The 144,179-nt window shown below is 46.3% G+C and overlaps 1 protein-coding gene across 2 annotated transcripts; it reads left to right on the top strand.

Annotated features, from left to right (window-relative positions):
• Nucleotides 1-75,611: 75,611 nt before the first annotated feature.
• Nucleotides 75,612-142,262, top strand: fut8b (fucosyltransferase 8b (alpha (1,6) fucosyltransferase)). 2 transcript variants are annotated; one of them, XM_062559493.1, is made up of 11 exons: nucleotides 75,612-75,798; nucleotides 112,434-113,107; nucleotides 119,751-119,872; nucleotides 120,950-121,112; nucleotides 124,713-124,827; nucleotides 129,451-129,688; nucleotides 130,386-130,472; nucleotides 133,822-134,068; nucleotides 138,473-138,649; nucleotides 138,779-138,929; nucleotides 140,459-142,262. In XM_062559493.1, exons 2-11 carry the CDS (start codon nucleotides 112,905-112,907, stop codon nucleotides 140,795-140,797), a joined length of 1,842 nt encoding a protein of 613 aa, XP_062415477.1. In that variant the 5' UTR covers nucleotides 75,612-75,798; nucleotides 112,434-112,904; the 3' UTR covers nucleotides 140,798-142,262. The 2 variants fall into 2 exon arrangements, with proteins under 2 accessions (XP_062415477.1, XP_037304998.1); XM_037449101.2 differs by lacking the exon at nucleotides 130,386-130,472 and having other exon boundaries at nucleotides 75,613-75,798.
• The last annotated feature ends 1,917 nt before the right edge of the window (nucleotides 142,263-144,179 follow it).

The raw sequence follows: 144,179 nt of genomic DNA, 5'->3' as shown, positions 1-144,179 counted from the left end.
CAGTACCGCCGTGCTCGGAGTTATCAGACGTTCAGCGTAATCAAAATCCTAATGAACATCATTGAAATCAAGGCTTTAAAAGGCGAGACTTGCATCTCTTTGAGTTTACACAGTCAGCATGTGTGCCTGTGTGTGTGTGTGTGTGTGTGTGTGAGTGCGTGTTAAGGACTATCAGAGCCTGTTAATGCGCCGCAGGCAAAAAGCACGGGGGTCACTTCTTATTTAAAGCAGGCCTGACTCTGGCATTTTTTTGCCTCCGCGTCCTGAGAATAAATTTCTACCTACAAAAAGAGCAGCAGCAGATAGTGATGCATGGAGCGAGAATGAAAAAGGAAGCTGTGTGGCCACAATCAATCGCCTGTCCGATAACCAAAAAGGTCACATGGCTAATCCCAGCAACAGCTCATGTGCAGCTTGGATTAAAATGGTTAAAATGGAGCATTATTGATGACTATGCCTTTGCATGAATTGGAGCTAAACAATTTGTATTAGTAATAAGGATTTAAAACAAGTATTAATTTTGAAAAACAGGTGCCTTTATTTTTTGAAGGGGCTAATGATTAATTGACTAATCATCTCTCTTTATGACTGTGATTTTCGAGATTGTAACCAGATATCTTTTCAAACACATATTTGTAAGACCCATGCTTCCAATGCTTGGATAAACCTACAAAAATCATCTTTGCAATCACTTGGTAAAACACATGGCAGGTGACACAAAAAGTAAAGAAGATCCATACAGCAGCAGCCATGTTTCATGTTATAATGCTATTGAGTAAAACATGAAGACATAGCCCCCTCCCTCTTAGCCCTGTCCCTCAGGAAGTCAACCTGGGTTTATACAAAAAATCCCGTTTAACAATATAAATGCATAGGAGAAAGGGGAGGAGCGACTTTTTATGAGGGATCTATATTTTCTAAGTGACTCCAGTGACTGCGCTGATGAGGGTGTGATCCGATGTGTGTGAGTGTGTGTGTGCGTGTGTGTGTGTGCGTGTGCGCGTGTGCGCGCGTGTGGATGGAGGGGAGGAGATGGGGGGCGGGGGGTCTGAAGGCACGTGCTGACTCCTCAGAAATAAACAGCTGCTTTAAATAAAACGCACAAGAGTGAACGGCAGCTGGCTTCATGGACTACAGCGGAAGATGACGATAATGACATGAATCATTATGTCCCCCCGTGGCCACATCAAACTGCGTGGATTGGTCGGAGAGAGTAATTGAGAGTCCCAAACTAGACCGTTACAAAGTGGCAGCCTATGTTTCCTTTAAAACCTACAGGCTGAGAAATTATCCTGGATGGGTTTATTTTCTAAACACTCGCTTTTTAGACTTATTATTTTAAAAGGTCTGCCTTGCAGATCCATGCTGTCTCGCCTCTCTAAGCAGCACGAGACAAGTCGCAGCACGCTCAACACATTGTGGGAGAGAGGGATTTTCCTCCTTATAGCTTGCTGTTTCCGCAACACCCCCCCCCCTCCAAAAAAAGAAAAACTGCTGTTAAACTCCGCTTTCTTACCTCCAGTGGACGCGCAGTCTCTGTCCGGGGTGCTGAAATGCTTAGTCTCTGTCCAGGGTGCGGGAGGATTTGTAAATCCGCTGCGAAGAGGCGTCGAACATTCCGGTCCAAAAAAAAAACTGCTGCTTCCGCGGTTAAGTTACATTAAAGAAGAAGAAAAAAAGATCCCATCGCGAGCCGCGCGTCCCACCCAACGCAGACGGTGCGAAACACAGCGAACGTGGCTCACAATGAGGAATTTAAATGTTAACGGGGGGGTAAAAAGCGCAGCTTCCTGGCTGAGCCGAGTGTTTCTTCAGCTAGTTGCGCCTTCGACAGGATGGCCTCTCTCTCTCTCTCTCTCTCTCTCTCTCTCTCTCATCCCCCTCCCCTCGCGCTATCAATCACTATTCAATTCAGAAATACTAGAGAGACAAGAGTGAAACAAATAGCCCCCGTATCCTGTAAGCTTCGATAGACATGATCAAATGACTGCAAATAGCTAAACAGAAGTCTTTTGGAATTAATTTTATTGGCAAACACAATTAATTCAATTCCACTGTGCCAAACAAGCTGCAAGCTGCATTTATTCTATGAGATAAATATCCCCCCTTCAATCTCTCTCTCTCTCTCTCTCACACACACACACACACACACACACACACACACACACACACACACACACACACACACACACACACACACACACACACACACACACACACTTGTGAATTTAATTCATGAACAATTTTGTGGAAGGAGCAGCCATCTGTTCTGGGCACCTCCTGCCCGTCACTTTGTCTTTTGTTTTGAACACATACATACTATTTATATTTATATATATATATATATATATATATATATATATATATATTACTCGCAATTACTGGAAATGTGTCACTGCCAGTTAGTCGTGGCAGCAATATTGGAGGATCAAGTTACCATAACGTCAAGTCACCATGAACTCGCACAGTAAATGGGAGCCGCAGACCTGGAATAGTTCTGTTAGAGGTAAAAGTAAATTCAGAGTCAAAGCACAAGACACTAAGAATATTATGTGTAGTACATGATACCATAAGATATTCAAATGGGGTATCATGGGCAAATTAAATATTAATATTATATATGCGCATTATTTAAGTGGCTGTCCTATAGCACCATTCCAGGAATAGGAGATGCAAGTGGAAACATTACAAAGACTCTCCAGCCACACAGGCAGCTCTGTGAGGCTTCACTCACTGGACAAAATGACCGCTCACAACAAAAATCCTGAGATTGGACACAATGATTTTGGCATTTGATGAAAACTCAGGGAAACATCAACGTTATCAGGCTTTATCCTCTGGGGATCATGCAGGTTCATTATTTCAGTCTGGACCAAAGTATAACATTACGTGTCATTTAGCTGACGCTTTTATCCAAAGCGACTTACAATAACTGCATTTCAACCATAAGGATACAAACTCAAGGAACAAGAAACAAGAACGTGCAATTTCATCAATTAAGCCGATTAGCAACTTGTTATAGATGATAAGAACCATTATTAGTACAACCAGTGAAGAGGGCGGAGGAGTGGAGTAGTGTGGGAGAATTTAGGAAGGTTGAAGACCAGACGAGCTGCTGCATTCTGGATGAGCTGCAGTGGTCGAATGGTGGCAGCAGGGAGACCTGCCAGGAGAGAGTTACATTAGTCGAGACGGGAGATGACATAGCTGTGGAAGGAGAAACCATCCACAGAATGACAGAGCCGAAACAGTTGGTTTAGAGAGAGAAGAGGAGGGGACCCAGGATGGAGCCCTGAGGAACTCCGGTAGTAAGAGGACAAGGTTCCGACACAGATCCTCTCTGAGTTAACCGGCAGGTGCGACCATCAAGATAGGACGAGAGAAGGGAGAGCGCGGAACCTGGGACACCAAGTTCCTGAAGGGAGGAGATAAGGATCTGGTGGTTTACTATGTCAAATGCAGCAGAAAAGGTCCAGAAGGATGAGGACGGAGGAGAGAGAGGCGGCTCAAGCAGTGTGGAGTTGCTCTGAGACGGCAAGGAGTGCAGTCTCTGTGGAATGGCCCACCTTGAAGCCTGACTGGTGGGGGTCAAGAAGGTTGTTACGGTGTAGATAGGAGGGAAGTTGTTTAAAGATAGCACGTTCAATAGTTTTGGCCAGAAAGGGAAGAGGAGAGACCGGTCTGTAGTTGTTTTCTTCAGATGGGTTGAGGGTGGGTTTCTTCAGCAGTGGGTTAACTATTGCCACCTTCAGAGAGTTGGGAAAAAAGCCAGATAACAGAGCATTGTCAATGAGACAGGTGAGAAAAGAAAGGAGGTCAGGAGCGATAGATTGTAGAATATGGGATGGAATGGGGTCAAGAGGGCAGATCGTTGGACGGGCAGAGGTTTACGAAGGTAAGAACTTGGTTAAGAGACAGGGGGGTGAAAGAGGGAAGCAAGGGAGGTGAGAGGTGAAGTCGGTGGGACACAGGTAGTTGGATGGGTTTGAGAAAGAGGAGCGCATGTCACCTATTTTTTAAAACGAAAGAAAGATTTGGGGGTTTGAGGAGGTTTCTTCTCTATATTACATTCTACCATAAAACATTAACATCCCACGACTTAAGATGGGGACATGAGTTCACGGTTGAGTGCAAGGACGCATTGTAAGTGGCTATCTTATTGCAATATTATGGGTATTAAGGAAAAGGGCAATTGATATGGACATGGTATGTATTAGAGCCTGATCCAATAGAAGGAGAAAAACCCCACTCGAGCACACTGCAGCGTCACGGATGAAGTACCACATGTAGTCTATGGGACAACTGTATCTCTGTAGGCTTATAATAAGTATATTTTCGCACCAGAGATTTTGGCAGCACCCATTCCTATAGAGCAGAGGAGTCTACTCTGTCTCATTAGCTTTCAAAACCACATCTATAAAGAGTGACTGTGCACAGCTACTTCAAATTATGAAGGCACAGAAAGAACCTTCTGCACTTGCTCGTCAGTTTAAAGTAATTCAGAACCCACATATACCGGTATCCCATTAAATGCAATTTTATATGATTAGAATTTTCATAAGCCAATCAGTGCCGATTAGACTCGGAGACAGAGGGAGATGTGAGGTGACTGTCGGAGTGAGCTTTGATGGGGGAGATCAGAAGGTTAGTCTGAGTCAAAGTGAATGGAGGATGAGAGGTGTTTAATATTGAGGACCCCGTTCGCCTCTCCTCCTCCTCTGTTAGATCTCTAGCTCCAGCTTCAACGTTATGTAATGACTTTTATTATCTCATTTTTGAGGCGTGTGTGATAAAAGATTGTCCTTGAGCAACCAAGGAGGAAAGATGGCTACATGATTCATGCTTTCATCCTGCAGGGGTGAGGCACTGCATTCCACTGTGTGAAAGATGATTTTAAAAGAGAACTAAGTTCACCTGTTACAAAGAAATAGAAGGCAACACGTCACCTCTATGAATCGTCTCTCCTCCTCTCGTGGGATCAACCAATCTTTCACTCCCAGCCTACCAAATACACCTGGTCGGTGCCCCTCAGCGTTTATTACCTATTAGTTGAGGAAGGGGGGGAGGGGGAGCGAGGGGGGTTGTGGACGGGTCAAGCAAACCCAACACTTTCATCCGGGAGACCGGTAAAAATTCAGCCCTGTTATTTAATATAGTTAAATAGTTTTGCAATATTTTGTTAGGCACCACTGCCTGATGGTTATTATAGTACAGTAAATTAGAATGCATTGATTTTTTGAATTATTACACACTATCTGAAATTGTTTTACACAAAATATGCAAGTAGTCAAAAAAGCGAGTGAGATTAGCTGCAGATTTTATAACACTGCATCAGATTTGCAATCACTTGGTGAAGATCACTGTAAAACCAGCTTAAAGCCAAATATATAGCCAAAAAAATTCATACAAGTGGAAAAGGATATGCAAAAACAAAGCTGTTGGTAATTTTTGCACATACTGCCTTCTGATTTTGACACAGCGGCTAATCTTGGATTCACTCTGTAAACTTGACTCTGACTATTAAGCACTTTTACCAAATTGAAACACTTGACTGAAGGAAAAGTGCTTCATGATTGTACTCAAGAACATAAATGGCTAATTGGACTTTTATGTTGCACTGTGTGTCCTCTTCCACCAAAACAACCAAGCAGCTTTGTAGACAGAAACTAGTCACATTCCAAAGTTTTTACAAAAATGTCTTTAATTTATATTGTCAAAAAAAGATTTCTATTTTAGATTAAATAAAAATAATAATTCACACATAATTGGTTTCAGTTTGCCGTGAAAGGATTTCCATGGTCCCACTAAGTTGAATTCATTGATAAGTGCAGAAGGCTGTTCTTTGAAAACAGCAGCAAACAAAGTCTGTGTCTCATGGTCAAGTATTCCTGGTTTTCTTATAGTTTTTGATGCATGCTCGAAGTCCAGTTCAAGACATTAAGTAATTAGACAAGTATTATGAAGTCATGAGCTACAGAATGAGGATATATTATATATATATTAATTAAAATTCAGTGTGATTTCAATAATTCAAACACAGGTAATCTATAGCTCTTTGTTTAGAAGGCGGTTTGCTCCACGAGATCAATTTTCTTTTTAATCACGCTTCCAAATGAAGAGACTAAAAATTGAGCCCATTAATGCAGAACCTCTTTTTAAAAAGTCTATTGATTTCAGTTATCCATTTATGTTGCCGCTATATTGGTTCTTCAATAATTTAACTAGCACGGAAAATTATTTAACATTAACAGAATCAAACGTAACTAAAATTAATTGGGCGGTTTGACTGAAATATGTGCTTCATTGGCAGCAAATGTGTATTTTTCATTCAACCAGAGATATTGACAACTGTTTACAAAACTTTTCCTTTTTCCTAAAATTGTTGTGACTCTGGTTGCACTTTTTATGTAGAAAGAAGAGATTACAGTATTTTACTGCTTGGGTTTGTTGCCAGATACTGTGATGACATCTCCAGGATAACACAAGTCTCCTCCTGGCATAACGCCTCCCTTCAGGACTGTAAAGAAGCTGAAGGCTCTTCCCTCCTGCACTCGCATTCTTTTACTATTCTTGAGGGCTGCGGCATTTCTGCATTTTTAATTCCTGACGCGCACATCTGCAAGCGACCCCCCCCCTGGTGACAGGAGCCGTAGAAGCCGTGGTCTCCCCTGGCCTGGCCTCAATTTACTTGGGTTTAAAACATGGGTCGAGCCATCAGAAACTGGTTTAAACTAGGTTAGTGTTTCGGTCAGTGTTGTTTGAGTGGACAGCAGCTAGTTCCCCGGTTCCAGCCTCCGCAAACATCTGCCACTGACCATCGTTTTGCGACGAAAAAAAAACGATTGTGGTTTGTGGCCACCAGATTAGTTTGTGGTGACATAATGATTTTGTCCCACATAAGGGTGATTTGACATGCTCCGCTTCCCTGCTCCGCAATCCGGCACTTTGCCCGGACCCATTACTGTCAAACCCATCGGGAGATGGTTCCTCCAGTTGGTGCACATTGATGCGTGTGCATGTGTGCGTGCGCCCACACTCACAAACATTATTTGGACTCATGTGTTTCTGTTTTCATGCAGCTCGTGGTGTGAGTCTCCTGTTTGTTCTCATCTGCATGATTTCTGCTCGCTCTTTAATTATTCATGTTTTCTTCACACAACTTCCTTTTTCTGCGGTTTAGGGATTTTTCTAATGTTTGTCTTTCATTTTCCCGGCGCTTTACTTCTGTGTTTGGTCCGAGGGGGCTTTGATGTCATGGTGCTGCCCCCCCATTGTCCAGACGGGGGGGGGGGGGGGGGGGTTTCACCAAACCTTCTAAGATTCAGGTATCCATTAATTAAATTTTTTTTAAAAAGTCCAAGAAACTCAACCGTAAAATTCCCCGTCAAAGTGTCCTCATTAAAATCAATATGGACAACTAAGACTACTGTGGCTTGATGTTACTACAGTACTCTTGTTATATAAGATACCTAATAAGGTACAGTTAAAAACCTCAATGAGCCCCATGGGAGTTTTGGGCAGTGTAGTGTAAGGAAAGGGAAAGAAGCTTTGTAGCTTCTCCCTTCTCCCAACACAATGCACAAAATACAAACTTTGATGCATGATGATAATGGGGGTAAAGCATGTTCAGAATGGAGATTTGTGCTGAGCATAGCCATTCGCCCATTTTGTGGGACTGATTTTCACCTCCACCTTTTGATGTTGGAATAGAGATACGAGGAAGGTGGAAAACGGAGTAAATCGTCCCAGGTAAAAGTGTCTGTAGTGAAGGGGAGGCCGGCGGAAGACGTCAGATTCCCTCTCATCTTCCCTTCCTCTTCCCTATACGCCTCCTCCTGCCGCCTCAACTCCCCCCTCGGCCTCGTGCATCTCCCCCCCATCTGCCCTGCACTCCTAAACAGAGCTTCTCACCATTTCAAAGCGCTTATGCGTCCCCTCTCTCTCTCCCACCATCTGCAGTGGCGTTCGGCCAGGCAGCGCTGACACTGTGGGACCGCAGTGTACAGGTGGGCTTTTGCCAGGGGGTAAAGTGTGCCAGAGGGGATAAAGAGCGAAAGTGAACAGTAAAAAAAAAAAGAAGGAATTATACGTAGACTATAAAGGATTATTCTCCTCACGGTACGGCAGGTAAGCAGTGAGGTGGATTTGAGCCTGACTCGTGTATCATTGGTTTGTTTATAGTCAGCGAATGTGTAAATGTGGGAGGATTTCAGTGAAATATGCAGAGAGGTAGCAGCATGCCATTATGTCGCTTTTAATGCATTTGTGTTTGCATTTATTAGGCAGGCTTTTGGCATTTGGAAGCCGGCTTGGGGGCTTTGAAGCATATTGTGTGTGTGTGTTGTGTGCACAATCATATGTGTGTGCATGTAGGTTGTGTATTGTATTAAAAACCACTCTCTGCAGAGAGCCAAGGGGCCTGTTTTAAGATAAAACTACACTTAGATCAGCATGTTGAGTTTTTTGGCAGAATTACTTTCCTGAAATATCAAGTTCCGTATTGATTTCATCTAATAAAGCTCAATGTGGAAAGTAGAATTGATTATTACTATCAAGTGAATGGTATCTAGCTTTTGTTGCATATGGCTTCATGAATATGAATCCTTTGTTGCGAGACTTACTTTAGGCTTACCAAAATTAATCCTTTTTCATATTTACTTCCTGTTGTTTTATATTTTCTCCAATTCATTTCCAACATACATGCCTTGACAAGATAAGTATTTCTTATACTGTGCTAATAAAGAAAATGAAATTGGGATTGAGGAGAAAAGGAAGGAAGGAAGGGAGGGAGTGAGATTGGAGCAAGTGAATGTAGGGGGAAAGGGATTAGTGGAGGGCAAAGTAAAAGTATTGCACTCTCAGGTGAGCCGAAGCTGGGATTATAACGCACTGGTCGCAGGTCATTCAAGTGGGACACGTTGTTCAAAACCGCGGGGCTTTTTGCCTCCCACACCCCAATCACCATGGTGACCCATGGTCCGCTTTTGCCTAATTACGTGCACTTGGATTAGCGTTCTCTGAAACAAGCTGCTGAGGAGGGAGGTGGGCACCTGATTGCAGGGGTGTTGATGGGTGTTGATGGAGTGGTGTGGTTGAGACGAGGCTACATGAAGAGAGCAGGGATAGGCTTTAATCTTTCGTAGTTTTAAATTCTAGCACAACAGAGAGAGACAAGGCTCGAGAAGCTGTGACTCTCAAAGCCACTTATTTGTTGTGTATCGGCATGGGGCAAGTCTCGACGGTTGTGTAATCAATTACATTCAAGCTATTCTATTATGGTGGTGGACAAAAAAAGGGACTTAAAGGATAAGGCTGGCCCTATTGTGTATGTTCCCATTGTTAGCAAATCCAATGAAAGACCAAAACCAACAATGAGGAAGAACGTCCCTTAACACCAATGCCCCCCCCCCCCCCCCCCGTCCCCGTCCCTTCTGTGACATCAGCCTGAAGGCCATTCGTTCTTGCTGCACGTGAAAAGCGATACATTTCTTGGGATATTTAGTACTAACTAGTATGGTTCTCCCCCCAAAACCTGTGACGTCCTGGTTAAAAATGACTGTTCACCCCAAAAGAAACCAGATGCTTTTTTTTTCCCTCAAAAGAAAATTGCGGGTTTGACTTGACTCTCCCGGTCAAGAGTTGTGTCTCCCTGGGGTTAATAATTCAGGTGATTACATCATAACAGAGTTAGGCAGTAAAGACCTATGCACAGATGTTGCAGGAATCGAATCACTATTGCAATCAGAGCTTCAAATGTTTCTTGTGTTATGCTGCAAGTCAATTAGATATGTCAAATCAAAGAAAATGTTTATTTGCCTTTTTATCCCTGGGGGGGAGGAGGGAGGAGGGAGGGGGTTTGATCGTTTGACCGCTGTTTGTACTGTAAGTGCAGTTTATCTTTCTTTGGCATTCGTTGTCACGGTAACTGAGATTATTCCATTGATAATATTGTAGCTCTGTTTTATAGTGGCATGCAGTTTAACGGCTTTGAAAAGGGAATGGCTAATCTCCAGTCCTTTTCTGATGGACAGCTGCGATCAACCATGATTCAAGATCACATAGGCCCTTATAAATTAGGATTTATGCACAATTTTGCGTGTGTTCGACAATGAAGAAAAAACTGATAAACAGAAAGTCAGTTTTCAGAGTGAAGTGCCCACACCATGTTCCCTTCACGGCGGGGCCTTGACCAAAGGTTTCCCTTCATTCCAAATGTGGCTTTAAATACAGCGTGATGAGAACATTTTGACCACACAATAGAGATGGCTTTGCAGTCAACATGAGTGTTATTTATGGTTCTATTTGTTTGATTTATGTTAAAGCAAACATAATACTGACAGTTTTCTTGAGGATTTGGTCTCTCCTTCTTTACTTCGCCTTCTCTGGAGCTTCACACAGTCCCAGGAATCTTGTTCTGATTAGTCTCCAGTGGCGTGACGGTGCTGCTGGCTAAAAACCTGACCGGAGCAGGCTGCATGCTGATATAATCGTGCCTTTCTGAACAGACTACCCGCGCAGTGATGGAATCTTGTGTAAGACCGCTCAAACACTCTTTTCCCAAAAGGCTTTCATCTCAGTTTGATGGATGTTTCTTTAGATTGACACTCTCAGATTGCGAGTTTGCCCTGAAGAAGAATGCCCTGATTAATCATTTAGCTGTGCATGTAATCAGTGTGATCTCCTCCATGACTGCTGAGGGGCTCTTGTCACAATACTGAACTCAGTTAAGTTATGTACAGTACAAGAGATGACTCTAGTCTCAACAACGTTATGATGGCAATGTGTACGTAACTGGGAATGATGCGTTGAGAGACATAATTACATGTATTTAGTAACGCGAATTTATTTAGCCTTTAATTAGTTGTTCATTGGAGTTCAAGTGGTGTTCGTAACAAGCCTCGAGGCTCTTTTTCCGCTTGGTCCGAAGTGTACTTTTAAAAACAAATCTCTACGGAGCAAGGAAACCCTCCACCTTTGCAATCTCCACACCGCCTTTCCCCCCTGTGTGAATTTGACTTGGAAAAGTCCCGTCGGTCGAAGGCAGAGTCGCTTTCAAATGCCTCAAATGATCCATGGGCGCCCTGACCACGCCTCCTTTTAAGGCCATCAGGCCCATCGCATTTTGCGAATATAAATCCTCTTTTCAACAGTGATTGAAAAGAATTTTACCACGAGCTGAATCAAATAGCCGTTAAATATCCCCGAGCTGCTTGAACAGCAAAATCTGAGCCTTTTTGAAGGAATCAGTGTTTCACCCACCATCACTACAGAGTACAATAAATGATAGAATCAAGTGTGTCGACTGGGGACCGCACCATCCACAGCGCATCACTCTCTCTCTCTCGCAATACACTCAAATTACACTCCGGGGGCATCAACATTGACAGCAGACAGAGGATATTTTGGGGCTGAACTATCCCATGTTAAAGATTCATATTGTAAAGTGACTGATCAGCACTCATTTGTGTCACAGTCGCGCTGCCCACGCTCCACTGACGTCAAGTGAAGTCAGTATTTATTATTCACCATTTTTCTTGTTCTAAACCTAAAATGTATTACTAAGACTATCTTTAATAATAAATACCATCAGTGGTGATTTACATTGCAAATGGCATCCCGCTATGATGCTTCAGAGCATTAAAAGTTAATGTTTTGATCTTGCACACCCATAAATTAGGAGGGGAAACCAACAGAGGCAAATTGCGTATTCTACAGAAAGAACACCCTAATAATATATATTTCATTGGATTCTTCACTTCATTTGTGAATTTCATAAACTCAGGGCCTTTGACGGTCTGACTTCAGACGCAAAGTCAATTTATGTCCACAAGTCATGAGAAAATTAATATTATTGACTTTGCAGCCCCCGTTTGCTTGGCTCGTCATAAATCATACAGCTTGATGGTAGCAAAGAACCTAAATATATCTCTTACTATTTTTGCCTACAACTTTAAAGTAACGACAACACCTGGTGTAATAAAAGCTTGTTTTTGCAGCATCTTAATGAAAAGGGATATTTAAAATAATGAAATGTCTAGAAATTGTGGTTCTAAGACCAATTATACAATGAAACCTGCCCGCTTTTACGGATTTCCGTGCCCCAATTTAGATGGAGTGAAATTAATTCCATTCCATGTACAGGCCGCAACAACTAATCAGAGCAATATGTTTTTGTATCTCAACATCTTTTACTCAATTCCAACAACTGAAAAGAAGCTGAGACAAGTGGCTGCATAATTCTTTTTTACCTGTAAGATTATTAATGCACGTAAAAACAGGGTTGCAAGAGGACAGGATCAGCAGGTGAAATAATTAGAAGACAATAAGAATAGGAGCGTCGATGTGTGGCTAGAAAATGGACAGAAGAAGATAAGATGTGAATTGAAGATAATGAACATTTATGTGGAAGGAAAAGAGTGAAAACGTCTTTGTAATACTCACTTCATCCTGTGGTTTGTACTAAGATGTGACCTTTATTTCTGGTCTCTCCTCTCTTTTACATTTCTCACACTGAGTCATTCTGGGTTACTTGTTAATTATACATCCACCACTTGTTCAAGTTGTGATGCAGAAAATGTCTTAATCCCTTAGTCCCATCTTTGCTGCAGTGGTGTTTGTCTACTGCTTCTCTCGTCTTTTCTTTTTTTTCCTTCAATGACGTCCGGCGTTCTGTAAGCGGTGCTGTTTTCTTGGTCTGTTTTATTCAAGATGGCTATAACTCAGTGGGGGTGCATTTTTCTACCTGGGGCTTCTCTGCCGTCTCACTCCAGCTGAATAAGCTAATAACCGCAATATGACGCCACGGTTACAGGTTATTGTTTGACTTGTTTTGAAATAAAATGTAACGGGATGCTCACATGACGGGATGATGGATGATGTAATCATCGGACAATGCATTATGTCAAATCAATGTCATTAACTCAATGACAAGAGCAAACGCACAAGAACTAGTCATGTTTCTAACCATAACAACTTAACTTGATACGAGCACTTCAAATGATTAAATGGCACCACATAGCTTTGCTCCACTAATGGACCTCCGCTTAAATGTCCGACAGATAAATACTCTGGGCTGATGTATCAGGCATTAACTCATTGCAGATCCGAATTGTTGTTATCATTGTACATGTCAACCCGAGAAGTAACGAGACAAAGCACTTAAGGGATGCCAAAATGTGTCTAGGGTAATTAAGTGTTACCAGTACGGCGTGTCCACATGAGACTCGACAAGTTGATGACTCAGCTGAAAAATGTTCCACACAGTCTGTACACTAATGCAGAGTAAGTGTGTGTGTGTCTTCAGTGATTATGAAGAAACTCGACTAGTATGTCAATATTTTTTCAACTTTATAATTGCAACTGCATGATATGCAATCCAATCAATAACATTGACTGGGTTTAGTAGCTCTTACTATTTGCTCACACTGCAGTGTACCCTCTGCTATGCTGCGCCGAGGCGTCGCATCCAGCCACACGCATTCGTGCCTTCCTGCAATTTTCAAATACAGTCTCATCCGACCCTCAAGCTCTGGTTATACTTGAGCTTGGCTCCGCGGTGCGATGCTCCGCAGATGGCAGGGCGGCTCCGAGCATCAGCGGAGGCGTTCGCGCTCAATGCGCCGTTGTGCTGCGAAGCTCCAAAGGGCGTGCGGACTAAACGAACTGTATGAGCATACAACCGCGAGGCGGCGATTGGAACCCGCCGAAGAAGGGACGGACCAACCTCCTCAAGGCCGAGGAGGGCTGGCAAACCATCTGTTATCTCAGGTTTCCTCATATTCCTGGTCATATTGGCTTTGTGCAAGCGCGCTAAAAGAAACTAGACACAACGGTTGGATCTCCAGCAATCTAATGTTCTTCTGGCAAAATGTATCTCAAATAAAGATTTTTAAGAAATCTCATATTTTAAGACAAACTGCCCGTCTCCAGAGGCGCACGGCGAAGCAGCTGCGATCGATCGCAGGCCCTTTGTGCACACGCGTCGCGACGAGAATGAACTTTTAAGTTCAGGCGGGCTGACGCTAATCTGGACGGGGGAGACGCAAGTTCCACTCAATGGGAAAGTTTCCGCACGCTGTGTGTGTACGCTAACATTAAAAAAAGAGACAGTTGACCTGGTTAGGCCAGAGTAGGAGACAAGGGCCAGGAGCGGCGGGTAGGCAGCCAGCTCAGTGTTTGGGCCTCCCGGCGCTGTAGTGATAGATTTGCACGGAGCTCAATCTCTGACCTTTCAGTCTTGCTGCAGCAGCAGAGGACGCCCACATTTCCCTCGGTCTCCTTCCATCTCCTGGCTTTCTCTCCTCAGCCTTTTTGAGTCTGCTTTCAGAACCCCGTGAGCGACTTGTAGACTCTCCTCTTTTCCCCAAAGGCCCCTTTGCACCTTTTTGTTTGCATTAAAGGGGAGTTTGATCTAATTTGACAGTTGAGCTCCACGCGTAAGAGACGGATCAGACGCTTTTTCTGAGCATATTATGCTTGCCGCTAAGAGGCTGTGCAGGCGGGAAATTTGCGGCCTGTAATCACAGCAGTTTTTAGAGGAGGTACCAAAAACAAAATAGCGGCTTATTTCTTGCCAACTGGGTTTCTGCTTCCTGGTTTTTATTGCTCCGATTTTTCTGCTTCTATATATTTCTGCTCTCTGCCCCCGCTTCTCTCTTCCACACGCACCGTCTTCTCATTATTTATCATCCTGCCTCTGTCACCTACCGCTTAGCCTCACTCTCTCTTCTCCTTTCCCCTTACCTCCTGTGCCGCTCTCTCACTCAACAGCAGAGCTCGGTGGAAACTCTCATCCTGGTACCAGTGACCCAATTACTCTAAGTTGTCCCTCCCTGGTACGATGTAGCTGTGTGTCCCCCCCCCCCCGAGAGACTCCGCCTGCAGCACACAGACGATCCATCAGTCCCCCTCTGCCATCTCCCTCTCGCCACATTTGTCACACACACGGTCTCACAGCCCCATATGCACAGATAAAGCACATTGATAAAGTAGTCATGTGTTTTGAATTTGATTGAAATGCATTTGTACCATGCACACTTAGTTGCATAATTGCTGGTGGGCGTCTGACACACGTTGAACATTTTTTTCTATTTTTGCTTTGACACCCCGTCACACCTCCGCCCTTTGTATAATCCTGCGTGGGCTTTTCACAGTTCTGTCATGGGAATTTGATGAAGGGGGCAGTCGTCATGTCGGCAGTGAGCAAGCCTTAATTAGTGGAAATCAGCCACTGCTGAGAGAAAAAATATGGAATGGGCAGGGAAAGGGTTCAATTTGTCTGTTCACTAGAAGGCTGGTAATCTATTACAGTTGCTGTAAAAATAGATTTTAGCCGTCTTCTTGTAGTAATGATATTTAAATATAACAACTCTACTTTCAAGCGTATTTAAAGGAGCATACTTGTTGAATTAAAGCACAATAAATTAAATTAAAGTGAATTCAATTAAATTAACTCAAATTAACTGACAGTTCATAAACATAATCATCAGGCCTACTGTTGAAACAAGTAATGCTTTCAATTTAAGATCCAGTGATTTCATTTGTCTCATCACTCCAAAGGTTCGCACTGGGTTTGTTCATAACTCCTTTCATTTTGCCGCTGCAAATGATTGGAACTCAGTACAAAACACCCTCAAACTAACAGCCCTCACCTCTCTCAACATGTTCAAACACAAGCCCTCACTTCTCTCTCTCTTTTCCATTTTTACAATAACTTCCAGTAATCTGCCTTTTTAGTACGTAGTATTTATTATCTATGTTGTTTTTAGCCATTTCTCTCATGTGTTTGTGATACTGCATGGTATTTGTGCTGTTGTTGTGCACTGTGCGGCCTCTTGGCCAGGTCATCATTGCAAATGAGAATTGGCTCTCAATTGATTTCACCTGGTTAAATAAATAAATGAATAAAAATCTGCAGTGAGCATTCAACATCAAAGACAAAAAACTGCCTCTCCAGGACAAACATTCAAACGGGTTGAATATGTTTTGCTAAGCAGCTTAGAAGAGCTTTAGTGCACACTCGCATCAACAGTATGAGGTCTGCGATGCACAGAGGACACACAGCGCCGGACACGCGGTAGGACAGTTTGCGGATGTTCGCCGTTCTCAGCTACTAGCAACTCTGTCAAAGCAGAGCAAACAGGGTGTGTTCGGTGAACATGATCCCCAAGCAAGAAACTAGGCCAGTCAATAAGCAGTAACAGATTAATGGGGACAACCGGGGACCGAGTCCCATCGCTAACTCTGGACATTTTGTTTGATGGTCAGAAATGCGGCAACAGGCGTCGCTTGGGTTCAGGCAATGCATCGCCTGCAGGACTTTTAATGGGTCCAATGTACATTTCAACTCTGTGTGTTTGTGTGTGTGTGTGTGCCTGTCTCTAACTCTGTCAGTGTGCGTTACTCTTTTCCTTCTGGCTTTGTAGCTCCTTGTGCTCCTCGTGGCACCGGGGCTCCATTGTGATTGACGGATGATGATAAGGGAGGCAGAAGGGTTATCAGCCCATCCGACAATCAAGGCCTCCTTGGACACAGCCTGGTGCAGGAAACAGGCCCAGGAGCCGGGAGGAGAGGAATTATAGAATTAATGGCCGCTTCTAACCCCCTTTTCACCAAAGAAGGCTGACAAAAACACACCTATCCTTCCTGCACACACCGTGAGTAGCGACAGGGTGTGGATAAATTCAGGGTTGGATATGTAATGGCCAAGTGGCTTACACATGAATGAGGACAACCCGTTGAGGTCTCGGTGTGGGAGCTGGACTGATGTGGAGGCCCCCCCCAGGAGAGACACACTGCTACAGGTTCCCCCAGCATGGCATCGGTCCAAGCAGGTGGGTTGACTGCAGCTTGTAAACGTGTCCTGCTAACAACAAACGGGGCCACGCGGGGGGTTTTGTGACCGAGAAATATGTTCATCCACCTGAAAGTCACATACGTTCCTTGAAAAAGATGTCTCACATATATTATCAAGGTCTGCATGGTCTGTGGTTCCACTTGCCTCAATCCTATTGTCTCTAGTATACAGCTGTATTACATGACAGCTCAGGAGAGACGTGCCCTGAGGTGGGTTGTTGGATGCCTGCTGTATGAATGAGCTGATGTAGTGATGTGCTGTTGTCTCTTTTATAATGTGTTGGCTTTGGAGCTAACTTAATGAGCGATCGGCTCATTTATTCCTCCCCTGTTTGGACAATAAATGGTAACACCGAAAAAGATGAAGCCCTTCAGGTAATAAAATGTAGCTATAAACCCATCCTATGCCCATTTTACCACAAGTTGATATGCTTCCTAGGGGTCTTAATGAAATGTCACATACTTTGGTCAAAATACCACAAGGATCATTTAAAACAGCACCCTTTTCACCCTGTTTAAAACAGCCCTCGCAGGAGTTGTTTTTTTCCAGAGTTTTTGGGTCGGTAGACCAGATTCCCAAATTACATTGCAATTTGTGTAGAAGCACTAAAAAAGAGGACGTTTTTGGGGAATAATATGTCCCCTTTAAGCGGTAACTTCACATTCAAGTTGCACAAACAAAAGCATTCTGGCCAAAACGGCCACTAAACCAAAGGTCCAAAATGTACTTAATGACACGAACACTCAAGAATTATTGTGGTCCAAAAAAAAAGAAGAGAAGAACACAAATAAAAACTCCTATTATTCATCTTTTGTTAAACTTTTTCTGTTACAGTATCTGCTGCGACTGTAGATTGAAGGTAGTAATCATCACTGCTGGCACTGAAACAGTCCTGCTGTAACGACAAAATATTCAGACATCTCCAACAGGACAAAGAAGTCCTTCTTGAATTCTATTCATAAATCATAGTTTCAATTCAATGCGCCAGGCTGTTTGCCCTTCCATCACCTGATCTGACATGCAGGTGTTTTTAGCCCAATATATATTTAAAAAGAAACATTCATTTTATTTTATTTTGTATTGCCCCAAATCACAAATTACAAATTTGCCTCAGAGGGCTTTACAGTCTGTACACATGCGACATCCTCGGTCCCGAAACCCTCACAACTCCCCAAAACATAAAAAACCCTCCTATGGAAGAAAACGGGAAGAAACCTTAGGGAGAACGTCAGAGGAGGGAACAATGGATGTGTACAGAATGAACAACGTAAAAGATGTACAATACATTAAATTCATATAACTATATTCAAATATTCAAGTAATTACGAGTAGTAAGCCAGGTGTACCACAGGGACAACCCCCATCCACAGAAGCCTGTGGGGAGGGAAAGCACAACGACTTTAGGAAAGGGTAATCTTGGTTTATGATACCAGTAATAGTAATATGACTCATGTTTAAAATAATAATGATGATTATAGCAGCAGGTGTCAGCAGGTCCATGTGTCAGAACCAGGGTCCAGACGGAACTACTGGAAAGAAGCCGAATCAGTGATGCGCATTTGAACGTGGATTATTGTAGAATGAGAGAGTGAGAGAGGAGCTCCTTTTTAAAACGCTGTACCAAATGTTATGTATCAGATTTGGGAGTCTTACTCTCATTGGGACCAATAATGTTAAGAAATACAGAGAAAAGTCTCCCACCCTGGGGGTCATAATCTGACGGTGAATGCGACGTTAATCCTCTGGGTAGCTTTGCAAACGCCTGCCTCATTTCCAAACACTCCTCTCGCGGGTCCGCGGGGCGCACATGACGTTCTCTAAGCACAGAGGACCGTTTCGGAGCACACTGTGCCGCTGTCTGTACCGAACAACACGGGAGTGGTGCTGACTGCAGGCTGCCTGCGCAACGAATCTGCTCCGAAACACTCTCTGTGACCTTTTCCCTTTGCTTCTCCGTTCTCCCACATTGTCCTCTGTAAGCCACAGCGTCTTTTATTAAGGACGAGAGACCCTGTGGGGGGGGGGGGGGGGGATGCACGAAAGGTACAAAAAATAGAAAAGATTACGTGGGCTGGGTTAATTTGATGTCTGACGCAGCTGTGCAAAATGTGTTTGTGCATTGTGCAGAGTATTTCCATGGATGTGCTCACTCAATTAATACGTGTGGCATTACTTATTTTGCAAGGACTGATTGCAAGCGTGGAAATGAAAGCATGTTCCTCTGTGTGCGTCAATCTAAACGTCAGCGTGCCTGTGTGTGTGTGTGTGTGTCACTGCGTTCCTGTATGGGAGCGCAGCAAGACAAAGAACCCATTGAGTCATTGCGTGAGACTCCCATCACAAGCAATAGCTGCTATTTTCAGAGCTCCCTTGCCTTCATTACGGGCTCCCACTGCAGACAGAATGTGGCTGACGTTAAGCCATTATGCTCTGCCGCCTTCGTGGCCTGTCCCAGCTCTTCTGCACTAATCAGCTGTGTTAACGAGTGGGTTAAAGACCGCGCTCGACGTCATTAATGACAGGCCTGTGCATCCGCTGAAGGGTAGGAAGCCGTTGCATGAATGCAGCGGTTTTACGGTCGGCCCCGGAATCGGGGAGAGGCTTTGTAAGCTATACGCGGATACAGAGCACCGCTGGCCGTGGCCTCGGGAGACTTTAAAGGGGCGCTGCACCGTCTGAGAGTCACTAAGTCCGTGGCAAAGCAATTAACTCAGAGGGACTTGATGACCTCAGCACGCAGGGGAGCGGAAAGCAATGTGACACTTGTGTCTGAGACACACAACTGCCCGGCTCTGCTACTGAACATGATCATTTCTCTTGTCAGGATGTGATTAAATGCTCAGAGCTCCGCTCTGGTACACCCCCCCCCCTCCATTATGGTGCGGTGAGCGAGAAAGACATGAAGACACGATGCCAAAGCAAGCAACGTTTTTCTTCAAATCCTGTTCTTTCAAGATGTTGTGTTGCTACACGACAATGACAAGCGTCAGGATGCTCTTTAAAGGTCCAACAATGTCCTACTTCTCCCTGCACGCCCCCCCCCCCCCCCTTCCCCCCTCCCCTCTCCACCCTCCCCAAGGCCGCCAGAGTAATTTAAAACCCGTACAGTGGTATGCGACAAAATAACTAGGAGCGGGGGGAAAAAAAAGTGAGTGAAAAAGATGAGAGAGGCACAGAGAGGGAGGGAGGGAGGGAGGGAGGAGATGGCTGAGCTGACTGTGCCCAGTTGCCATGACAACCCCTTTGACACGCAGCTGCCATACCTGGTGACAATATAGGAGCTTTATTCAACAGTTGCTTGTGTTTGTACAACATACACACACCATCCATTAAAACAACAATCTCATTTCTTTTTTAGACATGCAAACACGTGTATTCATGTGTGTGACTCTTTCATCGGCCTCAGGGTATTTATGCTGACAGACCTTGAGTGCATGCAGTAATTACGTCTGAGCGTTTAGCGAAATAAAAAGCTGCTCTAAAGGGAGTTTTCCACATACTCCCTGCTAATGAATTACCATAGTTTAATTGTCTAGGCATATGTGTGCTTAGTGTGGCGAACCGGTGAAACGGTTCAGGCTTCAGGGCAGAAATATCAACTAAATACAACTCTCACGTCACCTTCATTTCCTCATGTCTGCTGGGGCTCCAGTTGCTATTTGATATTAATGAAGTTCTCGGTGACCAGTGGATCGCGCCTGAGGTTCTGTGACACCTTTTAAAGCCTCAACTGAGCAGTGCACACACTGCGTAAAAACACACACACACACACACACACACACAATATATTCTAGTTAACTTTACTGTGATATTCATGCATTATGAACATACCATGTGCACACCAACTTGACGACAACCTGAAGTCGCACACGTGCCCGCCGACACGCGTGCTGACAGACGGAGGCGTTCTCGCGGGGGGGGGGGGGGGGCCCTCAACAAGTTGAAAAACACCTGCGGCGATGTAATTTTCCTGTGGGCTGTGCAGAGCTGCTGTGTTTATGCTTTAGTAGAAGTGTTGTTTGGCCTCAAGAAGTACCTGCAAGCCAGCGCACGCACACACACGCACACACACACACACACACACACACACACACACACACACACACACACTGAATTGATAATGGTGAGGTCAAAAGCAACTCTGCACTCACACTTTGGACGGAACTATCTTTTTATGACACCTCCTCGCGAAGCTCCGAGAGACGTTGCACTTCTTTTTACAAACCTCGACGGTACTTCAAGTGAAATGTCAGCTCTTCCTCTCGGAGTCATCCTTCAGACAACAGTCCAAGTGGGTTGTTTTGCTCCGGACTGAATCATCGAGTCCCGGGAAGCAACAGACAGCACTAAATGAATTTGAGTTAGATTTGAGAGGTTTGTTTGGTCCATTTGTTCGTAATGTAGAGCATTATAACGCTGGATTTTCCTTAGAAGCTAACCGGTAGTGAACGGCACTGCGGAGTGGAAATGATTAACTAACATCAGGGATTTGAGGTGAAAACTTGTGTGGGAACACGAAACTAGGACAGCGCATGAAGATGCTAATATTTAATCAATACGGTCTCAATATGCCTAATGTCTGCTCTCCCTTCTGTTATTCTGGGGAAATGGCAACCAACCAAACTAAATCCTGTTGTGTAGAGGATGACACCAGAGGAGGTAAAGTATAAACACAGGGAAGAATTTTTGAGATTTGTCGAGATTTAAGTTTCTTTATTAGTAGAATTGCAAAAGAATCACAGTTACCATTAGTGTCATCATCACACAATATCGAGGTAAGACCAACTTTTTTCCCCTTAAGTCACTACGTATACAAATGCTACCTTGGCGTGTTCCTTTGAGCAGTAGGGGTGTTTGTGAATGCGTTATGTGGTTTTTACCAGCATGTTGCCCCTGTCAAGGAGTTAAAAAGCATAAGAAGAACTGTTCTTCCTCTAATGTTTTGGCTTTAGCCTGGAGATAAGTGAGTTTGACAGCAGAGAAAATGTGGGAGCCAACTTCAGAGCGGAAATATATTCTTTTTTTCTTTTTTTCTTTTTGTTCAGTACAGAAATAAGATCGCTACAAGAGAAACTACGGTCTGCCTGCGTCTTTGGCAACAACATAATTATTCACAATTAAACAGAAACACGCTTTTAAACATGGCATCCATAACTTGCAATGCGCTGATATATTTCCCCCTTCTCTTCTTTATATCAATGACAAAAACAAATGATGGTTTCCGAAATACAATTTCACTATTAGATCAGACATGGTGCTTGATACGATTTTCTTTGCTCTCCCATATAACCTTCAGAGAGACTGGATGAAAAGGATGTTTTCCGAGAGTGAGTCTGAATTAATTTAGTAGGAATCTTCCATCCACACGTACAGCACTGAACTAAGACTACAGGGAAAGGCTTTCAAATGCGGCAGTTGTTGTTTTCACAGGATGTTAAAGCTTCAAGTGCTACTTCAAACCACCTTGATGCATCCGCTATGTCCTCAGTTTCGTTTCAACATTGAAAGAGAACCAAAACTGAAAATACTCGGAAATCTTTATACCTAAAGAAGACCAACGCTCTTTATGCTTCTGCACAGAGAACCAAATATTCCACCTCCAAAGGATTAAAAAGCTTAAGTAACATTCATCCATTTCAGCTCTGTATCCCGAAACCACCCAAAGCCCCGAGAATAAATGTAAGCATTTGCACATACACACCCAGACAGGTATTGAATGTTCGCTTTGTCCCTAAGGAGAAAAGACAAATCTGACGATGCTCACATCAATGTAATATTATGCCTGTCTTTCTCGGGGGATTCGCCGCCGCCGGATGGCAGAGTGAGCGTCTGCTAATGTTAATCATTTTTATGTCTTGTTGTGTCTCGGTCTTTGGGCAGTTCAGTGACGCTCGTTAGCCTCATCGTTATTTGTGTTGCTCAAACATGAGTGTTTTAGATCAGGCGAGATAACTTCGTTATGGACGGGATGAAGCAACGCAGAGACAAAGACAGACACAAACAATGAGAAATATTTCTGCCCGTCATAACTCTGACAGACTGGATTCTTTCACATCTCTGCCGACTTTGAAAAGTCACGAGCGGAATACTGAATATTCGCATTGACTTTTGGATTGTGTGCTCGTGTTTGCGTTCTAACCCCACAGACTTGACACTTTCAGCACCCTATATTTTTTGCTGTCGAGGCGTTAGGGCAACAGAGATAGAGGGTTTTGTTGCAGCTCATTGCATAATGTCAATAGACAATTAGGCATTTAGTGGTTTCTACCCGCGAGCCAATTAGAGCTATGTAATTAGCGGTGGTAGAGTCTTAAGTGTTCCCAAATGGAGCACCAGATAGCAACTTACGCAGTGCTTTGCTTTGGCCTCGCTCTCCAATCACGGCTCTCGAGACACTCCGACAAGGACAAGAGGTGCTTGACAAGGCTCAACGCAGCGTTGAGTCGGGATAAGTGGTGTTCCGTAGAGAAAAGGCCGTGATGCTGCTTTAATTTTTCTTATTTTCAAAGATAGATGTTGCTATTTTTTGTCTTGCCCAGGGTTCATGTATGGTCTTAAAGAAGTGAATCTGTACAGCGTAACTGCAGATATTTACCTGAGCTAATGTCTTCCCTGGAATGTCGTGGAGATGCCAAACACAACTTTTCAAAGTTACGCGCTGCAGTGCCGCTCGTCCCCTTGACCTCTCCTCCTCTACCATGTCGTGCTGCGCCTTTGAATGCCCCCACTGGGTTCATTTTAAAAATGCCTCATCTCTTTTGCTCTGATGGAATTCCAGCTGGGATGCAAGATTTTCCCGGACTGTCATGTGTCTTTGGATCTCTCCGTCTATCCAAACGCATCCTTGTGATGTGCTCAAATCAACAATTCAGTCACATCCATCCTTTGCTCGCGGGCTTCCGTCCATCTGTTTACTCAGGAAACTTTTTTTCCTTTGCACCAAGGGTAAATTCAGGTCAGATGAACAGTACATATATCTTTAATCGCACCTGTGAGTGGAAGGTGTGTGTGAAATTAAGATTATTTGATAGATCTGCAGGTAATGGTTGTTAGACATAAATGCATTATCAATTACCCAACTGTAGATATTGGCTCAAAGTGAAAGGGAAGCGGTAATCACCAGCCTTGCCAAACTTCCATCTTTTACGTTCAAAATATTAGCCAAATTGTTCCCAGCATGAACCATGAAGGCACACCTTCAAATGTGGAAAACTGACATATGAAAAAAGCATTGAAGCCTGTTTGATTTTGTCACATGTAGACTCATTTCAACATATGGCCCCCACCCATCTGAGTGTCTCCGCCCACGTTAAAAACTACCACATTACCATATCATCTTGGCAACTCAATCGGAGCAGACATCGCTTTTTTCGGGCTGATGTGACCATGTCTGCCGTTTTGCTAAACATGAACGTCAGTTTGTGGTGGAAATTTGTGGATTGAAGCCTTGTCAGAAATCAAAAGTATCTTGAACTTGCTTTGTGATTGAGTATTTATTACTAACTAGAATATAGAAAAATGATAAAGAGTACAGAAATCATCAACACAAGCCGTAAGTACAGACAGAAGTCAAATGACTACAATTCAGCTGAAAAGGGAAAGATTGTTCCTTCTCCCTCAGAGGAGCAGGAAGATCTGACCAAGAGGAGAAGGGGAGAACAGGAGTTTTATACACTATAAAGAGGGACCTGTGTTGTCTCAGCAGAAACCCCCCGGACCAAGGAATGTAAGGAAAAAACCCCAGATGTCGTAAAGCGACGGCCCTAACCCTCCCATAATCAATAAACTTTTGACAGACAGCTAACGGGACAGGGTAAGGATCAAAGCGTCTGTGTATTCCATCTGCTAAGAACTCTCAGGAACTAGGCTCGCTCACAAGTAGTTCAAGAACGCTCACACACCGAGTTCCCGAGAGACTCACAATATGCAATTCAAAAAATTATCCTCCAACACTGCTGAGATCAAATTAGATCCATTTGCCATGATCTGCTGTGATATGGTTGACTTGAGACGCTTTTCTAAAATGTAAAATCTAAAACTATTAAACTCCATTAGTACTTTGTCTCTGCTGAAAAAGTTAATCCGAACAATGATGGTTTCTTTAGCAGAAATGGAACAACTTTCTCTTTGATGTGCAAGCATCACGGCTATAATCAGCGTGGCTTCGAATCAAGGACTGTTGTCGACATGATTGCCACAAAGGGGGCCCATTAATGGACGAAATCACCTCCCCGCGTTTCATTCCATACAAAGTAATTATACTCTGTTTGTAACAACGTGACATGGGCCTCCACAAGTTTTCCTTCGGGTCTCCTTAATCTCTTTCAATCCGCTATTCTCCATCCTCTTTGTCCCCTTCTGACGGATTGTCCTTTGTCTCTCCCTTTCTGTTTAATGCCATCCACCCTCAGGCCAGTGATCTACATCGCCACTCGCTTGCATTCAATGTTCTTTCCGAGCAGGAATGTGTTTGCACTTGGACTCCAGGCTTCAAGCGCGAATCTGTCTGCTCCTGATAGAAGCCTCAGCCTCACTTGTTATCACCAGACACTTCATAAGTGTTCCCAATTGGACGCTTTCCTCAACCCGGGACCCGGGAATCAGATTGTGAATGACTGTGACAGAGCAGTCTCCCTCCAGCACTGTGTTTTAAACGGCTTCTTCTCCTGCTGAACAACAGCAAACTGCCAATACACCCGTTTAGTTTTTTGGAAGAGGGGACGTTTTTCTTTTTATTATTCCCCTTTTTAAAAGAGGATACGAGTCATGTTGGAAATATATCATGGTTTGGAGTGAATCGTGCCTCTCAATTTGGCATTCATGATGCATGGCAAGCAAGCCAACATGTTATGTGGCATTTAACATAACTCAACTTCACCTGATTCAACATTTGGGAAGACTGATAGAGTTGTTCATTTTGTATTTTTATAAAAAAAAAGGCAAACTTACCTCCCCTCAGTAAGTGGAAGTAGTAGAAGTTCAAATAATGAACTTAATAGGTTTGAAACGATCTGGTATACGGACTCTTATATCTCCCCTTCACAAGAAAACGTTCCTCTCAGTGACGTTTATTGGACCAAGTGCACCACGCCACAAAATGACGTATTGATTAATCACTTTTGTTATAATGCACCCATGGGCTTTAGACTGAATTTAACATTTTACTAAATTGCACAAAAGCACAACCTTTTATTTACAACACGTTGCCATTTTTGTAGTTTTTGAATTATTGGATATATGTCAGTGGAAGAGAATAGAATTTAAATGTAACTTTGCTTGTATTTGTATTGCTTGTATTTAGTAAATGTATTTTAATGAATGAAATGAAATGTATGCTCTTGGGGCGGCTGTGGGTGAGTGGGGAGCGCGGTCATCTTCCAATCAGAGGGTTGGCGGTCTGATCCCGGGCCCGGCTAACCTGCATGTCAATGTGTCCTTGGGCAAGACACTTAACCCCAGCATTGCTCCTCTAGCTGTGACTACAGTGTGTGAATGTCAGTTACTGATGGGCAGGTGTGTGGTAGGTCCTGTCATCAGTGTATGAATGGGTGTGAATGGGTGAATGATGTCATGTAGTGTTATAGCGCTTGGAGTGGTCAGAAGACTAGAAAGGTGCCATACAGGTCCATTTACTTTGACACATTATATTGATCGAGCCAAGCACCACACTTAAAACCCACGCACGAGCACGTGAGACCCCTAAAACCAGCAGAAACTCTGAAAGCTGCAGTCATCTGCTTGTGATCTGCAGGCAGCAGCTCTCAGCAGTCCTTTTAGTGCAAGAGGCCCCCGGGTTACCAATGTGATCTATCTACTGATCTGCTAATGTGAATCTAAAAATAAGCCAAAAAATAAGAAACCAGATCAACCGTAGCGACTGTAAGCCCGATGACAGCGCGTAAATCTCTCCATGCGCCTCAGGCCCCGGGGGCTGTTGTTTGTGCCAAGAGATCGATGCACCCTGAGATGCAAACCCTGCTGCCCCGTGATGTCCCCAAATTACAATTTACAAAGTACAATGTCAACAGTTTCCACATCGTCAAATGTAATTATTACAGGAGATTTGATTTCCACACACACTGGATTCCTCTTTGGACCTGGAGGCTGGGAAAAAAAAGACAAATATCCACTACAGGCAGTTGAAGAAGCTCGTTTCAGGAATCCGAAGAAACTGTTCTGAAGAGAAATGGCCTACTTTATATTCTCTTATTATTTCTCCACACCCTCCGCGAACGTCTGTTTATTGCTTTCCTGCCGTCTCCGCTCACTGTCTCTCAGTCCTCCCCTCTGTGCTGGATGATGAGAGGAAGGAGTGACGGCTGCGTTGCTCTGGAGCTTCTCCAGACCTGTCAGTCGGGCGCCTGGGGAGGATCACGCATAAAAACAACGAGACGGGAGTGTCGCGCAGGATAGAGTCTGTCACACGTAGCCGGGGAAGACTTCCGTCACCACGTTCCGTGTGGCACACCAAAGGTCACGCGTAGCGGGACTCAGATTTACATCGAAATCGGAAACAATTTTTCCATTTTCATGCATTTGTACAGGAAGGGAATTTTATTTTTTCTAATAGAGTTCAACTTGTTTCTATCGTAGCGACTGCATAATCAGCGGCTCCCCGCTTTGCTCTTCAATTTCTAATACCAGGAGGTTTTTTTTCGGAGATGTGCTCTTGGCAAGAAGACATCGTTTTTTACTTTCATAGTCAGAAGTTTTTCCTGCATGAAATTGGAAAGATGTGAGGTGCACGGGGGAAAAGGAAATCTGTGTGAAAAATCTGCTCAAACCGCTCTGCGCCACATCCGGTTGAAAATGACTTGCAGCCTGAACGGACGTCTCCCACATGGGCTCCAAGTGTGGCGTACGCTGCGTCTTTGCTATGTGTGGAACCTGACTCGTCTGCTGTGACACTGATAAATGGTGTTGCACGCTGAATAGCCGCTTACAGAGACCCGATCCCTCCTGGCTGCCTTTGCTCATTTCTGCCTGCTATTTATTTATCTGCGAGGCGAGCGAGTGGTAGAGGGGTGTCCTCTGTCCGCTTGGAGACAATCTGTCTGCACGGAGCCCCCAGTCCTGTCAGCTCGCTTCGTGTTTCCGATCCCTCTTCGAGTTCTTCACACTTTAGCTTCACATTGCCATGCAAAAACCACTTTGCATCCCCAAAGCCTGTATTTCATAGATATGCCTCTGCCGCCAAGATGGTCGCGCGTAAACGTCCGACTGGCGATTGAATTCTCGTCACTTTTCGTTTTAAGAAAATATGACCTATAATTAATTGATTAAATGACACCGTCTCCCTCATCTCTAGATTACAAGTGTCTAATCGGACTGACAATGCAGCGTTGAATGCACAATTACAACCTAGAGTCTGTTTTGACATTACATTGGTTGTCAATAATTGCAGCAGTAAAAGACATACAAGCAAAACTGTTTAATTCATTTGAGTAAAAAACTATTATTTTTGATTGGGTTATCTAAGAGCAGCGTGTTTTTCCTTGGAGCCGGCAAAAAAAAAAACGTAGGGGGCGCTACAGCGGTATAACAACCAATAAGAATGTCTTCTTTCAATAATAGGCCTCTTTCACAACAGACATTTGGCTTCATAAAGCATGAAAAGCTTAGAACAGAAGGATGCCTCTGTTCTTATCAGGTGTCCCGAGAAGCCTTAACGGGGTGACAGTTAGCCAGCGGGAACAATCATAATATCAACACCTTATTATTTACACCAGTGCTTTCCCTTTTGAGCTGTGAAATCATACTGTGTACAAGACTCCACGACCACAGGAGCACACAACGCCAAACAGAAATGTTTGCCGATTTCTGAGAAAAAAGCAATTTGAGTCATTTTTAATTGGAACAACAGTAGTCTTTTTATTTACTGCTCTATTTAATGAAATTAAGGAACTTTAAAAAAGTGCCATAGTCCTTGATAAACTAAATCAAACTGGTGAGGAATGAATGCTAATCTGGTACATGAAGAGGACTGTTGTGCTTAACTTCAAAGATGTTATTGTGTTACATCTCCACCAGTACTTTTAAGTAACTGGGTCGAGGAGCACATCTCCACTCCATTGTACTTCTTTGAAAGAGGCTGCTGTGCATAAAAACAAATCCATTCTTCCCGCGATTCCTTGTCATTTTATCTGATCACAGTCACCTGGTTTTGGAGAAAACCAACACAGCTATTTATTCATTTGTTTTTTACATTTCCAGACATTTTGTGGCATGGGGTAGTAAATCGGAAGACAAATGGTGCCACATCCTTCTCTACAGAAGGGGAGTAGGCCTCAGTCATAATGCAGGATGACTGTTGGCTTTTAGATGCCTAAGTGGTTCCATTTAAAGCCAGATGTTGTTTCTCTTTTGTTACCAGAAGGTTTAGAGATGGGATAAGCTGAGTAGGAGAGAGGGAAAGGGGGGAAACCGACTGTGTATAAAGGGTACCAGATAGGTGGAGTGATACAAACAGGCAGCTGCATCTAATCCCCAAAGAGGAAGGGGAATAGACGATGGTGGGGGCTACACCCCCCTCCCTCTGGCACTTCCTCCCTGTGATCGGCCGTCCGCTGGCTCGTGTTCGGCTCGTCCCTTCCCAGAATGTGAGTCCAGCCGGCCAACCTTTTCTATGTCCTGCCTTTGCCCCGTTTCACACTCAGTCATGCGAATGGATTAATGATGTCCACATTTCTTGATCGCGAGTTTTCTTAAAAAAAAAAAAAAAAGTAGTAATCTTACCTGTTATTGGTAACCTGTTACGGTTCCTTGTTTCTGTAATGAGAGGCCTGACTGCTTTGTTCACAGCAAACTTGAAAAAAAGAAAATATGGTTTAACTGCACTACAGGCTGAGTCCTTGTTTACCTGAAATGTGCACTTCATAATTTTATTTTGTACCGCACTGTTTGCATAAGGCAAGCCAATCCCCTTTTCTATGTGGATAAGAGCATTAAAATGAAAAAAATATGGAAAAAATAAAAGAAAGGGACATTTAGAATAGATAAAAATTTGCGATGGTGATTCATTTTGAGTTAGCTATGACATGAATGCGATTAATTTAAATATTTCAATCGTTTGACAGCACTAGTATAATCATGTGTCAGTGTTAACAGGTTGTCGTGCAGTTCCAGTTCTTTCCTGGTTTTGATTGTAAAATTCTTTAAGACAGCTTGTTAGAGAGATAATTGTATTACTTCAATCGAGCAGTACTTACGTGAAGATACGTGAAGGTCCAGGGAAGCGTTGTGCCTCCTCAGGTAAACGGTGTTAGCTCCGTCAGCTCCTCTGCTGTAGTTTTCACTGCAACGAGTGGACAGCAGAATGCATGTAAAAATGTGCAAATATTTACATTACGAACGTTTAAAAAAATAATAATTGGAAAATGGAAAAAATATAAAAAATTGGTGGCACGGACGGTGCTTGGTAAAACTGTAATTAATTAGTTTCGTAGGGTAAGAATACCCGAGGCCTGTCTCTACGTTCCATCCGTCCCTGCCAGTGGGTCGAGTTGGGCTTGTTGTGTCACTGCCTGTGGGGTTCAGGACCCCATTTTCTCATTTTCAAAATGTTTGAGAATAAATGAGAAATTAACTCTCCTCCTCTCGCCAAACCCCTGCGCAACATGCATCCTGCAGGTTTGACTCTGTGCAATGTGGTCATGTGAGCTGAGGAGCCGGTACAGTAGCTGGGTTAATGAGGGTCAGACTCAATGCCGGCTGTCAGAAAACTGAGCGCTGGGAAGGTCCGGTATTAACACAGGTAATTGTGTCTCTAATGCAACATAGACTTGGGCTGCCCTCTCTTTGTGAAAGACCTGAACCATGCCGGTCGCCGTGTCTAATGAGGTCATCTAACGAGGTCTCTGCCAGCATCAACAATTACACAACTTTAGTGTCAGGCACGGAGAAAAAAAAGTAACAATAATAGAACACTATAGGACAAATCATTTTAACTAAACCATGCTGTAGGTGAGGTGGGTTGTTCGGGCTCCGGACAAAGCGACTCGAGACCTTGGTCGTTCAGAATGATGTTTTATTTCGTATTTTCTGTCGAAACTGTGCCGGCGTCCGGCTCGCTCGTCGTCTCCCTCCTCCTCGCTCGTCCCCGCTTTACTGCTTAAATGCAGGAGAGCACCCACACGCACACACACACACACACAATCACCAACAGCTGATAATTATCGTTTCCACCTGGCACTGTTCCCCGAGCCACTCCCTCTCTCCCCCTGCAGCCGAGCTGAAACCACGCCCGCCACCACATACCCCCACCGCCCGACTTAGGCCGGGGAGCCGTCCGGCCTAGCTTACTCCCCCCCCCCTCCCTCGAGAGGGCGGGAGAGGAAGTCCGCCACGACCATCTGCGTCCCCGGCCTATGGACCACCTTGAAGTTAAAAGGCTGCATGGCCAGATACCACCGAGTGATCCGGGCGTTAGTATCCTTCATGCGGTGGAGCCATTGGAGCGGGGCGTGGTCCGAACAGAGGGTGAATGAGCGTCCCAGGAGGTAGTAGCGCAGGGAGCCCACCGCCCACCGGATGGCCAGGCACTCCTTCTCCACCGTGCTGTACCTGGCCTCCCTCTCCGACAGTTTCCGGCTGATGTAGACCACCGGGCGGTCGACCCCCTCGACCTCCTGGGACAAAACGGCCCCCAGCCCTCTGTCCGACGCGCCTCAAAAACCGCCTCACCTCCTTTTTCGTCTTGGGACGCGGGCAGGCCGCAATAGCTGCTGTCTTGTCCACCTAAGGGCGCACCTGCCCACCCCCCAAGTGGTACCCCAGATACCGTACCTCCCTCCGTCCAACTGCACACTTCCCCGGGTTGGCGGTGAGCCCGGCCCGCCTCAGCGACTCCAGCACCGCGCCCACCCGCCGCACATGCTCCGCCCAGGTGGTGCTGTAGATAATGACATCATCCAGGTAGGCGGCTGCATATGCGGCGTGGGGGCGCAGCACCCTGTCCATGAGCCGCTGAAACGTGGCCGGGGCACCGAACAAGCCGAAGGGAAGCATGGTGAATTGGTACAAACCATACGGAGTGGAGAACGCTGTTTTCTCTTTGGACTCTGACGACAGGGGAATCTGCCAGTAGCCCTTAGTCAAATCCAGGGTCGTAAAAAAACGTGCAGTGCCCAGCCGGTCCAGGAGTTCGTCGACCCGGGGCATTGGGTAGGCGTCGAATCGTGACACGTCGTTCACCTTGCGGTAGTCCACGCAGAACCGCACAGTCCCATCCTTCTTGGCCACCAGAACGATGGGGCTGCACCAGGCACTGTTGGACTCTTCTATTATCCCCATCTCCAACATAGCCGCTAATTCCTCCCGAACCACTTTTCTTTTGTGTTCGGGTAGTCTATAGGGACGTGACCTTACCGTCACCCCCGGGGGAGTCTCGATCTGGTGCATTATCAGGTCCGTCCGGCCTGGCCGGGGGGAGAACACATCAGCAAACCGCTTTTGCAACTGGGCAATGTCTGCTCTCTGGTCCTCAGAGAGACGGGCCTCACACGGGAGCGGGGTGGGATTGGCCACTTTTGGCACCTCCGGCCCCAGGTCCTCTCTTTCCGATACTGTGGAAATCAGAGAAACAGACTCCGCCTCCCTCCAGGGTTTCAGGAGGTTGAGGTGGTATATTTGTGTAGCCCCGCCCCTGTCAGACCGCACCACCTCATAATCAACATCCCCCACCCGGCGTGTGACCTCGAAGGGCCCTTGCCACTTAGCCAGGAGTTTTGAGTTGGAAGAAGGAAGTAATACAAGTACCTTTTCTCCCGGTGAGAATTCTCGCAGCTTGGCTCCTCTGTTGTACAGCCGCTGTTGTCGTTCCTGGGCCTGGAGCAAATTCTCTCGTGACATCCTCCCCAGTGTGTGGAGCTTTGCCCGCAGGTCCAGGACGTACTGGATCTCGTTTTTTCCGGGGCTCGGACCTTCCTCCCAGCTTTCTTTAATAAGGTCCAGCACCCCTCTTGGTGACCTGCCAAACAGAAGCTCAAAGGGAGAAAATCCCGTGGAGGCCTGGGGGACCTCCCGGACTGCAAACAACAGAGGGTCAAGCCATTTATCCCAATTACGTTCATCGTCGCTTATAAATTTACGAATCATGGACTTCAGCGTTCTATTCATCCGCTCCACCAACCCGTCGGTCTGAGGGTGGTACACGCTGGTGCGAACGGACTTAATGCCCAGTAACCCGTAAAGTTCTCCCAGTGTGCGCGACATGAACGAGGTGCCCTGGTCTGTTAGAATCTCTTTCGGGATTCCAACCCGGGAGATGACCTGAAACAGAGCCTGCGCGACGCTCTTTGCAGAGATATTGCGCAATGGCACTGCCTCCGGATACCGGGTTGCGTAATCCATGAGAACTAACACAAAGCGGTATCCGCGTGCACTCTGGTGGAATGGCCCGATTAGATCCATGCCGATGCGCTCGAACGGGACCTCCACCAGCGGTAGAGGCCGCAGCGGGGCCCGCGGGATGGCTGGTGCATTGACTAGCTGACACTCCGGGCAGGACGCACACCAGCGGCGCGCGTCCGCCCGGATGCCTGGCCAATAAAATCGGGCCATTATCCGGTCTAGTGTTTTCCCGTATCCCATGTGACCCGCCATCGGATTATAGTGAGCCGCCTGGAAAATAATTTCCCGGCGGCTTTTCGGCACCAGCAACTGGGTGTTTTCCTGCCCCGTTCGAGTGTCACGACTCACTCTATACAGTCTGTCCCTAATCAATGAGAAGTGCGGGTACGACCGTGCTGCGTCAGGGCGCACCAAATGACCATCAATTCTTATCACTTGGTCGTAGGCTGAGCGTAGAGTATCGTCACGAGACTGCTCGAGTGGAAAATCTTCCATGGAGCGGAACTCGGGAACCGCCGGAGTCTCTACGGGAGGCTCCGCCGGTTCCCCCTCTCCCCCGGCGGCGTCGGACGACCTCGCGTCACCGCTGAGCACAGCACAAATACCGCATGTCCCTGTCGGTCGTGAACGCACCCCCGCAGCCTCTCCCATTAGCGTGTTAAATCCCTCCCAATCCGTTCCCAAAATTACTGGGTGCGTCAGGTGGGAGCTAACCGCGACCTTTATTCTATATTTTTTCCCCTTGAACCTAAGTTCGACGGACACTATGGGATACTCATGAATGTCCCCGTGCACACACCTAATTTTCACCCGCGATGCTTCTACCAATGCCCCTGGCCGAACCAGGCTCTGGTGTATCATGGACTGCGAGCAGCCCGAATCCACCATCGCCTGGCGTGTACCCCCCTGGATTCTTACCGGAACGCGGTACGTCGCTCCCAGGCCGGGGGAGGGTGATGGAGCGCCGGCGACCCGGATCACCTGCCCCACCTCCATCAGCGGACATTCCCTCCGGAGGTGTCCGGGCCGCCTGCACTTCCAGCACTCCTGCCCTGGCGTCTGAGAATCTCCCGGTGGGTCAGGAAGGGTGCCGGGGCTTGCTGTGGTTGAGGGGTCGTGGTACGGGGCCGGTACGGGTCGTCCTTCCGTCTGCTGCTGGCTCCATCCCCGGGGTGCCGCCGCTGGTCGGGGCGGCGCTGGCGTGCCCTCCCGGTCGCCCTGTCCGCTGGGGTGTACCGCCAGGTGGTCCTCTGCCAAGGTGATAGCCGCCTCCAGCGTCGGAGGACGGTGGTACCGGACCCACGCCGCCGTCCGGGCCGGGAGCCCCTCCACGAACTGCTCCAGCACCACCTTCTCGAGGACGTCCGACGCTGCTCCAACCCCGTTTGGCAGAAGCCACCTGGCGGCCGCGTCCCTGAGCCTCTGCCCGTAGGCGAATGGTCGGTCCTCGGGTCCCAGCCTGGCCCCCCGGAACCGTCGCCGGTGGTCCTCCGGCAGCAGCCCCAGTCTGTCGACTACCGCTTTGCGCACCGTTGAATAGTCCCGCCGGGCCGCCGGGGGCAGCCCCATGGCTGCTGATTGCGCCTCCCCGGCTAGCAGCGGGAGTAGCCTGGCTGACCACTCCCCTGCTGGCCACCCGCACGCCTCCGCCGTCGTCTCGAAGGCTTCTAGGAATGCCTGGGCATCATCCTCCGCCGTCATCCGGTGGAGGGTCAGGTTGGCCACGGCCGTTGGGGTCGGGGGTGGTTGCGCGGGTCCCGACTGTGCCACCAATTGCTCCAGGGCCTGGGCCTGCCTCCCTACCTGGGCCTGGAGTGCCCCCAGGAATTGGCGGTTGGCCTCCGCTTGGTGCCGCTGAATCGCCGCCAGTTCCCCTATCATCTGGCCCAGTGCGAGCGCTGGCTGGGCCGTCATACTCTGCCACTGCTCCTCGTTCGACATTCTCCGGTCCCCGCCGAGTTGGGCGCCACTGTAGGTGAGGTGGGTTGTTCGGGCTCCGGACAAAGCGACTCGAGACCTTGGTCGTGCAGAATGATGTTTTATTTCGTATTTTCTGTCGAAACTGTGCCGGCGTCCGGCTCGCTCGTCGTCTCCCTCCTCCTCGCTCGTCCCCGCTTTACTGCTTAAATGCAGGAGAGCACCCACACGCACACACACACACACAATCACCAACAGCTGATAATTATCGTTTCCACCTGGCACTGTTCCCCGAGCCACTCCCTCTCTCCCCCTGCAGCCGAGCTGAAACCACGCCCGCCACCACACATGCCTTGAAAGACCCACCCACATTCTATGAAAACGGATGGCTACGTAGATCTTCCCTATTGTGGCCTTCAAGTGGGGATTTATCAAACAGGAGTGGGAGCCATGTTCCCACCACAGCGCCTACTAGAGGCAAACCTTGGTCATGGACGCGCTAACCTTTTCACATTGTCACCAGAGGCAGAAGCTCAAGACCATAGAAAAGTTAACCCAATCCATTCTTCAGCAGCACAAAGTGGAGTGGAACCATCCAGCCTGTTTGATATTTGGTATTATGTCGTTCTGCCGGCACTCAGGCTTCCCTTGTTACACTCTTCATCCCGTCCTCATTCTGAAGTTGCCTCCTAATCAATTCCCATGGAGGATTGGATTCTCCTGGGCAATCACCATGAACCAAAGTACCCGCCTGAATGTCATGTCATTTTATGTCAACAAGCGATGTGTTGCCATGACAACACACTGGCTGTTTTTAAAGTGTCGAGCAGTGTGTTAAAAGGGGTCAAAGAGAGAGAAAAAATAGTGGCAAATGATTTTAGTTGTTATTGAGAACACATGCTGTGTGAATAATTTATTATTTTATAAAGGGGATCACATCATATTTAAAACCTGCCCAAATGACAAGCCATTGAGGGGAAATGTATCCGTCGTATATTCTTGGAGGATTTAAGTGTTCTAATCTATTCATAAAGTTTAACAGGAACACATACGAAGCAGGACTTTGAAAGAAAGACGTTGAGTCTTAACCTGGCATTCGGTAGCAGCATGGCATGCTGTTCGTTACTTACTCATCTAGAACAGCATCAACTGCAACATTAATGTTGTCTGCAACGGTCTCCATTGTTGTCATTATTACTCTCCGGCACACAGCAGACCACAGCGTGACAAGGCGTTGGTACCGCCCCTGGCTCTGATTGGCCAATTATTATTCTCTCTACTGCGCTTATTTGAGTGATTCATTTTTCCTTTATTAAGCGATTAATGTCACGATGCCATCAAAATTAGAAGGCTCAAAATGTGTAGCTTAATTCACCTTTTTTTCTTTCTGTCTGAGAATTGCATGATGGTAAAAAAGAGATCTGAAACTGGAATACATGGCGTATTTCATTGTTAAAATAAAATGGACAACAGATAGTAATTCCATAAAACCACAATGAAGACGGAGTCTCTTCGTAACATATCAAATATTCATCCAAATGGTTGGGATCACACTCGCAGACCCGCTGACAGGTGAATACTGGATCAAGAGACTAAAACAGGAGATTCTCTGATTCAAACTGGATTTATTACAATGTGGATACCAAAGATGATGGAAGAATATCGTTTCAGCTCATTTTCTGCTCAAGTTACTACAGAATTGCAACCGCATCATCATGGCCACCATTAACAGAAACAGTGTTCATTTTCCTCAGTATGAGAGAATTGGCAAGTCTTGTTATTTTGTATTGTCAAGAGCACTATAATGAAAATAACATTACAAACCACAGAGAAAAATAACTAGATCTACTGACAACCCGTAAGTGATAGTTTTTGCATGTCCTCCTTTTAGAAAGAAAAACAAATGGCATATTATAAACGATCGCATTTTAAGGAGGTGTCGATTTCGACCTCAAATACATCGTTTTCAAACATGCATTCAAACAGAATTTTTTTTTCAAGCTTCAGTTTCCTTTTACAGTGGGAGCCGTTGAAGAATCATGGCGAGACCCGTGGCAGACAGCTTGTCTTCATGACTCGCATCATCTTGTGCCTGCCTGGCATCCCCCTTCCAAAATAATTAGGAAGGTGCGGCTGGTTGTGTCCATGGTGCCTGGTACCGAGCTTCCTCCTGGCTCAGAGAGAGAATGGAGCTGCAGCTGGGTGCACTATGAACAGAACCAGGAGAGGGCGAGTAATTGGGGTTCAGAGGAGAGAGAGAGCTGGGGACGGTGTCACTTAAGGCGCCGTGTGCCAGGCAGCATTAATGGACGCCATGGCGGTGCAGAGAGGCCGAAGGGTGCGGCGCTGGAGTCATCCCGGGCCCCGGATCAGCGAGGACAGGCAGTTCACGGCGGGCATGAACTCGCGGCCAAAACCGGGGTTTGGCAGGAAGTTACAGCTGGCGTCCCTCTGCTTGAAAACAGACATCCGCAGTGAGAGCTGTCATCTCGTGTCGCAGCCGCCTCCATCTTTTTTCTTCTCCATCTTTTTGATACTCGTGCCTCGGCCCGTTTGATAGCATTCAGTACATTTTTCCCATTTATGCTTGTGACTCGTGAGAAAGGGTTTTTAATCCTCACGTCTGCAGCGCTGTGTCCTTGAATGCCTTCACACTAGGGTAGCTCTCGGGTGGCTCTCGGATAGATCTCGGGTGGCTCTCGGGTGGACCTGGTGCATTCGGTCCATCGTAATCCAACTCGGGTGCAGTCTGTTTGCGCGGTTTCTGAACGCGGTTGTCGTACTTTGGTACCGACAAAAAAGCCCAAGACTGCCGGCAAAGAGGAGGTCCCAGGCTGTTTCCACGGAAACCAACAAAGAGGACATGCTTTTTTTTTCTTTCAATTTGGAACAGTGGTTTGTTTTAATCTTTATTTTGGTTATCAGACCCCTATTTATTTTGTGTTAATTGCATTTAAGGAGCATTAGGGAGCACTGCTAGTGGGGTTTAATGAGCAAGGACCAGCAAGTGAGTGTGTGTTTGTGTGTGTGTGTGTGTGTGTAGCCATTGAAGCCAGAGTAATATCAGTGCAGTGTTTGCACAGTTTATCTGTCGTTGAATAAATGACACAATCCCTTAAGTCTGAAGCCAGGTTCCAGTCACTTAATTTCCACTTGCTGATCCAAACAAACACAGTCAATAAAATGTTTGCATTGTGATGAAACTTGTGATTCACACTCCCCACCCGCTAGTTACACAACTGCATTAAGGGCCGATAAACATATTCTGTTGGACCAGTTGAGAAGCGATCTTACTTCTGTGACCAGTGCACCAAAGCTTCTTTTGTTCCAGTACCAGGGCCCTTTTGTTTAAACCATTAGTTTTAAAATACCAATGACAGTTTTATGATTTAAATATTCCCATGAAATACTAACGTGGTAAAAATATCTGAATTACTAATGCTGTATTATAATTGCATGGGTGACACATTTAAACTAAGTTTCTTGAGGCTATTGCGTTCTTTTCTGCTTTTCTGCTCTGGGGATGCAAATTGCCATGACAGGAAGACAATTACCTTCCGTGGATCCGATTTACTGCCATATTGCATGTTCTGTCCCTTGCTAGGGTGTGTGGTCACTAATGAGTTGAGGTAATTTCCCTTCGCCGGGTAACATTTACATCCTTGCATCAATATCAAATGACTTGACATCGAGCTCCCTCTCGGATGGCATTTCCATAAACGCTTTTAGCAAAAGTGATTTCCTGCCTTGAAGAGAGTGGAGATTCTCATTAAAGTCACAGGCGCGCACAGCTTGTGTTTAAGGTATTTAAAAAAAGTCACCATGGGAGCCTCTTAAAGTAAATACCTGCACATCAACGTGTAAGATGGTAGGAGCTCAGCAAACGAGCTGAAGAGGGACCTGAAAAGCAGTCCGCCTTAACGCGTGAAATGAGCCCGTGTGCTGAGTAAGACTCGCCATTTCGACCCGTTTCCAGCGGATCCAACGGATCGACCGTTCTCCCTGGTTCCCTTTCCCTCGCATCCAGGCAAAGACACACAAGTACACATTCCCCCCCCCCCTTGACAACTCTCCAAAGTGATTTACAACCCGGGATGGCGGCCATCTCTGAAACAGCCTCCTCGGCGCGTTTGGGGGGGAAAGCTGCCACGTCTCAGAAAACTCTCCATTTGTTGCTCCAAAAAGCCGGGCAGAATTGCACTGTACGTTTACTGACAATTTGTCAGTCCGGGGGACTCGCGGGCTGTTTTGCTCTCTCTCATCTCACCCCTGGGGTTCTGCAGGGGGGGGGGGGGGTTGGGGGCGACGGTGCGCCGCCTTTGGAGCTCCTCTGGTGACAGAATTAGGACAGCTCTGCCGTCAGGCCGCATCAAAGCCCCAGCCGAGACGCAGACGGATTAATGAGTAAAGAGAAGTGTGACAGGAACAGAGGCTCCCCGCTCACACAGAGGCTGTGAAGCCGCCCGACGCCTCGGAGGGAGAAGACGTTCTCAAACCTGTTTGTTTTGATGCCCTCAACTTTCTGTTAATGAGCGTCTACTGTTCAGAAGCAGCCAGAGCGGAGGACGAGGGCGGGAGGGGGGGGGGCCTTGCAGAAGGAGGGCGATGAGGCGACCCGATGTTGTAACTGAACATTTTGGATGTTTGAGGACGTGTACGGCTTTGCTTTGATATGCATCAGAGGTGAAGTGAGTAAGGATAAAGCGTTTTGCCCTGAAATGATACTTTTTCAGAAGAATATTTTTCATGCACTACCCTTCGTCTTCACTTGACAGTTTGTCTGGTTCCTATTTTTCCATTTCTCCTGGTGCCTCAGAACAGCCTGTACAGTTTACGGCTATCTACAGCACCATATCTCTCATAAATACTACAAATTCTTATCGCAGAAATTGAGGCAAGATTTTGTGGCTAAGGCCCTACAGTCCTCAAGCCGCCGCAGGCTCCAACCCTCTATTTCCACTGCAGTCAATCACGATAACTTTCAACTCTTACTTCTTTAAAAAAAAAATGTTATCAAAAATATTTCGCTGACAGCAAGAGGTTGTTATCTGATGCTCAGAAGTTTATGAGGCATCACATGTTATCAGCTGGTGAGGTCACCCCCCCCCCCCCTGCTGAGTGGGCTGGGACCAACTGCTGTTCCAGTGCATCGCAGGGAACGACCAATCGGGCGATTTGACCCGCCCAGGATGTGAGAATAGCTCCAGCTCCTTTCTCGTGCTTTATCCCTGCAAATGCACAGAATCCAGCGACTCATTCATTGAGGTCCAGGATGGAATCAGGGCCACTTTAACAAACTTTATGAAGTCCGTACCCAAACAACCCGAACACCACTGCCACACTTTTGGGGATCTTTGCTTGACCCATCAATGGGGGATCGGGGTATTGAAGCTCGCTCTGTTCATTTCCTAATCTGCTCTGGACACGTCCTGATTGCGAGACTACTACGAATAATAATAAGAGCCGTGGCTGCATCTGGACACATTTAATGTCATCGACGATATCATAGAAAATGTCATGAATTCCTGTGGCATGACGTCTATACCCATTATTAAACAATTTTGTTATAAAAGGGTGAGAATTTAGTTTTCATCTTCTCATGCAGTGCCATTCCGTCCATCAATTAGTCGGCCCCCGGAGGCCTGAGCTGTCACGGCAAGTCAAAGAGTGATAGCCCATATCCAGCTGCCATGAATCATTCCGCTACCATTGGCCCATTAACCAGGTGGTTGTTTGAATCAGGCGTTTCGTGGGACCGGTGTGATTTCTCCCCCCGAGGAAGCAGCGGTGGGAGGCAATCCCATCGAGCGTCTGTAGTTGTGGAAGTGTTCATGACCGATTGGCGAGGCGCAGCTGTACCTGTCCCACGATCCATGATATTAATTAAACTCAAGTATCAATTAGTAATTCACAAATCTAATACACAAACTTTAGTCTTGTTTGCTTTTGTGAAATCCAACCCCAAGGTCTCGTCCTGACAGAAATCCACTCACTTTTTTGCTGCTATTCAATTCCAGCTTGTGACATTTCCCGGTTGACTCAACAGAGCTTAGAAAGTAAACAAAGCGCTTGAAATGGATAAAGTAGCACAAATTACAGTTGAATCACTGTTGATATTTCACGGCATTGCCCTCAATCCAACTCACGTAGACACCAATTCCCCCCCGGGACGCTCCAGCGTTAAAATATTTTCCCATTCACGGCATGCGGCGCGTTGGAACGAGTCTTAATCTGAAGAGACGGTTCCATTCCAACTCGCACCCGAATAACCTTCCCATTCATCGCTTCCGTGTACACCTTCAGTGAAAAGCCAGAAATAGCAGTGAATAAAGTGATCATTTTGGTGGGTTTTTCATAGATTTTGTGGCAACAACTTGAGAGAAATAGAAATAAGGGGGAGAGAGGAATCCAGAGAATTGGAGCACGTTGGGAGGAGGAGACGTGCAGAGTGAGGAGTAGCCGCTGTGGTTTGCTTCATGGCGTATCGTCTTGTGAGTATTGGAGCTGAATCTCATTTCCGTCGCTGTCTTGTTTGTTAACAATACTAGCAAACCTTTTTTTTTTCCAATATGTGTAATGAGGAGAGATAAAACAGAATGTTGCGTCGTGACAAATGGACTGCTTAAATACCCCACTCACTTCATATCCTCTGGTTTAAAAAACCAATCAGTCTGCTCTCCTCTTTTAAAAGACCAGCCCCGAGGGGGAGTCGGGAGTTTATAAGACAAATGAGGTTCAAATGGGAAATGGAATGAGGGGACCCCGCTTTTGTGACGGGCTTCATGCTGCTGAGACGTGTACCTGAGAGCTCATAGTCTGCACCAGCGAGTGGACATTGAAGGTAGACTCTCTGCAATTGACTCTCTGCAATTAAAACTAGGATAATGAAAAGTGTCCTCGATTTAAATGTCATTCCACTGTGTTTGCGTTACCATGGAAACATTTCTCCTTGGTTGGTTAAAAGCGTACCTGAATAGACCAAGGTGGTCAATGTCAAGTGTTTTTGATGTATATGTCATCTCCTGAACGGAAGCCTCAGCAGTTTTTTTTCTTTTCTGTTAAAAGATGAAAATAAGGAGGGGGGAGGGTCCTCGGCCTCGGGGAGTAGAAAACTATTATTTTTTAATCCCAAGGCTTTTTTGCCAAAGTGTCCTGGAGCAAGGCACTGAACCTCAGGCTGCTCACCGGGAGCTTTCCTCGGCGTTGAGGAGGGATTCATCGCAGAGGTCAAACTTTTACATTTACGTACGTGACAACGGAGATAAAAATCAAGGTCCAGAATACCTGCAGCCGCTCACCTTTTCCCCTACCAGTGGGGGTCAGAGAGCAGGGATGTGAGTGTTTTTTTTTTTTTTTTTTTTTCGTCTGCAGACTGCCAGAAATGTCAACAGCACTCTGTGGCCGTCACCGGGGGGGACGAGGGAGGAAGGGAGGGAGGAGGACGGAATGCTGATGTGGAAGCCGGAAGCAGCAGAAAGGAACGAAGCTCGACCACGCGGCACGACGGGCACGGACGCACACAATGGCCACCGCGTAGGTAGAGGGATGAAATGCACACTTTGAAGTGTGCAGAATGCACAAATGTGTACAGGCACCTCGGGCGGAGCACTAAGGGCTCCAGTCGCCAATCTGTCGCAGAGGGCTGCCGAGCAGACGGAGCGTCTGAGGGAGCTGACCTTTGTTGCTCCACCTCTGGTGGAGAACAAATATGTGGACAAGTGACAGAATAACCATTCTGAGTGGAATATTCTGCTTGACGGTTTCACAGCCGCAGCTTTGACCCGAATCCTGCAGCCAAAGCGTGTTCAGCCATTTGTTACCCAAAAAACATGAAATCTGCCGCCTTTTTGGAGCTGCTGCTGACGTGGAGATATTTTATACCTATTTTATATGCATGTTGGGAATGATACCCTCCCCCCCCCCCTCCCCCGCTGCACACACATAGACATACACACTTCTATGTGATGGCAGGGTATAAATGTTTCATGTTACAAAGAAATTCTGCAGTCCTCAAACTGTGCTTTCCTTCCCGTGACTCATGTCCAATAAAGAATTCTGTTAAAAATGGATCTTCCACTGCGACCTCGTCAGTGACCAGTCTGTTCGAGAAAATGAGTCGGTGACCCTGCCAGCCACACCACTCCATGACTGGCTTCCATGAACTTGAAAACTTATTATATTTACGCTTTTAAAACACACAATTGGGCTATAAAAAAAAGCAAGCAGTTATCTGAATGTTGCGTCTCATTTTTTTTTTTGCGAGATCACGTGAGCCCTATTTGCGGGTACATGCTTCTAAACAGTGTTATTATTAGAAATATTGAATTCAGCAGAATGACGCAAATCACTCGTTGTAAACAACAGGCAACACGATGGGCAGCATTTCAGTGAAGAATGCCTTCTCCGTTGGAATGACGCTCGCAGACAAAAAAAGGAAAGTGAGGGTCAAGGGGTTAAAGAATTTCATCATTTTATGTCCCAAATGCGGCAATTTGATATCAAGACAGATAGTAAGTACATTGATGTTGTCTAATTAGCGAGTGAGTTGTTGTAGCTAATTTAAGGATGCGCATCCCTTTATCTCTGCTTTTACAAGCCTGATTAGTGGACTCACACAGTAAATAGACAGTAGATAGACATATTAATTATAGCTTAGTGTTTTCTTCACCTTTCTTTAAGCCCAATTTTCACCCTGGTACCCTCTCCAGAGAAATCCATAAATCCATAATTACACACTAACCAAATCTGTTAATTGCAATTTCTGTTTCAAGTGGCAGAAATCCTCACATTCACGCTCCCTCCACCTCAGCTCTGAGTCGTCACTGCTGCTGTAAATGTTTGTAAAAAATCAATAATATCCCCGATGAGCTTCTCGTCTGCCCAAGGTCTCAAAAGTAAAACTGACTCATATTTCTGAACTTATTATCAACTAATCCGTCTGGACCCAGATCTCTCTTTTGAAGCATTGCTCTTAACTATCCCACGGCACGGGCTCAAAACAAAACAACCCCCCTCCCCCTCCCGCTGCCAAGTTGGCAGAGTATGTATCAGACAAAAGAAAACTACCGTTTCTGTTGTATGTATCGTGTTCTCTATGAATGCTGGTTGCTCCACACACACACACACACACACACACACACACACACACACACACACACGGCACACGGCACCCATACGTTGCAGAAGAGCCTTTGCGAAGCTCAAGTTGGCCAAAAAAATTTAAATTTGCAAAAAGGTGTATCGTTGGCGGGGGCTGAGGCGGGACCAAGTGAGGCAGCAGAGCCCCCCCCCCCCCACGTCCCGTCCCGTCGTCATGTGCAGGCCGATAATTAAGCCTTCTTAAAACTCAAAGATAGTCGTATAAAAGAATAAAACTGCTCCTTGAACAAGGCTGTATTGCTGCTGTAAAGTTATTGCTTTTTTTCTCCCCTTGGGGGTCCATGACGGGGTGGAGGGGGGGGGGGGGGTGTTGACTTGATGCGCATCCGTTTTTGTCACTTTGAGTTGGAATCATTTGTTAGCTCTGGAGGTTGCTGCTTGCTGGCACATCACACTTGACATGTGTTCATTACGCTGCACGCCTCCCTGACTCTTGCCGGTAGGCTGGGATGCTGCTGCTGCTGAGCTGAGCCGTCTGTGTCCCTCTCATCTGTCTTTCTCTCAACTGACTCCATCTTTTTTCGCTGTAGTAGATGGTGAGACCTATTGATTTTCATCCCCGCCTACTTCTCATCGAGCATCTGGCCGTCTCTTTGGCTTGTGCTGGGAGTCAAATTTTAGTCAGTGAAGGAGGATCAGCTACACGACCTATTTTATTCAAAATGTTTACATTTTTTACTTAAAAGGTGACATTGAAAGTCTGTTACAGCATCCTGCAGAGAGGATTCTCTGGGTCTTGATGTCAGGCCTCATATTTAGCGCCACTTGTGTGGTTCTTCAGCTGTGAGCTCCCCACGACACGTTTGGACAGTTTGGAAATAACAGACCATTTGTCGCTTAATTACCACGTTAAAAAAAAAAAGCCTCTAATGTTGTTTTCTCCCAATTAATCCAAAAGTGGATTTAAATCATCATGAATTGAAACCCCTGAGCAGAAAGCTTCTAGTTGCTCTTTGGAGGAAAATGCCTCATTTCTTTTCCTCGCTGCATGCGGTAACGAGGGGAAATTGAACAAAATGTGTTTTTAATTCAAAACAGTAAAGCTGCCGTATTTCACGCCTGAAATGGTCCAAAGATGCAATGAAGAGCGGGCAAGTCAACAAAGTGATAGAAAATGAAGGGAGTCTGTGATTAATTAGGCTGTCGAGGAGAACGCATCACGGCGGTGTGCGGTGTCTAATTACTCGACGATCTATCAAGCCCTCGGGCCCCGAGAGGCAAAGTGGATGAGAGCGGCACGAGCCCAGCTGCCTCGCCGCCGGGCGCCTCTCGGCCTCCGCATTTCAACGCTGGCGTCGCTGCCGCCATCATTACTCACAATGGGAACCGATACTGTAGCCCGGCTGGGGACGATTGACGCGGGTTATTTTGTGCCATGCAGTTTAGCTTAAGGGAAGGGATAGTGATTATATTATAGGTTATGTGAGGTTGTTCTTGTGGCTCCGTGTCGTGCACACAGAGTGGATCCGAGTTTGTCCAATTCAACCAACGCATTTTTAAACTGTTGACCTAACAAATTAAATATCAGATTTTAACCTATTCTGAGTATAAACATGTTAAATGATTGTGTTGCTGTTACAATTCCCCTGCACAACACACACCTTTCGTTGGAATTGTGTTATTATAGATATTTTAAAACTACATGCAAGAAAGCAGAGGTCCCAGTAGGTGACAGCACTAAGGACCAGTAAAAAGGTGCCTGAAGCTGATAAGCAATTTACTTTGCTTTTACTACTTTACTTTTTTATTTTAGTTAGTAAAATGTTTTCTTCTGGTGGAATTCATTTCTGGTTATATTAATCAAAGGCATCAAGAAAAAACTCCCTTGTTACGTCCTGCAGCGTTATAAAATAGTTGATTACAACACATAAGATCTCCCAATTTACTAGAATCCAATGTCAATCCCAATCCAAATTGGGAGATGCACTCAGTAGGTGTTGACAAAAATAAGTTTTTTTTCCTGTGGCATTTAAATCAAGAATTGTATTGAAGAAATAACTCTGATAGAAGAATCAAGGCTGCCGTGTGGAGTTTTTTTTTAGTAAAGAAACCCAGGTGTGTTTTTGTACTGACCAAAATGCAATGTGGTAATATTTGATGGACACTCTGTGAAAAGAGTTCTTTCACAAGCAAACATTTAGTCGGTTTGAATTGAACCGGTTTGCAGTGTTAGTTTTGTAGTTGTGAACACAAAAGTGGTATTGTGACCAAAACCCAGCAGACCGAGTCTGATTCTGAGAAGCCGATCCTGCGAGGCGGTCCGTTTCCAAGCGATCGCATCGATTGCAGAGAGAGCGAAATCTGACCCAATTGCAGGAAGCGAGCCGGAACGCGGGGGGATTGCTGAGATGGACCCGGGTGAACGAGCGCTAACAATGGTGGGAGAAGCCTGACTTGGACTTCTGCAGAAGCATAATGTTTGAGCCAATGAGCACATAGTCACCTCAAAATGTATGAGTTATTCAAGATAAACTGGAGGGGGAGTGGGGAGGGGGAGGGCAATTAGTAAATGACAGCCGGGTCAAAGTGAAATAATGTGTTGCTGCTCCTTTGTAAACACCCCTAACAAAGTGATGCACTATTAAGGTCAGTCCGTCCGTCCGTCTAGTAGAAAACAAGCCAGAGGCTCAATTTCAATCAAACTCTAACCGAGGCAAGCTGGGAGACCACCGAAGACCACTTTCACAGGGAGAAAAGCCTCCTGTTTTCAGTGAAGAAAACACTCTCCGGGTAACTGATGCTCCTGAAGTATCTGCAGTCATCTCTGCAGGAGCACGCGCCTTAGACCGCGCACGTCGCTGTGCACGTCGCTGTGCAAGTTGTTTCCCCCCCCAGGATGTGGATCAGCTGGTCTCCTGGCCTTACCGGACACAAGCGTACCACGAGTCTAACCAACAGGCTGGAATCTAACGTGAAGACACCCTCGCTTTGCAGATCCGATGTGTGGGGTTTTTCAACAACTTGCATTGCAGACGGTACGTGCTGCATTTTCTCTTAGTAATTGACTTGCCGTGTCTTCAAACAGTCAACATTCAAGTGTTTCATAGCTGGCCCGTCACATAGAGGAGTGATGTGATGTGGGGTGCTCGTGCACACAGTGCGTGGACGTATTGGCACAGATTTTCAGGCGGTCCCTCAGGAGGAATATTCCCACTGTTGCGTTCATTAATTCACACAAATATTGACAGAAACAGTTGTAAAGAATGAACAAATCTTTGCTCTTTTTTCACCTCCACGCAGCCAGTCCATCCCTCCACTCTGTAATGATGTAGCTGGAGAAGGTTTCCAAAAGTGTTTCACCGTGATATTAGTGCCATAAATCTTTTTTTTTTTTAAAAGGGTGATGCGCCTCCATTTAACTGAAAATGAAACAGCTGGTCACCGGTTGGCTGTGTTCTCCATCAGCAGACAGCAGACGTAGGGAATGATAAGCTGGATGTGCAGTTATTAAAGTAACGGAACGTTCCACAGCCCCCGCTTCTTAACTGCCAATATCATCAATAATCTCTCGTTGTACTCGTAACACTGCTGGACGTGCACAAGAGCAAAGCCATAAAACATATCTCTTCTCTCTCTCTCTCTCTCTCTTTGAGAGGACCTACAAGGACACAATCCCACGGCCACACACATACAAACCCTTCTAGTTATCAAGATCTACTACATCTGCTGGGAGGGTGAGTGTGATCGGTGCGTGTTTGTGTGCTTTTTAGCTCGATGTCTCTTGCTCAGGCATTTGGCCAGAGCAATTTCTGCAGGAGTGAACAGTGACCTTTGACTCCATTACATCTGATTGGATTGTGTGTCCCCCCCTTCCCCCCCCCCTCCCCCCCTCCCCTCCGCCCCCCCCATTGCTGGCCAATTGCCCGCACTACCACCACCGCACATTGCTCTCAGTCTCCTCCACTCTCTCCATCCACCTCTGTGTTCTTCTAGTACCTGTCCTTTTTGTAGCTCCCTCCTGCTCATCCATCTCTGCCTCTCCTACTTTCCTCCTTACAAATCATCCTGGATGCTTTGATGTCTCCCTCATCCATCCATCTCCATCTTTAACTACCCCCTCAACCCTCCTTTATCACGCTATCCCTCTGTTGCTGCCTTCCACACCTCCACTTCTCTAATGTTGCGCAAACGGATGTAGACACCCAAACATGAGACCCATATTTGTTTTTTTGATGACTAATTTCCAAAATAGACTCTGTTTACCACAATTTTTTGGCACTTTCTTTTTGCAGAGGGTGGCTTGCATTCAGCCAGAAGGCTTGAACACTGATGCTGAGCTAGAAGACGTTTCTGTTCCAATCCCTCCCAGAGGTGTCGGTGCAGATGAGGGCTTTGTTGGAAGGGAGGCGGAGGCACAGTGCTTAGAGGAGGTGGGCCTTTAATCAAAGGCTAGATGGCTCGAGCTTCCACTCCACATGCGGGAAGTCCCAAAGCAAGGCGGTGAACCTGAAAAATCTCCCCGTGAAGATATCAGAGTAGCTTTTATAACAAAGCAGATAGTGCAATGTTAAAGTGGCCTTTCTCAGACTGCACTTGTCCCCATGTTAATCATCCAGTTATCTCTCTGATAGGCCAAATAGTTTGTGTTTTTTACTCCGGTGACCTCCATCCCCACCATTTCCTCTCCCATCCCAATCTCTCTTTTTATTCTTCCCCCCCTTTTTTCAGCTCCCTCTCTTTAGATCCCTTATCACCTGTATTGTTTCTCTCGCTCTTTGTTCCAGCTCACAGTCCACAGCGCTGCTTCTCGGTTAAGGTCACCGTCAGTTTGCATCAAGCGTGACTCCGTTGTTCCTCCATGCACACTGAGTGAAAAAGATCAGGGGCATTTGGCAGCCATCGGGCTGGAAGTGTAACATTCTCAGTTAAAAATGCCAACATTTGAGGTTAGTGCTGTTTTACGAATCATCTCGGAGGGAACAGAAACGTGGCCGCTGTGAACACCAGGTCAGTGAGATTGAATGAGGGGGAACAAAAGGGCAGTCGGAATGAACACTTTCTTAGGAAATGTTTGGTTGAACCTCTGCATTAAAAGCAAATGGAAATTGCCTCCCTTTTAGAAACGGTGTTCGTTTGAGGTGTTTGAAGTGAGTTGCGGAGGAAGCTCTGTTATCAACGCCTCGAATGCATTTCAAACGTGTTTGGCCTTGATTCTTCCGCATATGCAGAGAACACCGGATTTCTTTGCCGGATTGATGCCACCCCTTATCAACCAAAAGGACACTTTCAGCGGCGTTATTGTGACGCTTCGGAACCTTTTGTGAGAAGTGTCATTTCCCTTTAAATGGGGTTTACCGTATTTGTGTACAGAAGAATAGGGCAATATAGAACTTTTATAAGAATTTATATATACACACATATATACACATTAGCAGGTGTTAGAGTTGTATATTTGTCCTTTGTCCCAGCTTTGGATGTATTATTCAACACGTAATTCAAGTAAAGCTATGTGGGAGCATATAGAATGCTTTACGTGTGCTTCAGGATAAACAATTCACCTTCAAACAAAGCTTTTTTAGAAATTGTTTTCCCACGCCCGCATGTGTGCCCCTGCACGAATGTGTGTGTGTACGTGCTGTTTTATCCTGCAGCCCGAGAGTTTATCAACTGTGAACCGTGGCCACAAGGGCACCGTTAATGAACCAGGAACTTTGCTGTTATTACTGAAATTAAAAAGTGTGACGTGATCTACATGGTAATGAAAGTGTTAGCCGGTCTTTGACACGCTTCCAAAAGGAAAGAAAACAAATAGCAATTAGCTCCGTGTTTCATATTCGGAGTTAGTTGAGCTTGGCGGTACGTTTTGGTTTTTTTTCCACCTTGTCCCGACAAACCTTTTGTTGGGAGTAAATTGCAATAACAACAAAGCGCTAATGGAAATAAATGTGCACATGCTGATAAGCTGCAGATTTTGTCCTTAATTGATTTTACATGGTGACCTCGTGTTTAAACTAACCTCTGCAAAAATGACCTCTACGACGCTCCTGTGGTGGATCAAACCACGACCAAGTGCCCTCTAGGTTGAAGTTACCATGGAGAGGACATGACGCGGTGTTATCTAACCTACACACTAGAAAGGTATCTGGTCGCTGGCGTCCCAAAGCATGCAGCTGATGCTGCGCCAATGGGCAATGCTTCTTTGGCATATCATTAACTCCTTTAGAACAAGTCCAACTTCTCTTCCTACATCCTGTCTACGTGTGTCTGTGAGCCGCAGAGCACACACATGCACGTCTTTTTATTACTGCAATCCCAAGGCAGCAGAAACGATTAGTGCATATCTCAAATAAAAGTGAAGCTGCGCACATTAACTCTCAAGGCAAAAGTAGCTTAACTGCATTGATTATTTAAATCTTGGGTTTTCTTTCTTGTTTATTTTCCCAAAATACTTAGGGGCTCTTTATTAATTGATGTCACTCATTATAGAAATGTCACTGCATCCCAAATTCAATGAGTTTGAGTGGACCCCATTTATGCGCTTCAGTTACCACCAACTCTGAAGATGCCAATGATTTAACTTTTTCATTTGGACTGTTTTGGAAATGAAGCTCATTTGCATAGAAAGGGGCAGATTTTGTGCTGCAACGTGTGCATATTACCTCATTCAAATTCAGTCAAATGGCAGAGCAGAACAGAGACACTATTGTATCTGCTTTTTAGTTAAGAAGCATTTTTCTCTTTGAAAATCACTCTCTCTCCCTCTCTGTTTCTTTTCGTCTTACTTCCACGTGTTTAACGGCTGCAAAAGCTGTGTAATGTGAATCAAAAATAATGAACCAAACATGCAATCAACCTGTTGCTCTTGTATTTTGGGATTTGGATACTTCCTGTAGTGGGATGAATTACATTCAATTGTAACACTTCAAATAGACATGTTAAATGTTTCATTTCAGAATGATTTATTCATTTCGTACTCTTCTCTGTTTTCACATTAGTGTGGATCAGTCTTTGAAACATTCGACCTGCTTATCTTGATGCCGATGCCCATGATTAGAAGCTCTTAATGTCCGAGTTCTGCTCTCCAAGTGTCTTATAATGCACAAAATAAAGCAAATATGTGCAGTGTGTGTGTGTGTGTAGCCCTGGTCTTTTTAAAGTGAGCTCTCCTGTCAGTGCAGTGTTTGTGGAAGTTATCTCCATCCGTTGAGATCTCCTCACCATGCTCTCCAGCATCCTCTCTCTCCTATGTATTTTGTCATCCTTCTCCCTCTGTCTCCATCTACATCCTGCCTTTTTTGTCTCCCCCCCCCCCCCCCCTAATCCATCTCTATTTGCCCCACCTTTGTGCTCACTTTTCGTTGACTTCCCCTTTTGAAGATGTTCTCCCGTTGGATGAGAGAGGGGAAGAGACGAAATCAAAAGTGCAAGGCGTTGCGTCTCAACATAAATTCCGACAACTCGCCTAATTGCCTGCTATCCAATTCATGGCAAGATTGGGGAATTGATAGGAGTCTGAGCAAAAAGAGAGAAAACAGGCAAAGACAGATGACAAAAGGAGTAAAGAATGTGAAGCAAATGGACAACTGAGTCCAAAAAAAACAACATTGTTGCTGTGTTGTGTTCTGGTGCAAATGAACAGAACGAGTGAACCATATTTTATTAAAAGGGATGATTTTTATGGCGTGATAGACAGTAATTGAATTTTTTTTTCTCACCCCTTAGAATGGAGAATCTTTGAATAGAACTGCAATTAGACCCATTAGTGTCTTGGGTAATGATTCCAGGTGGGAGGATTGCACATAAGTTGCCATTGTTTGCACAGGCATAAAGTGTAATTGGTACAAGTGAAGCCGTTATTGCTCCATTGAGCTTTATACAGTGTACTCGAGCTCTACTCTGTTCTCTCTAGCTCTAGTGTTTAAGGCCTTGGGTGCTGCTCCTGCAGGACTTACAGATAATGCTATGTACCATCATTAGACATTAGAGCGTATTCATAATCAGCAGGTAACTCAAACTACAAGGTATGAAATAATATGCCACAAAGAGGGATGCAGACCTCTGTCCTGGTGAAGAAAAGGACGAACAAACACCAACAGTCATCACATAAAGCCAGTGCCAAAGCGACGCATCAGCCTGAGGACCCATCCCCACAGACACACACAACAGTAGGAGAAACAGTAAAAAGAGAGGTTCTTCAGTTATGACCAGCTTTTGATTCCCGCCGAACCCACGATATTTCCTGATAATTGGTGAAAGACATCACCCTATCTTAGCCTCTAGTTAGGAATTGATCATGTATTTATTTGGTGCCCAAACACACATACTGCAAGTTAAATTATTTTCCATCAAAGGAATGTAAAGGATATTAATATTCAAGAAGGGCACGCTTTTTACTATATATATATATATATATTTATTAAAATGATCAGAGTCTAATAAGTTCATTATTTAAATCTAAAGCATCCCTGTTTTTCCTCCCTCTTTAATGCGCTGCTGATTCTGTGTGCGTTCCATGCAAACTCAACCCTTCTGCACGTTAACCTGTTGGGTTGAGACAAATGTCCTGCTTAACAAAGGAGAAGCTTAGGCCACAAGACTGCTGAGGAGGAAAAACCTTATTGACTACAGTAGATTTATTTTTGGTTGTTGGGGCAAAAGAAATCTTAATGCTCTGAATCCGAATGGTAATCCACTGGTAACTCCCTTAATATTGTTTTACATTTATTCCTAGTATTTGATAGCCTTTTATATAAAACAGTTGGACTCATTTATCACATGACAGGGGGCTCCTCCTTTTGTTGCAATACTTTTACAAACTGTCATAAAGTCCAACAAAAAATCAGTGTAACACTACTGCACGATTTAGTTTAATTAATCAATGGAGACGTGTGCATTGTGTGCGTGGTAAGCACTAAACACTATGGAAATGAGTTTGTGTAATTAACATCTACAATACAGCATAACGCTGATGTTAATTATGTTGTTTCGTTATCCACTGGCTAATCCGAGGCTGCTGTGGAGGTTTGTTACACCTCCGCTTTGTCATTTAGAGTCTGTGGTCTGAGTCTGTCTCGGTTTTTATCTGGCAGCATTGTGTCCATCTACTTCCCTCTGACAGAGTGGCACTACTGGGCCAAGAGGGAAAATACCAGCTTTTATTCACAGCATGTGCGCACAATGCACACAATAGAGACATATAGACCAATGCACCCTAACTGCAACAAACAACAACACCCACACGCTGCAGTGAATGTTCCTTATAGTGCGCATTCATCACCGGAGGGAGAAAAAATAAACAACCATCTAAACAAACCCAACAATCTTCCTGAAGAGGAGGTGGCCAGTCCCCGAAGTCCACACAACGAGGTGTCCCTGTGGGCGCTGTCTTTAGCATTGTTTAATATGCATGAGTGCATTGCCGGTAAGAGGGTGGAAGAAGAGGATGGAGGGGGGCGGGGGGCGGGGGGTGGGGGGGTTTGTTTACCCTGGCGAGGAGCCGGTGGGGGGGTGCTACTCTATCGGATGGCAGCCGGGTGTTTGTAGTTCTTCTCCTGGGTTGTGTGACAGGGAAGGACGAAGGACAGATGGAGCGCTGGTTTCCGCGGAGACAAATGGCGCATGGGTCAGCCGGAGATTCAGAAGATTATAATGATTCACAGATTATAATGTGTATATGAACCAAGTTTCATCGGGGTTTAGCTGCAACAGTTGGCTGCAGTTTGTGAGTGAAGTTCATTCTCATACAAACTGCATCATTGTTGTTTCAAGTTTCATCGTTGTTGTTAGTTCACCTCTGCTACAAGAAGAGTGTGAAGAAAGGTGCGGTTCCCCCGTTACCACACAATATGTCTAAGAATGAGAAATCATTAAACCTTACACTGAAATGTCGGAGGCCAACGTTTTTTTTTAAAGATTCATGACTTAATTAACACAAGTAAATACAGGTTGTGGTGAGTTCACGCTCGTCCAAAGTTTAGTTTGGGGTTTAACTTTAATTTTCACTTCTGCAGCAGTGGGAGGAAGAGAGCAGGAGTGAACGGGCCCAGCGTGAATAAAAGCAGCTGGAGGGATGGGGATGGGGAGGAAAAACAAGGTTTGGGGGAGGGGGGGGGGAAGGAGGGAAGCTGAGTTTGAAGAGCAAAACATGGTAAAGATGGTGGTGGATCAAAGAATACTGCTCAAAGCAAAACAAAGAATCAGACCAGTGGGACAAAGACAAAGACTTAGAAAGACCTCCAAAATCTCAGCTCTGGGGAGAAAAGTTTCAATGATTTATTCAGCAGAACATATCTTAAATCACAGCAGAGAGGGCATTGTAAATTATTATTTTTTTAAACGTTAGTGTGTGTGTGTGTGTGTGTGTGCTTCGGTACGGGAGAAGGTAGGATGTTACTACAGAGGCTGCTATGCAGATAATACCAGCTGCGGTGCAGGGATAGAAGCCCTTATCCCTAGAAACCACCGGGGCGACAGAAAAAAAAAGCAACGGCGCCGATCCGAAACAGCCAATATCAGCTCGTAGCGGAGGGAAACCGAAAAAAGCAGACAGGCGTGGCAGCCGGCCACTGCGTCCCGCGGGTCCACGGCGCCGTGGCCTAACACTCAGCGCCGAAGGGTTTTTTTTCCCGTCGATGCTTTAATGAAGTGCGTTGCTTAGAAATGTGCCAGTGTAAAGTTTCACGAGCCATCTATCAATCGATTCACTAATTAAGTCCAAACTGAAATTCCTCAACTATCGGACGGATCTCCATTAAAGTCTTTACAGGCATTGACATTAATGAAGTGTGCTGACTTTGGTGGATCTCTGACTTTTCTTCCGATTTCCAAACACTCTGACTCCTCCACCTGTCCCAGTCGCCTCCCTCCGCCTTCCCCCTGCTCACCTGTTCCCTAATTTGCCAATCACCTGTTCACCGTATTCACGCCAGCAGATCTCCGCCTGCTCCCGGAGAGATTGTGAGAAGAATCTCATCATCTTAACTCCCCAACCATCCTGTGCAGGGCTCGACAACAATGCCTGCTGTGCAGGGCTCGACAACAATGCCTGCCCATTTTTCCTCCCGGGGAGGTAAAGTGCCATTTCAGGCCAGTAAATCGTGCAACTCATTTGCCCAATCAGGTAAGTGGTAAAAAAAAAAAAGAAGTAGCGATTGTGTTTCCCCCGGAACTGATGGTGAAGCTGAAGAATTGTCGTCGCTTCCTTCTTATTTCTATTGTTTGCACTGGGGAGAACTGTCTTTTCTGCTCAACCCTCTGCCACAGGTCTCTCTTCTGTTCTTAGGTAGACGCCGCTCTTCCAGTTGTAATTGCTTCACCTGGCGGACAGCATCCTGGGGGAGCTCGAGCGGCAGGAATGCAAAATAGCATCGAGGTGGAGGTACCTCTCCATGTACCTCTCCATGCCCTCGATGAGTTCAAGATGCATTTTCAAAATCGGAAACATCGGAAACATTTATTTGAATGAAGAGAAGAATGTTTCAAAGAGGTGCTTTTCTCAAATTGCAAATCAGGGAGGCTGATCATCTGTCGACTGGCCTGTGGAGTCCTGGTTCTGGTTCCCTCATGCCCCCCCCCCTGTCCTCGCAGTCCCATATTAAAACCACTCAACCCTGATTAGGACACTGTTTAATTTAATATCTCACTATTATCTCACTAGTAGACTTTCCGTGTATACATAAGTACATATACATATGAAATCCCCTTCAATTATAGTAAAAAGTGAACTGTTGGCCCTTTTAGTAATAATAACAGAATGAGGTTGAATGTTTCATTACTCAAGGACACGTTTGATGCGTCAAAGTCAGAAGACTAGGCCCCTTTTTTTGGGTCACCTGGGTCGTGTCTCATTTAGCCTCAAAACCTTCGGTCTGGCCCTCCGAGGCCGGCGTCCGAGCTGGAAGGAATTAAAGCCACGACCTCCTCCAACATTGTAATAGGAGCCGTGAATAGAACCTACATTCCCATTAAAGCCCCACACAAGCGTCCTGACACCTACGTAAACGGAGAGCCTTGGTTTCCGCCGTGTTCATCGCCGAGTCTAAAGTCTCAAATCTGACCTGACGCAAGAAAAGACTTTTCACAATGACACACAACCGTCGTAGGGCGTCCACCTTTCCCGCCACAGCCAGAGGGACAGCGATCAAGTCGGTTCAGGAGGTTTGGAATATGTCGACGAGGTCATGCTACAACCTCCACAACATCTGCATGGTCAACGATCAGCACCTGGACGAACTAGTGCAGTAAGAGAAAAAAGGTGCAACTGCATTCCTCAGCTTCTTACCGGACCGTCTGTAGTGACGGGGTCATTATTTAAACATGGCCCTTTCTTCATAGGGCTACAGTATTGTTATAAATATTAACTACTTTCGGTAATCTGTCATCTTACGTGCAATTTGTAATATGTCTCAAGCCAGACCTTAGCTGGAGGGGGGGGGAGATAATTGAGCTCAAAAGGACTCGGATGAATAAAGGTTACAGTGGTGGAATCTAAATGAACAAGATCAAATATTCCCTGTGGAAATTCCCCTTTTGTTCCTGTCGAATGACGTCAATGATGTAAAATATAGAAGGAGCTCGTCTCATGTGCATGTTCCTTGGTTTCCGTGAGTTTCACACAGCGGTGCAGCTTGCAGAGAAATATGATTTTATGCACATAGCTGTGAGAGACCGGTCCAAGGTCAGCGCGATATTGTCATAGACAGGACTTCTAAGTTGAATGCCTTTGGGCCTGAGAGTGGGTATTGACTGAAATTGTGAAAAGGCTATGTTAGATATTTATGACCGCCCTTTGTTCAAAACTTTCCTGTGAGAGAGGCCAGCAGATGAGATTGTGTCTAGTTTATTGCTGTATGGATGAATGTTTTATTTGTCTTGACAGAGAAAGTTGTGTAGTTGGCGGGAGAAGGTTTATGGTACTGGAAACATGGGCTCACAACCTGCCTCCTACACCGTATATGTTGTGCTTGAGGTCAATATAGAGTTTTACGGAATCCAACCCAGGCTACAAACTTTGCTTATTACCCTTAATAGCACACTTCATCAACCCGGCAGAAACACAAAGGAGCAATGGGAATTTCAGCAGGACTAATGAGTGTGTGAACAGTTTGCAGATACAATTACTGCACCCATGTTACATCACATGCACACTGCGAAACACACAACATTGGCTGCATATGGGATCCAATCAAACATGCTGGCTATTGCAAACTGGTTGTCATCAATATCGTTTTCATTTTGTGTGTTTATTCGTTAGTCATGTGTATCTATAGGGGATAGACGGTTGGTCCCGGGGCGTCATTCTTGTGTTGGGCTGATGAGTGTACATTAGATTGTGTGTGTGTGTGTGTGTGTGTGTGTGTGTGTGTGTGTGTGTGTGTGTGTGTGTGTGTGTGTGTGTGTGTGTGTGTGTGTGTGTGTGTGTGTGTGTGTTGAACGAGGGCTCTTTGCCTTGCATTCATTTCGTCCAGCTGCAGCCAGTCATAACTCACTGTCATGCCGCATGCCTCTAAAATTGTTTGAGAAAACCGAGGAGGGAAACAAGTACCCCTGTTATTTTTGTCACTGCCGGCTGTTTGGTGCAGTGACGTGGATGGATGGGTTCGGATGGGTCGGGAGGAGGAGGAGGAGGAGGATGGCCGGCTGGACTTTGAATTCGGGGCGAGCGAGAGATCGGAGGCCCAGCAGAGCGCCGGGGCTGGCGAGGCAGGCGAAAATAAACAGCGGGTCTGAAGAATCAATTCAGCGTTCATGTCAGAGGACTGTCAAACTCCCCTCCGCGTGATGGACAGTCTGGATATTCGCGGTCTATTTGCCGCTAGGCTGTGGGGCGGTGAGTAAGTGAACCGTGCCGGGGCCCGAGCACAGACAATATGAGGAGGAAGTGCAGAGCAATATCTGCCGCTGCCGCGCTAGATCAGCATAAACGTCAAGGCCGCGCGGTGGTGTGGCCCGAGGAGTCCTGTGTGTGTCTGTGTGCAGGTGGGAGCGACAGTGATGCCTGAGGGCGTCGATGTGTCTGTTTAATCGCTGTATGAAACATATTTATCAATGTTTATTTGAAGTCATAATTAACTCAACCCCTTTCACTGTGGCTGATATGTTTATAGGACGTTAGATGTGTATGTATGTATATATATATATATATATATATATATATATATTTAATCTTAGCTGCATTGGATTAATTCACAATACATTCAAGTTAGTGTTAAGTAATGTGGTAGACATGCTGTGCCTCCCAAAATAATACATTTTTTAAAAAAACGGTGTGTTCATTTTTCACAGTGGATTTGGTGGAATACCATGTTATTCCTCAAGTTCTGTGTTATCATTTAACCTCTCAAGGTTTCCATCAACGCTCAGTGGGGAGTGGATTTAACTTTCAACTGTTCGTAGATCACATAGCTTTCAAATCAAAGGCTTACAGACACCGATTAGTGCAAAGATCTGACCAATAACGCATCCATGAGCTATTACTAATGCAGGATTTGTAAAATGATAGTGCCTGTTTATCTATTTGGAGATGTATATTATTATCTTATCTTTGAATAAGTTATTGTTTTTGGTTCAAAACGTATTTATGCTGTCAATGACAATTTCAGTTTCCTTAAAACCCTGATCTTTGTTAGTATTGAACACTTCTGTTAACAAACAAAATACTGACAAAAAGCTTGAAAAAGTACAACCAAAATCACTCCTTCATGCATGGGATAAATCAAAGAAGGATTTTTTTTAATTCACATATTGTGACAACCCAAGTTGTTGTATGACTTCAACGTTGGTTGCATTTCAATTAAAGTTCCAAGTCCATTCGATGTGGCTTAGTGAACCGAGGGCATTTCAGGCACCTCTTCATTGTTGAATACCTTTCTATTAAGTATGTTGGCAAATCATTTAGACAATTTTGGGTCACATGAAAGAAATGTAACAAAGAAAAGTAGATCTTTAAGGGACAACATAGACATCAATATTTGCATTTCTTTCAATTAAAAAATCTGAAGTTCCTTGGGCCTAAAGACTCTTCTCAGCAGTGCCACTAGTAAGCAACTGGTGTTACTGTAACCGGTGGGTTGTCTGTCCCTAATGAGCCGCCGTAGAGGGAATTCCCCCCAAGCCGGTACGTAGACTTCCGCATTCCATTACATTAGCATTCGTATATAAACACACAAGCAGACACCCGTACTGACGCTACATCCCTGTGCCACTTGCGCCAATCGTGGTCCCTGGGGCGGGTATCCCTCTCACTGCTGAAGGCCTGGTAGGTGTGTTTGTGCTCCTCATTTTTTAGTGAATTCTTAGTTCACCTTTTTGTGTTTTAGACGCTGGCTCAGACTGCTGCGTGTGTAAAGGAGGCGGCCTGCTATGACGTAGCCGCTCTCGTATAGTCACACTAGGTAATGCCAGTGTACAAGTAGAGAAGGAATATTTATTACATGTGTTAACTCTTTCTTGTCCTTACAGGCGCTGAGTGCCTTGCAGGTTTTTATTTGGGTCTAATTGGCATTTAATTTCGTTTTTGTTGTTTCTTTACTTAATTTACTTATTTACTATTTACTGTGTTTGTTTGGTGCTTAGTTGATTTTAATATATTGAACCCTGTGATTGGGTACTTGTGCTCATTGTGTCTTTTCCTGCTCAGGGTCTGGTCCGGGCGTGGCTTCTCATGGTGGGGGGGATTTGGTGATAGAGTTGCTCACTGCTGCGCCATCACTCCTTTTGAATGCCGTGGTATTTTGCACTTCCCTTCACCACTTGTACAGTTTTAGTTTGCCTCTTTTTCTTGATTTGGTGTGTATGAATGTGTGGCACGGAGCGTAGTGAGTGCTCTATTCCAGCCCCTTAGTCCTCCATCGTTGTTGTGGCCACTACTGGCCAGCCCTGAGTATGGCTTTCTCTCTTTCTGGTTCGCATTGGAGCACATAGATTATAATTGGTATTTTTAAATGATTATATTCAATACAATGAAATAAATATATATATATATATATATGTTCCGATTTTTTTAAGTCTCATTACGCCAAATAAATTGCTCAAAATTGTATAATTTGTGTCTGGTCAATTACTTGTTGCATACCACCATTATTCCAGGACCGAGGCGGTCACATTACACATTAGTTTCATTTAGCAGTTTACAATTGTACGTATTTTGACACAAAAAAATGCCCTTGTGTTTCCCCGTACGGATGAGCGGGGGGGGGGGTGATTCGGTGGGTCGCGGAGCTGTTTGTATTCACGTACAGCGGCATGCAGCACGTCGCCTCTTGTGCTGTCTGGGGGGAAAAAGCTCGAAAAGACTAACAAAGCGAGGCTGATTGTCCTCCCCGTCCCCCGTTGACCCCTCCCCCTGTGCGCCTTACGGCGGGCGTTCATGCTCCGTTGCGGTGGTCTGAATGCTCGGCTTGCCTTGGGTGGGGGGGGGGGCGGTGGATGGGGGGGGCTGTCTGTGTCCTGCAGCGCAGCGCAGTAAATCCTCCCCGAACCCTGATGGCTATTGATTAGGTATTCACATCCAGCCTCCTGCCCAGGAGAAAACAACTCTGGCCTCCACTCTCTCTCTCTCTCTCTCTCTCTCCCTCATCACCCTCCCTCCCCCTCGTCCCCCCCCTCCCCTCTTTCCCTGTTCACATTTCCACCAGAGGGCCCTGACATGGTTATGACAGGGCACAGTATAGTATGCAGGGTATGAGGCGTTTCTCACATTTTCCTCAGCAACGCCCTCCAGCTGAACAAATATCGTGCCTCCGCCTTTTGTTTACCTGCCGGTGCAACTACACCCCCCCCCCCCCCCCTCCACTTCTGTCACCCTGACACCCTATCTCTTTCACTACCTCTCCTCTGTAATTTTCTTTTTCTGCCACTCTGGTTACGTGTCGTCCCTGCAGCGCAGCGTTCTGTGTAAGAATAAACGGATAAACAGTGTGCAAATACACAGAACGGCACCAACAGCGAAGGATGAGCTTGACCCGACTGGTGCACTAAATCTCACTCTGCCCAGAAACTTGCCTCCCCCCCAACACCAAAGGAGTGTCAAAGCGTGGCAGGAAAGGTAATTCAGGGGGGGGGGTGTGGAAACTGCAGCTTAACTATTTATAGCCGGGGTGTGAGTAAACAGTACACAAGCGCACGCTACAACCAAAGCTTGAATAGCTCATTTTGATGTGCTCACGTGTGTCTTCCACGCTGCAGTTAACTGTGTTTACCTGCAGCCGCATCTCAACGCACAGCTTTTGCCTAAAAATACAAGCGTGACATGCTTTCCAGGCAAAACTAATTTGTATATTTGGTTTAGTGCACCGACTCAATCTCGGGATGGTTTTGGTGTGTTTGTGTGCGAGCTGGACAAATGTTTGAGAGGTTTATATGATTACGCTGTGTGTTTGTGTGTGTGTGTGTGTGTGTGTGTGTGTGTGTGGGGAGGAGAAAAGTTGCACATTATTCAGGATCGTGTGTGGGTGAGTATGAGTGTGTGTATGCAAGTAAGTTGCGGAACCGTGCATGCGTATTGCGCATGTTATTTGTGCGTGTCACGGTGTGTGTTTATCCGTGAGTGTGTGGTAGGCGGCGCGACAGAGAGGGGTTGTTTACTTATGTGGTTTTCGGTGAAAGTGGGATAGAGTGTCTGTGTGAATGTGTGACTGTGTGTGTGTGTGTGTGTGTGTGTGTGTGTGTGTGTGTGTGTGTGTATTTGCGTGTGTGTGTTGGGGGGGTGAAAGGGACGTGCTTTCAAGATTTTTTTTGTAGGGATTGTCACTGTAAATGTCAGAGTGTGTGTGTGTGCATGTGTGACAGGAAGAGGGATTACTGTATGTGTGTGTGTGGGTGTGCGGCTCTCTGTGTGTGTCTGTGATTGGGGGAGCGAGGGAAAAAAAGACATGCAATCTAGTTGTTGGCGTGGGTGTGTGTTTACTTGAGAGGCACTTAGAGACGCGCGGATATTCCGAATTTGGTCGTTGTGTGTGTGCGTGTGTGTGTGTTATGTTATGGAGGACCGCAGTGCGGCCCGGGAGCCTCTGCTAACCCTCTGCGAGCTAATTTAGGAAGTTATTGATTTTAAAGTTGTGCTTTGTTTTTTTTGCCGCTTTCTCATAAATAGCAGATCAAACTCGCTGTGGCCCCTGTTTGTTTTTCCTTCTCTTTCTCCTGCGGGCTGTTTACGCCGACAGTTCCACCGCGATCCTTGTTATATGGTGCAGGAAATCATCTCATTTTCCTGCGCCTCTCCAGTTTATCAGAAGCACTAGCGATGATGGCGATGATGGAGGGCCCCGGGACACAATGAAAAGCTATGATGAGCAAATAATGATCATGATGAGGTTATTAAATAGGTTCACTGATGCTGACAATGTTAATGGAGGGGGATTTAATACCTTGTTTTGCTTGCTAAGGGGGGTGACTTTGCCCAAATAAGAAGCACAAAACGTATTTTCCCCTCTATTTTGCGGTTTCCAGCCATGCAGAGAGCTTTCGTTTTATTTTGACTTAAACCCTTCACCTCGATACAACCGACATGAATAGAATTGAGTTTTCTTTGTGGCCCTCTCAGGATTAAATTCGACGGCTACATCTGGTGTCAAAGAAACAATGGCAACACAAATCCCAGTGGCAAACCTCGACCAATAAAGCCCCAAACATCCGCATGGACATGTAGATTCCACAAAAGTGTTTTCTAGTCTGGGGTATTTGGTTGAACTAACGTTTTAATATGTCAATCCAAAGGGTTTGCTTTTACTTCTTGGCTCATGTTCTCGGCATCGGGATTGCAATGGAGCACTCAGAAGATGACGATGATGATGATGATGATGATGATGTTAAGGCTGATTGTAATGTTAATAATGGCAGCGTCGCGTCGGTTCAAGCAGAACACTGAAGCAGCGCCTGCATTAGCTGATTGCATTAGCCGTTTCGTTCTCACAATCAGTGCCTCATTCATCAGCCGTCTGGCTACCAGCTGACTGTTCAATGTCCAATCATTTTCAAGGAAATGTACAACGCAGCCTTTTCATCACTGCCAGCATGCCTCAGGTCCTCCATTACCACCCACACGTCACGTCGATGACGACGCCGATGATAACCGTAGCGGTGATTGTCGTTGTGGGATCGATGAGGATAACGGTGCGCTGTCTGTAATTAGGATGACAAGTTGAAGACGGCGCTACGTTTTTTAATAAAAAATGGATCCATGTGAGAGCTATTTTGTGGAATCCAATGTTTGTCTGACAGGGTTTATTTCTCACCGCCATCGGTTTAGAATTTGTACTGGATTTGACACAAGCGTGACTGCAGTGAAGTGAGAGGAGGGGGTGTGTGTTTTCTTCTATTTCGAAAGCCTTTAGTCGGAGTTGAAATATCAGATCGCTTCATGGGGCACGGTAATTTCTGAGACTATAATAAAATCCTGACATCAATAGCTTAAATGTTGGTTTATTTCAGGGTGCATGAGACATTACAGTTCTTTCCCTCCATTAGAGTTGAATGTCTGAGGGAATGAAACAGCAAATATCTCCACCTGTTTGGCTGTGGACTGATCTCCTCTCTCTTGTGACACCAACAGTTTGGCACCTTTTCCCTTTGTGAAGGCACTGATGCTGGTGTTCATCACGGCAGGCAAACTCCCTCTCTGTGAAGTCCGGTAAAACGATGTGAATGTGGATGATGTTCAGTCCGACTGCTGCCGAAGGGTTGTAAAATAAACAAGAATTGTCCAGCATTACGGACAACTGACCAGTTTGTAGTGAAATCAACACACCGGCTATTACTGACATCTTGCAGAGTAATCGGTTTCAATGCTTTAACGTACTTTACAGGAAATCTTTCTAACAATAACATGTCTCAACCCGTAGTTGAACCACTCAGAAACACAAATCATTTAAATGCAGTAAAGCCAAATGCCAGAAATAGTGTTTTTTTTTTTTTTTTTAATTACATAATGAATGAAACCGCAAACCATATTACCGTCTCTAATTCAGAAGAACTAAAAAAAACACTCGCTGGCCAATTTGAATGGAGACCATTTTGTCTAAATGATCCGTGGAAGACAGCAGTAACTCATTGCCAACAAACAACGTGGAAGGCTGAAAGGCAACCATAGCAACCATTTACTGAGTATAATATTACAGATGGCAGGGTCCAAATTAGTTACGAAGCTTCAATTCATTCTTGCATTTAGCTAATTTCCCACTGAATTATAACCCCAATTTATTCTGCAAATGGCATTCCTTTCTGTCTCTTTTTAGGGGATTCATTTGGAGCTTCGAAGCCGGGCCCTATCCGTTGCGGATATGCATCTCCAAGAACACAGATGCTGCGTTGTTTGCCTCGCCGAGAGCCTCAGACCCCCCCCCCCCCCCCCCCCAACAGATGTGCTCATTTCCCTGGGCAAAGGGGAAACGGCATGCCTCTGTGCAGGCTTTGGACATATTCCCTGCTAATGATATAGAAATACATTACACATTCTACTGGGAAAAGAGCTCATCTCATTTGGCAAGAACTTTGTTTATAGCAAAACTGCTCTCAAACTTGGTCCTTTTTACATCCCTCCGTGTTGTGTGATCTGTAAAATAATGGCTTCAGCAAAAAGCGCGAGATGTGACCACACATGCTCAAAGAAAGCAAAGAAAGTTTTAGCCCCTTTTGAAAGAATAACACCTCATCAGCCACTGGCTGTGGCGTCTCCGTTGGCCTGTTGCAATTATTTCGTTGGAGCATCGTAGAGAGCCACTGACCACAGCCTTGCGCCGGGACACGCCGCAAGCGGAATAATAATAAAGCACGGCGAGAAAATCAAGGCCAGCCTCTCCAAGTCTTGGGTCTTCTCCTTCGACGTGAGTCAGACCGCAGAATGTGAGTCATTTTGTGAAAACGCAAATGAAATGCGAGCAGACCAGAGAGCCGCTTCCCGGTGCTCTGAGGACTTTGTTTCAGTGCAAACGAAGGAAGGAGGAGAATTTAATAAAGCCGGAGGTTGCGTTTGTGTTGGCTGTCTTGATTGTCTGTATGAGAGGGGGCTCAGGATGAAGCTAGGCCGAACTGAACCACTGGAGTGAGCTCTGGGGATGAGATGAAGGATTAAGGCAAAAAAAGGGAGAACAAGGGGGGGGGGGGGGGGGGATCGGAAAGAAGTTTTGAGAGGAGCAGGAGGTAAACGAGCAGTGAGCGAGGGCAGTGAGAAAGAGAAAATGTCTACGACGTGTGGAGACCGTTGATGAAAAAAAAAAAACTCCAATAAAGCCAGCTGGCTCCCGGCCGCATTGCAAAATGGAAAGAAGAAAAAAAAGGAGGCTTTCGAGTGGTGAGTCCGGGGGGCCAGTGGAGCGAGGCAAGGCCCGGGGAGGCCGAGCAGCGGGCCGGCCTTCCTTTGTGAGCAAGAACTCATTTACGATGGTTAAGGCGGGGGCGGCTGTACTTAGCCGAGGCCCAAACTGAACCCCAGCTTTCATCTGCAGCTTCACGGGGCTTCAACCTATCAGGCTTTGGTAATGAAACACTGGGTATTCACGATATATCCTTATTCAGTCTCTCATGAACGTATGCATGTGCGTTCTGGGGGGGGGGGGGGGGGGGGGCTTTCCCTTTTTAAACAGCTCTATGCACGGTTTCCGTACAGCTCAAACCGTGGTGAGAGTAGCTGGGCACCGACCCTATGTGCAGTAATGAGTGAAGAACCCTGCTGTGGCCTCCCTGCCTCTACCTTCTGTGTTAACAGCTTTTTTTTTCTCCCTCAAAGTCAGACAGAGACAGGAAATACATCTGCTAGTGAGTTGTTGTTGTTGTTGTTGAGCCTCAAAGATGGAGACGTTGCCGATGAGTCTCGAGCTTTTTTTGCATTCAACCCTAGAGGCATTATTCATGGAAGGAGGGTTTTGATTAGCATAGTTTAGCATGAAGACTGGAGGTTGGGGAAAACGCCACTAGTCCAACTAGTTTTTTCAGCCAGTCTGATCTCATCCACTGGTCATAGCCATAGCAACCAAAAGCAACGAAACATAGTTGTGTTTATAACCACCGTTTCCATTTGGTGCGTGATCCATGCCACTGTGAGCCAGGATGGGTGGTGTACTATGAAGAAGGAAAAGAGGGAGGTCACAGTGGATGGATGACTCTAGGAACTGTGGACTTTCATCCAGGAGACTGCTGGAGTGAAACGCAAAGGGTCAAGGTTGACTCATTTTACTGTCACACAACGCCTATACCTCAGTAATGTCACTTCTGCACTTACTTGAACCCAAACCACAGTCTCTCTTTGTTGACTGAAGAACACAAACTCCAGCCCGGGTGCACTGGTCTCTTGTGTTGAAAAAAAACCACGGTAGAAGACGACATGGGAACCGTTGCATGAGACTGCATTGATGATCGCCCTCCTCAGTGGCGGCAACAGAAAACACAAGCAGCCAATTACAGCTCTCTACAAAGTAGCTCTGATTCTGAAGCTAACTGAAGGAGCAGTTTATTTGGCTCGGTGAATGATCTGATCGGGTTCATCGTCGTTTCAGCTCTAATCTATAGTATCTAAAGAATGAAATACTTGGTAGGAGCATGGAGTTATACCAGTTGTTAATACTGCAGGAGCGATGGCACACGTTCCAAAGCCAGTTGGGGATTGAGCGTGCACAGGGAATGCATTTTCTTTTTCATCATGACACATTTGCAAAGCAGATTTGTTGAATGAAATGACATGTGCGCTGTATACCTGTCACATCAGGTTTGAAGTCTTATATATTTTGGTGGTGCATAGTTGCCTTTCTTCGTGTTAGCTTCACAGCCTGATCAGTGGAACGGCGTGGAACTAAGGACGGGCGCCAGCGTGCAACACCTGGGTCTTTTTCTTGCTTTAAACTTTTTGGTTTCCCTGATATTTGTGCGGATGATGCGTTTTTCACTAGAGGGCCATAGCCCAGATTCACATTTTTCAGGAGGTGCACATCAGCTCTGCTTTTTTCTGCTATCCTTTTAACCACCTGGCTATCTCTCAGATGTATCCTTCAATTCCTTGGGGGGGGGGGGGGTCCCCACTACCTGGCTGGGAAACAGGGCTTTAACCGAATACGGTCTTAAATCTTTCTGCCATGATGAAAAAAAACACTCCCTCAGGAGGAAAAACTGTTTATTTTCTCGGCACAGCCCTGTCCGAGCCAAAAGCGCCCCCATCCCCCCCCCCCCCCCCCCCCCAACGGGTAAAATCGATCTTTGAACACATTTACCAAATCTATGTTCTTCCTGTCCCACGTCTCTGATACCTGAGGAGTGTTGAAAGGTGGTGCCGAGCAGAGCAGACGGAGTGCAAAGGAAAAGGGGGGTATGACAGCGAACGTCCACGGAGAGAGCGGGGGGGGTGGTGAGTCATAGGCTCTCGGCCCGGGTAAGAGCCCGTGTGCACGTTGAGAGACGAGGCTCACCTCGCCGTTACCCATAAATCCCGAATGCTCTCATTATTAAGTGAATTCATCTTGTCAGAGGGGCCCGGGGATGTGGCTCAATTTCCGCTCCGGATTGCCATTTCTGCTGTTATTGAGTGGTCTCCCTCATTCGGAGGGAAGAGACGCCCCCCCCCCCCCCCCCCCCCTGCCAGAGCGAAGCTGGCGCCTGATGAGGGCCGCCGTTGACATCTTTACATCTCCGTCTTCCACTGACTTTCCATATACGCTTCCACCCTCACGTTTGCGCTGAGTCATCGTGATCAGGCACCAGGGGGGCGTAGAGGGGGTGGGGGGGGGCTCTTTTTTTTTTTTTCGTCACGGAAATTCACAATGTTGGATCAACAAAAACTGCTTTGATCATTTCGACATCATGCTGTTTGTTGCTGTTCCCTGCAAAAGCACCAAAATCAAAGTCCAGACACGCAAGGGCTCCCCCTCGCTATCTTTGCGTATCAATGGGTGGCTGGTCGTTATTCGGCTTTGCACCCCTCTTTAACATGGCCATCAGTGGGGAGGAAGCCCTGCTTCGCATCCTGTTGTCGAGGAGACTGGAGCCAGCAGGGATGTCATTGTCGCTCTGGGTGCGTTGTCATTAACGTAGAGGGCAGATAGCAGGCAGGAACCAAGCACAGAGTCACTCGGCTGTTGATTTGGCAGCTGTCTCTCTCTCTCTCTCTGTCTCTCTCTGTCTCTCTCTCTCTCTCTCTCTCTGTCTCTCTCTGTCTCTCTCTCTCTGTCTCTCAGTTGGTTGGAAACTGCCAGGCGTGTTAGTAGTTAGTGTCATGTCGTGGGGCACATATCCCGGGGTCTGTGTGTTCTGCCGGAACAGAATGAAATGTGGTTTTGCCGATTTTGTTTGGGCTCAGCTGTCTGTTGAGATGACTCATCTGGTGGGATGGATGATGTCGTTTAAGGAAATAGTATATGGTATATGACGTTATTATTATGAATTTAGCAAAAACACAGGGTTGTGATTATATTATCGGAGCAGATGGAACCTTCAAATAACCCCAGCAAGGTTTTCTGGTGAACAACTACAGTTTCAATGTTAGAGCGAATTTGGTGAAATCTTGTCTGTACACATCTGACAAACCCGGGTCTCACTTTCCCGGGCGTCAAATATTGACAGTTGGTAAGTGCCACTCGGCGCCTGAGACCGGCGGGACTCGGTGTTTGTTCTAACACGAGACTCTGACAGCTGATGCGACTTGTGTCACCGACGCGCTGGGTGCAAACACAAAGCAGACTCTATTGGGACTCTTTCACCCCCCCCCCCGGTAGTTCAGTCTTCAGATGTTGATGTCTTCCTGCATCATCATCTTCATCGTCAACAAATTGGGTTTTGAAGTAATGTTTTTACTTCAGTAATAAGTAAAATAATTATTAAAAAGGTTTATAATAATAACTAAATTAAAAAGTGCTTATCTTTAATTCTTCCACACCTTCTTAATTAAATGCTGAGAATGTGAAGTTGTTGAATATCAACACATACTTTGCTTTGGCTTTTGCTCATGAAGGCTTCAGCCTGCTCAGCCAGGCATTAAAAGGTGATACCCGAGACACACAATGCCAATCAGGACAAACTTCATTAGAATTCAACAATAATTCCTCAAACATGCACAATTATGAATAGTGCCCAATCAGCTGATAGAGTAACCACAGGCAGAGGGGGGGGGGGGGGGGCACTGATGAATAAACAGGAGTGCGAAGCTTGTCTGAATATAAACAATTTCTCTCTGAGCATTCACTGCTAGTGCACCTCGCATTTAAGCATTTAGAATATTTGCTAAGAATTATTCAGCCAGCTCCCCTTCAGCACATGCTTTTATGGCTGCAGATTTTTTTCTACAGTTGAAACTTACCAGGGTTCAATTTAAATCTCAACCTGACATGCAAGTATGAGATGGCCATTCAGCACAGCCTCTTCTTAAAGGGATGACAAGGAGTTTCCTAACGAGACAAAGTCGCCACGCTGAGCGCAGCACCTGATTCAGCAAGTCAATCCCAATTGATCAAATATCGACACTTGGCCCCCTCGGCGGGGGATGAGACTGACAAAGCAAGGAACCCTTTAGAGTCTGTAAAAGACACACCGGGCCTTTTATCCAACTGTGATTGTAACCCCATCGGTCCCATGGTGAGCCGGTCTGCAGAACCAGGACAACTTAGTGTGAAAGCAAGTCACCGTTGTCATGTCACTTTCATACTTTATTAAAAAGAGTAGAATCCATCTTTGTCACTGTGCTTTAAATGAGGACAACCAATGAAACACGTCGTCTAAAAAAACGGACTTTATTTCGACCGCCACAATCTGGTCCTAAACCCGACCAGGTCGTTTTTAGATGTGCTTTGATTTAAAAACTATTATTTTGACACATTATGCATGTAATGAGTGGAAACTAACACGCCATCTGTGACGAGGGCAAAATCGATGCCAGAGGGGGCAAAGCGTAACAGTCACTGAGTATGATTTGGTATTTGATGAGCCGCCCTCATGTAGCCTACTCCGCAATGTGGTCCTCAGCGCTGATACGGTTTCACAGATGAACACTTTGCTTCCTCTGGGATTCAAAACGTGAGCCGCTGCCACGGAGGGAAACCATTGAACCGACCCGTGACTGTGAGCAAAGCTACCGCCTACAGCCACGAAAAGGTACAGGTGCCCGCTTTGCTGTCACGGGAGACCTCTCGAAAATCACCTATCATAAACAGTGAAATCTCTCAACCAGATATTTGGGGAGCAGCGCTACGAATCCACCCCCCCCCACTATTTACTCTGCAGAGGAGTGAAGGTGCAATTGGAAAAGTGTGGATTAAAAATGAACAGGAAGCTTGGAGCTCGCCACACGTCTGTGAAATTAATGAACCCTCGTGAATGAGTTGGGGAAATGTTTGACAGGCTACACAGAGAGTCGGTGTTTTTCACACAATTACTGGGATACATGAGGGCCGAGAGAATTGCCATTCCTTCCAATTAAGGCTGCGGCTAACATTATCAGCGAATACATTATTAATATTTTTTTTAATTATTTACTCAGTGACTTGACAGTTCCTCATCTTAAAAAAAAAAATGCCCCCACTATCCCTCTGAGCCCGAGGTGTGTCGTCTAATTGCTTGTTTTCCTTCGAGCAAACGGCACAAATGCTTCAATCATAGAAAACAGGAAAAGCAGCAATTTTTTTGATCTTGTGAGAATAAACCAAATGTCTTCTTGTTTTGGAGCGTCGGGGCCAGCACATTTGAAGATATGAAATGAACACATTCTGGACAGAAAGGTATTTTAATTTTAAGCAGGTGCACTACCGTATTCATTGTGACACTCGTTACCACCTCAGCAATCCTCTCACTATCATATGGTAAGTGTTGCATGACATCACCTCGTACTCCTGCCTCAATCAAAGGACGATGGTAATGATGATGACGATGGGGTTAATGGGGAGCATTGACAGTAGACAAACATGATGGGATATAGCTTCAGCGGTGGGGGGGGGGGACTGCTGTCCCTGCGTTGAGGCGTCGGGGGACACCTGCTGGAGGCACATGAGATGAAACAATAAGGTAAAAAGGGATAACAGAGTGCACATAACCCATGTGCACAGACCACCACAAGGAACACAACATGCTTGACGCTGTAAAGCACAAAGAGTCTTAATGTGTTTTTTAAATGTGGTCTGCTAGGTTTAGAGAGTGATCCGGGATTGTGTTCAGACTGAGTTTGTGCAGACGTGATGCAACACTGACACCTACTGTTTGCAAAGCAAGAGCGCATTAATGTCACAGATATGTTCCAAGGGGTCGATTCCACATCAAAAATCGGTAAATAATAAATGGGGGGCTTTGGTATGAAGGGGGCTGTGGCACCTTTATGTGGGTAAAACACATCCAACATTCACATTTCAGTGTTTATTTTACCATATGTTGTGGAATATTTCAATAAGCTCGGTAGAAGAGAATGATTTGTCTAATAAAAACGGAGTCTTGATGAATGATCAAAGTTGCAGAAAGTCCATTTATTGCTTGCAAGCAGGAGGTCAACTACACAGGCACGTGTCACGGTGCTCTGTGGAGATGGCGTCTCAGAGCAGTGAAAATGCTGAGTTCTTATACAAACACATGAAGGTCATTTCTGGTGGTATGCAGACACGAGAGGTACTGAAACCTGAAACTTTAAACCACCTGTGAGATAACACAAATGAAAAGTTATAAATCAAGCAGGAAACGAATCATGGCAAAGATGGGAGTAACAGGGTTCCTTTGTTCAAGCATTGGGGTGAAGGCCGGTTTGACTGTCCTCCTTCACAGCTGCAAAAGACAACTCTTGGGTCTCCCTTTTCTTCTCACATTGCTTCAACACAGACAATAATCACTCTTTTAGCATAAGATTATGTTATAACATATTTTACCATTACACATATTTGAGAGCGCATTAGAAAATCCTCCATTTTCATGCTTAAATTTGCGAAATGCTGAAATACAAAAGAATATTTTCTTAATGTAAGTAATAAACATGGAGAATTAAATGATATTATCACTCATTTTGGCTCTACTCACCTTTAAAGGATGTTCCCTCAAAATTATTGTTTTTTTCATACCACTTCAACCACAAATCTCAAAATGAGTAGCATTTATATAAAAATCAAATGTTCTTGTGTCATTCATAAATCTACATTGTGTATTGTTCATACGTCCTTCACAGTTTGACTTGTGTGACAGTGTGTTCCTGAAAACATCAATCCAATTGTCCTTGAACACAACAACAAACTGACAAATGCGTCCCGACATGATCTTCACGTCCTTTCTCACATTAATCTATGTGATTGAAAATGACTCTCAAATGACGTAATGGCTCTCATGTGACAGTACGATGCGGACCAACGGAGGATGAAATACTGTGACACCCGTTGTGATTAAAATCTCCCATAGCTAAAGCCTCTTAAAGCATTTAATTAAAACGTCTTGAATTGATATCATCTTTTTAAATGTCTGCATTCCCTGCTTCGCGTTGCCGTTTCTATTTGATGAATTATTTGATATATATATATATATATATATAAAGGTATATCTAGAATCTAGATATACTTTATTTATCTAGATTCTAGATAAATAAAGCATATCTAGTGTGAGTTTTTCTGTGAACCTTGTATTTCAAGCACCAGTCACTCAGTTGCCCTCAAACACAGAATTTGGGTTGGACTGTAGACTGAAAAGTATGACAACATTTAAGAAATGAGTGAATCACTGGGGTGTAAAATGATCACAGGATGTATCATTTTACATGATATTGCTGTATGTTTACATACGGATGCAGATGAAAACCTTTGATTGCATAAAGCTTATGTTTCAGTATTCCTTGCTTATTATACCTACACTTCATAGCAGGGTGCAATACAGGTGCAGGTAAGTGCATGAAAAGTCACAACGTAAGCATCAGACAAATCTGGTTTAAGAGCACCATTAACAGAAGTAATGTTTCTGTCAAACGTTAGGAAGGTCACCTGTGCCATCCGCGCCACCACACTTAGAGGTTAGATGGATTGTTTTCATTCTGAGCGTGATCCAAAATCACGTATAACTTTTAATGAGAAACTTCTAGCAAATCAGCATAACATTCAATGCTCTCATGGGGGATGTTGGATAAAAAGACAAAAAACAACCCTCTGATTGCCTAGAATACTAAATTTGCAGAGGATCGACAGCCTTCTGCTGTTATTAACATCCAGTAAATATGTTAACTGTAATCAAACATGAGCTATTATGGCAACAATCCCGTGGTCTGTATTTGCCGTCTCATTTAGATAAGCTTCAAAAGCCATATAGATATTTCATGTAGTGGATCATGCTTAATATTCCAGTCTATTGCCTTTCCTCTATCTATTCAACCTTGGTGTAATTCCCTAACCGGAGCTGCTTTGTTCTCAAACAATTTAGCTAGAATTTATGTAGCGATTTCTCAGTCACACGCCATGAATATAAAAAATCCAACTGTGTTTAATATATTTCTTTGTTACAGTGATTCGAGAGTCCCACGTTTTTTTAAATGCTTTGTAGCACAGAATGCTTTATAACAAGTGCCATGGTGATCCGCTCCTTCCCAAGCATTACAGATTAACATGGTAACGATATCCTAGCGAGAGACTAACGAGACTAATTATTCTGTTACATTTTATTTCAAAGCATGTGAGGTATTTCAGGAGACAAAAAAAATGACACTTGGCCCCAAATTTTTTATTAGGTATGATTATTAAGTTACAATAGTAATTCTGAGACACTCCCGCTTTCTTTTCGGGGTGAACAAAGACCACATGTCTTTGGAAACTGTTCCTCCGTGTCTCAATCTGGAAAAGGTCAGCAAAGGCAAATAGGTCAGGAGTGATCGACTCCATGCACACTGAAACCGAACTGAGATGACAAGTGACTGATGACATTTTACTGTGTGTGTGTGTGTGTGTTCCTCTGCAGCAGTGCACATACAGCAGTGTTGTGCATGAATATTTGCCCGGTGACGATTGTGGTTGAACCGCTGCTGAGCCACGAGTCCTTTTTCTGGTGCAAGTACAAGCCCGGATTATAAAAGAGAACTCAAAGGGCGACTCACATTTATGAAGAAAACGCTTCAGATGTGGAATCCCTTCAACGTTTGGTGTGCACTGTGGCTCTTATGCCACACGAGAGAGCCACTGCATCGTTATTAGGGAGTCTGATGATCACAGTGGAAAATATGTATGTACCAAACGTAGGGGGTGGTTGTTATTGTGATTCAGCTCCTCACCGCTGGACTGAGACCTCTCAGAGGCATGCTGGATATTTTCTCAGAGATGGATGGCCAAACAGCACCAAATGAAAAGCCCTTGGGTAATATGAATTTGATTTAGTGTCTCCAGTTGGATTGAAAATGGGGGATAGAAAAACATCCTTATAATTAACATAGTGGTCCTTGGCTTCTGCTTTTTTTACTTTAGCTTTGAAAAAACCCTGAAGTTGTTGATAAGACCAGATGAAAATGGATATTGTGAACCAAGATTGTGAATTACCGAATAAGCAGTTCTCTGCAGGAAGACTGTTGAGCTCCAGCCTTTACGAGAGGGGTTTATAGTGTGCAGCTGCTGACTAGAAGCTGTGTCCACTCAGGTATGCTGTTTACAAACATAAATGGATGAGCATTGCACCAGAGTTTTTAAAGCAATTAAATCATCAATCTCTTAAAAAGCTGAGTCATGCAGCACTGTAAATTGCATTGTGTAACAATACGACTTCCATTCAGTAGCCCACTCATCCTTTAAATTATAGTTCATGAAGACCAATTCGTCATTTTCTCCGGAAAATTGACGGCGAAACCAAATGCAGTTGAAGGATATTTATTTCGGCCATTAGTTTGTCAGCATTTAAATGTTATTGTGTGTTTCCTTTGCGAAGAGTTTTCGGGTTTATTTGACCACACACTGAGAAATCTCAGATATCTGCCATCACTTTAACACAATTGGGACGAGTGGGACGTTGTCTATGATGGCTAGTTAACAAGAAATTGAATAAAAATTTAAAAGTGGAAACTTTCCACCTCGTTGTGCCCCTCATCACCCTAGTGGCACCAGACCCGTCTGTCCGATCCGACTGAGCCCAACTGCAATACAACAAACTACCGCTGGTGTGCGCACTGCAGCTTCCACTCCAATCGTCTTCCATCAGTAGTCAAGTCAGCCAGTGATAGCCAGAAACAAACCGGAATTAAATCCGCCATGCTGTCAAAATAAAACATTCTGCTAGAGAATGAATCTCTAACATAGTATGTATTATTAATGTATCTTTAAGGTTGGCTGCCGTAATAACACAATAAGTCATTTCCTCACAGCTACTGCAGTCAAATGCAAATAAATCACTAAACTATAGCTTTTTAAAAGCAGAGCCACTGCATCGCAAGCTATTAATCTGAAGTCAGGACAGGATGTGAAATAGCCCCATCGCCTCCCTCCGGTACGCGCTGACACACCATCCACCTAGCAGATCCCCACAGAGCCGCCTCGACAGCCGAATTCAGAGAACCCAGCTCCCCCAGTTCCTGTTTCCGCCGCAGCCTTTTTTGTTGAGGGAACAGCAATCCTCCGCTGCGCCAGACCGAGTCTCTGCAGCCCCCGGACGGATGCCGCTGGAAGCCGGTGTACCATGTCGAGGTAGGCGATAACATCCCTTCCGCGCGGCGGAAACATTGGTAGCTACGGTGGCTCGGTTCACAGATTTCTACCACTCCCCCCCCCCCCCCCCCCGCTACATCCCCCGGCCCTGTTGACTGCGTCGCCGCTGAGACCCCCGGTGACCACAGCGCGCTCGCGGTAGGTTAGGAATCTCTGGTACCGTTACACCGGCGCCCGTTACTCGGGCGCTTCGGTCACGGCGTTCCGCCCGGTGAACCTCGGAGAGCCCCGCGCCGCGCTCTCGCCCTTTCGTCGGTCATTGTCAGTCGGGAAATGTTTGAAACACAGTTCCACAGCGTGTCCGTTACCTGCACCGTGCGGGGTGATGCTGTTTGTTTTTCCCGAGCTAACGGGCATCAACAAAGCTACAAGCCTGTAGCATGCAAGCTAGCTGCCTGCATGGGTGCGTTTGTTTTGCCTTTTGTTTTAATTTAACCAGCAAAACGCGGGCGCGTAACTTAAGTTATCACCACCCGATGCGGGTAGACTCGCCTTTTAACCTCCACGCGCACAACGGGGAAATAAGAGACCCATGACTCGGGGAGGTGCCCCGACAAGTGTGCGTGTATCCTCCAGTGGGGGGAGCGGACATAAGCAGCTGCCCGGTACTTCGGTAAAGGGTCATCGCAGCTCCGGGCGCGCGTTTCGTTGTGTTGGTCGTCTGGAAGTGTGTTGAAGGTACAACAAGGGCCTTCCTCCCCCTGTGCGATTTATAATGCGTCACATTACGCTCAGTCCGAGCTTCATCTTTTATTGTCACCTCCTCGGGACAGACGGAGGAAGAAATGGAGGACACACTTTACACAGCTGATGATGATGATGATGATGATGGATGAGGTAGCAGCATAAGGCAGACGGTGTATGTGCTTCAGTGTAGCTCATCTAAAGGAGTCTGGCGTCCCTGTGCTGGGAGGGCTAGAGGTTCAAATCCCAGCAGGGGGGGGGGCCGAACACCACCCTGCAAGATGTGTGTCTGCCTTCACTGGGGACGTTAAGGGTGAGATGCAAATGGCTCGTGATAGATGGACAGCTCACATGCCAGATCACCGGTTTATGGGTGTCCCATCTGAAGCCTTTTTTAAAATCCTATTCAATATGACAGTTTTAATGAGCAATACTTCTTTGTTTTCACATGAAATCAATGTGCGATGCGAGTGACTCAAGGCTTTTCGGTATCCTTAACTTTTAGTATGGTATTTATAGCGCCATGTCTTCCGGTGATATTACAAGACATGTTTCTACACGCTGTGTTTCATTTCCTTGACAGTCCATCTGTGGCCTGTTATATAGTGCCGCAATTCATTTTTTGGTGTTTCGATCAATTTGCGGCCGATATCTACTTTGTTCTCATTTGAATTGGAGTCGCTGACGAGGGAGAAACGCAACACCGATTTGACAACTAATGCCTCATTAATGTTATCTAATAAAGACAGCCTTGGTAACTGGAAGCAGATTGAGTTAGTTGCCCTAACCCATTCATGAATAAGTAAACAGTCTAGTATATATTGCGGTGACATCTGTCAATGGCGTGGCACGAGAGCTCTGTCTTCTATTACAGAGGGATGTGCTCCTTTTAGATGGTGTTTTGAGCTGTCAGAGGCCAATTATTTGACATAAAGCAAAGTGACTGACTGAGCAATTTGCTTGGATATGTGCTTTGCCATTTTGGGAATGAATAGGCACAGCCATTGAGATCAACCAACTGCAAATAATTACACTAAAGCGGTTTATTTTGGGCTATGTAATTTTGATGAAGCACTTGCATTAAATTGCAGCAATAACACCCGAACTAATCTCTGGAATTTACTTGGTATGTCTGAAGTTTCTTTCTTTTTTTTTGTTGCAGTATTTGGAAGTTTGTTTTGTTTCTGCTTGCTGAGCCGATCGCGCTGGACAGATGTTGCACTCGTCCTCTCGTGCTTTTTAACGCATGATACTGCATCTGTAATACAGGAGAGTGGGCTTTCTAGAGAGCCTGACTCCAGCTATTTCCTCCCCTGCTTCTCCCCCCCTCTCCGTTTTTGACCTTTGTTGCCTCCGCGTCTCACGCCACTGTCTGTCTTCATTTCTGACTAATGAGTTTGTAAAACATGTCAGGGTTGCTCCGCCAGCGAGGTTAAACGCCGTGCGCTGAGCAAAAAAGAAAAAAAAAGGGCGGCGGCTAATTTTATAGCTCTTTATATGTATTTAACACCGTGCACATTTGTCACATGGCAAGCTCCCTTCCTCTGTTTGGGTCAGCGCTGCAAGCCGCCGTCCAAGTCAAGTGGACTTTCCTGTTTGAAACCGCGGCCCGATTTTGTTTTTCATTTCAATTCGGTCGGCAGTACCAGCTTGTCACCTGCACAGCGAGCGCCTCTGTTTGCATGAAAAGCCATTCTAATTTCAAGCATCACAGTGTTTTGGCTCACTGTACAGTGTGTGTGTGTGTGTGTGTGTGTGTAATGCTTGATATTGGCTTCGGCGTGCTGTTTATACATCCCCCTTTTTCCACCCTGTTGTCCCAGGCATATCAACATTTTCTTCTTCCAGTGTCAGGTGGATGAGAGGAGACGCCTGAATAGAGCGACGGGGAAAACAAACAACACATTTTGAAGGCATGTTTTCCCGTTTGGGGGCTTCATGCTTACAAAACACAAAGGACATTGAAGTGAGGCGGCTCTCTAACACTCTGCAATGCTTGTAGCAAGCTGCAGTAAGTAGCAATGCTACCAAAAGAGGAAGGCTCATGTGGAAGCATTGTTTTGTTGGAATAGTTAATCTCTATGCAGGGTATTTCTGCTACCCACTTCCAGACAATGTACTCTAAATAGAGTGGTGGAAGCCATTGAATAAAATAAGCTTTTTTGCCTTTGGTGTATCTGTTTTGAGTAAGGGAAAGCCTGAAATGATTATGTATGGCTGAATGGAAACACACACATTTCTGAGTCTTCTATTATGAAGCACTTGGTCTGTTTGGGAGATAAAGAATTAGCTGGTTCATCCCCATAGTTCAGTGAACAATGTCCAGCGTGGGTATTTGGCTGCCACTTTTCTGAGAGTGGTTCTGTCTCATCTACCCTTTAGTGTTTTTGCAGTCATCAGTAAATCAATCTGAAAATGAATCTCTTAGATGCTGATGGACTGATGTCTTGTACATCGCAGTAGTTGGTACATACGGCTAACGTAATGCAGGGACATAACGGTCTAGTTTCAGAAAGCATCCGCTCGGCACGGCACAAAACTTCTGCCACCAGTCTTGTCCTGCTCTTGTCCCACTTGAGGGTCATTATTATCTGTACTGAAAGACGGTGTCTGTCTAGGGATCGCACGTGCCACTCACAGGACGAGTGTGGGGTACGTTTCCATGGAAAAAGCAAGCGAAAAGAAGCTCAGCCTAAGCAGCCTAGCCCGATCGAGACTGATAGCATTCTCCGGGTGCAGGAAAAAGGAAAAAGGCCCCAGCAGGCCTGCACTGCTGTCTGCCTGTCTAAATGTCCTGCTGCTTGTCTACCTGTCTTTATCTGCTGAATCTGTGAAGACAGAGTGGAGGAAAGGGGGCCTTTCTGATTAGGAAGTCATTCAGACAGGCACAATAGGAACTTGACCCGATAGCCATGTGGCATCAGATTGGATTTGTGTAGGGACTCTGTCTAGATCACACAATGCCTTCGCCACAGCTGACACGGATGGGTTTGCCGGATGTCTGGATGTGTTTTGGGTTTGGGCTGAGGGGTTAAACCCGTCAGAGACCCTGTGTGCTGCCCCAGCTTCGCTCAGCCCCGAGGAAGAGCTACCCAGCCTGCAGTGCACTCGCATGAGAAAGTGTGTGTGTGTGTGTGTGTGTGTGTGTGTGTGCTTTCTTTTGCTGTGTCCCCGGGAGTTATTGCTGCTCCAGCCTGAGATGGGAAGTGTGTCTTACGACATTTCTTCTTGGCTCATTGGAGCCGTCCAGAAATAGGCCTGTACCCATCCACATGCGGCGCCACAATTCTCTCCTTCCCCTTTCTTTCTCATTTTCAGTTGGAAGCACTTAACTGCCCCTTGGTGCACAGCCGCTTTCATGCCTTTGCATTCAGTTGTGTTTGTGTTTATGTATGTATGTATGTAAGTGTATATTGCCATTGTTTAATGTTTCTCCTTGAATGCTCAGCCCCAGAAGAATGGAGTGAATGGCACCTCCTCAGCGTGATGAACTGTATTCACATGGGTATGACACACACTGAGAGCTTTTAGCTCATCAGATGTTACTGAGGGACTCACCACGGGACACAAACTACCGCACCCCCCCCCCTCTCCATCCCTGCCACCCACCCAAATACCTCACTAAAAAATCCCCTGATGCTTAGTGCCATGAAACAGCCTTGTCAGCACGTCTGAGTTCTCAGCTCATGCCAGGATCAGAGCAGGCTTGGAGGGATTCAGGGATGCTGCGGGAAATTCACTGTCTGGGCTTTCTGGGCGTCATATCGTCGATCCTAAAACGGGGACTGAACCTACTTTGGGTTGATAAAGGGCTCCTTCCACAATGGCAACCTCCGCGAAGTGCATACCCACACTAGCTGCATCTACGAACGGAAGGGACAGGTCTGAAGAGCCGGAGAGGCAGATGGGTTTGGATGGAAAGGGAGAGGTAGTAATTGGGACAGCTGCACAACTCGAGGCGTACAAAGTCATATCACCCATCTTACTTCAGCCCCCCCCCCTCCCCGTCCCCCGCCTCCCACACTGTTCCCACCTCCCCAAAAAAAACAGTTCCGGAGAGCCAGATACTGGCCATTAGGATCACAGTGACAATAGCCCAAAATTCATTCTGCAGCCAGAACCCAGAATGCACAAGCCAACAAAGAAACACACATGGGGATAGATCAGAACAAGACTCTGAGCTCATCTGACAGAATGGGTGCAGATCCCACACTTGGGTAGAAAGGTTGTGTGACAAGCTCGCCTCTGCGTCAGGGATTGGGGATATTGTTCTGTTTTCTACAGGAAGCCCAAATTCCCAGCAGCCACTCCACCTCCACCCTCACAAACAAGGACATTTGAATGGACCCCATTTAGCCAGTGGTATCCAATACAGTGCTCACCAGTATTAGGTGGCCCATGTGTGACCTCCAAACAGGTCCAGAGAGGGTTCAACCCCGGGCTCTTGGAAGGTGGGGCCTGGACCAAGATGAAAGGCCGGTATTATCTTTTCCACAAGGGAGGAGGGGGGTATTATGTCACTGGTGCCATTCCTGCTACCGGCAGGGTTTGTTTGCCATGGGAGTGTCTGTGAATCGTTGCTGTGACACTGTTGATCCCTAAGGGATACATTTATCTCAGTGGCCTCAATTCCAAGGTCACGATGAAAGGCCTGCTACACTACGTTGTCCTTGCACCTGAAGGGGACTCAAGGTTTCTCTGAGCACGAATCGCCGCCCCACACACCCCAAAACCGCTTTTGCCAGGTGGATAATGTGCATGTTGCCATCTCCCCAGCTATCAATGAGTTCATTGAGGGGGTGTGTGCGTGGCATGTGCAGTGTGTGTTACCGATGGCTTGCGGGGTGCGGCGGCGGCTGAGAGGATTGTAAGGGATCGTGGAGGATTGACCTGATTGGATTTCCGTAGCGGGAGTTCTGTCACCTGGCTCAGCATGCCGCTCTGGAAGGCAGCAGGGGAGCAATCAGGCAGCAGTCACATTGTGAAGAAACGGCAAAATCTGCATCCAGCCATTGCAAATAGACACATCTACTTCACAGAATATGAAGATTTTTCTGATTTTAGAGTCAATTTTATTGTTATATTCCAATATCAGAAATTGGCCTTAAGGGGCTTCGCAACGTCTACTTTCTTTTTCTGCCCATGATTTGGAAAAGGTACCAAATGGGTATTAAGGGGCATGCTCATTGGCTTTAAATGATCGATTAATACATCATCCCTCCATGGTTTACCTGGCGGCTATCGTAATTGCCCCAATAGATAGTCACAAAAGACCAAAATGTAAAGCAGGAACCAGACAATTTCTTTTCTGTTGAGAAAACTTGGTCCTGACCTTTTTAAAAAAACAGAAAAGCTCTCAAATGCTTACTTTATTTCTTATATTTATATCTCTACATACAGGTATATAACCCACACTTGAGTACAACAGTGCCGTTGAATGAGATAGTCCTTTTCTCTGCACGTTGTTGAAAAGCGCCCTGGGAAATATAGGAAATCACTAACTGAATTCAATTTAGACAGGGAAGGTTGAAAGATAATGGGTACAACAATCGTACACAATCCCAGCACAACTCCTGGAATGCATTGTTCATCGCATATTGAATATTTTCAACCGTGTGAGTATCTGCGGGTGGATTGTTCTTTTGGGTTATTTTCTCAGAACTCTCATTTAGGCCTGAGTTGGATGCAATTAAGGACATCGGAAAATCATCACAGTGGTGCTTTATAAAGGACTACAATTTTAACCACGTAAGTGCAAACGGTGCGTTACATTTTTCTTTTTGTATGCCACGTCTGGCTCCGAGTCGGATCGACCTTGTCGTATTATGCAGACGGCAATGGACAGTTCTGGTGTTTCTATTCTTTCATTTGATCCCTCAAAAAGGGAAGAGTGGATAAATCTGCATGTTTGTACAAGTGGAGGACACAGAAGTATTAAGGTGTTGATTACACTGTGATCCTCGCACAAGTATGTGACATTCAGTTCTATCTATTTAATTTGCTCACCCAAAGACTGAAGGCAGTACATCAGATCGTGATGGCAAAGATGTCGACAAAACACTAGATCGGCTTTGTTTTGATGTATATTCCAGATGCAGTGCATTAGATGAGAATACACTATTTATGTTTAATATATTATATTTATATAATACATGGGAATCAAGAAGAAATGTGTGAGTAACTTGTAAAATGGGCCACTCAGAAATGTCCAATCGTTGATGTTAGGTGATATTTCTTGGTATTAAGGGTCTGCTCTGGGCAAGAAAAGTCTCATTCCCGATGTTATTGAATTAGTTATATAACGAATGAATAATTCCTGTGTGGCTGGCTTTGCATTATACTTGTTTAATTATTTTATACTATAACATCGATATGCATTTTCGCATATCGATGCGCATGTCTCTTGTGAAGCAACGTGTATTACGATAAAGACAAAACACAACAACGTTGTTTGCCATGCTTTTTCAGAATGGCGTGTATCGATTTTTCAGTTCCACATCACTTCTAATATTTGTTATTGGAGACGTGAAAGGGCTGTGCACACAATGGTAATCATTATGTTGAGGGTACATTGAGCTGTACATTTGCTAGACAGCTGTGTGTACGTTCAAAATATTATCTTTAATGAATCTGCACACCTCGCAGAACAATTGTTTGCCCAAACAGACATGTTTCTTGGTTGTATCAGAGTGAAGCCTGGATGTCTGCAATACAGTTTGCACCATCTGTCTTCAGGATATAATCTCCGCTTGGTGACAGATACAGGGGCGGGTTCTCCAGTGTCTAGTGCTGCTAGAGTTTAGCTGGTTGCATGCGGGGAGTGTGCATGAACCCTTAAGATTTTAAAGCATCTGTATCTGGCACAGGAGGATAGTGTGGTCTTTTATCAATTTGGGATTTGGGAGGTACAGTTACTGCTTCTCTTTGATGGTTAAAGATCCACAAAAGGGGAAAGGTACAAAGCACTCACTAGTGATCTGTTTCTTTTCCTTGCCCTGTTGGCTCTGTCCTTATTGTGTTTCAGCGTTGCTTTATCTTAATTTATTCTCAACTTGTTGTTTAAGAGATGATTGGTTTGAAAAAAATGGTATCTAGTTCGGGCCAGACTGTGAACCCCACAGGACCTCTTAGCCTCACCCAAGACGTGCGCTTTGCTCTCCGTTGATTCAAAGAAGCTCTTTGCCCTCCCACGTAAGGAGGAGAGTTGGGGTTCATTAGTATTTCATTGGATCCCACCATCATACCGCGGCCAAAAACTTCAAACTATGACGCTCTAGGTCCCTCACTAGGGCTGACTTAGGACGTTCAAAATAAGTTAGTTTTAGGTAACGAAACCACTTGCAGTGTTTCCCCTACTGTTCTTACAGGGTGGGGGGGAGGTTAACACAGAGAGACAAATGATTAACAATTCACTTTAACAAATGAGACAAAGCAGTGATTTAACAGACCCATACAAATCGCCAGTAGCAATTGCACGGTTTGAAATCAAGTCTTGGTGACAGATGTTATCCGTCAATTAGGGCTGGGCGGTATACTGGTTCAAACGGTGTACTGGTACAGAATGAATTTCTCACGTAACGTTCATACTGGTGTTACGTCATAACAACTGACACTGCTCTTCGGCAGGCAGCAGAATTTATTTTTGCGCCTCATCGCGGAGCCCCCGGCGGTCGGAGCTGCTGGTCCTACGTGTGTTGAGATTGGGTCATGGTTACAACTTTATAAAGACAATGAATAACCCACAACAAACACTCTTTAACAGGGTAAAACACCATGACGCAACAGCTTGTGACACATGAACCATTTGTAACACTATTAATTGTACATTTAGAAAAATGATCCCACCGAACTGCATGCTGGGTACAGCTCACAACAAGTAGTAACTCTGTTGCTACATGAAAACACGGGAAAGAGCAACACAGGAGGAACAACAAGAGACCAGAAATGCACAAACACAACTTGTGCCCAAGACAGGAGCTGTGTCTGTTTGGAGGTTTGGATAATCCGACATAAGTTAGATCAGAAAATGATTTATTGCAAAGTCTGTCAGGCCGCTGGTATCGCCTTTGGTGGCAACACTAGCAGCCACAACAAGTCAACACGCTAACTCACCGGCCAGTGGCGAACAGCTGTCCGGGTAGCCGGAGGTCCTTTTCAGGGTCAATGAATGAATGTGTTAACTTGAAAAATCAATACCGTCACATACCGGGATACGGTCAGAATCTTACTAAATACCGTGATATGGATTTGGATATGGACAGGAGGAGAACATTATGACGGGTATAGCTTTGTTAACAAACTTTAATGGATCCATTTGTTTTGAAGATGTTTCCCTTAACAACAGCACTTATAAAAATATTTAAAAAAATAAATATTCAAAACTACACATGACAAGATTTTGTTTGAATTGTTTTTCTTTTAAATGAGGAAAAAACACTGTCACTCTAACAAGGTAAAAAGATAACATTTATACTGTCTACACTGACTTGAGAGCAGTTGAAATGGTTTTTGAGGGGCACTGACCAAGCGCCCGTATTAGACTAGCTGGCTGTGAGACCAGGTCGTCCAATATCTTGTATGGATTTTCCCAAATCCCTCATCCTGTGCAATGAGCCAAAGTAAGCAAAACTAACAAGGCCAGATACATGTTCAATGAAAGATTCATTGACATCAGAGCTTAACATAACGCTTGTATTTTGCCGACAGGAAACTGCATCCAAAATGGAACCAGTTATCGGACCATATTCCCAATCGGTACTTTTCCATACGTCCTCCTGATGCGTTGACTCCCCTCAGTCCCCCCCGTCAGCATTTGTGTGAGTGGCAGCACAGGGACCACCACTGGCAAAGCCCCTGGCAAGCCAGCATGAGACCATTTGCATCTGACATGCCTGTCACGTGTCTCATCACAAGGTGTTACCACCCACTCCCTCCTCTCTTTTCATGTTGTCCTGGTCCCATCCCTCCTCCGAACCCCCACCGCTCTTTATTGCCGGTGCCATCAAGGCAGAGGCAATTTTAACACAAGGCCCCGCTTGGCAGAACCCATTTCTCAGTTTTAGCTGTGGTTTGGGAGATTAATAACAACATGCCAGCCAGATATAAGAGCCCTTATTAGGACTTGATGAGATTACCCAGCAGTCCAAGGCTTATTATGCTGTCGAAGTCGCGGGACATGTACGAGGAGGGAGAGAGCGAGTGATGGACCACGTGTCAAAAAAACTCAGCGGGAGCACCCATGACACAAGACTGGGTAGACGGCACGTGTGAAGCCTGAACCAATAGGATGTACACATCTGTCTGTCTGTGACCCGGAGCCACTTCTGACGGCAGCCACACTCCCAGGTTTTCAAACATGCATCTGTAAAGTGTGACAAGCCGCTCCGGAGAAGGAAAGCATCCTCCCCTAGTCGGGTGTTTACTTTCTTTGATCTTGTGACAACGGCAAAGAATTGAAATTGGCACATCAGTGAGGCGCTTTAAAAACGCGGCGAGGGCTTTGCCTTCACACTTTGATTTATAGAGTAAATGAAGGATTACTGTAGACGAATCCAGTGTTATGGTTGTCCTCCAACCCTTGATGTTTAAACAAAAAACAGAGTGCAACCACCTCAACTGCTGCGCTGTCACATAAGAGGATGAATGAGGCAAACCAAAACCCTTGTGGGGAAACTCACTCTTCAATATTCCACTGTCGCGGTGCAAAGATCATGTTATTTTGAGCCATAGTGGTACCCTGCAGTTGCTGCGTAATAACGTGCCATGTCTCCGTTTGACAGCTCATTACATGTGCTTGAGCTTGCCCCAGTGAGAGGGGTAGTCTTTACAGCATGGAGTGGGTCAAGAATAGCCAAGGTCAAACACTTTGGTTCAAGCCTCTGTATTGAAAAAAAGTGACCCTTCCACTCGGTAAGAATAACAAAAGGGTTTTCACACACTTTTCTTTTCCTCTTTTAAGTTCGCGGCAGCTTCGTTGGCCTCGGCCTCTGCTCGCGTCTGGCGATTGGTGCCCTAATTGAGGCACTCTTGAGCCATGTTATCAGCGTGGCAACGTTGCCCTGCCGATAATCGTTGTCTCGTGGATTAGCCCAACAACAGAGGAGAGGCTTTGGTTTAATTCCGCTAACACTGGACCCAACTCCCTCTGTGTCGGTCTGCCTGCAGAGCTTGTCTTAACTGGGATTAGAAGCATTGGCTGCATGCGCCCACCAGGCCCCCACGTTGCGCTCCTAGTGCCCCGGCCCCCCTACATTGGGTCCTTGGACGTTTCTTGCCAAAGACAATCCAGAAAATCTAAAAGATGGACCCCAACCCCGAATGTTAAACATTAGCCCTCTGTTCTAAAAATGTAATTTGAAAAGAGTAGTTAAGTACCCAACACGCCAGTAACCCTTTAGGTGCCCCCCGGGCCCTCTCTCAAAGAGCTGAAGTTTAAAAGGCTATCCTTTATATAACTAAAGAAAAAGAAAAATTTCAACTATGTTTTAAACAGCTTGTACAGCAAGCTCGATCGTAAATAGTTTCTATAATTATCTTTAGTTCCTCTACTAGAAATGAGAAGTTACAGAAAACCCGTGGCCCTTCGGAAGTCATTTTTTTATTTTAAAAATAGATCTACATTTACCACCCTTATATCCCCTATACCCTTATACAGCAGCATTTGTTGTGAAAGGCCACAGCCAAATGAGGGACATGAGGCCTGCTGTCATAGAGAGGAACATGATGCTGCCAATTGTTCAACTGGAGATAAAGGCCCACACATTCAGGTTCTCTGAGAATCCTTCATGGTGGGCCATTCAGTCTTTACACACAGGAAGTGATGGGGCTCACAATGTGAAGAATGGCTTTAGAGAGCTCAGAAGAGTGATGTCCACTACTTTGCCAGAATTGCTGCTTGAAGTGAGCACTCTGGCTGCTCGATATTGATAAAAGCTGACCTTGCATTACTTTCTTTTCAAATAGCACGCGGTGGCACCGTGTGTCAAAGACAAAGCATGTAACGTTGTAGCTGTGGGGTTTGCACATATACACTGCAGCTGCTCTTAAATGGCGGATTTCACCTCTTGCATTTCGTTGCTTGGCTGAACTAAGAGATTAGCATCAAATTATTGTAGCAGTATTTGAATATCCGAGTTGTCATTTTGCAAATTAGGAAAAAGCTAACATTTTAAAAATTCCAGGATGGTGAAATTACTCTTTGTGAGAGTCTAAATTATGTTTTTCTTGCAATTATTGTTCTCAAAAGGAGAATCTGCAGGTCAGACTTTAAATAAATCGGGAACCAGAATGGACTAAGAACATTGCAACCGGTCCCCTCATTCTTCCTTGAAAAAGCAAACTAACCAATAAATAATAAAAATCCTAACCACGTGGTGATTTTAACAAGACTGAACTGGCATGCGGAACTGCCTGGCTGGTTTTATGCGAAGCGAGTCGCAGTTGGTGGCGAGCGCAGAGCGAGGAGGAGGAGGAGGAGGCCGGCATGTGGCGTGCCAACGCTGTCCCACCCTGATCTGTCGCTGCAGTGCAGCACGGGCTCCATGGGAGACCTGGTGGAGCCACTTGTCTGTTTCTGCAATGTCAGTGATGCGTGGGAGTTTGTGTGTGTGTGTGAGAGAGAGAGAGAGATGGACACATCCACTGTCACCATGGAGGATTCCTGCGGTAAAAAGCATCTTGGCTTCTAAAGCAAACAAGTGGTGAGGCGTGAAAAAGGAAATTTCAAGGCCCTCTGGAAAAGATGACCACACAAATGAATGGGACCTCCCCCCCGAAAGATTAGCAGTCTATATGCTGCTCGCCACAGACTCCCAAACACACGCCTCTTTGTCTCGCACTTGATTTATCTGGTTGGATGGTGGTTTCACACTTCTCCTCATGGCTGACATCCTCTAAGCACGTTTCCCTCTGCCGGGCTTCTTTCCAGGCTAATCTGCTGTGTTTAAGGCCACCAACCCACCAGCCAGTACTGTTTAATTCAGTTCAACTTTGCGGTGTCACTACTTGGCATTGTCACTGCAGCGCAACATGGCCGGGAGCCCCAGATGGCATTTTACTTATTTAGTCCTGAGCGACCCATGTGGACGTCTGGGATCACTCTTTGACCCTCGTATGATTCCCAAAACAATCCTTTTATAATGCAAATAACCACCAACACTGTGGGCTACTTGTGTTCGCCCCCGGAGAAGGGATGTTTTACAAGCGGTGGCGTGATGGGGTGGGGGGGGGCGTAAGGCGGGCTGCTGGAGCAGGTCACATCTGTGACCCAGCACGACAGCAGTGGATGCCGGACACATGCTCCTTCCTCCAAGGCTACTGGCACCCCTTCTGCTTGGCTCGTGCCCGCACGCATGTCCTCTATCTCACACACACACATGCACATGATCTGAATGTATCCACTCTACGTGAAGTAGCCAAGGACATGACTCAACATACCTTTAGGATATGAAGGCTATAAAACCCATTCACGCTTCCAGAGGTTTTTTTTTTTTTTTTGTCCTGTTACAGTGATTGGAGGGATTCATTTTAGACAGTTGACCTTCACCCCACATGCCGCTAACAGCTACTTTCTCAACATGTTATACTGCCAAACATTAGGCTTTCAGGGAATGACCTCCCGATATGCACAGCTAAGAGCTGACACTAGCTCAGTTTTTCTAATTCATCTAAATCTTGGGAAACACCGCCTCAGGCCTGGCTGCTGCTCTGTACCATTTACCGATATAACACGCGCCCCCACGCAAACATACTATACATTAACGCATGCTTAAATTAGTGTTGTCTTCAGCTCCAGAAATCGTGATCGGGCTGGCTAATATATAAATTAGCAGCCTAGCAATTTAACCGTTAATTAAAACAAAGGCAGTTTCCCCGCTGAGTCCCCAAAGCACCAGACCATTATATACAATACAAGAATATAAATACTCCACCCATTTCCCTCCCCCTCTCCATTCCCTGGGATTGGCCAATACACCGTTTGCAGATATTCATTACCAAGTATTGCAATCTTGCAACAAGTCCAACGGTGTTATTGTTTCATTTTCTGTTAATGGTCATGATTTAACACCGTTTTACATCCCCCTCTCCTCCCCCCTCCGGATTGCCCACCCCCGTGTCCCCGCAGGGACTGTGTTTCTCCTGATGAAGCAGATTCTCCCTCTGATGCCTCTAATCGCTTCTCATCTCCATTCAGGGGAGACAGCCTCTATTTGTTTCATTCCTTCCTGACCTTTTTTTCCTCTTTCTATTTGTCCCCCCCCCCACCCCCTCTCAGCACTCTTAGGTGACGCCCAGTGCCTCGTCCCAATACTGCAATGTATCAAAAAAAAGTCCAAATGACCCCCGCCCCCCGTTTATCAACCTCTGTCCTGAAGGTACAGATGTGTTGCTTCATATCTCAGGCCGTGCAGTACCCCTGCTTGCTTACGCTTGGCTGCTTCGGGTGGGGGGTGGGGGGGGGGGCTGGTTACCACTGCCGGTCAGCTCCGATCCGGCAAACGAGCTGCACGTATCGTATTGGATGGGAGGAGAGTGGTTCTATAGCCGAGGGCGCCGCGTATTAGTTGGTATGCATGCGTTCCGTGTTGTTTGCACAATCGCCTTAGCGTGTGCGTTGACCTACAATGTAGGCAAGAAGCAATGGAGCCGGGCTGTAACCAGGCCGTGTAATGAACGGCGACTTGTCAGAAGGCTGGCTGCATCTCCGTGTGCTTTGTTTGTGGTAAACCGGGGCAGGGGGGGGCGAAGAGGGAAACCAGGTAATGAAGCAGAAATGGTTCCACCATTAGTCGTCCGAAATAATTAAACATGTTGAGTGTTTGTAAATTCTGATGGGCATCTTCTACGGTTTTCTGATCATTGATGCAAATAATTGTTAGTGGCGGAATTTGATGTATTTTACTTATTTGCATGCTATTGAGAGCAAATAACTAATTTGTGCCTTGAAATATGTGCGTTTATTCAAAATGTTAACATTTCGTTGACAAATTTATCAACTTATTGAAGTTTCAGTTTCTTTTCAACCGTGTTCCACAAAAAACTCTTAATGAAATAGCAACATGGGTGTAAAAATGAAGCTATCCCTTCAAAGAGCAGAGCAAATAGGGCATCCGATTTATTCATTTCCATGAACCCGTCTGCATAAAGCAAAGCAATATTATTTTATTCATTATTATTCATCTTTTATATTGACTGTAAAGAACTTTCACACCATGGTAATGGTGAAAAACCCAAGGACGCAAAGGACAAATCATAAAAAGTATCCGTTTCTGATATCTGTAAAACAATAATTAATTTTCTGATGCAAGTTGCGAGTAACAAGGTGCCTAAGCTGCCTTCCCTAACCCAATGCCTCCGCTGAAATACCCTTTTATGGAAAGTAACTGCTGAAAATGGGTTATAGGGCAGGGTTAAAATTAGTAGTCTGTCCACCGAGGTATTTCCCTTTTGGGCTTTTTATAATTTAATATAATAACTCAACCTGGAATCGTCCCTTTCCTCATACACTATGAATTTGTTCTCAGGGGCTCAATCCTGTTTCAACATAATATTTTGCACTACAAACCCTACATATCCAAGTCAATTCACACACCACTGGGCAAAGTATATCTGACCATCTGTCAGCACAACATTTTTATAAAAGCACAGGTTGGATGTCAACAACGGAGCAAGCGATGCTGACCTAAGCCTCTGGTCATGAAGCAAAAGGGAAACCGCCCTGCAACCTCTTCCACTTCCAGCAAAAGCAATCGTTTGACAGGATCACGTAAGAGAAAACCATCTCTTGCGTGGAAAAACTCCTCCTGATTCAAAAACGGACAACGGAATAAATCCTTTCGTCTTCTCCCTAGAGGCGGGACTTTCTATGCGCAGGGCCAATATCAAGACAATTGATGAATATGCTTGCAGAGAAATTAACGTTGCATGTTATTCAGATAGGATTCCCTTAAAGAAACATTGTCTATGTACATTGACACTATAACTGTTATAATTATGGTGACCACGAGCTAGGCTAGGACACAAATGGACTGCGTGTACTTGGGCCTTAGGAGGAGACGCCCTGTTGTTCTAGGGGTTTCTGATGCTTGTGAACACAGCAGCAAGCAGTCGTTTTGTTTGTCAATGTGATCCGACACACTTGGTAATATCTCTTTTTATCTCCATCTGTCACTACTGCCGTGTCCTTGTTTATCTTGCAACCCGCTTCCAACGCACATAGTGGTATTTGATGACCATATAAGCATCCCCCCTTTGATATCTGTAATTTAGCTTGTTCTCACATCTTCCCTTTACACATACACTTGCAACACACAAGATGAGGTGTGTGTGTGTGTGAGGTGGCAGTCTGCTCTCACCGTTGGGTCCTCAGCTCCCACCAGCCTTCCAGATGGCCATGCTGTGGGGCACCACACCCTTTGACCACATGGCACTTCCTACATCCTACCAGCGCCACGCCCACACCCGCTGACCAAGTTCCTGGTTCCTGTTCCTGTTCCTAACCGTGTTCAAGTACACGGACGCAAACCAAGTGAAAGATGCCCTGTAAGAAATTCATCGTTAGCGGTATTGGGGAGCGTTGAGTCCAGGATGCACTGAGAGGGAACAGGAGATGCACTGATAAGAAACATGATGTCCTCCTTCAACCTTTTGACAATTTAATAAAAGGTATTCTTATAACTGCCTTTCAACAGCAAAGAAGGAACTATGCAAGATAGCCCTAAAGAAATGTTGGTGGAATGCAGATGTCTCAGTGACCAATTTGTTAGGTTACGCTGCATTTTATCTTATAATTTTAAACGTTAATGGCATGTCAAACGAATGCATTAAAACAGTAAAAGGCTGTTGGTGTAAGTTTCAAATCTTATTTCCGTTCCATAGAAATGTTTACAGACCAAAGTGGAACCTCTGCCCCCAAAAAAGCAGTTTCTGTGTGGAAGAGGATTTTTCCCCTGTGAAGGACTTGGCAGACACTGTTTTGCAAGAGAGAAAATGGAAAAGCTTTCACACAGTGCCACGCCGCTGGATCAGTCGGCAACAGAAAGTAGAGAAACTGGCTTTTATTTTCTTAAAACACAGATCATTAAATCATTCAGTGGAGGTTTGCTCTTGTCCTACAGACCCTGCGTCACATTCTGCAGGAGATCCACATGTTTTCTCCATTCTGGAGCTTGATTGGACAGCTGGTTTATGCGGGTTTGAGGGTGTCTTCATTTGTCCTCACTCGGGCCCCTTCTTGTCAACATATCATAACTTTTGATTTGTTGCTGATCTCCATTTCCTTTTAAATTCTGCTCCTGTCGACTTGCCTTTTCATTCGTTATTGCTGCGAGGTTCGGCTTGTGAAAAAGCTCTGTTCTCGTTCGCTCAGTGGCATCCCTTTTCATTAACATGCCCCATTCATTCGCTGCTGTTCTCCATTAATGCATCCCTCCTCTCACCCTCCTTTGGTGAATTCCTGTTTACTGTAGAAACTCCCCATTTGTTGTCCCTTTCACGATCATCTCTCCCGCTGCTTGCTTCTCTCTCTCTCTCTCTCTCTCTCTCTCTCTCTCTCTCTCTCTCTCTCTCTTCCTATCCCCTTCAAGTTTTCTTCCTTTCGCCATGTGCTCTCCTTGCGTTGCCGTCCCTCCCATCCCCCCCCTGCGCGTCCGTCCGGGGCCTCATCACACGGCGACGGCGCAAGCCGAGCTGACATCTCGCCGCAGCGCTAGCGGCCTCTGATGTCCGTGTCCAGCGCTGACCTGTCCCTCATTCCTCAAAGCCCCGACATCATCAAAGCGGGACACATATTTCTCCCCGGCTCTATTAATTGCCGAGGATGGAATGAGCCAAATATCCATCCGTTGCCGTTTCCAGATTAGAAAGAGAAGGAGACAAGGGAGTTTTTCATCTTTGTCTTTTCCCTCCCTTTGTCTTCTTATCAAAGATATATCCCAGCTGGCTGCAGGTTTTCAGGCCTTTTTCATCTGGCTGGTATCCTGCTGTCGCCTCTTGCTTGGTGATATCTGACGAATGTCGGAGAGAGAGAGAGAGAGAGGGACCACATCAGCGCTATTCTCTTCAAAGCCTCCCGTCACTTGGGAGACATTTCTTTCCCCCCCCCCCCCCCCCCCCCTCGCACGCACGCTGCTTCAAGCGGCACACCTCAGATCACACGCCTAAATGCGCACGCAGAATTCCAAGCAGCCGAACCGCCGTCCGCGATGGGAGTGCGCGCACAAATGAAAGCCCCGGCATCCTCCTCCTCGGTGGGAAAAGCCGAGTCACGGTCCTTCTGCTAGCGTGAGCTGGCGGACAAGCCGAGCGAAAGCCGGGAATCGCATCGGCGCCTATGTTCGGGGAGTGTGTGGGCATGAGCGGTGGCGCTGTGTGATCCTATAACAAGCCCATGCAAATCAAGTCAAACCACCCCCGGGCTCATTAAATAAAGGCGGGGCGCGAGGACAAAAGCCTGCTGCAACCTTGCATATTCCTAATGAGGGCTCTTCCCTAATGTGGATTGAAAGGACGTTCCTCGGCTTGACATCACGTGGCCGTAGTGCGGCGGCGTTCTTGTTTCCTGGCTATTGGCTATTTACTTCTTTTGTATGTTCAGGCTTCTGGTGGTACAAACAAAACGTGGTGTGTTGGTTCACAAATTGGTAAGTGCTCTCCGGAACAGAAGCACGTAGATGCAATGAGCAAATTATGCCAGAGGTCAGAATATATTAGGACACTCGTGATTGCACTCTGTATTTGGGTCTCATTCTGACAACTTAACTGCATATCAATTGGCCCGGGGTTTTTTTAGTTCTTCTGTGCTGCAGTTTTATCCAGAATTTGATATCTTCTTATGCTTCCCCACTGCAAGTAACACAGGAGGTAATACTGGGTGATGTTCACAAAAAGTAGTACCACTAAGAGTACCCTTAAACCCTAGAGTACTTCATTTTTTTTTTCTTTGATTTGGTTGCAAAAGGATGTTAATGCTGTTGTCGTTTGACTGACAATGTTGAGATAATACGGTGCTATTTCCTTCAATTGAGTATTAATGCCCAGGCCTGCAAGGACGTTATATCATATTACTCTTTTAGCTGTAAGTGGATATGTTCATATGTTCACAGTATCCGTGGATTTATTTTAAATAGTTTGTTCTTCACAATGAGACAGGCCGAAATGCATGTATTCTATACCTGCATCAAGTGAGTACAAGGGCTGATCCTGATCTTCAATTTCTCAAATAATTAAACATTCTATCTGTATTTCATCGTCCCTCATTTTTAAAACTAGTTAAAAATAATTCTCATTCTTCTCCTGATTTAGACTCTGAACACTACCATAGTACAGCCGCAGCAAACCCTTGAGGGCGGTGGGCAGTGAGACCAGGATTAAATGACCCCACTGGTCCGCAAAGCAGGGCCGCGGGACAAAAGTAAAAGTAAAGTGAGCCCATTTCAATCAAGCCGCGGCGGCCCCTGGCGCCGAGTCACGGGCGAGGGAGCGGCTAAGAGGACTGTGTCCGTGACAGGCAGTGTTCATTAATGGTCCAGCCTCTGCCGTCCAATCAAGGGGCTCCACACACAAGCCGCCTCAACCACTAAAGCTCTCACACACACACAGCTATCCGGGCAATGAGACGTGGGGTTGGTTGGGGGGGGGGGCTAAAGCGTGGGCACGGATGGCTCCGGTGCCTGGATTGATGGGTGCTCAGAGGGTGGTGGGGAGGGAGAGCTGGAGCGGCGGGTGTCCGCTCTGCCGATGACTCCCTTGATAGCCCGAGCTTAGCGCCACTTCTGCTCAACATGCGCGGCCATTACATTAACCCACATGCCGCCCAGCTGCTTCCATTAAACGCCGCGGCTGTGAAAAGCTCTCTAGCTGTCACAAGATACACTACAAACACCCTCCCCCCCCCCCCCCCCCCCCACGTCGCAATAAAGCCTGCTCCCTTCCAGGTGCTGAGTTCGACTGGCGAAAAAGCTGCAATTTATCCCACAGACATTTAGCCAATGGCCTCATCCAGAGTGGGTCACGGCGAGGAGGGGAACGATGGAATTGGCTTTTAAGTTCTAAACCGCCATCATTTGAAGGAAGCGATGCTGCACGAACGACCCGTCCCGTGGAACCGGGCGCAGCCGCGCCGGTGCGGAACGGAACTCGCGAGTCTACGACCGGTGCCGAGTGGGCCCGGACGCGACGAGTCTGTCTGTTTGTACTGTTCCTTCAAATGTTTACCCCCCAAATACCCATCTGGAATGTAATCAGCAGTGTGTGCGATGTTTGTAAGCCTGTTTGGGGGGTGTGATTGACTCAAAGGCTGGACAAACAGGCGGGCTGCCTGCGAGCCTTTTTCCTCAGATAAAGCGGACAACTGCTCACTGTAAGGGTGCGTTGCCACTGATCTGTCCTTGACCTAGACGGCGGGGGGGTAGGACCTAGACTGCAAGGCAGAAAATAAGTGCACCGGTGCTTTGGCAGCAGTTTGCTTCGTTCAGGTAATAAGGCTGGGGGGGAACTCGTCATCGACCAATCCGAGTTCATTCTGGGCTTCCATTAAACTTCACTGCATTCTTGTAAGTGCTTGTTGTGTAATCCCTTCATATAATGATGTGTTTGCCGCTTACCTGTTTGAGTGTTTTTTCAGTCTATGAACAAACTCTGCTTAAATGTCACAGTGGTGTTCCACTGTAGTTTTTCTATGGAAGTTAAAGCATAACTAGTCTGTAAAAGCGCTTCTCTTTTGTTGTTGTCTTGGCCTTAACCGGAGGCGGATCCATTGATGACCACAAAATGTAAAGAGGAAGAATAATACTTCTTGCTGTCTGTTTAGTTCAGAAAATGTCACTAGTAAAAGCTGGAGTTTCTCTCAAAGGTGGCTTTGGCTCCATTTTACAAAGTCTTCACTGTAGCTGATGTGGTTTTCTTTGACATTTAGAATGAAACTGAAACCTGGAGATCTGGTGAAACTGATTTGAAAACATCTGTAATGAGGGTGCATGCTTGAAAAAGAAAACATAACTTGGTTTACTAGTGACATGAGTGTAGAAATTGTGTAGAAATGAGTGTAGAAATAGTTTCTAACAGTCAGATTACTTCCTTCCCCAAACGTTCAATGAAACCCAATGTTGTAGTTCTAGACGTAGGTTGACATGTTTTTGTCTCATGAGACGGTAGGAAGCGGGGACAGTGTGACACGTGTGCGATTGTTTTGAGTCTGAGTGAATTCCAGGAGGCTGAGCATGCTAACGAGTTCATTATTCCAGCGTGGTTTAGGAGTAATTACCATTTTGCATCCAAAGTGATTCAAAAATGACTTGCTCATGTCAAATTTAGCCAAGTGTGAACGCCGATAAATATTTGCATAAACACAGGCACACAAGGTGGGCTTCTTGTGACAGTCTGAGATTGGTGTGGCCATTTTGGATTATTCATTTCCATGCCGATCCATATGCATCGAAGGAGCAGAAGACAGTGTCTCTGATGTGCTCAAAGCTTGCGGGGTCATAAATGTGATAAGAACATCCCTATGCGGCTCGACGTGAACTTGTGACACCCTTCCTTTCATGCTGGTCTGCTTTCTAGCTCTAAACCTGCTCTCTCATGGGGCATTTCCATATTTTTGCATTGATCCAAATGGCCCGATCCTAATAAGCAGCCACGCATGCAGCCTACATCAGATAAGCGGACTCATTTAGGTCTCAGAAGAATCATCATTAATTATAAGGAAGAACGGGCCCCTCTGGTTGTCGGCGTCGGAGGACTTATAGCCTGACTTCGCTGAGAGCACAACAGTGAATGAGCACATGTATCGTTAACTCCTTTTACAGAAAATGTCTAATCAATTTGACTAAAAAGTTGGATTCAAGTGCATCCCAGCTGGTGTGTAGAGAGAGACTAATAATGTCAGTGATTTACCACCTGTAGCAGAAACTGGTGCCTTTTTTGGTCTTCAAAAAAACACTGACGCGCCATCTTTGTTTAATGGAGCAAGTCACTAATGTGCAGTTATTAAAAACGCTACATAAAATCAAACATTTTCGTTTAACATTTTCGAAGCTGAAATTGAACCACGAATTTGCTGATTCATCTCTAACACTAGATAATGTGTACAGCAGTTTTTCCTCTTCCTCGTACGAAGCCGCGCTGCCGTGACACCTTAACTGCCTTTGATCACAGTAAATAATGGCCCAGCGGCTGTTATTAACAGACACACACTATAGCAGCAAAGAGACCTGCTGTTTGGAGGAGAAAAACAAACGAGCCACGGGAGCCTCGCTGTTTGAGTTGCCATCAGCATGAAAACTTCATTTCACCAAGAAATGGCAGGAAACGCACTTTGGACGCCGCCGTCGGATACGCATTCAGACTGGAGGTGACACATTACCGCTGTGTGCGTTGTGAGCCCCCCCCCGTCCAATGGTATTTATCACACGGGGTCTTTTGTTGTCTTGAATAAACAGACGTATTAATGGGAGTCCAGAGTTCAGCCCACACTGCCACGGGCACACGCTCAGTCTTCAGGGGGGGAAAATATGTCCACTGCTCGAGCATTAGGACGGGAAACCCCCCCTCCCCCCCCCCCCCCCCCCGCCCCCCGAGTCAGTGGAAATATGCCAGCGTAGTAGAAAGGAAGAGATTCGGGACTGACATGTTATCTATTTCTATAAGACACCCGATTTGACTAAAAGATAACAGGAAGTTCAATCAAAACGGACAAGTAAGATGGAGAAAAGATAATTGTTTATTTCAAAGAGATGATATCTCATGATTAAGTCTTGACAGAGCGCGGCGCTCGGGCTCTGCAGGGAGATTGGTGGCTGATAGGATGAGGAAGCTGATGAAAACGTGCTGTTCCACGTGGAGGCGGCGCGCAACAGCCCAATGACCCTCCTAATGGTCGAAATGTTGAGGATGTACGGGGAATACACCACAGGCTCATGGCATGCAAGAGTACGCTCTGCCTCGCTGACGCTAGCGCTTCATTCACACCGCACTTCTCCAACTCGCGGCCCATCGGGTTTTGCGGTGCGTTTTTTGGGCAAAATGGAAACTCATCTCGCAAGTGCATCAAAGTGGGTAACATCAGTTAAAATGGCTTGTAGTGGTTATGTTGTTTGGACAAATTGTCCCACATGCTGGACAGTTGTTGTTGTTGTTGTACCAAACTCGGGACTCGTAACCATTTCTGAAAGGCCGTTTTCAAAGATTTCAACCTTCAAAACTGTCCATGTGAACCCTGTCTCGCCGCTGTTCTTCTTTGTGCCTCCATCTTTGGCTTGTATTACCCGCCTATCTCCCTCTTTCTCACTCCGTGCCCTCTGGCACCGAGTGAAGAGGTCCCTGACATTGATGTGAGATTTTCTTAACACGGTTTCCCATTCAAGCCCATTTTCTTCCTCAGATTGGATATTTATAATCTCGGGGCACCAGCTAATGGTATTTGCAGAGCAAAATCAGTTCAGCGCGTGTTTTCCGTAATGGCCCTGACTGCGTGGCATTGCCAGCGGCCCTGTCTTGAGTGGTGGAGGGATGGCTCTAATTTGGGCTAATGGGTGACTCGGTCGTCATCATCGCGTGTCCCTCGGTGGGCTGCTGCAGACGGCTGCTGAGCCACGGGAGCAGAGCACACAAGACAATGCATCAAGCCAGTGACCAGTGCGGCCCGACAAGCCGACATTCGCAGGGGCGCAGCTAGTCGGGGGGGGGGGCTGGAGGGAGACTTGCCCAGCTAAAGGTACACAACACACACACACACACACACACACAGGGGGAGGAGGTTAATCAGTGGCCAAGCTAATGGAATCGTTTGTCATCAGATTAGATTGAATCGCTTGAACCCTCCCTCGGGCAATCGCCCAGGGAGATGGCTGCGGCTGATCGGGGGGGGGGGGGGCTCGCGTATCGCTGCGTAGCTGTGAAATCATAAGGCGCCGTAAGTGACTGCTCGCTTTTGTTCTGCTTATCTGCGCGTGCCCGGGAAATTGAGAGAAGGCAAGCGAGTCTCCGTAGCAACTGGAACGCAAGGTGGGTGCGAGGCAGGCCGTTTGAACAGCGACGGCGGCCTTGGTGTGCTGGATGCTCGTGTGTGTGTGTGGGGGGGGGGGGTGGCAGGCCAAGCAGGAGTGCTGCAGTGGCTAGTTTACATTCCATAGAGTCCTTTTCTCAGACTCCCACGTATACACATTCTGATAGATTATCAATTCCAGAAACCTCCATATTTGCTCTTCCTTGATGTTCTCACCAGTGCAGCATTCCTATACCTCCATCACCACACAATCGTGTTTCCGTCTCGCAACAACCATGGAGGCAGATAACAAACCGCCTCATCTGTACCTCCTGGCTCCCCTCCCACCCAAAGGTAACCTTGGCAACGGCGTCATTTTGCCTCATTGTGGTGGGCGGTGGAGGAGGAGGGGGGGGGTGAGACGCTTGGAGGTTGCAGCATGTGTAGGTCAGTCCCTGGGGAGGGTCCAGCCGCTTTACAACTGTACACAGCAGAATGGGCTTTTGCTTCCCCCCACCCCCTCCCCACATCAGAGACCCATTAACAGGGGTCAAAGTTGTGGTGTCGGGGCGGCTCTGCGCCGGCCTCTGGACGCAACGTGGCAAAGATCAGCTGCGTGACCGGAGTGTATATGCAGGGCAGGCCTGGACTGCGAGGAGGTGACTGGTGTCTGCCGTGTATCACAAGCTTAGGAGCTACTGCGCAAATAGGGAGGGTGCCTTCCTCCACATACTGAATTGAACTGTGCAGCTGGTCGAGGTAAATTAAGCCCTTTAAGTAAATCTTTTATTTAATTTGGCCGGTGGGATGCAGTCGTCAGGTTATTTATCCATGGTATTTTTACTAGCTCATTTTTCAAGGTTAATTTAACACGGTTGCACATTGATGTTCTTTCTTGCAGCGCGTTGGCACCACATGCTGCTGTACCTTTTGTAAAGGTCTTTGTTAGTGATATGCTAATCCAACTTTGATAATAACTTACCGTGTTATGTTGGCCCAGTGAAAACCATAACACCCAACAGTCTTTAGCAATGCCATACTGAGATGTTTGTCTTATATTGAAAGATAATAACGTGGATAATAATGCTGGATCACATTATGCCAACATAATGTGATCCAGCACAGCACCACCACAAACTACATCGTTGTGTCGACCTCTCACTGACACGATGTCAACTAAAATAAGTAGTGCTCGGGTGTTCAGATGTTCATGACTCAAGATATCAAGGAAACGGGTATTTGCACCAGAGCCTGCACAACATGATGATGCATATAATTGAGGGTATATTCATCTCACTAAAATGTAGATGATCACTTCAAGTTGGTGTCATTAGCTTATTATGGAGTGAGTAGGGCTGCAACTAACGATTATTTTCGTTATTTCCGACTAATCTATTTTCTATTGGTAGACTAATCTAATGGTTATTGTAGGAGCGTGGAAACACAGAAGCAAGCTTTCCTTTTGGGTACACCGTGTGGCTGTTTATTTCCGTCCAATAACTTTTTTTGTTGGATTGGATTTTGAACTTCAAATGTATTTGAGCACCAAGTTGTTACCAATGTTATCATCATAAGACCTTCATTAAATAGTAATATAAAATGTAATTGCAAATTTGCATTTAACAATGACTCTGCTCTCTGTCCGGACCCCTTCACCTGAGGGTGCACGAGCCTCTGAAGGACAAACTCACACGCGCCTTTGCTTATCACGTTGTGGAGGCTTAGCATCATAGTTTTTTATAATGCTAGAGTACATCTCTATTATTTTTCATAATCTTGTGTTTGAGTGCTAAGTGGAAGAGGTTGACGTCAACTATTCAGATTGAACGAAAAGACAGGCTACAATAATTCACCACACTGCATTTAACACAACAGCATTAGCAAGCATCCTCCACGAGACGTCCTGCTCAACATGTAGGTGTTAACCTTACGATAAGTGAACAAGGCCAGCGTTACTTTAGTTAGCTAAACTTACCCATGAGGAGAAGCCGTGGTGGCTCCAGCACGCTTTAAATGTTCCCGCGTTGCCGTAGTGATGCTGTGAAATGTGTTCCGCAGATGCTGCGTTGTACTGGTTTGGTTCGCTGATGAAACGCCCTTTTTCGTCTCTCCCACGGTCAACTTGATGCAATGGTGCATGGAGGCAATAGCGCCCCCCATCACTTCCTGTAGGGCATTGCAATGCCGGACGAAAAAGACCGGTAACTCAGAATCTTGTCCGTTGCTGATTGCGACGGCTAATCGCTGCAGCTCGAGGAGTGAGCGCCTTTTTGTGCCTGAGCTAAGATGAGATATTGAGCCGACTAAATGAAATGTCAACAAAAAATGATACTAAAATCCAGCCCATTTCAATATGGATAACCAGGGGTGGGCTGAGGATTTAAGAGCGTTTTACAAGTAATTAATAAACATATCCCGCGAGTCCCTCCGCCCCCCCCACCCAACACTTAAATTCACTGTCAACTGTTGGGAAACGCTGCATATAGTAATTTAGCACTTGTGTTTGTGTGTGGGTCTTGAAAAAGCTGTGCGTGTGCATTGATTCGAAACCATGTACGCTTGAGTGCGCATGGGCTGTGAGAGCCCCGCAGCCCCCCCACCCCCACCGTTTCGCCCCTGGCTTTAATGGAGCCACTGGAATCAAATCAAGTCAAACTCATTTCTCGTCCGCCCCCGCCCCACCCTGAGGGATTTCCTCTGCTTTCCCTGGCACCAACAAAAACATATAAGATGGCGTTGAGGAAGCGCGTGAACCTCCCAGCTGCTCGCCCACGAGGTCAGCGCGGGACGCGCGCACGCCGTTCATTGCGCGGCGCGCGGATAACTCAAAGCAGTGGCACGTGACCCTCCTTCCTCCTTTTAGCCCTGCAGTCTCTAGTTAAAAGCACCTGTAGCCCGGCGGATACATCTTTTCTTTCCCCCTCCTTCTTTGTGCTTTCCAGGAGACGGCCGATAATGAGGAAGCACCATTACGGGTCCAGCAGGAGGCCGCTATGCTGCTGCTGCCTCTGCTACACCGCAGCTACTCATGCGGTATTTCTCTTTGTTGGTTAAGGGGAAGAGCAGCCGCAGACGTCCCTCGCTCTCAGCTTGTTAGCCAGCAGTAATGACTCGGCTGTGGGGGCACGGAGGGGGCGGCGGCGGCGTGGGAAGCCTGTTCTCCTCCGCTGGCTCTCTCTGCTCACCGACAGGAAGGGGAGCAGAAGTGGACTCGGGCCTCGGCAGGAAGAGATTTCTACCCGCTAACCGAGACCGAAACCGACCATTACCGACTCCCCACCTGCTCCCAGACCCAGCGTTAGATCAATGCTCGCCGGGGAAGCGATAAGATCAATGCGTACTTTGTACAAAGTGTGCCTCCATGTATTCACAGGGATGTGATTAAAATATCTAGGAAACTTTGTAAAAGATATCTTCTTAGCTGAGAAGTAGTAGTTATAATTAGATTACATGTCATTTAGCTGACAATTTTATCCAAAGCGACTTACAATAAGTGCATATAACCTTGTGTGTAACATTTTACACAAGGCGTGTGTGTTGTATTGGCGATCTATGCACACACTCATATCCTGTGTGTGGCTGACAGTGAGGTATTCTCGGGGGCGGTTTGTGTTTACTTAACACTTGAGCGGATCAATAATTGACTGAGAGACACGGACGCCATCTGCGTTACAAGGCAATATAGCGCAATAACAGGCCAGTTTGTCACCCTGCCCGTTGAATGGTCACCAGAAAAAGCAATGGGAGTACGTCATGTGGTAATAAATGTGTGTGTGTGCGAACGATGTATGGAAAGTAATAAACATTTGAATGCACTCCGAGGGCCCATAAACAATGATCAGTACGAGGGGCCGGATCCCAGAGACACTAATGCAGTGGACTGCGGCTTCACCTGCGCGTGCTTCTGATTTGCTGCGTTCCAGATGAAAGCGCTCGAGGAAGCATTTCTTTGCCCGGGTTTGGCTTTTATCAATATGGCAAGAAACAGCTGAGACATCAGCGCAAAGACAGACTGACAAGGCAATACTTATTTGAGTAGTTTGCTTCAAATTGAATGTATCAAATGAGGTGTTCATTGCATGTGAATGTTATGAAGGAGATGTTGTTTTTCCCATCATTTGCATTATTTACATCCTGGTGCCTCGGCCCAGGGCCATAGCCTCGCTCGCTCTTGGTGTGCTGGGGAGGGAGTGCAACGTTGTGTGAAGTTTCACAAACAACATCTGCATCAGTGGCAACCAAGCACTCCTTCTGTGCCTCGTTCTCCTGCCAAGTCCCCTCCCCCCTCCCCCCTCCCACTCTCATCTGCTCGGGACATGATCCCTTCTTCCCTGTTTTTCTCGATGATTTCATACTGCCGATAAAGTCGAGGAGAGCAACCGCTGCCTCAGCGCGGGCCGGTCTGACGCCAAACTCGAATGCAACTGACTGCAGTGGCCAAACGCTACATGCTGTGTGTTATAGATCACCTTACTGATCTGACCTCGGTGCTTAGGGTTACCCCCCCCCCCCCCCCGCCCCCCCCTTCCCTCTACCCAGGCATCGTTTTTTTGCAGCAAAAAGTGTGATGTTTCTTCATTTCTCAGCACTAAATGGAACTCTGGGTAAGAGATTTCCAATCGCTCTGCGTCAGGCTTTTGAGTTTAGCTCCCCCCCCCCCACCCGTGTTTAGTGAGCGTTGCATTCTAGTTCCGGGCCAGTCAAAGGTCAGCATGGCCGCCTCGGAGGAAAGGGAGAGGAGAAAGAGAGCCCCGTCTCGAATCGATGCCATCAATCAGGGGAGCGTCCTTCATTTGGCATGCGTCAGTCCTGGGGGGGGGAAGAACTGCATATTCAATCTGGAACAATGAACGTCAATCACAGCGCTTTCACCAGACACATGACAGCTGTGCGCAGTGGCTGGTCACACAGATAGAAAATGGAAAGCTGCAAGCGAGCGAGGGAGGGGGGGGGGGGGGGCGAAGGCCCGACTGAGGAACTGAATAAGCGGCAAACCGGTACCGGAGGAAGATTAATGAACTTCCCTGTTCCGTCGAGACTTGTGTCAGGACTGATGGTCGAGATGACTGACCGGCGCGCACATGTGACAATACATATATGCACCAGTCGATTTAGCTTCCTGACAAATCCTCCTTTGGTGGAGACGGGGGGGGGGGGAAGACAGTGTGTTGTTGAAACAAGCGCCCCAGCTGCTGTGTCCCAATGTTCCCGCCAGGCAGCGTCTGCAAAGTCACGTGGTCAAAACTCTTGCCCGTGGCTTTGGCGAAGTGTCAATCTACTCGATGGAGGGAGAGAGGAGGAAGCTTGGTCAGCGAGTGATTTGGTTTCTCCATTTCCCCCTCTGTGAGAGACGTTTGCATCTTCTGCTGCTAGTTAATGCGATCCGAGCAACAAGTCCCGCTCAGTGGCCGGGGTCTGTGGGGAGAACAGATTGTTGTTTTTCTCATCTCCGTTAATGGGGGTCAAGGTAGACAGCGCGCCGGTATTTTTTTCTCCAATCGCATTCAGGAGCCTTCATGCCCAAGAGGTGAGAGGTTTTTTATTTTCCTTCTTTATTTTTCCAATGAATCTTGAGGCTTTTTTTTTTTTTATTGTCCTCTGGGGGGGGGGATGCAGAGTTGATCCATTTAGGGCCAACCCCAAATGACTTCACTAAAAAAAGCCTCTTGTTATGAAAAGCCACAGAGGGATATGTTTGCACTGTAGCCAGTAATTGTCAGTTTCATTACACTAACAACCATTTGTGTATCCGGGGCCAAGCCAGACGAGGGTGGATGTAGCGAATTCCAGCGTCCGCAACGGCGCAGAAAGCCTTCAAGCTGGTGGCGGGATGGTTTACTTTAACTCCAGAAGAAGCTATTTTTCTGCTGGTCAAATTAAATCAGGGCACCCATCGCTGCAGTGCCAAATCCCCGACGAAAACCGCTTCCACACCAGAGTTTTTTTTTTTTTTTTTTTTTTTAAACGTGGAATGGTTCCACAATCTATACACTGACTGCCAACGGGTTACAGAGAGAGGAAGGAGCATCCGAGTGGAAGTTGACGGGCTGAGACACACACACACACACACACACACACACACACTGTGCCAGGCATCGAGACCAGAGTGGAAGAGACGAGAGGGGAAGGAATGAGCACGGAGCCCGGGTAAAAAAAAAAACACCACCTGACGGGAACCAGGAACTCCGGCAATATGGCTGGTGTTGCGGCGCATTTCGGTTCTCTGAAGGGAGACGGGAGAAAGGGACGGGGCGGCGGTTAGGGAGCGCTAAGCTTGGATCTGTGCCTAAAGCCTTCTCAAACTCTTGTGAGGCTCCTTCTAATCTACAACCAAACGCCGCTATATCCAGGCCCACTGAAACCCAGCGTCGCTAAGTACTTTCTCAAAGTTGAGTGAGGGTAAAAGTATTTTCACATTTTCAAACAAAGCAATTAAATAGAAAACGCTGAGCTTATATGAGCCAATCCGTGTGTGTTTTGGGCAGATCCCAGTGCGGTTCGGGCTTTAACGTCGAGCAAAATCAAAGAGTACGGAGGAAACGGACTGAGGAGATGGCCGGTGACCGGAATAGTGCAGCAGAGGGTTGAGAACCCTCAACTTATCAATTATTCATTTTGTAGTCCGCCTTCAACATTTGTTCATGCCGATCGACGGCCCATCGCACGGCCAAGGCAGACAGGCCGATGCGTGCCGCCGCAGGCCGATGTTTTAACAGTTTTTTTTCCAATTCATCCCGCATGCACGTCTTCGGCGTGTGGGAGGAAGCGGGAGCACCTGGAGGAAGCTCAGAGGAGGTGGAAGTCCATGCTGAAGAGAGTCAGGGACTTTGAGCTCCAAGGTTATTTTCAATATCTGCATGGAAGGCTTGAAATGAATGAATGAATGTAAACATTGGTAACGTAACGTTTTAGTCTTGTAGTCAACAGCCTCCCGCGGTTTCCAAGATCATTTCATCTCTCTGTTCTTGAGAGAAGCCGGAGGAAATGTAGACGGGTTGCTTGTTATTTTCGCAGTCAGTGAGCACAGGAGCTAAAGGTCGACGACGGGAGGACGGAAGGTAAAGAAGCACGGAGCCGTGAATGTCCCCGAGCGGTGTGTTTCTGCTGTTTACAGTACTCCTTTTCACGATTCGCCAGGAGGACTCTAGACCCTCGGTGAATGCACCTTCATCTCAACCCCCGTCTCCCAAATCTACAGCCGCCATCTTTCTTCTGATCACCACCCCCCCAGGCTCCCGCTTTGCCTACAACACTCCTTCTATTCTTTTTTTCTTTTCTTTTTTTTCTTTCTCTGATTTAGTGCTTTCTTTGCAAGCCAAGTTACGTGGAATTTCAATCAAAATGTGGATGTGACCACTTCCAAGTTTTGTGTGAATGGCCTGATTGTAATCTGAGCAGAGCCGGGCGTATCGCATTATGTGTCACCACATATTCAGATGATAAAATCACAGGATATAGTGAAACGGTAGCTGTTCTCTCTCCCCTCTCCCTCACTGGCCACACATTTTCTTTTATTATCCCTTCTTTTTGCTCACTGCTTAAAGCATATTAATAAAACCTTTTGGTTCCACAAATTCCCTGCAAACCTCCCAGGTCACTATCCAAAAGTGGACTTTTTAATGTCCTCTAACTTCATGGCGTGATAAATGCAGAGTGACTGGTTCTTTCCCCTTCACCCTCAACCTCTGTCACACACACACACACACACACACACACACACACACCGTTGCAGAGCCAGTTCATCACCCTTACTGACACGATGAATTTACAACGCTGTCCTTGACCACGTCTGGGCCACCGGGATCCACCGTAACTCGCCAGGTGACAAATTGGGGGTGGCAGTCCCGCACGTGGGTCCACATTTTTATTTGGACATAAAAAGTGATAGAACTGAAGAAGGATTGGTGCTTTTTACTGTTAACCAATTCATAACCTGTCCTCCACCCTGCACCCCTTCAAGCACACTCCCACACCGGACCAGTGAGGCTTGTCCCGCTGTCAGCGAAATTCTCCACAGAGATAACCTTGAAGCGGAGGCTGTGTGTTGAGCTCTGATACCGGAGGCTCAGCAGGCCGCGCGGCCACTACAGCTCTGAGACCTTCAGCCTCTTGTGTGAGACTGAATCTCAAAGATTGCGATGAGGTGGGCTGCCTCCAGTGCCTTCAAGTGGAGGCTTGAAGATACTGAATTAATGTATAATGTGATTTTCTTTTTTTTTTAAATCCATCCGTTCTTCCTTTTCTATTCATCTTAATCGTTTTGCCTGAAAACAGTCACATTTAAGAATGTATGCTAAATAATAATAATCCCAATTTAAAACCCGCCGCATGTAATTTGCTTCTAATTATAAAACCTTGTATTTAGACTCCAGAATTCTCTGAGACGGTTCTGAGGTGCTGACACTGATGTTCGCCTCAGGGCTCGCTGTATAAAAAGCGTCGCAGTTACTTGGAGGCGTCTCTCCTCTCCCAGCTTGCCATCTATCTGCGTTCTTCTCCCTCCCCGCGACGGCTTTCTCTGCCATTTGGTGCAGGTTAATGGACTTGGGAACGTTGTGAAGTAAACAGCCACTCATGAAATATTCACCACCCTCCTTTAGGCCGTGTGTGTGTGTGTGTGTGTGTGTGCGTGTGCGTGCAGTCAGGTATACCCAACACTAACCCGGTGACTCCCAAACAACCACTCATCGGCTCACACATGCATATGAAATGTGGGGCACCCCCCCCCCCCCCCCCCGTGCTAACAGTGTCTCTGCATCTCGGCTCTGAGCCAGCCGAAGAGAGAGAACCCGCGCTGGCAGTCGGGAGTGTTCTGCTGCTGCATGAGTCAGACGTTTGCTGCTATTCACATCGATTAAAATAAATAAATAAGTCGCTGAGCAACACTCAAAAATGTAATCGTAATGTTTTTGTTGCAAATGGCAGAAAAACAACAGCGCTGAACATTTCAGGTTTCAAACCCTGATGAAACATTGATTCGGGATGTTCGGTCTTTGTTGGATCCGTGATGTAGTGACGTTGGTTCTGGTGCCTGCGTGTCAGATGCTTCATCCTCCGTGTCCCTGACGCCGGCGTGATCTATTGCTTGGAATTTGGGGTAGAGGCTGAAAGGTCACTGGATCGAAACTCCAGACCAGCTGAGAAAATAGCCCACAAAAAGCCGCTGGTGGAGCCGAGTGTGGCTTTAGCTGTTTCTCGAGAACGGTTTGTTTAGACATCATTCCCGGATGAGTAATGGTCAGTTGATGTTCCTCTTGCTGCATCTCTGTAGACCAAATAGCTGCGAGAAGCCCCGCCCACTCTGTTGTGCTCATGAGCTAGATACAGAGGATCAGACATCTCAAACCAAGCTGGGCCAAAGCCCGAGTAGAACATTTATTTCATGCACCGCTGACAGTATCGGCACAAGAATACAGCTGCTGTCCAATCGTCCAGATAAAGAAGCTGCTTTTTTTTTATATTTCCATTTCTGTCCCCCACTGGCATCCTTTCAATGCTACCGTGAATTTACTCCTGATCATCTGATAACTGTTGTTCTCCACCACACTGCATAAATCTCACTGCGTATCCCTCTTAGGGTTGCCCATAGCAACACACGCTAATACACGCTCCCGCACCAACGCGGATCAGAAGTGACACACAGGTTATGCATATAAATATGTAGAGAGAGACGGAGGGGCGGGAAGGGGGAGGTTTGGTATAGATGACGCTTCCTTGCAGTTGTCCTCAAGCTGCAGCGATCATGTTAGTGAAGTGGGAGCCGTCCTCAGCCCGAGCGCCATGCATAATTCAACGGCAGGCCCTCGTCGCGGCGCTCATTGCCTGGAGACCGGGGCTGATGGATGACCTCCGCCGCGGCCCGAGTCAAGTTGAAGATTAACCAGCAGGACGGAAAACGGGTCATTCCTCTCCCACACACCCCCCCCCCCCACCCCACACCCACCTTACCTCGGGGTCCATGCGTGTTGAAACGGCGCAAGGGCATCCAGTGACTATCGCCCCCCGCGGTGCCACACGTACCGCGCCAGTCTCTAACCCCCCCCCCCCCCCCCCCCCCCCCCCCCCCCCCTCTGGAAGCGAGGCGAAGGGCGCTGTGGGAGAGAGGGATGATTTGGGGAGCGAGAGTTCAGGTGGAGCAGTTATGAGCAGTAAGGGCCCACTTCATCCGGTGACATATTCTATTACATCCGGAGAGATCGGGAGCCGTATTTCCATTTGACTTGGAAGCTGATTGAAGGGGGGCCCGGTGGAGGAAAAGAAAAAGACCATTTTCTTTTAAAATCCCCACTGTCAGCATATCTGTCACACTTAGAAGTCATCGTTCTCACTGTGGAGAGCTTTTTTTTTTTTATTATCAAACTGACATTATTATAATTTCCGATATTTATGCCCCTTGTCCACGGCGACTGAAGTGCAAATGTGAGGAGTTTGAGAAAATGCAAAAAATCTTTAGCGCTCTCGCTTCACTCCTCCGATATCTCTGGAATATGAAAAGTCGTCAGTGGAAAAAGAAACCTCGTATCATCTTGTCTTTAATAAGGCCACATTCCGCTGACACCGGACTCCATAGATATCTCCTTCTTTTAGTTATCAAACGGCAATCTATCAAAGAGGGACCACGAACGTGTTTCTTCTCGGCCAAGAAAGACATGTTAAAAATAAACGGTAAAAAAACGTATTCATCAGTTTCCCAAAGCCATTGTGAGTTTGGTAATTGCTGTGATGTACGTATAAAAAAAGACATCTTTAAACCAAACTCCATTTTTTTTTTCTCTACCCTCTGAAGTGGAGTACGTCTCTTTTAATAATGATCATTGGGGGCTTCCAGTATCTGATTACAAGTGGCTGATCTCAGGTTCTGTTACCTAACCCTCACACACTGAGCTAAGCTCACATTACTCACAGCGCGCACACACACACACACACACACACACACTTCTAAGCTCTGCACTTGCACATTAAAGTGCATCTGCTCTGGATATTATTGGTGAGAGACCGTTTAACAGTTTCACCAAAAGCGTCCGCAGATCAGTCTGCTGCCATTTCCCGTAATCGAAAACCAACATCGATGACCTTTAGTGTAATTTTCAATGTGGTTGAATTAATCTTCTTCAGCAATTCATTCTTTTTTTAATACAGAGAATATTTCCTCTGTGTTTCTAAGTCAATTAAAAGGGCCCTCTAGCTATTTAGTGATGCACTTCCATAACGTTGGGGTTAAGGTTAAAGACTAATTCTAAAAAGAAGAGTCGACATCAAAGCAACAGAGGCTGAGATATTCCGATTTTTACTCTCAGAATTTTAAAAAAGCTACAACCTTCAATTTCCAAAATGGAATTCCATTAAAGTTATATTAGATCACCCACACCTACTTCACCAGCACTTGTAATTAAAGCAGACTCGTTTTGTTGCGTTATATTCGGTTGTGTATAGCAAACTTTAGCTTTTACCCCCGTTATCCGACTTTGACATTGCACCAGGCCATTAATGACTCCATGACATCATCATGACAAAAATGAGTCCAATTTAAAAGAATATCCCATATTCTCTTCGGGCAGCCGTTGCCTGCCTCTTCCAACTATTTCGTATTTATCAATTTGAGTCTACTGTGCACAAACCTTACTATGGCTCCTCAAACACAGTGACAAGGGTTTTGGCAGCTTGCCTTTTAGTAAAGTCCCAGTTGGGCATTAGCTGGCGGAGTGCAACCCTCTCACGGCTCTTATTTTTACATAATAAAACACAGCTCAGCACTTCTTTGTGCCGCATGCATAAAGAGGAGCCCCCCCTCGTGTCGGCCCAGGTTTAGTCTCCACAGGGGCACCGTCGGCACACGTTCCAATAATACCACATCGTTCAATGAGAAATGAGTCGTTACTCCTTGTTTCAGTGATCTCGGCTGCTGCATTCCGCCATGGCAAACCGGATGAGCGACCGTTAACCCACTTCTGTGCTGCCTGACGGAGCGCCAGCCGGAAAAAACGAAAAAAAAACAAAAACACTTCCCTCCGTCTGCCCCAGCTCTAACGCAGAGACACTGAGACGTGTCAATCAAGCACGTGGTGCGCGTCTTCCCACCACCAATCACCATCACAAGAGTCTGAGACGCCCCGGCGTTACTCCGGCGCGCGGCGGTACGCCTCCAGAGGTGATGGCGCACGCACTCACCTGCCACTCTTCATCCCCGTCACATGACGGGTTCCAGTTGCGTGACTCTGTCGGGGAGTTGACAGCGAAGGTTGCCTCGTAAACAAGGCGCGCGTCCGCCTCGTCTCGGGGGGCCCACCGCTGCTTTGGGATGAAGGGAACTGATGATCGGTGATTCTTTTATTTTTTTTTTACAGCGCACACTTATCACCTTGACGACATTCCGCCGGGGAGGTTAGGGGAACGCAGCGGACATTTGATGGAGCGAAAATACCAGCGGAGAACTTTGTGGGATTTTAGCCTTTGCCAAACCAATCCATTACTCTCAGGGTTTAGCAGTGCTTTTACTTAGAGTGAGGGAGAAAGGGGTTGTGGTTGAAGCTGTGGTATGGAGTTATGAGGAAATGAAACATCCGTGGTTGGGTGATGCCGATGGGTGTGTGCGGAAGTCGAAACTGAACATTCTTGTCCTGCCTCGACAGCAATGCAGCATCCTGAAGCTCGGGGACTGCACAACACTATATAATATGCAAATTGTTGTGTCATGCTGATCCATCCTGTTGGCTGCAGGGGGGGGGGGGGGGATGTTATCTGCCAGTCTACCCTGCCCTTTTCTTTGATCTCCGTTTCTCTATGGAGCTTCATGAGGCACGCCCCACACGCTGCATTCCAGTAGTTCAGGCTGCCCTACTACTTAAAACTTGGTACTTACTTACTACACATAAAAGGCATCGGCAAGAGGAAACCATCATGCAATAAGCTCGGCTTACCTATTATGTCTTTGTGTGTTTTCTTTTGACAGGACACAACTCCAGTAAAGGGATCCTCTGGGACTGGGAGGAAACGGCGAGACGGTGTGGGACAACCTGGTCCACGCGGAGCCGGGCGGAGGGGAGGCCACACCGACGGGGCCATCTTAACACAGACATCTGAGCATGGCGGCCGTGCTTTAGCACGCGCAGGGGGGAAAAAGGCTTGACGATAGCTGGAGACGCACCTGCCGCCTTTTCGTCACACACCCCCTGTGTCACACGGACACAGAGCCCCCCCTCCGCCCCCCTCCCATCCGTCATTTAGTGCACACCGCCGCGGCGAAGATGCCAGAGCCGAGGTTGGCGCTGTGGCACTTGTGGTGACGGGGCACAGAGTGTGTGTGTGTGTGTGTGTCACATCCGGCAGGCAGGCCGTTCGGTCGGCGCGTGTGCAGGCACTCCGGGAAGAAGGCTTTTTTTTTATTTATTTATTTTTTTTAGGGGAGGGGCGAGGTTGCACCATGCGGCCCTGGGCGGGGTCATGGCGATGGATTACCCTGGTGCTGTTGGCCTGGGGCACGCTCCTCTTCTACATCGGCGGCCACTTGGTGAGGGACAGCGAGCACCCCGAGCGGTCCAGCCGGGAGCTCTCCAAGATCCTGGCCAAGCTGGAGCGGCTCAAGCAGCAGAATGAAGACCTGCGGCGCATGGCCGAATCGCTCAGGTAAAGGACCAGCGAGCCCCCGCCCCCCCCCCCCCCCCCCCCCCCCCCTCGTGGAGCCGAGTGGCAACAAACGGGGTTTGCTTTGAAAGTGGAGTGTCTAATGCACGCGCACCAGAGCGGGGATTCGCCCAAAAGATGTCGACTCAGCTGCCTCAGAAGCTGTCAGTCACAGTGTGTTTAACTTGGCTGTTAGCTGTGTTAGCTGGGCCCGCTCACACCAACCATTTGTATACGTCTATGCAAACGAGGGAAGGACAATTCTCTATTGGTTGCTCTCGTGGCCGCTAAAGAGCAGTGAAGAGTCGGCAGTCAATGACGGTATAAACCAGTGGGTAAAAAATGAGTTTCAATCAAGGACGAATCACTTCAACCACAAAAGGTAATTCAGAGTTATAGATTGTCTCAGCGTGTGAGAGGAGCCATTGACGGACAGAGAGAGAGACACATGTATGCACATCCTCACGCAAATCCATATTTGTTCTGTTGGTTATAATGATTAGAACAATAATGATAGTCAGGCACAACTTTGATGAGGGGGTTAATTAAATGTGCATTTGTTTTGAAATCAGACAATCATCACTTTTTATGTTTTTGCAAAGTCCAGTGATGAAATACATCCTCTAGCTCCCTAGTAGTGCAATCACAACCAATAAGAATCTGCCAAAGAGTCACTCTTTTTTTTTTTTGTATTTGTGAAAGTCTAATCAGCCCCCCCACCCTGAAGTTGTAAACCTGTGATACACTGAACCATTATCACAAACAAACGTTGCTGCAAATTGAAATTGCATTTGATTTGATCCGAAGCTGATCGGCTGTGCCGTAGACGCAGTGTGAGACGGGTGGGCTGTCCCCGCACCTCGCCGGAATTCATTGTGTTATTTTGGCAGACAGCGCGTTGACCGCGCGGCATCATTAACACATTCAAGCTACGTGTCATCGAAAGACAGATGGCGCCGTCTTTATCCCCCCCCCCCCCCCCGCACGCCGACGGTGTCTCTCTCTGCACGCAAACACCGAGTCTGGCTGTGTGCACGTCACAGTGGGCGGAAATGCACTCTAACGTCTCCTGGTAGTTGCCGCATTAACGGGCAACCGGGAGCTTCAGATGTTGCCATCGCTGCTCTTTGATATTCCGATTCCCTTTGATGCAGGGCCCCTGGTTGGTACACACACAAACACACAAAAAAACATGTTGCTTGAGACAGCTGGTCCCTGATTCAATGCCTTGCTTTTGTAATTATTTAGAATTGGCTCAAAAAAAAACAAAGGTGGAATTCATGGCATGAAAAACAAGTCGCTTTTTTTTTTTTCTCCAGTCGACGAGCGTCCAGATGGGTCCCCGACACACGGCCCGCTTGTGGCTTGTTATTAGTGCGGTAGCTGATCCTGGACACAGGCCTCCACAGTTGTTTACTGGGGCAGCGCTACAGTGGCTCCTCAAGTCCCTCTAAGCTACAGCTTCAGCCAAGTATCTGGCACGGCAAGCCCAAAGCGGGCCACTGGCTCGCCCAGGCTAAGCTTCACGAGCCATCCAACGAGACGCCGTTCCATTTTGTGTCTTTCTGCCCGTGTGTGTGTGTGTGTGTGTGAGGAAGCAGTGGTCTGATAAATGCCCAAGAGAGTACCGCACCTCCCTGTAGTGTCTTTTGTCCTTATGGAGCCCTAATGTACGCAAAGAGGCAGTTAGGGAGCTGCCCATCAGTCGTGCCACTGGCCCCCGGTTCAGTCCTTCTCCACCTCCCTCATCACTCACCTCGCCTCCAAATTCCATTCTACTGAAACTGCTGACAGCCGCACGGCACCGTGCCAGGCTCCGGCTTGTAGGTTGCTCGATGACTGACTCACTGACTACGCAACAACTCACTAGCTTGCTGATCGACGAAACCCTCAATTCACCGACTCACACGTTCTGCCGATCCCGGGCTGAGAAGATTCTCTCAAGGGTGCACAAAATATGGAACCATTTTTTTTTTGGGGGGGGGGGGGGGGTAAATGTTTCGTCCTAAGCACCCTAACCTTCATATTACCACATTCATTTTTTATGAGCAGCCTCAGAGATTCGCATAAACCTAAAATTATTACACCCTTTTTTTGTTGAGAATCCCACGACACGGAGTGATTTATAGTACAAAGTGGAATTTAACCTGTTTTGGGACACCACACCACAGCAGCACTGGACGAATACCTGACACGTTTTGCATTCATCAAAAAGGTTACATTTTCTCCTTTTCTCGTGATGCACTTCGCATGAGATATAGATCTTTTTTTATTTTATTTTTTCTCTCTCAAAATGCACCTTTTTTTGTTCTTTTTTTTTTTAGCATCACTGAGAGGATGAAGGCCCGTAGTAAATCAACCTGCTGGACATATTCATAGCACGCTGCTCATCGGGTGTTCTTAAGCTTTGCCGAACTCGCCACCGTTTTTTTAGAGTGTAAACGTCATGTGCAATCAATCAATCGCCACTCGGCTTCAATCACCTGGCTGGCCTACGGATTCAGTCCAGTGATTCAGGCCATCGCTAAGTGATTTGAGTGACAGGCAGCGCCCCGACCTACCAATCACCCTGCAGCATTAATGAGAGGTGATCGCCAGGTCGAGTTGCGCCGTCTGTCTGGCTCCGCCCTCTCTGCGGCTGTCAGTCACCTCGGGCACGGAGCCATGGCTCTCGCGGAGACAATGACACGCGCCGGCCCGGTGGTGTGCCATCGGACGGAGCGAAGGTTGAGAGCAACAGCTGGGCTGAGCGATGAGGACCTGATCGATTCGCCTCCCGAGGATGCCAACGTAGGGTCGGAGGGAGGGGGAAGAGGAGGCGAATCGTGATGGATGGCGTGAGGACTGCGCCAACGAAAATGCAGCAAGTAGGAAATGGAAAGGATGCGGTGGCGATGGGAGGAGTTGTGGAGGCTGCCGTTGCGTGGCTCTGTGATCTCTGTGTGGAGCGTTTTGCATCTCAGCCTCATTTGGGGCCTTAGGGAAATAGAAACCGATGTCCACCATTACAGGTGGTACATCGGTTCCAGCACACCAAACTCCACGTCAGTTTCTATTTTTTTTTTTTACAATTTGCATTTTCTCGTGTGGTGTGTTGGAACACTGAAACCCGGATAATGAAGACACGGGTCATGGATGTTTTGACCAGTTACTTTTCTTCCATTAGCATGCTGGTGAAAACTTGAAATAAAGACAACACGAAACATTCAGAGCGCAGTCCCCGAATGAGACATTTTACACATGACAGACAGAATGGGCATGAACAGACACAATTACACCGTAGCAAGCAGCGTATTATCCAAAGCAGTGCCGCTATCAGCCCACGCACAATTGCAAACACACCTAACAGCAGCAAGATCACACATCCCCAGCAAAGACAACCTTTTAACGCGCAATATAAATTTACAGCATCGCCTCTACGATGTTTTTTTACTGGTGGATGCAAGCAGACCTCTCTCGAGCACCGGTAATCCTCTCGGGCCTTTGTACGGTACCACCAACACACCGGAAGCACGTGAGGCGGATGCTGTTGAACCGTTAGTGATGCTTGGAAGTGGTGCACATAGAAAATAACCCACATGGCAAAGAGTAGGACTCTGATGTGGCTGTGCTGGACAGGCTTCGCTGCATGGCGATGCAGGAATGCACCGTAGGGAATCGCTTCACTCTGGGTTCATGCCGTTAAGGTCAGTGGACGTGACTGACCGCAGAGGAAGGCGATGTCAAGGATTAACTGATTAGACACGATGGAGAAACATTTGCATGGACACAGCAGACAGACTGTAGCACATGTACAATGCAGTATTGTGGTGCACTAGGTGTGTGTGTGTGTGTGTGTGTGGGGGGGGGGGGGGTAGCTCTAATTCATGCCTCTTTTTTGAGCGTAGGTAGTGGGGGTGTTTATTGTAGCGACCGGATGTTCCCTCGACCTCTTCCCACGCCCACGTTCCCGTGGCTTATTGGCCTGACTTATTGGAGTCAAGTGGTGTGCTTTAACACGGCGGAGTCTACAGCAAAGGTTGGGCCCGCAGCCGCTCCTCCTCCCCCCCCGCCGCATCGCCGCATGTAGTCTGTGCAGAGCGAGGCGACGTTAAAACTCAAACGGACCCCTTTTTTGGGGAGGGGGGGGGATTTCAAGGCGAATTGCGTTCACGTAGCCGGCTTTCATCTACGCCACCCCGAATACTCTGCATCTCCATCCATATGCATGGCTTCCCAGGTCAGTGCATAAAGATGAGGGGGGGGGGGGTTCTTTGAAGTAGAGCAGATTACATTAAATCTAACAGCAGAAATATGGATGAGTCGCAGTGCCACCCAGGCCGCCAACAATCAAACCGCTCCGCCCGGCTCGGATCGCCCTGTGAACTTCACCGGTTCAGGGGGGAGGGGAGGGAGGAGGGGGGAGAGCCTGTGGAGCAGCCGTGGCTCCCTTTTTCAGAGGAAACTGTCTGATGCTGATCCTCACCTGCTTTTTTGCGGGGGGGGGGGGGTGGGGGGCTCAGTGCTGGGGCCCTGCGTTCATAGCTGGTCTTTTAGTCCGCAGCATGTTACAGTTTTAGCCCCAGGGAAACGATGTCTCTTGGGAAACCGTCTGCCTGAGCAGTGGAAGGGTGGGTTGGGGTGTGGCCCCTGCGAGATCAAGTTGGTGACGGTTTTGAACGGATTTAGCTGCGGGAGTAGAGGTAATACTCAAAGAGGAAATCGACCCGGGTCTTGTTCCGAGAGAGCTGTGACAGGAAGGTGGAATGGGCAAGTCACAGTGCGAAGTGAAGTGTGAAGGTTTATCTCTGTCCATCATTACTTTTTCCCCGTGATTTCGCTGAGCGCTCCGTCAAAGGCCACGGCTTCCCACCGATGGAGGCTTGAAACGGGGTGGGGTGGGGGGGGGGGGGGGGGCATATGCAGCAAGACGTGACATAAAGAGTCTCATCTTTATGCCTGGCAGCGACTGATGTTCCTCACTCATGGAGCAAATTGAGTCTGCGTGCCTTGAGGACTCGTTAGCATGGCCTTTTGCAGCATTCCCCCGAGGCCCCTGTGCATTCAAACATATTCTATCTTTAATGGTTTGATCTAGAGGAATTTATTGTGCGTAATGTCAGCCCTTTGTTGTTGGCTGATTTTAAGTCCGTGTTCTATGTTGTGGATGCATTACATGCACATGGTAGCTGTTCATTGTTCATTCAAGCAGATGTTTAAATGTGCTTTGACCCACGTTAAATGGTTAATGAGGCGAAAAAGCTACCCGAACAGAATTTCAACTATAATGAGCCATTTGTAAAAATGAGTTGTGCCCATTTATTGACTCCTGTTTGCTACCTTTGTACATGACATGATCTTTTTAGTCCTACATTTGACATCAGGGCCACCACAGGCCTCAGCACACATGAACCATAATGGAAGGGATTTCCATTTCAGATGCTGATAAAGTACAGCAGCAAGTGATGTATCTCTTCACTTCACTTGAATAACTCATTTGAACGAAAGTTCATTTTTATCATGCCTTGCCCCGTCTAAATTGAAATTGTATCTATTATATAGTTAAAACCCTGGTCCATTACCTTTCAACAGGCAGGCATTCTTCAAGTTATTGGGTAAAGTCATGGGAGGACATTTTTTAAATTACAGTCACAAAAAAATGTAATTTAACTGCCACTCGTTTGCTTAGTTTGACACTCATTACAAAAGTCATTGGATGGTGAAACAGCATGTAATTACTGGATGTATGGTTCAGAGGTAGACAGGCTGGACCTTAAAAACATGAAAAATGATTCAGTACTTTGTGAAAGGACGCTGCCCTCACAGCTGAGTTGTCAGTGGTCCAGAAAACAAAGCATGATTCTCCTCATTAGTTTTGAGTAGGTGTTATACATGTCAAATGAAGCAGAATCCTGCAAAAGCGAGGCCTGCACTATTTATTGACATGTTTTATTCAGTGACTGATTTTTTTGGGGAGGGTGGAAGCAGAATTTCAAAGTGTCTAACGTGTTTTTCTTTTTCCACATTGAAAACCTTGAGCAAAAAACCGATATGGAACCACACCAACCGCGCGTTACTGAACTGCATGAGCGCCCTCTTCCTACTTTCCTTCCCCACCCAAGTGTGAACTTCCTCCTTCTGCCTCCTTTTTATCTAAACTACACCACGGCTGTGACGCAAAACGATACCGGCCGCTTTACACACTTTGAATGTTAAGTTTTACAAAGGGTCCACTAGTTTTACACAAAGTTAATTAAATTAACTGTAAAAATGTCGAACAGATAGATTTTTGTATTTACTGAAAAAGTTGGGCTTTAAAACACCTTTTGTTATTATTTCCTTCACTTTATAAAGTCAATTGTGATGGCTTCGATGATGATAAATCAGAATCCGTTTTGGATTTAGACTCCGGTTACATGTGCTCTCAATTTACATACACAGTACACACAATAAACAAAAATATACAAAAGAAATTAAGAAGGAATATATATATATATATATTTATGAAGGAAATATTGAACCACTATATAATATAAATTTATATGCAAAAGTATCTATACAATGATGGTTGATAATTACGCTTTCATCTGTTCACCAGGACGGCTTTGCGCTCCCTTCCTTTGCACGCTCGGCTATCACATCCTCTCCCTGTGCCTTCCTCCCCCAGGATACCAGAGGGTCAGGCGGAAGCCGGGTCCCTCGCTGCCGCGGGGAGGCTGCGCTCCCTGGAGGACCAGCTAACCAGAGCCAAGCAGAAGATCCACAGCTTCCAGAAACTCACTGGGGACGGTAAGCAGGCCAGGGCCATGTAAAAAGGTTGCAGAGAAGGATTTGGCACAGAGCTTGGAAAAATATGAACGGATTGATTTTCTTTTTTCAAGACGGGGGTGACTGCGCCGTATAAAGCAGTCAGCGGCTCCTGTGAGCTTTTGCCCCGCGGGCGAGAACCTCTGTCTAGTAGCAGCTTCTAAACCTGCTGCGGCCATGATGGCAGAGCCGTGCCGGGCGAGCGGGGTTAATGTGCGCGTTCCACACTCAAAACGCCGTTCAGAGGGGCAGGAAGGCTGCCGGTTAAAGCCGGGGAAATACGTGAATCGAGTGCATGCGGCCTGAATGCCCCGGTGGAGGAGTGGAGGAGTGGAGGAGAGAAAGGGGGACGGACGGAGAGAAAATAAAGGAGGACATGTGAGCGGGGAGGGCAGCGCAGGGTCAGCCTTTCAATCTTGCCGCAGGGGAAGAGAAAGCTAAAAATATCCTGCAGCTTTTCTTTTTTTTTTTTTCCACCCAGTGAGTAGAGAACGTGGAGTGCAAGATACAAACGGTAAAAACAAAAAAGTAGTATTTTCCTCTCAACCAAAACCACCTTCTCCTGCTCTAGGCTGTCCTTCCCTTTCGTTGATTTTTCTTTCTTTTTTTTATTTGTTTCTCTCCCCAGAAACCAGAGCAGCCAGCTGTGTTATCGATGTGGCTTGCTCCAGATTGTTTGACTCGGGCGGGGTGTAGAGTTTTCTTCCTGTTGAGGGAACGGTGCGAGTGGGGAAAAACCCACGGGACCGAGAGCCACAAGACAAAACCAATGATCAAGCGCTCTTTATTGAGGTCAAAGCAACACCCAGGGACAACGAATAATAGATGACCATTTTAATGGTTATGTTCCAAACCTTTCCCTGCACCATTAGCCTATTTAGACTTGCATAATCCAACGCTGCACACTCTTAAAGACCTCATGGCGGTCTTTAAGCCTCGTTCCTCCGAGCCGCGTTCCCATGGAGCTACTTTGAAGTCCTCTTCTCTTTGTTTAAGATCCTACCTGCGCATTAAATGCGAGTGCTAATGTGAGCCGATCTCTCTCTCTGGACCCTGCAGGCCCCGGGCCCACTCAGGAGGAGCTGCGAAGGAGGGTGGACAACGGCGTTAAGGAGTTCTGGTACTTTGTTCGCAGTGAGGTGAAGAAATTGGCCAACGCCGAGCTCAGCGAGCGGCTGAAGTATGCAGACACGCTCCTGCAGGACCTGGGACACCAGGAGAGGTGAGCGTGCAGTTGCTGGAAGGTGGAGATGTTGGAATGTGTCAAAGGGATGTGACGTCATGTGAACCACGGTTTCCTCCCTTGGCCGGGAGTCGGCCGCATCTGGTCATTTTGAAATCCAAAAGGTTGGCTGTGGGTTTGCTTCTCTTCTGTGTGTCGGCTCTTCAACTCTAAGAGACTCTCAGCAAGTATTGGGAGAGTCAATCCTCCGGGATGGCTGTCTTATCAATACATATAAACCCTTGTACAAGTTTGAATGCTTCAAACAACTTCATTTAGCTCGACAACTATTAACAAGCAACTAACTTTTTAAATTTAGAAGAGGTTTTTTCTTATGTTATGTCACCTTTAACAAAATGATCATGTATTGATGATGATCTAGTCATCGGTGGATAGATTTTAAGCGCTAATAGTTGTCTGAATAGGAAACGGCTTTTTTAATCTCTCACGTTGATCACAGACTGCCAGGCTACTGTTTACCGGCTCTGCCAACCGACGGTGACAAAAGTCGACACATTTGACAGGCGAACTTGAAAGCAGCGGCGCTGAGACACCCAGGGCAAAGGTCATGAATCCATTCTGTCTGTCATCCAGATGGCTCTCACCCCTCTCAATGAAGAAAGGCCCAATCACTTAGCCGAGTGGTTCATTGTAATCCTGCCCAAGTGGCTCACAGGGCCCATTGTCTTTGCGTTTGCTGCCTAAGCAGCTTTCCAGAGACTGATTCCTCGCTCTGTACTCATGGGCATGCTGTCAAGCACACACACACACACACACACACAGTCCCAGACTTTCACGTGTATTCACTCTGCTCTATCTAAGCCCCATAGCTTTCTTCTGTATCTGCTGCAGGCACGAGGCCAGCGGGGGCAGCACAGATAGGGGCAGAGGTGGAAAGAGCAATGAAATGTTTGACTTGTGTAAAAGCGTCGCTCCGTCGTTGAAATTCTACTCACGTAAGGGTGGACGGTCCTTGTTGCAAACTTTCCCCAAGGAGAATAAAAAGGCTGGTGACTTAGCGGACACGCCAGTGTAAGCGACCCGTGCGCGATGGCGAGCTTTTTGTTCCACGTTTCATTGACAGCTGAAGTGAGTGGGAAAGTTCAGATTGCTGTAACACAAAAATAAAATTTAGATTTGTATCTATTGATTATTTCCATTATTTGTGTGTATTGTGTATTTTTGAGTTTAATCAAATGGTCTCAAAAAAGACCAATTACCCATAATGTTCCAATAATATTATTTTACTATCATAAAGGAGCAAAAAAAGATTAAAGCTACTTATAAAATAACTTAATCAACCAATCAATAATCTAATTTGTCACAGATTACTCTATATTTTATCAGTGAACATTACTGTGCCGATATACTCGATAAAGAATGAGACGATAAATTTTAGAGACATTTTCACATATAACCTCACATTGAAACTGAATTGAAGCCATTCACTTAAATGAACATGTGTAACTAAAATAAATCTGTTTATTTTAAATACAAAGAAAACTAACATTAAGAAAATTCATCCCCAAAATGTCATTAGGCACAAAAAAGGACAAGTATGGCTGGTAGCAGGTTGGAAGATTAAGGTTCGGGAACCTCAGTTTGCTTTCTATTTCCCACCCGATGGCTCACATCACGCTCGCGAAAGCATTGACTTTCTCTTTCCCTTCCATGGAACCTTGTACATGGCTTCACCTTGGAAACGCTCTCCCATTGGTGCAGCACCGGTACTCAGAAAGGCTGTGCTCTGCTGCCAAGCCCCCCGGCTGCAGCCTCAGCGTCTGCAGTCTGAGCCAATCAGGAGCTCCGGGGAAGCCCACGAGCTTCACACACTGGCTGCCCAAGACCACACACACACACACACACACACATGCCTTCAACAGCACGCGCACACCTCTTTACACATGGACATCAGGGCTGCGTATTGTCTAAAAATGCTGTGTTTATGTGTGGTGTGTATTTGCATGAATATATGCATAAAAGCTCTCGGTCACACAGTATGTGACTGATTTGGGTCAAAGAAGTGAGTAATAGATTAAGCTTGCATTGGAGTGTGAAAGAAAGACGGGAGAGCGTGCGATGGGTGTGCGTTCGCCCCTCAGTGTCTGAGCTCTCGGGCACGTCTGTGAGCGGATGGTCCCGATATTTGGCAAGTGCGCGACGTGACACAAATTTGCCGTCAAGAGGCGAACCGATGGCAGACTTAAGCCGAAAGAGAGCTAAACAACCGGAAAGACGCTGCTGTCATCAATCGGCTTGACAAACGCATCACTTTTTCCTCTATGAACATCATGGAAGTGCGATGAGCCTCAGGGTGCCGTTAACATATGCCGGTGGAGGTTCTTATCTAAAGCCCTGTGTAATGTGGTGGGAACTTATGTGGGAGAAGGAGTTTTAACACAAACTACACGCCAATAGAAAGGTCTCCACTTGAACCCCGAGTTGGAATAGAAATGAGCATGAATTCTTTTAGGTCACAGACTAATATGCAAGTGTGTAAAGTGCCATGTGTAAAATATAAAATTGCATAGATTGTGTCAACATAGCTCTTTTGCATACTAAAGGATTGTTGGCTCTTTTTAAATGGATATACCGTACCATTATATTGTGGATTTTCTGACTGATCCAGTGAACAAGAATAAAGTGCAGACCAATCATGTAAATCCACGGTTTGACCATAAAACAGACCTACTGATTCAAAATGTCTCAGTTGTCTAGTAAAACCAGAGATTAAAAGTATCTGAACCGGATCTCTGTAAAACCTCCCTGAAATGATTTTACAAAGTATACACACAATAGAAAATAAATCAGGAGAACCTATGATCCAGGCTTCATCCAGGGCGCATTGGAATCAATACCGACCCAAATAGGAGAAAGAACACAAACACGGGCTGCAGGAGGATGCTTCACTTATTAACCAGCAGCCGGAGTCAGAAAGTCTGTTTTTCTTTTCTGTGAATAAGAGTCACACTCTCCATCTCACATCCAAAACACAGTGTTTTCCACTCTCATGATTATGACACCATATTCCACTCCAGTCCCCTTGACATATTGTTATATTTCATTCTGCCTGAACAGGCAACAGCGAATTTTCCAAATAATTCAATGGGAGTCCTGCCGCATGCGTTCCTTCTGCGCCGCTGGTTTAGCTCCTCCCCTCTTGCTGCAGACTCCTCCCCTATGGCCGCTTAGTCAGTGCTCCACGATGTGTGGGACTGTCGCGCCACGTGATTGTCGGACTGTTCTAATCCGTTGGAATGACAAACCGTCTTCAGACGTTACCCTCGCTGTCAAAAGGATGACGTAAATCATCTGAGAAGGTTCCGTTGCTGCGACGTCGGCTGTTTAGAGATGTTTTTGTTGTGACGTGGCCAAGCATTGTCATACTTAATGAGATAAAAAGAGAACTGTAGACCCTGGGAAGAAATGGTTCTAGGTTCTTTTCAAAGATTATTAAGTAGCAACCGCTCAGACGTCTACATTTGAATTTGATTGGATTGCCGACAACACTGTTGCCGCTTAAAACACCCAATAGCACTTATTATTATTTTCTAATGGATATAATATATAAAGATTTATAGTTTTGAAATGTGTCTGCAGATCCATCATGACGGACTTGTACTACCTCAGCCAGGCGGACGGAGTCGGCGAATGGAGAACGAAGGAGGCTAAAGACCTGTCGGATCTGGTGCAGAACCGAATCACCTACCTACAGGTATCCACGGCACGCTCTCTTACTTACACACACACACACACACACACGCCGCTTGTACTGTAGACACAAGCACATGGTAAGCGTTTACGTCAATGTTTCCCTCACAGGTACAACTGCACATTTAGCTTTTTGAGGACATCCTTCACAGTCGCTTGTCTCACATGCGCCACCCATAACTGTCAGCATCAATTTCCACAGGGAGCAGGTGATTGGTGTGATAGCAAACTGTCTCAGCAGTGGGATCTGACAAGCGGGGTTCTGGTTGCTTGTCAGCGATTTAGTGACACACGCCTCGCACACACGCACGCACGCACGCACGCCAACAGCAAAAGACAGACGCACAAATGCAGACTTGCAAAAATGACAGATGGGCGGATGCAGAAATAAAAGGCGCACAGATATTTACTCGGGCTAAGATAGAGGCACGATATGCTCCCAGCACTCCGCACATCCTGAGACCCACGACACATACATGCACCCCTGCCCCCCCCCCCCCCCCCCCCCCCCCCCCCGGCTCCGCTGCTGCCCGGGCCCCCCGGGCCCCCCGGGCGGGGCGACACCGGGCCCTGCAGCATTAATGGGCCGGTGTGTTTGATGAAGAGGACCCAGTCAGCCTGGCTGGGCGGGGGATGGCGCCACTAACAGCTGCTGTCACCACCGCTGAGGGATCACGGCGCTCCACCAGCTGCTGTCACTAATTCATCACACACAGACGCACACGGCGAGTCGCGTGCAGATGGATTCGCCCGCACCTACGGATGCAATTTGCCGAGAGATTGATGCGCGCGTCGGTATGCAAAGAGATGCCCTCTGTGTGTATCTGTCTGTGTGTGTGTGTGTGTGTGTGTGCGTGCGTACTCTCTCACTCGCACATCTCTACCAACGCACACCGACAGACTCCGCCCTCCTATCCAGCTGCCTGCTGCCACGCGCGCCAGCCTCTCCCTTCACTCCCGGTTGAACTAACCCGTTCCCTGCGTCCGCTCCATCTGTCCACTCACGGCGGTCACCGATCTCTTGGACACGCCATTTTTCTTTTGGGCACTGTGGTATTAATTAATAGTGAGGGTCCAAAGACAATGATTTTCCACTTGGCCCTCAGTTAGCCTGTTCAGTACACCCTGAATGCTGCGTCAAGAGGCTATAATCAGTAGATTAATGTTACTATGAGGAACTTTGGCTGGTTGTAAAACGTGTCTTCATTTACCAAATAGACCTGCACCTACTTGTCACATGCTAAAACCTGGCCAGACTTCTTGGCGTCCCCTTTCTAACACACTTGGTAGCGCAGTAATAATGCTCCCAAAGATGTTAGATCTTTACCTTTATTCTTAATGCTTGTCATCGGTCCGATTCCCCCTCCAAATCAAACAGATTCCCTCAGAAATGCCTTCAGCTCACACTTTGATCAACTCAGAGGTGATATGTGAGTGTTGTGCTTTTACGCCTTGTTGAAAGTAATTTCGTTTTTTGTCATTCTTTTTTTTTTTTTTTGACACCTCCCAGAGTACAATTCAGAGCTGATGGTTTGTTCAAAGATGAGAAGGAGAGAAACCGGTGTTTCTCCATCGTCATTTCGACACAGAATAGGGAACCTGTTGTCAAATGTGGTCTCCTGCATTATGGGAAATTTCTTCATTGCCCAAGCCTATGATTTCCACACAACTTGTCCATTGAGCACATGCTCATGCCCTTTTCCGTGAGTCCCTTGTGTAGGCAAATCATTTCGGTCCATTAGTGGAAAAGGCGAGCTCGGCAAGAGTTGGGAACGCTGAAATATTCCAAACAAAAAGGCAATTACAAAATGCAAAACGTGGAACAGCTTTTACTGATGAATAGTACCAGCAGTAAATGGTACAAAACCAGGGCTTGATATAATAGAATTAGAGATAAGATCTTGTGTTGGTTTAGTTTTCTCTCAGTGGAGCTCAATGACAGTTGAGTCCTTGTGGATCTTTCTGCTTTCGCTAACAGCCCAGTATTTCTAAATGATGGCACTATTTCCTCTCCATGCAAAACAAGTGCCTCACAATGTGCCATTACAGGTGGTTTTCCATGGAATGAGGAACATTACCTTACACCTTACTTCAGATACCTTCATTCCTCCGCTGTGCTTCAGAATGTGGCCATAACGTCACAAGCCTGACACACAGTTTCTCCTCTGCAGTTGTTCTGGGCCATATCCCCCCCCCCCCTCCCAGAGACAATTTCACCGTGGTCTTTCTGCCTCTTTTGTTTCACACTCACAAAAGCAAACCGTTTAGAACAGGCACTTAACCTATAGCGCAGAGCGGTACTCGGGAGCTGCCTTTGTGCACGCATCTGCCGCCATTATCCTCGAACCGAGTCCGCCGGCGCTCCGGAGTCATTCCAGCCTCATCGCCGTCGCCATCATCAACCAGGGATCCAATTGCGGCCTCAACGTCTGCACGGCTCGCGGCCCGCGAGCCGTGCAGACGTTGCGGCTCAGGGTGCCAAAGCGCTGTGCTTCATGCATTTTAATTTTGCCCCGCTGTAGATTATTAGCACAGTGTCTTTGCCACTTTGAGCTGGCCCGTGGGAGAAATACCTGCGTGGCCTCGTCTTTTCAGCTGGTCGGGGGCCGGCGCTACACGTCCACCAGCGATGGTGGTAATCAGTTGTTTTTTTTTGTTTTTGTTTTTTAGCTTCTGTCTCATTTTCAGTGGGCCTCTTTCCTACTGCCTCTGTCCTTGTTCCTCATTTCATCTCCGCTGTGTAGCTATCCTCTCATCTCCTCTACCGTTCCCGTCCCTCTCCCCCTCTCCCGCTCTCCCTGCCAGTGTGCGATAGGCAGCGCTAGCCGGTGGGTGCCGCGCGGCCTGATTACTGTGAACTATCCACAGCTGCAGAAGCCTAATGAGGAAAACACTCCCATCAGCCGGTAATTGCTGTTTAGGAAGCTGGTTGGCACCGGCGCTACGGCGCGGCTCAGACCGGCTGCCGAGCGAATCACAAACCGCCCGGCGACGCATCGACAACACAGCATGTGTCGCTCTGCTGGTTGGCAAAAATTGAAGAATCCTTGTTTCTTTCCTCGGTGCCTCTCATTTGGCGTCCCTCCCCTTCGGACTGTAAGATGTTCGAGCTAAATTAAGCATGATGAATGAGAGGGAGTGAAGTAGGAAAAGGTGGTAGAGCATGTTGGTATGAAGATGGAGGATGGCAGAATAGGACTGGGGGGGGGGGGGATTTAGTACTCAGGATGACTGCCCCCTCTCAGAAACACTCCCCTCCGATATAAAGCACCCCATTTGGACTACTAGAAAGATCATAACTTAAAGCAGATAATAGGAGATCGGAACCATATTTGGACCTAGAAAGAGACTATGACTTGGCAGGCTGTCTCTGTCCCATTAGAAAACAGACATAGAACATAACCAAGCACTGTCTCAGTGTGCACAGATTGGCAATCAAAAAAGGGAAGACGGAGAAAATCCTGGCAGCCAGGAGAAAATAGAACATGTGGTCATTATTCGACAGTTGCGGCTGTGACAGAAATACATCTCATACAATGTCCCACATCCAAGGGAATGTGGAGCGTTTACTTTAACAGGCTCAACTTTAATTTCTGATTCCAAAGAGCTTAATTGCCTCTCAGATTTAAAAGTGCTCCTCGGAGTGCTCCTTGGCATATCTGGCTGCCCAGTACATGTCAACATGCCACAAGCAGAGGGTGTGTGAATGACACACACATGCATCACATCTTGAAACTATTACCTTATTTTGATTAATATTGTAAATAAGATAGGATTTGCAAAAGAAAAAGGTTAAAATTGGGTATCCACAAATACAAGGATTTTTCATAGTATGATCATAACATGACATAATGACATCAGCAGCACAACATTAATCAACCTAAAACGGCTTGTGACACACATTTCCCTTCGAACAATTATTGCTCTTCCTCCCATTTGATAATTACAGTAAGCCCTATTGTGGTTTGAATAAATTGTTCCGACTTAGCCTGCGAATTATGAAGGGATAAATGATGAGAGTACAGACAACACCGGGGATTAATGAAGACTCGATATAAAAGGATAAGGCTGGAGATTGTTCCCATTGCCAACAAATACCAAAAGACCAAATCCAATGAATACATCTCTTAATAATCTACATCCTCCCCTTGTTATTGGCACGCCGCCCCAATCCCATCGGCTCCAGCTGACAACTTGTTACTAGTATCCAAGAAATATGCCACTTAGTGCAGCCGTGTGGGTTATTTATGCAGGTTCATAAAAACATCTATGGGGCTTTGAATACACTGACAATACTAGTTACCAACGCATAATACAAATATAGAACATTCTTTAACAACAAGAAGGAAAGAGGCGGGGGTAAAAAAAAAAAAGATGGTAACGGTAGTGTGAGTCATTTCCATGGCTGTCATCTAGGGCGAAGAGGAAAAAAAAAAGAATGTAGAAGGGAGCGAGAGAGGCGGATCGAGAAAAGGAGAGCAGGCATAAACTTAAAGCAAAGAGGCGTATGAGACGGACAAAACAATATCAGCCATGTGTTATTACAAGTCCGAGAGAGATACAAACAGAAGGTCAAGCAATAAAAGAAAACGTTGAAACATTCCTTCCTTCCTGTCCTCCTTCCCAGAACCCCCCTGACTGCAGCAAGGCGAGAAAGCTGGTGTGCAACATCAACAAGGGCTGCGGCTACGGCTGCCAGCTCCACCACGTCGTCTACTGCTTCATGATCGCGTACGGCACCGAGCGCACGCTCATCCTCGAGTCCCACAACTGGCGCTACGCCCCCGGTGGCTGGGAGACCGTCTTCCTGCCCGTCAGTAACACCTGCACCGACCGCTCGGGGGCCACCACTGGACACTGGTCAGGTAGGTACACACACACACACACACGCACACACACATCATGGTGAGGAACATGCAGCCAAAGCCTCAGTGGTGCCTACGATAGGGAGCCTAATGTTCAAATAACCCTTGTAGTTTTTCCGAGTATCTTTTCTGATTACAAAAATATCTTTTAAAGCGGAAAAAAATCTATAAAAATTATTCAACTAACTACTAACTAATTGACTTCAACATCTGTATGACAAGCAAGAAGTCAGTTTATTTTCTTTTTGCACCCCTTGCTTCCAACAACAGTTTCCAATTATTTTTTTTGTTATCTGCCACTGTATTGAGCGTGACGATCTGGCACCAAAGGCACACATTTACATTATGGATTTATTAGCACTCTGGAATGATTCCATTTCCTCCGGTGGCCACTGATGGTATTACAACGGAAAGTCTCCTGCATCCCATCTGTAAAACTTTTGACGGGACACCCACCACCTATAATCATGTGTCATTATTACTCCAAAAGGGGTTCCATCTTCGTTTACACTTTTCAAAAGTCCTTACAAGTACTTTTTTAATGAACGTTGTCCCACGTTTGTGTCGTGTCTTGGGAAGGAGAATGCTTGCTCGGTTAAAGCAAAATTGGTTGCTGTTTAACAGTTTTGGGCCACCTATAAAAGTTGTGGTTTTCCCAGGAAATAATAATGTTTTTTTAATTGAATTGACTCTATAGCACCACCCGAGCGGCCCCAGACCATCACATTGCCTCCACCAGGCTTGGCAGATGGCATCAAGCAGTCCTCCAGCATCTATTGGTTTGGTCTGTGCCTCACCAATGTCCTTCTCTGAGATCCAAACACCCGAAATCTAATATTCGTCGGTCCATAACACTTTCTTCCGGTCCTCTGTGTCTTTTTGTTATTGGCCAGTCGAAGATATGGATTTGTCTTTGCAACATCCCCGTAGTGGCCTCTTCCCTGTTGACGTTCATACGTGCTGTTATGCAGCAATAAATCTTTGCTGAGAACGGGCCTTTGTAGATCTACCATTAAATATCATCTGCTCACAGCTACATCAGATATTTACAACATTTCTATGTGACCCCCAAACTTTCACCATGTTCAAGCATTAGCTAATTTATATGAGTACCTGGTATCAATTCACCTTGGACTAGCGATCGATGCGCTTGTTAGGGGCCGATACGTCTCCCTGCCAATTCACAGGCAGAATCATTGAAGAGTGAGATTGCACATAGTGGATAGTTTTCCAGCATTGTATTCATGTGCTGATCACTGCATATAGTCAGCTCTACGAATTTCTCCTATCGCTTCATGTGACTCGTGCTCTCCCTTCTTATCTCCGGCTCTCGGTGTGCATTCCCTTTCTCGTTCTCCTGCCTCCCTTTCAACTATCTAGTGTCTTTTTTTCGGGTGTCTGTCCTGCAAACCGCCTCCTATGGATCCATATATGCCATCTGGCTGCTCCCAGTCAACAGTCAACCCCCCCTCCTCCCCCCCGGCCTTTTAGCCTTCCGAATTCTTTCCCTCGTAGGTCTTTTAATTTGCAGAGGCAGTTTTTTTCCTCTTGACCAAGCCAGCTAACAAGCCCAGCAGAGCTAATGTAAGCCTGTTGGGTCCCTGGCTACTCCCGTAGTCATGCCTGTTTTTTTTTCATAGGATTGATAAGTAGATATACATTGAATATCTCATTAATAAGTGGAATATTTCCCCTTCCCACTACAACTGATGCATTTACTTTACACTTTTGGTTCTTGTCTTAATTGTCTTATTTGCTCAATCTTATGTTTATGTGTGAAATTGACATTATTGGTATTTGTTAGGGGGGGTTTTGACACCAAAATAATAATAGTTAATAGTTTTTAAATGGGATTTGTAGTCATATTTTCAAACTTAACAAGTTTAATGACTTAACAGTCTCAGATGGCTGATATCTGATCAACAATGAAAGTAGAGTAAAGAAGAGAAAACTCAGCCCTTCGTCTATTAACCCATTGGTGCATGTTGCTGTTTTACGACAACTTGCATGTTCAATGGACAACATGAGAGCGCTTTTGGCGCGGACTAAATTCACAAAGAGGAGACTTGTCTCCTCGTCGAACAATGGTTCGCTGATCAAAGAGCTAATTTGCCAAAGAGAGTATTCCTTTGAGCCTCTCCGTAGAGATATTACTGCCTTATGAGTGAGTCTGAGAGCAGCAGGAGAAACATAATGTCCTCCTCCATGTAAAGACGGGAACAAGAGTTATGCAAGTTCATAAACCCCATCTCATATGTATAATGAATGGAAAGGCTGCTTATTTTGTGTCTGCATGGTGTCACTCTTGGTTCTTCGGTGGCTGTGTTAAATATGGATTGGATAAGGTATGCATCACAGGCTTAAAACACAGTGCAGGAATTCTGTGTCAGTTCAGAGCCATTGGCTTTGAGGCGCGTACACGGACTCTATGCCGACGCTTTGTAGTTGAGAGGAAATTTACCAGAGCTTTGTGATCTAATTATGTTGCTTTGGGAGGCAGACTTGCTGCATGTCAGGACATTAATGCCAGGCACTGCAGGCCTCAAAATATTCCCCCTTATGTGAATCATGCCAATGGTGTTATATAAGCATAAACAGGCATGGGAATCATTTTTCTGTTCAATATTTGATGCTTCTAGTCATTTATATTCAGCTCATGTTCAGACACACAAACACACAAATTGAAGTCTCTGTTTCCGTCCTTGTTTTTCTCTTGGTTTGTACCCTTTCTATCAAAGGCCACTTTTAATGGCTCATTATGCCATTTAGTTGGTAGTGTGTTGTCGATGTGCGTTTGCAGCTGAATTGGGGCCTGTCTGTGGCAGTTGGAAAGAAAGAAGCCGGGCCGCCAACTTGTTTTTTGTGTATATATCCGGGGTTTACTCTCACACACACACACACACACACACACACACACACACACACACACCCCGACTCCTTAGGTTTTTAAGACTAAAACAGATTGAAAGCTCTGTCTGCCAGGCGTACACCTTCTGGAGCGATGAGATTAGCCGGGGCTCTTTGTGTGTGTGTTTGTATACATTTGTTATGTGCTGTTTATTTGTATTCACGTCAGTTGTCTGTGTTTGATCACATTTACTCCATTTTCCATTGTGATCACAAGAGCCCTCACATGCACGTTCACGTTGCGCGTGTTGACTCATGGGTGCTTTCTGCGGTCGGGCACACGCGTGTTCATGGACAGTTGGCATGATGTGCAATGAGGTCTGGCAGTGCACGGGGGCCGCCCCCCCCTCGCCGCCCAGAAAGATGACCTTTGCAATCAGCCCAATGCTCAACCGTCTGCCTGCAGCTTCTGCCGAGCAGCACTCTCTCTGCTCAATGCCAGACCCCCCCCCATCACCCCACCCCCCTTTCCTCCTTCCAATCCAGGTCCTTGCAGCAGCCCTTGGCCCTACGCAGCCTTGATAGAAAGGAGCTTAACTTGGCCTTTAAACGACGACAGGCAAAGAGCAGTTGTCAATCATAAAAGCTGGATTCATGCGGGTAACTGAACAGGAGGGAATGCAACAGGGAAGAAGAATGATACTGACATATCTGACTGCGTCTCAACATCGCGTCAACTAAAATCAAGTAAAATATTGTAGAATAATTGGTTCAGTTAAAAAGACACCGAAAGGTTAAAAAATTATTACTTCCCCACGCAGTTACACACTGACATCAATATGCAGCAGCGGGGCAGAGCGCACTAGTGAGTGACTACCCCCCCCCTCAAAAGGCCAAAAGGCACAGGTTTTTTACTTAAGGGTAGGGCTGAAATGTTATCTCAATCGGCACAAAATGAATCACCAACAACTTTGATAGTCCATGAATTACTTTAGCTGTTTATCAACAGTGAATATCAAACATTTGCTGGTATTATCCTCTCGAATGTGACTATTTGCAAATAGAAACCGTTTGGCATTCGATCAGTTGGCCTAACAAATCAGGCAAATTGAAAACCTGAGCGCATTTCTCTTGTCAGTCAATTGTTGAATTGATAAACAATGTTTGCATTAACGATAAAGAACCCAATCCTCAGCTGCAGCCCCAAATGAGCAGGCCCGTTACAAATGCTGAGTACATTGTGAATAAGGAGTGACACTCCACCTTCTCCTCTCTGAACCAATTAGGAGAGGCCCACGATAAGGACGTCCAGGTGGTGGAGTTGCCCATAGTGGACAGCCTCCACCCCCGGCCCCCCTACCTGCCTCTGGCCATCCCCGAGGACCTGGCGCCACGCCTGCACCGCCTGCACGGCGACCCCTCCGTGTGGTGGGTGTCCCAGTTCGTCAAGTACCTGGTGCGACCGCAGACGTGGCTGGAGAAGGAGATCCAGCAGACCACCGCCAAACTGGGCTTCAAACACCCCATCATCGGGTGAGGACCCCCCATTTTTTTGTGCTTAGGAACACTTCAGTAATAAGGACTTTGTGGCTATAGCGTACCTGTGCCGTGGCGTTTACTAAATCACAGCAAACAGAAGGCCGAAGAAGAGGAGAAGAAGACTTTGCCTCGAGGGCCTGTAGTGGAATACAAACCCGGCTCTGGGTGAGTTTAATAGGAGGTTCAGTGGTATTAAAAGTAACTCAATTGGATGAAACTGTTTAGATTGGCAGACTTTCTACCTTTATTCGCCCTGCAAGGCTTTTGCTTTGTTATTACTTCTATGCTTTACTAATACAGCCACATTATATATTATATTCATGCAAATCAATTTGATTAAAAAAATGCAATCATTCCTTCTTTTGAAATATTAAGCTTTGCAAAATTCTGCCTTGTTTCATTTATTAATGTCCCCATGAGGGGTTTAAGTCTCTAGTCAAATGCAATTAAATGAACACTGAAGACCTCCTCATCAGCATGAGCATTTCAATAGCTGGCAAAGCAAAACCTTCCCTGACAGATTCATAAAAATCAGTGAAACCAATCAAGCCATACAAGAGACGCATATAAAACAGTTAACGGTTGCATTTAAAAAGAATATCCATTCAGCTTTTCTACAATCTTTAAAGGATCAGAACGGCAAAATTCTGTATCTTTCTTTTTGTCGACTTGTGAATGTACACTATACAGATATTTTGGGACTAAAGTGGTGGACTGGTAGGCTGACCAACATCCTCAAAGCCTTCCTTAGCTTTAAAAATCTCCACGTTTCAGCCCAACGCGCCTCGGTGTCTGGGTTCTGATACAGTAGGAGGACGGAAATGGATTGGACGTATTTAGACAGTCCTTCGCTTGTTTAACTCGATGTGCTGTCTGCCAGCATCTCAGAAAATAGACTCTTTTTTTAGACTCTTTTTTTAACCCACTACCTAACCTTAGAGTGACTGAAGGGATTTACCATATATATGAGGACAATGCCAATAATGACTGCTCATCTGTCTCCCGTGAGGCTGATTCCGTCTGCCTCAGAATGAGTTGTGCTGTAATCATTTGTGAAATCAGCCCTGTTGAGTTTAATGATTCTCAACACTCTCACCTCTCACCATGTTCACAGTGTCCTCCTCCAGCTCCTCGCTCTCATAGCTCCTCTTTTTCTCTCCTCTCTGAAAGCAAACCTTACTTTTTCTGTCCTGCTCTGCTTCATTTTGACTTTCTCTTGTTACACTCTGTCTCTCTCTTTTCTCTTTGTCTTTTATCACCCGGCAGCTTCCGTCTCTTTCTTCCTGCTCTTTAAACTCTCCTCCCCCTATTTTTCCCTCAATTTTATTTTTTGCTGTGACTCTTTATCTCCCCGACCCGCTGACATCCTTTCATTTGTGATCGTTGCTCTCTCTTCATTTGTTCAACCCGCTTCAAGATTTCAAATTGTTATGTTTTCATTATCTCCCTCACGTTTCCCCGGGCGCACGTCCCTACCTGCAATTCTCTTGCACTCATGGTTTTACGCACATCTCTATCACCGTTCTTTGTGTTTCCCACTCCACCCGCCCCCACCCGTGCGCCCTCGTATATCTCACCCGTTTCCTCCCTCCATATCACTTGGCAAAGGCTTATTGAGATGATGTGCTGGGTAAAACAAACTTTTCATCTATTTTCCCCCTGCCTTCTTAGCTCTTCATACTTCCACTCTGCACTGCAACAAAGTGCCTTCGCGATTCTGTCAGCACTGCGGGAGAAGGCTATGTGTGTATGGAAAAGTGTGGGGGGGGGGTTCGCATTGTAAGAGATCTATTGTCAATGCAAATAAATAAATGAAGCCAAGAGGGTGCGGCAGCAGTTGGAGTTGCGGGGGGGGATGCAGAGAGGGAAAAATAGAAGGGCGGCACGTCCCAGGAGGACCACCAGCCGACCCCCACCCGCTCAGGCCACAAAACCACTCTCTCCCCGCCGCTCTCTGAGGACGCGAGATGCAGGGAGGCTGGAAGCCACCGACTGAAAGCAGCCATCAGCACAGCTCCGCCCTGCCACCATTCAATGTGTCCTAATGGCAGTAGGGAGAGAGACAGAGAGAGAGAGAGGTTGCTCCTTCTCTACCAGAAACCACAGCAGCCTTATCGCTAAGGCGATGCGGTCACCAGGAGATGGATTTACTATATATATGGTTTATAAAATCCACTCTCTTTCTAGCAACATATTGCGTATGTGTACAGTACCGGTCACATTTTCTCATTCGAAAAAATGAGAGCGTGGGTTATTTTATATATAAAATATTTTCTATAATAGATTTATTTTTTAAATCAGATCTCTGAGTAAACACAATCAATGAATTAATGTGTATAAAGAATATAACATGAAATGATGAATATGATTCTAGGTCAGGTATTTCTTTACTGTTCATCCTCTGGTGAATAACCAGCAACTCATTTTTATATCCACAGTGTATTAATAACTTTCTTTAATGTTATTTATTCAATGTTGTTTTTTTGATCTGTTCCTTATTATTAGAGCGCTTTTTAACAAGAAATTGCGGCAGTTGACATTTTCAGAACAAATCTGGGTGCATGGGGACAAAGTAATTGGCAGCCCGCCTTAATAGAACACTTTATTTTGGCCTTTCCTTTCATCTGTTACGCTTCTGTAATCATGAAACCTTAAGCACAACTCTGACATTGTTCTGTCATTCTGCAGCAAGCGTGGACATACTATGGTAATTTGTTCTTTATTGTCAGCTGGTCTGCATCCAGAGGTCAAATAATTTATTCAGTAGTCAATATATTATTGTCTCTAACTGCCCAAATAAGCATCGCTGTGCTGAGTGTGGGAGTGTTTGATGTCTCTAATGCATGCTTTTACGCCCACCACCAGGATTGTCCTGCTTTTCCACTACAGTGAGAACAGTGAGAGGAAAAAATGGAATTATTGGGGGCGGCGGCGGTGGTGGGAGAGTTCTGGAGAGGGGAGGGAATAGATTGCTAAGAGCGAGGCAGTGCCCTCGGTGCGGGTCTGACGGAGAGAGAAAAGGGTCGAGATAAGAAGAGGGTTCACGGGGGGGAACAAAAGAAGCGGGAGACAAGAAATACGTGAGGGGGGGGGGGGGGCGGGAGAGATGGACCCAAACAAAAGGAGGCCGAAGCTGATCAGAGACGGAGAGTGAAAGCCTGTGACACACCTTGTAGGCCACTCGCCAGCTGGCCCTCACGCTATTCTTTAGGGTTTGGTTTGCCACGTAAAAAAAAAAAAAAAAAAGCTAAAAGCTGTGGCCAGTGGTTAAAACGCGGTACGTCCTGTTTATTCGCTTTCTCTGAATCTCGTACTTTTTTTTTCTTCTCCCTCTTATATTTTGAAATTGAATTTGCTCCTCAGGGCCAGAAGTCGCCATGCAGATATGGTTGGGTGGTTTTGTAATTGAATAGTTGTTGACCGCGTAAAATAGCGTTTCAGCTTCCATCAGTTGGAGGGATGCGGCGTCTGTGTCAGGAGAGGAAAATGTTTGTTTTTTCATTCTTCTTTTCACCAGCTGTGCGCTTTCTCTCATCGGTACAGCCGGGGACAGCAATCTCCCTTTGTCCTCGTGTACTGCAAGCAGTCCTAAAAATGTTGTTTTGTTGGATATTCATCTTTGTCAATTTTACTCTCTCTCTCTATTTACAAAACCTCCCCTCTCTCTCTCTCTCTCTCTGTCACTGCTCGTGTTTTCTTTATCTCGCTATTTCTTATTTCTGGCTTTTTCTTCTCTTTTTTTTTTGAACCTTGATTTTTTTTGTTTGCTTTCATACCAACAATTGAAAGATTTCTAAGGTATGGCAGTCTAGTTGAAGTCATTTCTTTGAGAAACTAATACACATCAACATCAAAGAATGGACTAGTCTCTCTAAATAAGGATAAAGAAACCTACTAAATCAATTAATACAGAACTATGATAAGCTGCAGCTCACAAACATCCTTGGATACAACTATTTTAATTATACACTAGCTTATGGAGCCTAAATTTAAACTTCAAAGCACATATAAGCAAAGTGACCACGACACCATTTCTCCTCCTCGGAAATGTTGCCAAAGTAGGGTGGATTCATACTTAAAAGTCCATTGATCCTAAGCTGCTCTGCTTCACAGTACAAACAAACATCGCTTCCCGGTTTAAAATAAGACGACATCAGTCCAGTTGCAATTCAATTTGTCTTTACTCACTTTAGCGAGGTATCAATGTGAGGATAATGTTTCCTGGTGCATAATTAGAAGAGAGGTTCTTGATATTTAAAGGGGTGGAACAGTCTGGAAGACCCAACATCACAATGGTTACCTTGAGGGACACCACCACAACTGTGTCAATAGACCCGAGTGGTTTAGAGCGCAGCTGTACAAGCCACCTTGTAACCCTGTGTGTGTGTGCGCCTGTAGAGTCCACGTGAGGAGGACCGATAAAGTGGGGACGGAGGCGGCCTTTCATCCCATAGAGGAGTACATGCTGCATGTGGAGGAGCAGTTCCAAAACCTTGCCAGACGTGTCCACATTGACAAGAAACGCGTTTACCTGGCCACTGACGACCCGTCCCTGCTGCAGGAAGCCAAGACCAAGTCAGTGCTTGGCAGTGTGTGTCTGTGCATGTGTGTGTGTGTATCCACTTGATACAGCATAGCATGTTCTCTCTTTATTCGCATCATTTCACCTTCTCTCGTTAACTCTTGACTCGTCGTCCCTTCCAGGTACCCAGACTACGAGTTCATCAGCGATAACTCCATCTCGTGGTCGGCAGGCCTTCACAACCGATACACGGAGAACTCGCTCAGAGGCGTCATCCTGGACATCCACTTCCTGTCTCAGACCGACTTCCTGGTCTGCACATTCTCCTCTCAGGTCGGTCCACTCTTTGCCCTCCAGTATTTAAAATGAGGCCGACGTTTGGGCTCAAGTTACATTTGACTTGTCAAAAAAAAAAAAAGAGATGCAGCTAGGAGGATGAGCCTCTTCTGTACCCTGTGACCTGGAGAGAGGGTGGGGGGGGCAGGCTACACAAACAGACAACAATTAACCTCAAGTGCATCATTCACACTGACAGCAGAACAAGCAAACACACAAAGGGAGAGAGAGAGAGAGGCGGGGCGAACGACTGGCACAGAGTGGTTCCTAGTGGGACACAAACAACAAGGCTTCTCGGGAAGTGACTTGTAGGCTTAAATAATGCATTGAGACTGAGACAGACCTGTCAGCCACATAATGAAAGAATAAACAGTTCAAAGTCAGAGCTCAAACATGACTTCCGAGTTTGGATTTAAAGGCCTGCACAGGATCTGTGTCTTTTTTTTCTGAGGAAGGGCAAACGATGAGGAAAAGGCCCTTTTCCCTCTTGACTTCTTTTTCACAGGGGACAGACCTGTATTCGAAGAACGGGATTCGTAAAAGATCCCAGCGAATCGACAGGGACGCAATGAAGTGTAATAAAAGGAATAATGTTTGGACATGTGGTAAAGTCATTCTGAATGGACACGAATTACAGTTCAAACGGATTATTGTTTCAAACTAAAATCCACTGCCTTCGTCAGTGGATTTTATCCCGGAGTTCCGTCATCCACATGACCAAACTCCCAATTTGGCCGTTTCTATGAGAACAAAGACAACTCCGTCCCCTTCTATTAAGATAAGGGCCTGGGTGAGCCAGGAAGCTCAATTATGAGCTTGAATATTTCATTTGTCAAACGGTTTTTTCCAAGATAAATGTTGGGCTCTCACGCTCAAAATGCTTTTGCTATTGAATTAACAACAATAATCAGCAAAATGTTAAAATAACAGTTGATGAAGAAGAATTGTTACCTTGTGTAAAAATCAAAGAAAACACCAGTATTGTAATATTAATTAGGAACAGGGTTTAAAAAACAATTAGGTAAAAGAGTTCCGTCTTTTGTGTTGAAATGGTTGTGTTAAAGAAAGAGCAAAGACAATCGCCACTTGATGTTTCCATTTTGTCACAAGGGACTGCGTGCGGAACCATTCTGACAACCACGATGGGGTCATCGTCAACGACCTCATTGTCCCGTTTTCAGGCGCATGATTCAAGGCCTATTTTTCACGGCTCTGACATTACAATGGCATTTGTCATGCGTCACTCTGATCACCACGGCTTCCAAAGGGCTGTTTTACTGTAACTTATAATTCGCCTCATGTTTCCTCCCCACACTGGGTTTAAAAGTCCACTGCAATGATCTGGCTGGAATGAGTTGTTTCGCATATTTTATCCCTCGGAATCCAACGTATATGCCTTATAGGGGCGGGGGGGGGGGGGGGGGTCCTTTGATCCATCCTCTTGCTTCTGCAGCCTTGTTTTCGGGACAAACACGCGCACATTTTTAGATCGAAGTAAATAACCCCCGGCTCTGTTCCCGTCTCAGGTCTGCCGCGTGGCCTACGAGATCATGCAGACGCTGCATCCAGACGCTTCCTCCTTCTTCTACTCCCTGGATGACATCTACTACTTTGGAGGTCAAAATGCCCACAACCAGATCGCCGTCTACCCCCACCAGCCGCGCAGCAGCGAGGACGTTCCCCTGGAGCCGGGGGACGTGATCGGCGTGGCCGGCAACCACTGGGACGGGTACTCCAAGGGCATCAACCGCAAGCTGGGCCGCACGGGCCTCTACCCTTCCTACAAGGTCAAAGAGAAGATCGAGACCGTGAAGTACCCGACGTACCCCGAGGCGGACAAGCTGCTCAACTCGCAGAAGAAGTAGAGGAGGGAAAAAACGGAAGAAACAAAATAAAAAGAGAAAAAGAGGCGCCAGGATAAAGACACGCACGACTCCGGTTTGCAGGGAAGGAGGCTGCTTTTGTACAGAGGAGGAGGGATGCGTACGTGGTGCGCCGAGCTGGGAAGGAAACACCCAGGGGTGATAGCAATGAGAACGCACTCCATGTGTTGATGAGAGCTTGTGTTAGTGTGTGTGTGTGTGTGTGTGTGCGCACAAACGTGTGCGTGCGCACTTGTGTGAATGCCTGTGCGACTGAGCGGTCAGGGAGGACTTGCACCCTACCACTACCCCCCCCCCCCCCCCCACCCCCCTCGCCCCCCCCGCTGCTGTGGCTCCGGGTCCGTAGACACGTAGACATGAACATTGATTTTAACTAAAGCAAGAAGAACAATTGTAATCCACACAACTGACCGAGCTCGCTCTCCCGAGGCCGACACTGGGACTACTGTAGGACTCGCACACCCCCCGAGTGAGCTTCGAATCGATGGCCGAAAAAAAGAAAAGGAGGACAAAGTGTGGGGGGGGGCGTTCTGATTTTTTTATTTAATTGTTTTCAGTGGTTTTGATTCTAATCTTGCCTTTTTCCCTCTTGTTTTCTTTCTTTGTTTACTGAATGTACTGTATCCTCTTATTGCCATGCTCACCACTGACACCTCCCCCCCACCCCCACGTGGCCCCCCCTCCGCCCCCACCCCCCCCTCCTTTCCTCCTGCTTACTCCACGTCGTCTCTACATGTGCAATTCATTTTTAAAAAACCACATTGTGCTTTTATCGAGTGTTTTTAACGGTCTTAATTTTGTGCGTGTGGGGCTTGTGCATTGTATACTGTACAGTGTGTGTGTGTGTGTGTGTGTGTGTGTGTGTGTGTGCTGGGTCACGTCGGGGGCCTGATCAATGATGAGCAGCGTGTGGTTTTAATTCTTGTCTTTCCTCCCGACTGAATAGTGTTTGTGTGGCCAGCAGGAGACTGGCAGTGACAGTGGGGGACCGTCCTCAGCCACCCCTCCCTCACCCACAGTACTTGGAACAATGGTGAAGTCCAGTCACTCGGCTGGGGACCTCTAGTTAACAATGGTGAGACTGTGTGGAGTACGGTGACCTCGTGGTGCACGCGCGCACACACACATACACACACACACACGCCAGAGCCGTCCCGAGGCTCCCCAAAATGAAGCACTCCACCGGGATAATGTCCTCTGTCCCTTCTGTCCATCTGTTTGTTTGTTAGTTTGTTTGTTTTTTGTTACGTTTAACATTGCTGATTTAAAATAAATGAGAAATGATGCCTGTGTTTCAAAAATAATGATGCTATGTCATATCATAACTCAAAGTCCCCCCATCATGAAGGCTTTTTTTCATAACTTATGTTCTTGGGCATTGTCTTTGATAACCACAGATCGAATAAACTTGAGAAACCAACAAGGCATCTTTTTTCTGATTCAGTTTGCCATCTGCTCCTCCGTCTCTGAACCGGTGACACCTGCGTGTTCAATCAGGCTGAACACGCTTCAACCGCTTCACACATCTTCCAAACTGGGAAGAAAGGCATTTCCTGAAGGGTATCCATCTATTTTTGAAGAGTAAAAGTCATTACTTGAAGTTCATCTTTTGATATCTCAAAAAAACAAGGTTGAACCCTGCCTCCGAGATCATTTTGGCATCCAGGATGAGATGAGCACTCCTAACTTGTTTGTTTTATAAATCATTCAGCGTGAAGCCATCTGTGAAGCTCTTGAATCCATCTTTTGATTTACCTTCAACAGAGACAACTCGCTCATTCAGATCTTCCTCGTGACGGCTACGTGACATTTCTCAAGTACAAGCTTCCTCCTCTCGTCCAGTGTCCTACTTCCTACCTCCTGCTTCCTTCACGTGTGAATCGCTGATGATCTCTCTGTCTGTGTGTGTGTGTGTGTGTGTGTGTGTCTTTATTTAGGGGGCTGCCTGGTTACTTCCTCACTGAAGGGGCTCTGGGACTTTCATTACAGATCCCTCTTCAATTCCGACGCGGATCTGCTCGCTTCAGTGGACACCGGCAAGGTGCTGGTGGCGGAAATGAGCCGTTTGTTGTGTGCAGTAGGAGTTTTATTTTGTTGTTTTTTTTTCTCCTCCCGCCTCATAACAACCCGCAACCTATTTAGCCCACGGCGACACACACACACACACTCGCAGCGTCGAGCAGCTCATCGAAACGTCTCCATTCGCGGGGAAACGGTCCCTCGTGGGCTTTCTAAACGCTAACTGGAGGGCACTTTAATTAAAATGCTCTTGTTGCTGTCAGAGTGGCCTGCAACAGCCGTTTAAGGGAGACGTTAGTTCGGTTAAATATCCCGCTAATTGGACCCGGCTCCTGAAAGAGAGCATTCAAGGTTTTTAGTATTTATTTGTGGCATCGGCTTGAGGCCGCCGGGGGGGGGGGGGGGGGGGGCTCCCACATAAAGATTTGTGTGGGAAGGCATCCCGTCCCATCAGAGTGTGGACGTTTTTTTCATCTTTTATGGCCGAAGCAACAAGGGAAGAGGTTCTACAGGAGTTAGCGCTGGATGGGTCCGTAAGACCGGCATGCAAACACATGGAGGTCATGGAAGTGTCCAGCTGATGCTGATGGGAATGTTGGTTCGTTTGGTTTTGGATGTAATCAAGTATCAGGTTACTAGAAGTCTCGAGTATTTGGTGTAAACTCCGTAGCAACCCATCCAGTAAATAATGTGTCATCTTCTGACACTTTTGAATGTCTGAGGGGAAAAAAATGTCATCGCAATTCGTGCCATTGTTGAGACATTTTAGTGCGCCCCCCACCCCGAGTGGAAGTAATCCATGGATTGATGGTAAATCCATAGAGCCGCGCTGCTGGCTTTGGAAGATACACACACACACTTGATGTGATTACGACTCGTGCTTATGAAGCCCGATCATCTTGTGTAATGCACATTCAACATGGAGGGCTTTTGGTACCCAGAGTGTTCTTGTTTCAGTTTGTAGTCCGTGTAGCATCGACCGATCACCTTCTCGCAGGCTTCCAGTTGAATTCAGGCCAAATGCGTCAGCAAAAGACGCTTCAAGTCCCGCATTTATGTAGCTTCAGGGGTACCTTGGTCCCAAAAACATGGTGAACCTGCCCTCCAACGCTCCAAGAACCCAGGACCAAAGATTTCAATGTGTCTGTGTGGCTCTGATGGAATTCATATTACAGATAAGTGGGTTCCCCACCGCCTCGTGGAATTCCAATCTTGTAAAGGGCAGCAGAATTAATTCTGACTCACTCGTGAAAAAAGGAAGGGGGAAATGGAAATGATCATTTCCTCGCCGGCTTCAATCAGCACTCCGTAGGCGCAGCAGTAACGGGTGAAGTCTGCCCCCCCC

This window comes from Pungitius pungitius, chromosome 20, assembly GCF_949316345.1.
Source record: "Pungitius pungitius chromosome 20, fPunPun2.1, whole genome shotgun sequence".
In the NCBI taxonomy this organism is placed as follows: domain Eukaryota; kingdom Metazoa; phylum Chordata; class Actinopteri; order Perciformes; family Gasterosteidae; genus Pungitius; species Pungitius pungitius.
Note: the sequence above shows the minus strand (reverse complement) of the source record. Positions and strands in the feature narration are given on the sequence as shown.

Bases quoted from the DNA above. Each gene is read 5' to 3' on its own strand.
- fut8b (XM_062559493.1), top strand. From the start codon at position 112,905: ATGCGGCCCTGGGCGGGGTCATGGCGATGGATTACCCTGGTGCTGTTG. The intron at 113,108-119,750 runs GTAAAGGACCAG...TTCCTCCCCCAG, and splicing joins CGCATGGCCGAATCGCTCAG to GATACCAGAGGGTCAGGCGG. The intron at 134,069-138,472 runs GTGAGGACCCCC...GTGCGCCTGTAG, and splicing joins TTCAAACACCCCATCATCGG to AGTCCACGTGAGGAGGACCG.